Source organism: Coturnix japonica, chromosome 31 (genome assembly GCF_054131305.1).
Source record: "Coturnix japonica strain WE chromosome 31, WE-NBRP24, whole genome shotgun sequence".
Taxonomy (NCBI): domain Eukaryota; kingdom Metazoa; phylum Chordata; class Aves; order Galliformes; family Phasianidae; genus Coturnix; species Coturnix japonica.
In genome coordinates, this window is record NC_140693.1 from 4,719,948 (window position 1) to 4,841,843 (window position 121,896).

The 121,896-nt window shown below is 42.8% G+C and overlaps 4 protein-coding genes and 2 long non-coding RNA genes across 7 annotated transcripts; 5 read left to right on the plus strand and 1 right to left on the minus strand.

Moving 5' to 3' along the window:
• Positions 1–52,672: 52,672 nt before the first annotated feature.
• Positions 52,673–55,214, plus strand: LOC146755672 (myosin-binding protein C, fast-type-like). The gene is made up of 3 exons (XM_085525360.1): positions 52,673–53,141; positions 53,766–53,870; positions 54,769–55,214. The coding sequence occupies exons 1-3, from the start codon at positions 53,129–53,131 to the stop codon at positions 55,212–55,214; spliced, it is 564 nt and encodes a 187-aa protein (XP_085381486.1). The 5' UTR covers positions 52,673–53,128.
• A 4,007-nt stretch (positions 55,215–59,221) lies between these two features.
• Positions 59,222–102,305, plus strand: LOC146755673 (myosin-binding protein C, slow-type-like). Its single transcript, XM_085525361.1, has 3 exons — positions 59,222–59,225; positions 59,290–59,556; positions 100,485–102,305. The coding sequence occupies exons 1-3, from the start codon at positions 59,222–59,224 to the stop codon at positions 100,697–100,699; spliced, it is 486 nt and encodes a 161-aa protein (XP_085381487.1). The 3' UTR covers positions 100,700–102,305.
• On the plus strand, positions 63,889–64,652 carry LOC146755674 (rho GTPase-activating protein 32-like). The gene is made up of 3 exons (XM_085525337.1): positions 63,889–63,967; positions 64,152–64,233; positions 64,504–64,652. Exons 1-3 carry the CDS (start codon positions 63,917–63,919, stop codon positions 64,650–64,652), a joined length of 282 nt encoding a protein of 93 aa, XP_085381463.1. The 5' UTR covers positions 63,889–63,916.
• On the plus strand, positions 73,940–79,150 carry LOC146755675 (uncharacterized). 2 transcript variants are annotated; one of them, XR_014937966.1, is made up of 6 exons: positions 73,940–74,158; positions 76,793–77,068; positions 77,235–77,312; positions 77,518–77,648; positions 78,124–78,460; positions 79,021–79,150. It is a non-coding gene; the product is annotated as an uncharacterized LOC146755675 (long non-coding RNA). The 2 variants fall into 2 exon arrangements; XR_014937967.1 differs by lacking the exons at positions 77,518–77,648; positions 78,124–78,460 and having other exon boundaries at positions 79,021–79,055.
• Positions 102,306–107,678: 5,373 nt separating the features above from the next.
• Positions 107,679–109,375, minus strand: LOC146755676 (inositol 1,4,5-trisphosphate receptor-interacting protein-like 1). Its single transcript, XM_085525362.1, has 2 exons — positions 109,325–109,375; positions 107,679–108,952 (listed from the first exon to the last, which is right to left on the minus strand). Exons 1-2 carry the CDS (start codon positions 109,373–109,375, stop codon positions 107,771–107,773), a joined length of 1,233 nt encoding a protein of 410 aa, XP_085381488.1. The 3' UTR covers positions 107,679–107,770.
• A 562-nt stretch (positions 109,376–109,937) lies between these two features.
• LOC146755677 (uncharacterized) lies at positions 109,938–112,736 on the plus strand. The gene is made up of 3 exons (XR_014937946.1): positions 109,938–110,003; positions 111,482–111,556; positions 112,468–112,736. It is a non-coding gene; the product is annotated as an uncharacterized LOC146755677 (long non-coding RNA).
• The last annotated feature ends 9,160 nt before the right edge of the window (positions 112,737–121,896 follow it).

A 121,896-nucleotide genomic window follows, 5' to 3' on the forward strand; every position in this document is an offset into this window, starting at 1 on the left:
TAAGCATTGAGGATTCTAAGCTTTGAGGATTCTAAGCATTTAGGATTCTAAGCATTGAGGATTCTAATCTAGGCATTGAGGATTCTAAGCATTGAGGATTCTAAGCATTGAGGATTATAAGCATTGAGGTTTCTAAGCTAAGCATGGAGCATTCTAAGAATTGAGGATGCTAAGCATTGAGGATGCTAAGCATTGAGGATTCTAAGCATTGAGGATTCTAAGCATTGAGGTTTCTAAGCAGTGAGGATTCTAAGCTAAGCAATGAGGATGCTAAGTATTGAGGTTTCTAAGCATTAAGAACTCTGTGCATTAAGGTTTCTAAGCATTGAGGATACTGAGCTTTGAGGATTCTAAGATATGCATCGAGGATGCTAAGCATTGAGGATGCTAAGTATTGAGGTTTCTTAGCATTGAGAATGCTAAGCATTGAGGATTCTAAGCATTGAGGATGCTAAGCATTGAGGATTCTATGCATTGAGGATTCTAAACATTGAGGATTCTAAGCCAAGCATTGAGTTTTCTAATCTTTGCTGTTTCTAAACATTAAGGCCTCTATGCACTGAGGTTTCTAAGCATTAGGGATGCTAAGCATTGAGGTTTCAGATCAATAAAATTTCTAAGCAATGAGGATTCTACGCATTGAGGTTTCTAAGCAATGCATGGAGGATGCTAAGCATTGAGGTTCCTAAGCAGTGAGGATTCTGAGCTTTGAGGATTCGAAACTAAGCAATGAGGATGCTAAGCATTGAGGATGCTAAGCATTGAGGATTCTAAGCTATGTAATGGGGATACAAAGCATTGAGGATGCTAAGCATTGAGGATTCAAAGCATTGAGGATTCTAAGCTAAGCATAGAGCATACTAAGGATTGAGGATGCTAAGCATTGAGGTTTCTAAGCAATGGGGATTCTACGCATTGAGGATGCTAAGCACTGAGGATTATAAGCATTTAGGTTTCTAAGCAGTGAGGATTCTAAGCATTGAAGTTTCTAAGCAGTGAGGATTCTAAGCATTGAGGATTCTAAGCATTGAGGTTTCTAAGCAAAGCATTGAGGTTTCTAAGCATTGAGGATGCTAAGCATTGAGGATGCTAAGCATTGAGGATTCTAAGCTATGTAATGAGGATGCTAAGCATTGAGGATTCTATGTATTGAAGTTTCTAAGCAAAGCATTGAGGACGCGAAGCATTGAGGATTCTAACTATTGTGGATTCTAAGCAATGCATGGAGGATTCTAAGCATTGAGGATTCTAAGCGTTGAGGATTCTAAGCATTGAGGTTTCTAAGCAAAGCATTGAGGATTCTAAGCATTGAGGATTCTAAGCATTGAGGATGCTAAGCATTGATGATGCTAAGCATTGAGGATTCTAAGATTTGAAGACGCTAAGCATTGAGGAATCTAAGCATTGAGGATGCTAAGCATTGAGGATGCTAAGCATTGAGGATTCTAAGCATTGAGGATTCTAAGCATTGAGGATTCTAAGCATTGAGGATTCTAAGCCAAGCAATGAGTTTTCTAATCTTTGTTGTTTCTAAACATTAAGGCCTCTATGCAATGAGGATTGTAAGCATTAGGGTTGCTAAGCATTGAGGTTTCAGAGCAATAAAATTTCTAATCAATGAGGATTCTGCGCATTGAGGTTTCTAAGCAATGCATGGAGGATGCTAAGCATTGAGGTTCCTAAGCAGTGATGATTCTGAGCTTTGAGGATTCTAAGCTAAGCAATGAGGAATCTAAGCAATGAGGATGCTAAGCATTGAGGATGCTAAGCATTGAGGATGCTAAGCATTGAGGTTGCGAAGCATTGAGGATGCTAAGCTTTGAGGATGCTAAGCATTGAGGATTCTAAGCATTGAGGATGCTAAGCATTGAGGATTCTAAGCATTGAGGATGTTAAGCATTGAGGATGCTAAGCATTGAGGATTCTAAGCATTGAGGATTCTAAGCTATGTAATGAGGATGCTAAGCATTGAGGATTCTAAGTATTGAGGTTTCTAAGCTATGCATTGAGGACGCGAAGCATTGAGGATTCTAACTATTGAGGATTCTAAGCAATGCATGGAGGATTCTAAGCATTGAGGATTCTAATCATTGAAGATGCTAAGCATTGAGGATGCTAAGCATTGAGGATGCTAAGCATTGAGGATTCTAAGATTTGAGGATGCTAAGCATTGAGGATTCTAAGCATTGAGGATGCTAAGCATTGAGGATGCTAAGCATTGAGGATTCTAAGCATTGAGGATGCTAAGCATTGAGGATGCTAAGCATTGAGGATGCTAAGCATTGAGGATTCTAAGCATTGAGGATTCTAAGCATTGAGGATTCTAAGCATTGAGGTTTCTAAGCTAAGCATTGAGGATACGAAGCATTGAGGATTCTAACTAGTGAGGATTCTAAGCAATGCATGGAGGATGATAAGCATTGAGGATTCTAAGCATTGATGATTCTAAACTATGCATGGAGGATTCTAAGCATTGAGGATTCTAAGCATTGAGGATTCTAAGCCAAGCATTGAGTTTTCTAATCTTTGAGGTTTCTAAGCATTAAGGTCTCTATGCATTGAGGTTTGTAAGCATTGGGGATGCTAAGCAATGAGGTTTCAAACAATAAAATTTCTCAGCATTGAGGTTTATAAGCATTGAGGATTCTAAGCATTGAAAATTCTAAGCTAAGCATAGAGCATACTAAGGATTGAGGATGCTAAGCATTGAGGTTTCTAAGCATTGGGGATTCTATGCGTTGAGGATACTAAGCAGTGAGGATTCTAAGCATTGAGGTTTCTAAGCAGTGAGGATTCTAAGCTAAGCACTGAGGATGCTACGTATTGAGGTTTCTAAGCATTAAGGAATCTGTGCATTGAGGTTTCTAAGCATTGAGGATCCTGAACTTTGATGATTCTAAGATATGCATTGAGGATGCTAAGCATTGAGGCTGTTAAGCATTGAGGATTCTAAGCATTGAGTTTTCTAAGCTAAGCATTGAGGATGCTAAGCATTGAGGATTCTAAGCATTGAGGATTCTAAGCATTGAGGATGCTAAGCATTGAGGATGCTAAGCATTGAGGATTCTAAGCATTGGGGATGCTAAGCATTGAGGATTCTAAGCATTGAGGAATCTAAGCATTGAGGATTCTAATCTAGGCATTGAGCATTCTAAGCATTGAGGATTTTAAGCATTGAGGTTTCTAAGCAAAGCATTGAGGATGCTAAGCATTGAGGATTCTAAGCATTGAGGATGCTAAGCATTGAGGATGCTAAGCCAAGCATTGAGTTTTCTAATCTTTGTTGTTTCTAAACATTAAGCCCTCTATGCAATGAGGTTTGTAAGCATTAGGGTTGCTAAGCATTGAGGTTTCAGAGCAATAAAATTTCTAAGCAATGAGGATTCTGCGCATTGAGGTTTCTAAGCAATGCATGGAGGATGCTAAGCATTGAGGTTCCTAAGCAGTGAGGATTCTGAGCTTTGAGGATTCTAAGCTAAGCAATGAGGATGCTAAGCAATGAGGATGCTAAGCATTGAGGATGCTAAGCATTGAGGATTCTAAGCATTGAGGATTCTAAGCTAAGCATTGAGGATGCGAAGCATTGAGGATTCTAACTATTGAGGATTCTAAGCAATGCATGGAGGATGCTAAGCATTGAGGATTCTAAGCATTGAGGATTCCAAGCTATGCATGGAGGATTCTAAGCATTGAGGATTCTAAGCATTGAGGATTCTAAGCCAAGCATTGAGTTTTCTAATCTTTGAGGTTTCTAAGCATTAAGGCCTCTATGCATTGAGGTTTGCAAGCATTTGGGATGCTAAGCAATGAGGTTTCAAACAATAAAATTTCTCAGCATTGAATTTTGTATTCATTGAGGATTCTAAGCATTGAGGATTCTAAGCTAAGCATAGAGCATACTAAGGATTGAGGATGCTAAGCATTGCGGATTCTAAGCATTGAGGATTCTAAGCTATGCATTGAGGATACTAAGCATTGTGGATTCTAAGCATTGAGGATTCTAAGCATTGAGGATTCTAAGCATTGTGGATTCTAAGCATTGAGGATTCTAAGCATTGAGGATTCTAAGCATTGAGGTTTCTAAGCTGAGCATGGAGGATTCTAAGTATTGAGGATGCTAAGCAATGAGGATGCTAAGCATTGAGGATGCTAAGCATGGAGGATTCTAAGCATTGAGGATTCTAAGCATTGAGGATTCTAAGCATGGAGGATTCTAAGCATTGAGGATTCTAAGCATTGAGGATTCTAAGCCAAGCATTGAGTTTTCTAATCTTTGAGGTTTCAAAGCATTAAGGCCTCTATGCATTGAGGTTTGTAAGCATTTGGGATGCTAAGCAATGAGGTTTCAATCAATAAAATTTCTCAGCATTGAGGTTTGTAAGCATTGAGGATTGTAAGCATTGAGGATTCTAAGCTAAGCATAGAGCATACTAAGGATTGAGGATGCTAAGCATTGAGGATTATATGCATTGAGGTTTCTAAGCAGTTAGGATTCTAAGCTAAGCACTGAGGATGCTAAGTATTGAGATTTCTAAGCATTAAGGACTCTGTGCATTGAGGTTTCTAAGCATTGAGGATCCTGAGCTTTGAGGATTCTAATATATGCATTGAGGATGCTAAGCATTGAGGCTGTTAAGCATTGAGGATGCTAAGCATTGAGTTTTGTAAGCTAAGCATTGAGGATGCTAAGCATTGAGGATCCTAAGCATTGAGGATTCTAAGCATTGAGGATTCTAAGCATTGAGGATTCTAAGCATTGAGGATTCTAAGCTATGCATGGAGGATGCTAAGCATTGAGGATTCTACGCGTTGAGGATGCTAAGCACTGAGGTTCCTAAGCATTGAGGATTCTAAGCATTGAGGATTCTAAGCATTGAGGATTCTAAGCATAGAGGATTCTAAGCCAAGCATTGAGTTTTCTAATCTTTGAGGTTTCTAAGCATTAAGGCCTCTATGCATTGAGGTTTGTAAGCATTTGGGATGCTAAGCAATGAGGTTTCAAACAATAAAATTTCTCATCATTGAGGTTTGTAAGCATTGAGGATTCTAAGCATTGAGGATTCTAAGCTAAGCATAGAGCATACTAAGGATTGAGGATGCTAAGCATTGAGGATTCTAAGCATTGAGGATTCTAAGCATTGAGGATTCTAAGCACTGAGGATTCTAAGCATTGAGGATTCTAAGCATTGAGGTTTCTAAGCTAAGCATGGAGGATTCTAAGCATTGAGGATGCTAAGTATTGAGGATGCTAAGCATTGAGGATGCTAAGCATTGAGGATTCTAAGCATTGAGGATTCTAAGCAAAGTACTGAGGTTTCTAAGCATTGAGGATGCTAAGCATTGAGGATTCTACGCGTTGAGGATGCTAAGCACTGAGGATTCTAAGCATTGAGGTCTCTAAGCAGTGAGGATTCTAAGCTAAGCAATGAGGATGCTAAGTATTGAGGTTTCTAAGCATTAAGAACTCTGTGCATTAAGGTTTCTAAGCATTGAGGATACTGAGCTTTGAGGATTCTAAGATATGCATCGAGGATGCTAAGCATTGAGGATGCTAAGTACTGAGGTTTCTAAGCATTGAGAATGCTAAGCATTGAGGATTCTAAGCATTGAGGATTCTAAGCTATGCATTGAGGAATCTAAACATTGAGGATGTTAAGCATTGAGGATTCTAAGCTAAGCACTGAGAATGCTAAGTATTGAGGATTCTACGAATTAAGGACTCTGTGCATTGAGGTTTCTAAGCATTGAGGATGCTAAGCATTGAGGTTTCTAAGCATTGAGGATACTAAGCATTGAGGATTCTAAGCATTGAGGATTCCAAGCATTGAGTATGCTAAGCAATGAGGAATCTAAGCATTGAGGATTCTAAGCATTGAGGATTCTAAGCATTGAGGATTCCAAGCATTGAGGATGCTAAGCATTGAGGATTCTAAGCATTGAGGATTCTATGCATTGAGGATTCTAAACATTGAGGATTCTAAGCCAAGCATTGAGTTTTCTAATCTTTGCTGTTTCTAAACATTAAGGCCTCTATGCACTGAGGTTTGTAAGCATTAGGGATGCTAAGCATTGAGGTTTCAGAGCAATAAAATTTCTAAGCAATGAGGATTCTACGCATTGAGGTTTCTAAGCAATGCATGGAGGATGCTAAGCATTGAGGTTCCTAAGCAGTGAGGATTCTGAGCTTTGAGGATTCGAAGCTAAGCAATGAGGATGCTAAGCATTGAGGATGCTAAGCATTGAGGATTGTAAGCTATGTAATGGGGATACAAAGCATTGAGGATGCTAAGCATTGAGGATTCTAAGCATTGAGGATTCTAAGCTAAGCATAGAGCATACTAAGGATTGAGGATGCTAAGCATTGAGGTTTCTAAGCATTGGGGATTCTATGCATTGAGGATGCTAAGCACTGAGGATTATAAGCACTGAGGTTTCTAAGCAGTGAGGATTCTAAGCATTGAAGTTTCTAAGCAGTGAGGATTCTAAGCTAAGCACTGAGGATGCTAAGTATTGAGGTTTCTAAGCATTAAGGACTCTGTGCATTGAGGTTCCTAAGCATTGAGGATTCTAAGCATTGAGGATTCTAAGCATTGAGGATTCTAAGCATAGAGGATTCTAAGCCAAGCATTGAGTTTTCTAATCTTTGAGGTTTCTAAGCATTAAGGCCCCTATGCATTGAGGTTTGTAAGCATTTGGGATGCTAAGCAATGAGGTTTCAAACAATAAAATTTCTCAGCATTGAGGTTTGTAAGCATTGAGGATTCTAAGCATTGAGGATTCTAAGCTAAGCATAGAGCATACTAAGGATTGAGGATGCTAAGCATTGAGGATTCTAAGCATTGAGGATTCTAAGCTATGCATTGAGGATTCTAAACATTGAGGATGTTAAGCATTGAGGATTCTAAGCATTGAGTTTTCTAAGCTAAGCATTGAGGATGCTAAGCATTGAGGATTCTAAGCATTGAGGATTCTAAGCTTTGAGGATTCTAAGCCAAGCAATGAGTTTTCTAATCTTTGTTGTTTCTAAACATTAAGGCCTCTATGCAATGAGGATTGTAAGCATTAGGGTTGCTAAGCATTGAGGTTTCAGAGCAATAAAATTTCTAATCAATGAGGATTCTGCGCATTGAGGTTTCTAAGCAATGCATGGAGGATGCTAAGCATTGAGGTTCCTAAGCAGTGATGATTCTGAGCTTTGAGGATTCTAAGCTAAGCAATGAGGAATCTAAGCAATGAGGATGCTAAGCATTGAGGATGCTAAGCATTGAGGATGCCAGGCATTGAGCATTCTAAGCATTGAGTTTTCTAAGCTAAGCATTGAGGATGTGAAGCATTGAGGATTCTAACTAGTGAGGATTCTAAGCAATGCATGGAGGATGCTAAGCATTGAGGATTCTAAGCATTGAGGATTCTAAACTATGCATGGAGGATTCTAAGCATTGAGGATTCTAAGCATTGAGGATTCTAAGCCAAGCGTTGAGTTTTCTAATCTTTGAGGTTTCTAAGCATTAAGGTCTCTATGCATTGAGGTTTGTAAGCATTTGGGATGCTAAGCAATGAGGTTGCAAACAATTAATTTCTCAGCATTGAGGTTTGTAAGCATTGAGGATTCTAAGCATTGAGGATTCTAAGCTAAGCATAGAGCATACTAAGGATTGAGGATGCTAAGCATTGAGGTTTCTAATCATTGGGGATTCTACGCGTTGAGGAAGCTAAGCACTGAGGATTCTAAGTATTGAGGTTTCTCAGCATTATGGACTCTGTGCATTGAGGTTTCTAAGCATTGAGGATCATGAGCTTTGAGGATTCTAAGATATGCATTGAGGTTGCTAAGGATTGAGGATGCTAAGCATTGAGGATGCTAAGCATTGAGGTTTCTAAGCGTAGCATTGAGGATTCTAAGCATTCAGGTTTCTAAGCAGTGAGGATTCTAAGCTAAGCACTGAGGATGCTAAGTATTGAGGTTTCTAAGCATTAAGGACTCTGTGCATTGAGCTTTCTAAGCATTGAGGATTCTAAGCATTGAGGATTCTAAGCTAGGCAATGAGGATTCTAAGCCTTGAGGATTCTAAGCATTGAGGATTCTATGCATTGAGGTTTCTAAGCATTGAGGATGCTAAGCATTGAGGTTTCTAAGCATTGAGGATGCTAAGCATTGAGGTTTCTAAGCTTACCATTGAGGATTCTAAGCATTGAGGATTCTAAGCATTCAGGTTTCTAAGCAGTGAGGATTCTAAGCTAAGCACTGAGGATGCTAAGTATTGAGGTTTCTAAGCATTAAGGATTCTGTGCATTGAGCATTCTAAGCATTGAGGATTCTAAGCATTGAGGATTCTAAGCTAGGCATTGAGGATTCTAAGCATTGAGGATGCTAAGCATTGAGGATTCTAAGCATTGAGGTTTCTAAGCTAAGCATTGAGGATTCTAAGCATTGAGGATGCTAAGCATTGAGGATGCTAAGAATTGAGGATGCTAAGTATTGAGAATGCTAAGCATTGAGGATTCTAAGCATTGAGGATTCTATGCTAAGCACTGAGAATGCTAAGTATTGAGGTTTCTAAGCATTAAGGACTCTGTGCATTGAGGTTTCTAAGCATTGAGGATCTTGAGCTTTGAGGATTCTAAGCTGTGCATTGAGGATGCTAAGCATTGAGGATTCTAGGCATGAGGATGCTAAGCATTGAGGATGCTAAGCATTGAGGATTCTAAGCCAAGCATTGAGTTTTCTAATCTTTGTTGTTTCTAAACTTTAAGCCCTCTATGCAATGAGGTTTGTAAGCATTAGGGTTGCTAAGCATTGAGGTTTCAGAGCAATAAAATTTATAAGCAATGAGGATTCTGCGCATTGAGGTTTCAATGCAATGCATGGAGGATGCTAAGCATTGAGGTTCCTAAGCAGTAAGGATTCTGAGCTTTGAGGATTCTAAGCTAAGCAATGAGGATGCTAAGCAATGAGGATGCTAAGAAATGAGGATGCTAAGCAATGAGGATGCTAAGAAATGAGGATGCTAAGCATTGAGGATTCTAAGCATTGAGGTTTCTAAGCTAAGCATTGAGGATGCGAAGCATTGAGGATTCTAACTATTGAGGATTCTAAGCAATGCATGGAGGATACTAAGCATTGAGGATTCTAAGCATTGAGGATTCTAAGCTATGCATGGAGGATTCTAAGCATTGAGGATTCTAAGCCAAGCATTGAGATTTCTAATCTTTGAGGTTTCTAAGCATTAAGGCCTCTATGCATTGAGGTTTGTAAGCATTTGGGATGCTAAGCAATGAGGTTTCAAACAATAAAATTTCTCAGCATTGAGGTTTGTAAGCATTGAGGATTCTAAGCATTGAGGATTCTAAGCTAAGCATAGAGCATACTAAGGATTTAGGATGCTAAGCATTGAGGATTCTAAGCATTGAGGATTCTAAGCATTGAGGATTCTAAGCACTGAGGATTCTAAGCATTGAGGATTCTAAGCATTGAGGTTTCTAAGCTAAGCATGGAGGATTCTAAGCATTGAGGATGCTAAGTATTGAGGATGCTAAGCATTGAGGATGCTAAGCATTGAGGATGCTAAGCATTGAGGATTCTAAGCATTGAGGATTCTAAGCAAAGTATTGAGGTTTCTAAGCATTGAGGATGCTAAGCATTGAGGATTCTACGCGTTGAGGATGCTAAGCACTGGGGATTCTAAGCATTGAGGTTTCTAAGCAGTGAGGATTCTAAGCTAAGCAATGAGGATGCTAAGTATTGAGGTTTCTAAGCATTAAGAACTCTGTGCATTAAGGTTTCTAAGCATTGAGGATACTGAGCTTTGAGGATTCTAAGATATGCATCGAGGATGCTAAGCATTGAGGATGCTAAGTATTGAGGTTTCTTAGCATTGAGTATGCTAAGCATTGAGGATTCTAAGCATTGAGGATTCTAAGCTATGTAATGAGGATTCTAAGCATTGAGGATGCTAAGCATTGAGGATTCTATGCATTGAGGATTCTAAACATTGAGGATTCTAAGCCAAGCATTGAGTTTTCTAATCTTTGCTGTTTCTAAACATTAAGGCCTCTATGCACTGAGGTTTCTAAGCATTAGGGATGCTAAGCATTGAGGTTTCAGATCAATAAAATTTCTAAGCAATGAGGATTCTACGCATTGAGGTTTCTAAGCAATGCATGGAGGATGCTAAGCATAGAGCATACTAAGGATTGAGGATGCTAAGCATTGAGGTTTCTAAGCATTGGGGATTCTACGCATTGAGGATGCTAAGCACTGAGGATTATAAGCATTTAGGTTTCTAAGCAGTGAGGATTCTAAGCATTGAAGTTTCTAAGCAGTGAGGATTCTAAGCTAACCACTGAGGATGCTAAGTATTGAGGTTTCTAAGCATTAAGGACTCTGTGCATTGAGGTTCCTAAGCATTGAGGATTCTAAGCATTGAGGATTCTAAGCAATGAGGATTCTAATCATAGAGGATTCTAAGCCAAGCATTGAGTTTTCTAATCTTTGAGGTTTCTAAACATTAAGGCCTCTATGCATTGAGGTTTGTAAGCATTTGGGATGCTAAGCAATGAGGTTTCAGAGCAATAAAATTTCTCAGCATTGAGGTTTGTAAGCATTGAGGATTCTAAGCAATGCATTGAGGATGCTAAGCATTGAGGTTCCTAAGCAGTGAGGATGCTAAGCATTGAGGATTCTAAGCACTGAGGATTCTAAGCATTGAGGATTCTAAGCATTGAGGATTCTAAGCACTGAGGATTCTAAGCATTGAGGATTCTAAGCATTGAGGATTCTAAGCATTGATGATTCTAATCTAGGCATTGAGGATTCTAAGCATTGAGGATTCTAAGCATTGAGGATTCTAAGCATTGAGGTTTCTAAGCTAAACATGGAGGATACTAAGCATTGAGGATGCTAAGCATTGAGGATGCTAAGCATTGAGGATTCTAAGCATTGAGGATTCTAAGCTTTGAGGCTTCTAAGCTAGGCATTGAGGATTCTAAGCACTGAGGATTCTAAGCATTGAGGTTTCTAAGCAAAGCATTGAGGTTTCTATGCATTGAGGATGCTAAGCATTGAGGATGCTAAGCATTGAGGATGCTAAGCATTGAGGATGCAAAGCATTGAGGATTCTAAGCATTGGGGATTCTAGGCATTTAGGATGGTAAGCATTGAGGATGCTAAGAATTGAGGATGCTAAGCATTGAGGATTCTAAGCCAAGCATTGAGTTTTCTAGTCTTTGTTGTTTCTAAACATTAAGGCCTCTATGCAATGAGGTTTGTAAGCATTAGGGTTGCTAAGCATTGAGGTTTCAGAGCATTAAAATTTCTAAGCAATGAGGATTCTGCGCATTGAGGTTTCTAAGCAATGCATGGAGGATGCTAAGCATTGAGGTTCCTAAGCAGTGAGGATTCTGAGCTTTGAGGATTATAAGCTAAGCAATGAGGATGCTAAGCAATGAGGATGCTAAGCAATGAGGATGCTAAGCATTGTGGATGCTAAGCATTGAGGATGCTAAGCATTAAGGATGCTAAGCATTGAGGTTTCTAAGCTAAGCATTGAGGATGCGAAGCATTGAGGATTCTAACTATTGAGGATTCTAAGCAATGCATGGAGGATGCTAAGCATTGAGGATTCTAAGCATTGAGGATTCTAAGCATGGAGGATTCTAAGCATTGAGGATTCTAAGCATTGATGATTCTAAGCCAAGCATTGAGTTTTATAATCTTTGATTTTTCTAAGCATTAAGGCCACTATGCATTGAGGTTTGTAAGCATTTGGGATGCTAAGCAATGAGGTTTCAAACAATAAAATTTCTCAGCATTGAGGTTTGTAAGCATGGAGGATTCTAAGCATTGAGGATTCTAAGCTAAACATAGAGCATACTAAGGATTGAGGATGCTAAGCATTGATGTTTCGAAGCATTGGGGATTCTACGCGTTGAGGATGCTAAGCACTGAGGATTCTAAGCATTGAGGTTTCTAAGAAGTGAGGATTCTAAGATAAGCACTGAGGATGCTAAGTATTGAGGTTTCTAAGCATTAAGGACTCTGTGCATTGAGGTTTCTAAGCAATGAGGATGCTAAGCATTGAGGATGCTAAGCATTGAGGATGCTAAGCATTGAGGCTGTTAAGCATTGAGGATGCTAAGCATTGAGTTTTCTAAGCTAAGCATTGAGGATGCTAAGCATTGAGGATTCTAAGCATTGAGGATTCTATGCATTGAGGATTCTAAGCATTGAGGTTTCTAAGCTAAGCATTGAGGATTCTAGGCATTGAGGATGCTAAGCATTGAGGATGCTAAGCATTGAGGATTCTAAGCATTGAGGATTCTATGCTATGCACTGAGGATTCTAAACATTGAGGATTCTAAGCATTCAGGTTTTTAAGCAGTGTGGATTCTAAGCTAAGCATTGGGGATGCTAAGTATTGAGGTTTCTAAGCATTAAAGACTCTGTGCATTGAGGTTTCTAAGCATTGAGGATTCTAAGCATTGAGTTTTCTAAGCTAAGCATTGAGGATGCTAAGCATTGAGGATTCTAAGCATTGAGGATTCTAAGCATTGAGGATTCTAAGCATTGAGGATTCTAATCTAGGCATTGAGGATTCTAAGCATTGAGGATTCTAAGCATTGAGGATTCTAAGCATTGGGGTTTATAAGCTAAGCATTGAGGATTCTAAGCATTGAGGATGCTAAGCATTGAGGATGCTAAGCATTGAGGATTCTAAGCATTGAGGATTCTAAGCATTGAGGTTTCTAAGCAAAGCATTGAGGTTTCTAAGCATTGAGGATGCTAAGCATTGAGGATGCTAAGCATTGAGGATTCTAAGCTATGTATTGAGGATGCTAAGCATTGAGGATTCTAAGTATTGAAGTTTCTAAGCTAAGCATTGAGGACGCGAAGCATTGAGGATTCTAACTATTGTGGATTCTAAGCAATGCATGGAGGATTCTAAGCATTGAGGATTCTAAGCGTTGAGGATTCTAAGCATTGAGGTTTCTAAGCAAAGCATTGAGGATTCTAAGCATTGAGGATTCTAAGCATTGAGGATGCTAAGCATTGAGGATGCTAAGCATTGAGGATTCTAAGATTTGAAGACGCTAAGCATTGAGGATTCTAAGCATTGAGGATGCTAAGCATTGAGGATGCTAAGCATTGAGGATTCTAAGCATTGAGGATTCTAAGCATTGAGGATGCTAAGCATTGAGGATTCTAAGCATTGAGGATGCTAAGCATTGAGGATTCTAAGCATTGAGGTTTCTAAGCTAAGCATTGAGGATGTGAAGCATTGAGGATTCTAACTAGTGAGGATTCTAAGCAATGCATGGAGGATGCTAAGCATTGAGGATTCTAAGCATTGAGGATTCTAAACTATGCATGGAGGATTCTAAGCATTGAGGATTCTAAGCATTGAGGATTCTAAGCCAAGCGTTGAGTTTTCTAATCTTTGAGGTTTCTAAGCATTAAGGTCTCTATGCATTGAGGTTTGTAAGCATTTGGGATGCTAAGCAATGAGGTTGCAAACAATAAAATTTCTCAGCATTGAGGTTTGTAAGCATTGAGGATTCTAAGCATTGAGGATTCTAAGCTAAGCATAGAGCATACTAAGGATTGAGGATGCTAAGCATTGAGGTTTCTAAGCATTGGGGATTCTACGCGTTGAGGAAGCTAAGCACTGCGGATTCTAAGTATTGAGGTTTCTCAGCATTATGGACTCTGTGCATTGAGGTTTCTAAGCATTGAGGATCCTGTGCTTTGAGGATTCTAAGATATGCATTGAGGTTGCTAAGGATTGAGGATGCTAAGCATTGAGGATGCTAAGCATTGAGGTTTCTAAGCGTAGCATTGAGGATTCTAAGCATTCAGGTTTCTAAGCAGTGAGGATTCTAAGCTAAGCACTAAGGATGCTAAGTATTGAGGTTTCTAAGCATTAAGGACTCTGTGCATTGAGCATTCTAAGCATTGAGGATTCTAAGCATTGAGGATTCTAAGCTAGGCATTGAGGATTCTAAGCATTGAGGATGCTAAGCATTGAGGATTCTAAGCATTGAGGTTCCTAAGCTAAGCATTGAGGATTCTAAGCATTGAGGATGCTAAGCATTGAGGATGCTAAGAATTGAGGATGCTAAGTATTGAGAATGCTAAGCATTGAGGATTCTAAGCATTGAGGATTCTATGCTAAGCACTGAGAATGCTAAGTATTGAGGTTTCTAAGCATTAAGGACTCTGTGCATTGAGGTTTCTAAGCATTGAGGATCTTGAGCTTTGAGGATTCTAAGCTATGCATTGAGGATGCTAAGCATTGAGGATTCTAGGCATTGAGGATGCTAAGCATTGAGGATGCTAAGCATTGAGGATTCTAAGCCAAGCATTGAGTTTTCTAATCTTTGTTGTTTCTAAACATTAAGCCCTCTATGCAATGAGGTTTGTAAGCATTAGGGTTGCTAAGCATTGAGGTTTCAGTGCAATAAAATTTCTAAGCAATGAGGATTCTGCGCATTGAGGTTTCAATGCAATGCATGGAGGATGCTAAGCATTGAGGTTCCTAAGCAGTGAGGATTCTGAGCTTTGAGGATTCTAAGCTAAGCAATGAGGATGCTAAGCAATGAGGATGCTAAGAAATGAGGATGCTAAGCAATGAGGATGCTAAGAAATGAGGATGCTATGCATTCAGGATTCTAAGCATTGAGGTTTCTAAGCTAAGCATTGAGGATGCGAAGCATTGAGGATTCTAACTATTGAGGATTCTAAGCAATGCATGGAGGATACTAAGCATTGAGGATTCTAAGCATTGAGGATTCTAAGCTATGCATGGAGGATTCTAAGCATTGAGGATTCTAAGCATTGAGGATTCTAAGCCAAGCATTGAGATTTCTAATCTTTGAGGTTTCTAAGCATTAAGGCCTCTATGCATTGAGGTTTGTAAGCATTTGGGATGCTAAACAATGAAGTTTCAAACAATAAAATTTCTCAGCATTAAGGTTTGTAAGCATCGAGGATGCTAAGCATTGAGGATGCTAAGTACTGAGGTTTCTAAGCATTGAGAATGCTAAGCATTGAGGATTCTAAGCATTGAGGATTCTAAGCTATGCATTGAGGATTCTAAACATTGAGGATGTTAAGCATTGAGGATTCTAAGCATTGAGTTTTCTAAGCTATGCATTGAAGATGCTATGCATTGAGGATGCTATGCATTGAGGATGCTAAGCATTGAGGATTCTAAGCATTGAGGATTCTAAGCACTGAGGATTCTAAGCAATGAGGATTCTAAGCATTGAGGATTCTAAGCCAAGCATTGAGATTTCTAATCTTTGAGGTTTCTAAGCATTAAGGACTCTGTGCATTGAGGTTCCTAAGCATTGAGGATTCTAAGCATTGAGGATTCTAAGCAATGAGGATTCTAATCATAGAGGATTCTAAGCCAAGCATTGAGTTTTCTAATCTTTGAGGTTTCTAAGCATTAAGGCCCCTATGCATTGAGGTTTGTAAGCATTTGGGATGCTAAGCAATGAGGTTTCAAACAATAAAATTTCTCAGCATTGAGGTTTGTAAGCATTGAGGATTCTAAGCATTGAGGATTCTAAGCTAAGCATAGAGCATACTAAGGATTGAGGATGCTAAGCATTGAGGATTCTAAGCATTGAGGATTCTAAGCTATGCATTGAGGATTCTAAACATTGAGGATGTTAAGCATTGAGGATTCTAAGCATTGAGTTTTCTAAGCTAAGCATTGAGGATGCTAAGCATTGAGGATTCTAAGCATTGAGGATTCTAAGCTTTGAGGATTCTAAGCCAAGCAATGAGTTTTCTAATCTTTGTTGTTTCTAAACATTAAGGCCTCTATGCAATGAGGATTGTAAGCATTAGGGTTGCTAAGCATTGAGGTTTCAGAGCAATAAAATTTCTAATCAATGAGGATTCTGCGCATTGAGGTTTCTAAGCAATGCATGGAGGATGCTAAGCATTGAGGTTCCTAAGCAGTGATGATTCTGAGCTTTGAGGATTCTAAGCTAAGCAATGAGGAATCTAAGCAATGAGGATGCTAAGCATTGAGGATGCTAAGCATTGAGGATGCCAGGCATTGAGCATTCTAAGCATTGAGTTTTCTAAGCTAAGCATTGAGGATGTGAAGCATTGAGGATTCTAACTAGTGAGGATTCTAAGCAATGCATGGAGGATGCTAAGCATTGAGGATTCTAAGCATTGAGGATTCTAAACTATGCATGGAGGATTCTAAGCATTGAGGATTCTAAGCATTGAGGATTCTAAGCCAAGCGTTGAGTTTTCTAATCTTTGAGGTTTCTAAGCATTAAGGTCTCTATGCATTGAGGTTTGTAAGCATTTGGGATGCTAAGCAATGAGGTTGCAAACAATTAATTTCTCAGCATTGAGGTTTGTAAGCATTGAGGATTCTAAGCATTGAGGATTCTAAGCTAAGCATAGAGCATACTAAGGATTGAGGATGCTAAGCATTGAGGTTTCTAATCATTGGGGATTCTACGCGTTGAGGAAGCTAAGCACTGAGGATTCTAAGTATTGAGGTTTCTCAGCATTATGGACTCTGTGCATTGAGGTTTCTAAGCATTGAGGATCATGAGCTTTGAGGATTCTAAGATATGCATTGAGGTTGCTAAGGATTGAGGATGCTAAGCATTGAGGATGCTAAGCATTGAGGTTTCTAAGCGTAGCATTGAGGATTCTAAGCATTCAGGTTTCTAAGCAGTGAGGATTCTAAGCTAAGCACTGAGGATGCTAAGTATTGAGGTTTCTAAGCATTAAGGACTCTGTGCATTGAGCTTTCTAAGCATTGAGGATTCTAAGCATTGAGGATTCTAAGCTAGGCAATGAGGATTCTAAGCCTTGAGGATTCTAAGCATTGAGGATTCTATGCATTGAGGTTTCTAAGCATTGAGGATGCTAAGCATTGAGGTTTCTAAGCATTGAGGATGCTAAGCATTGAGGTTTCTAAGCTTACCATTGAGGATTCTAAGCATTGAGGATTCTAAGCATTCAGGTTTCTAAGCAGTGAGGATTCTAAGCTAAGCACTGAGGATGCTAAGTATTGAGGTTTCTAAGCATTAAGGATTCTGTGCATTGAGCATTCTAAGCATTGAGGATTCTAAGCATTGAGGATTCTAAGCTAGGCATTGAGGATTCTAAGCATTGAGGATGCTAAGCATTGAGGATTCTAAGCATTGAGGTTTCTAAGCTAAGCATTGAGGATTCTAAGCATTGAGGATGCTAAGCATTGAGGATGCTAAGAATTGAGGATGCTAAGTATTGAGAATGCTAAGCATTGAGGATTCTAAGCATTGAGGATTCTATGCTAAGCACTGAGAATGCTAAGTATTGAGGTTTCTAAGCATTAAGGACTCTGTGCATTGAGGTTTCTAAGCATTGAGGATCTTGAGCTTTGAGGATTCTAAGCTGTGCATTGAGGATGCTAAGCATTGAGGATTCTAGGCATGAGGATGCTAAGCATTGAGGATGCTAAGCATTGAGGATTCTAAGCCAAGCATTGAGTTTTCTAATCTTTGTTGTTTCTAAACTTTAAGCCCTCTATGCAATGAGGTTTGTAAGCATTAGGGTTGCTAAGCATTGAGGTTTCAGAGCAATAAAATTTATAAGCAATGAGGATTCTGCGCATTGAGGTTTCAATGCAATGCATGGAGGATGCTAAGCATTGAGGTTCCTAAGCAGTAAGGATTCTGAGCTTTGAGGATTCTAAGCTAAGCAATGAGGATGCTAAGCAATGAGGATGCTAAGAAATGAGGATGCTAAGCAATGAGGATGCTAAGAAATGAGGATGCTAAGCATTGAGGATTCTAAGCATTGAGGTTTCTAAGCTAAGCATTGAGGATGCGAAGCATTGAGGATTCTAACTATTGAGGATTCTAAGCAATGCATGGAGGATACTAAGCATTGAGGATTCTAAGCATTGAGGATTCTAAGCTATGCATGGAGGATTCTAAGCATTGAGGATTCTAAGCCAAGCATTGAGATTTCTAATCTTTGAGGTTTCTAAGCATTAAGGCCTCTATGCATTGAGGTTTGTAAGCATTTGGGATGCTAAGCAATGAGGTTTCAAACAATAAAATTTCTCAGCATTGAGGTTTGTAAGCATTGAGGATTCTAAGCATTGAGGATTCTAAGCTAAGCATAGAGCATACTAAGGATTTAGGATGCTAAGCATTGAGGATTCTAAGCATTGAGGATTCTAAGCATTGAGGATTCTAAGCACTGAGGATTCTAAGCATTGAGGATTCTAAGCATTGAGGTTTCTAAGCTAAGCATGGAGGATTCTAAGCATTGAGGATGCTAAGTATTGAGGATGCTAAGCATTGAGGATGCTAAGCATTGAGGATGCTAAGCATTGAGGATTCTAAGCATTGAGGATTCTAAGCAAAGTATTGAGGTTTCTAAGCATTGAGGATGCTAAGCATTGAGGATTCTACGCGTTGAGGATGCTAAGCACTGGGGATTCTAAGCATTGAGGTTTCTAAGCAGTGAGGATTCTAAGCTAAGCAATGAGGATGCTAAGTATTGAGGTTTCTAAGCATTAAGAACTCTGTGCATTAAGGTTTCTAAGCATTGAGGATACTGAGCTTTGAGGATTCTAAGATATGCATCGAGGATGCTAAGCATTGAGGATGCTAAGTATTGAGGTTTCTTAGCATTGAGTATGCTAAGCATTGAGGATTCTAAGCATTGAGGATTCTAAGCTATGTAATGAGGATTCTAAGCATTGAGGATGCTAAGCATTGAGGATTCTATGCATTGAGGATTCTAAACATTGAGGATTCTAAGCCAAGCATTGAGTTTTCTAATCTTTGCTGTTTCTAAACATTAAGGCCTCTATGCACTGAGGTTTCTAAGCATTAGGGATGCTAAGCATTGAGGTTTCAGATCAATAAAATTTCTAAGCAATGAGGATTCTACGCATTGAGGTTTCTAAGCAATGCATGGAGGATGCTAAGCATAGAGCATACTAAGGATTGAGGATGCTAAGCATTGAGGTTTCTAAGCATTGGGGATTCTACGCATTGAGGATGCTAAGCACTGAGGATTATAAGCATTTAGGTTTCTAAGCAGTGAGGATTCTAAGCATTGAAGTTTCTAAGCAGTGAGGATTCTAAGCTAACCACTGAGGATGCTAAGTATTGAGGTTTCTAAGCATTAAGGACTCTGTGCATTGAGGTTCCTAAGCATTGAGGATTCTAAGCATTGAGGATTCTAAGCAATGAGGATTCTAATCATAGAGGATTCTAAGCCAAGCATTGAGTTTTCTAATCTTTGAGGTTTCTAAACATTAAGGCCTCTATGCATTGAGGTTTGTAAGCATTTGGGATGCTAAGCAATGAGGTTTCAGAGCAATAAAATTTCTCAGCATTGAGGTTTGTAAGCATTGAGGATTCTAAGCAATGCATTGAGGATGCTAAGCATTGAGGTTCCTAAGCAGTGAGGATGCTAAGCATTGAGGATTCTAAGCACTGAGGATTCTAAGCATTGAGGATTCTAAGCATTGAGGATTCTAAGCACTGAGGATTCTAAGCATTGAGGATTCTAAGCATTGAGGATTCTAAGCATTGATGATTCTAATCTAGGCATTGAGGATTCTAAGCATTGAGGATTCTAAGCATTGAGGATTCTAAGCATTGAGGTTTCTAAGCTAAACATGGAGGATACTAAGCATTGAGGATGCTAAGCATTGAGGATGCTAAGCATTGAGGATTCTAAGCATTGAGGATTCTAAGCTTTGAGGCTTCTAAGCTAGGCATTGAGGATTCTAAGCACTGAGGATTCTAAGCATTGAGGTTTCTAAGCAAAGCATTGAGGTTTCTATGCATTGAGGATGCTAAGCATTGAGGATGCTAAGCATTGAGGATGCTAAGCATTGAGGATGCAAAGCATTGAGGATTCTAAGCATTGGGGATTCTAGGCATTTAGGATGGTAAGCATTGAGGATGCTAAGAATTGAGGATGCTAAGCATTGAGGATTCTAAGCCAAGCATTGAGTTTTCTAGTCTTTGTTGTTTCTAAACATTAAGGCCTCTATGCAATGAGGTTTGTAAGCATTAGGGTTGCTAAGCATTGAGGTTTCAGAGCATTAAAATTTCTAAGCAATGAGGATTCTGCGCATTGAGGTTTCTAAGCAATGCATGGAGGATGCTAAGCATTGAGGTTCCTAAGCAGTGAGGATTCTGAGCTTTGAGGATTATAAGCTAAGCAATGAGGATGCTAAGCAATGAGGATGCTAAGCAATGAGGATGCTAAGCATTGTGGATGCTAAGCATTGAGGATGCTAAGCATTAAGGATGCTAAGCATTGAGGTTTCTAAGCTAAGCATTGAGGATGCGAAGCATTGAGGATTCTAACTATTGAGGATTCTAAGCAATGCATGGAGGATGCTAAGCATTGAGGATTCTAAGCATTGAGGATTCTAAGCATGGAGGATTCTAAGCATTGAGGATTCTAAGCATTGATGATTCTAAGCCAAGCATTGAGTTTTATAATCTTTGATTTTTCTAAGCATTAAGGCCACTATGCATTGAGGTTTGTAAGCATTTGGGATGCTAAGCAATGAGGTTTCAAACAATAAAATTTCTCAGCATTGAGGTTTGTAAGCATGGAGGATTCTAAGCATTGAGGATTCTAAGCTAAACATAGAGCATACTAAGGATTGAGGATGCTAAGCATTGATGTTTCGAAGCATTGGGGATTCTACGCGTTGAGGATGCTAAGCACTGAGGATTCTAAGCATTGAGGTTTCTAAGAAGTGAGGATTCTAAGATAAGCACTGAGGATGCTAAGTATTGAGGTTTCTAAGCATTAAGGACTCTGTGCATTGAGGTTTCTAAGCAATGAGGATGCTAAGCATTGAGGATGCTAAGCATTGAGGATGCTAAGCATTGAGGCTGTTAAGCATTGAGGATGCTAAGCATTGAGTTTTCTAAGCTAAGCATTGAGGATGCTAAGCATTGAGGATTCTAAGCATTGAGGATTCTATGCATTGAGGATTCTAAGCATTGAGGTTTCTAAGCTAAGCATTGAGGATTCTAGGCATTGAGGATGCTAAGCATTGAGGATGCTAAGCATTGAGGATTCTAAGCATTGAGGATTCTATGCTATGCACTGAGGATTCTAAACATTGAGGATTCTAAGCATTCAGGTTTTTAAGCAGTGTGGATTCTAAGCTAAGCATTGGGGATGCTAAGTATTGAGGTTTCTAAGCATTAAAGACTCTGTGCATTGAGGTTTCTAAGCATTGAGGATTCTAAGCATTGAGTTTTCTAAGCTAAGCATTGAGGATGCTAAGCATTGAGGATTCTAAGCATTGAGGATTCTAAGCATTGAGGATTCTAAGCATTGAGGATTCTAATCTAGGCATTGAGGATTCTAAGCATTGAGGATTCTAAGCATTGAGGATTCTAAGCATTGGGGTTTATAAGCTAAGCATTGAGGATTCTAAGCATTGAGGATGCTAAGCATTGAGGATGCTAAGCATTGAGGATTCTAAGCATTGAGGATTCTAAGCATTGAGGTTTCTAAGCAAAGCATTGAGGTTTCTAAGCATTGAGGATGCTAAGCATTGAGGATGCTAAGCATTGAGGATTCTAAGCTATGTATTGAGGATGCTAAGCATTGAGGATTCTAAGTATTGAAGTTTCTAAGCTAAGCATTGAGGACGCGAAGCATTGAGGATTCTAACTATTGTGGATTCTAAGCAATGCATGGAGGATTCTAAGCATTGAGGATTCTAAGCGTTGAGGATTCTAAGCATTGAGGTTTCTAAGCAAAGCATTGAGGATTCTAAGCATTGAGGATTCTAAGCATTGAGGATGCTAAGCATTGAGGATGCTAAGCATTGAGGATTCTAAGATTTGAAGACGCTAAGCATTGAGGATTCTAAGCATTGAGGATGCTAAGCATTGAGGATGCTAAGCATTGAGGATTCTAAGCATTGAGGATTCTAAGCATTGAGGATGCTAAGCATTGAGGATTCTAAGCATTGAGGATGCTAAGCATTGAGGATTCTAAGCATTGAGGTTTCTAAGCTAAGCATTGAGGATGTGAAGCATTGAGGATTCTAACTAGTGAGGATTCTAAGCAATGCATGGAGGATGCTAAGCATTGAGGATTCTAAGCATTGAGGATTCTAAACTATGCATGGAGGATTCTAAGCATTGAGGATTCTAAGCATTGAGGATTCTAAGCCAAGCGTTGAGTTTTCTAATCTTTGAGGTTTCTAAGCATTAAGGTCTCTATGCATTGAGGTTTGTAAGCATTTGGGATGCTAAGCAATGAGGTTGCAAACAATAAAATTTCTCAGCATTGAGGTTTGTAAGCATTGAGGATTCTAAGCATTGAGGATTCTAAGCTAAGCATAGAGCATACTAAGGATTGAGGATGCTAAGCATTGAGGTTTCTAAGCATTGGGGATTCTACGCGTTGAGGAAGCTAAGCACTGCGGATTCTAAGTATTGAGGTTTCTCAGCATTATGGACTCTGTGCATTGAGGTTTCTAAGCATTGAGGATCCTGTGCTTTGAGGATTCTAAGATATGCATTGAGGTTGCTAAGGATTGAGGATGCTAAGCATTGAGGATGCTAAGCATTGAGGTTTCTAAGCGTAGCATTGAGGATTCTAAGCATTCAGGTTTCTAAGCAGTGAGGATTCTAAGCTAAGCACTAAGGATGCTAAGTATTGAGGTTTCTAAGCATTAAGGACTCTGTGCATTGAGCATTCTAAGCATTGAGGATTCTAAGCATTGAGGATTCTAAGCTAGGCATTGAGGATTCTAAGCATTGAGGATGCTAAGCATTGAGGATTCTAAGCATTGAGGTTCCTAAGCTAAGCATTGAGGATTCTAAGCATTGAGGATGCTAAGCATTGAGGATGCTAAGAATTGAGGATGCTAAGTATTGAGAATGCTAAGCATTGAGGATTCTAAGCATTGAGGATTCTATGCTAAGCACTGAGAATGCTAAGTATTGAGGTTTCTAAGCATTAAGGACTCTGTGCATTGAGGTTTCTAAGCATTGAGGATCTTGAGCTTTGAGGATTCTAAGCTATGCATTGAGGATGCTAAGCATTGAGGATTCTAGGCATTGAGGATGCTAAGCATTGAGGATGCTAAGCATTGAGGATTCTAAGCCAAGCATTGAGTTTTCTAATCTTTGTTGTTTCTAAACATTAAGCCCTCTATGCAATGAGGTTTGTAAGCATTAGGGTTGCTAAGCATTGAGGTTTCAGTGCAATAAAATTTCTAAGCAATGAGGATTCTGCGCATTGAGGTTTCAATGCAATGCATGGAGGATGCTAAGCATTGAGGTTCCTAAGCAGTGAGGATTCTGAGCTTTGAGGATTCTAAGCTAAGCAATGAGGATGCTAAGCAATGAGGATGCTAAGAAATGAGGATGCTAAGCAATGAGGATGCTAAGAAATGAGGATGCTATGCATTCAGGATTCTAAGCATTGAGGTTTCTAAGCTAAGCATTGAGGATGCGAAGCATTGAGGATTCTAACTATTGAGGATTCTAAGCAATGCATGGAGGATACTAAGCATTGAGGATTCTAAGCATTGAGGATTCTAAGCTATGCATGGAGGATTCTAAGCATTGAGGATTCTAAGCATTGAGGATTCTAAGCCAAGCATTGAGATTTCTAATCTTTGAGGTTTCTAAGCATTAAGGCCTCTATGCATTGAGGTTTGTAAGCATTTGGGATGCTAAACAATGAAGTTTCAAACAATAAAATTTCTCAGCATTAAGGTTTGTAAGCATCGAGGATGCTAAGCATTGAGGATGCTAAGTACTGAGGTTTCTAAGCATTGAGAATGCTAAGCATTGAGGATTCTAAGCATTGAGGATTCTAAGCTATGCATTGAGGATTCTAAACATTGAGGATGTTAAGCATTGAGGATTCTAAGCATTGAGTTTTCTAAGCTATGCATTGAAGATGCTATGCATTGAGGATGCTATGCATTGAGGATGCTAAGCATTGAGGATTCTAAGCATTGAGGATTCTAAGCACTGAGGATTCTAAGCATTGAGGATTCTAAGCATTGAGGATTCTAATCTAGGCATTGAGGATTCTAAGCATTGAGGATTCTAAGCATTGAGGATTCTAAGCATTGAGGTTTCTATGCCAAGCATGGAGGATTCTAAGCATTGAGGATGCTAAGCATTGAGGATGCTAAGCATTGAGGATTCTAAGCATTGAGGATTCTAAGTATTGAGGATTCTAAGCTAGGCATTGAGGATTCTAAGCATTGAGGATTCTAAGCATTGAGGTTTCTAAACAAAGCATTGAGGATGCTAAGCATTGAGGATGCTAAGCATTGAGGATGGTAAGCATTGAGGATGGTAAGCATTGAGGATGGGAAGCATTGAGGATGCTAAGCATTGAGGATGCTAAGCATTGAGGATGCTAAGCATTGAGGATTCTAAGCATTGAGGATTCTAAGCATTGAGGATGCTAAGCATTGAGGATTCTAAGCATTGAGGATTCTAAGCTATGTAATGAGGATGCTAAGCATTGAGGATTCTAAGTATTGAGGTTTATAAGCTAAGCATTGAGGATGCGAAGCATTGAGCATTCTAACTATTGAGGATTCTAAGCTAGGCATTGAGGATTCTAAACATTGAGGATTCTACGCATTGAGGATGCTAAGCATTGAGGATACTAGGATTTGAGGATGCTAAGCATTGAGGATGCTAAGCATTGAGGATGGTAAGCATTGAGGATTCTAAGCCAAGTATTGAGTTTTCTAATCTTTGTTGTTTCTAGACATTTAGCCCTCTATGCACTGAGGTTTGTAAGCATTAGGGTTGCTAAGCATTGAGGTTTCAGAGCAGTAAAATTTCTAAGCAATGAGGATTCTACGCATTGAGGTTTCTAAGCAATGCATGGAGGATGCTAAGCATTGAGGTTCCTAAGCAGTGAGGATTCTGAGCTTTGAGGATTCTAAGCTAAGCAATGAGGATGCTAAGCAATGAGGATACAAAGCATTGAGGATGCTAAGTATTGCGGATTCTAAGCATTGAGGATTCTAAGCACTCAGGTTTCTAAGCATTGAGGATTCTAAGCATTGAGGATTCTAAGCATTGAGGATGTTAAGCATTGAGGATTCTAAGCATTGAGGATTCTAAGCATTGAGGATTCTAAGCATCGAGGAATCTAAGCATTGAGGATTCTAAGCATTCAGGTTTCTAAGCAGTGAGGATTCTACGCTAAGCACTGAGGATGCTAAGTATTGAGGTTTCTAAGCATTAAGGACTCTGTGCATTGTGGTTTCTAAGCATTGAGGATTCTAAGCATTGAGGATTCTAAGCATTGAGGATTCTCAGCATTGAGGATTCTAAGCTAGGCATTGTGGATTCTAAGCATTCAGGTTTCTAAGCATTGAGGATGCTAAGCATTGAGGATTCTAAGCATTGAGGATTCTAAGCTATGCATTGAAGATGCTATGCATTGAGGATGCTATGCATTGAGGATGCTAAGCATTGAGGATTCTAAGCATTGAGGATTCTAAGCACTGAGGATTCTAAGCATTGAGGATTCTAAGCATTGAGGATTCTAATCTAGGCATTGAGGATTCTAAGCATTGAGGATTCTAAGCATTGAGGATTCTAAGCATTGAGGTTTCTATGCCAAGCATGGAGGATTCTAAGCATTGAGGATGCTAAGCATTGAGGATGCTAAGCATTGAGGATTCTAAGCATTGAGGATTCTAAGTATTGAGGATTCTAAGCTAGGCATTGAGGATTCTAAGCATTGAGGATTCTAAGCATTGAGGTTTCTAAACAAAGCATTGAGGATGCTAAGCATTGAGGATGCTAAGCATTGAGGATGGTAAGCATTGAGGATGGTAAGCATTGAGGATGGGAAGCATTGAGGATGCTAAGCATTGAGGATGCTAAGCATTGAGGATGCTAAGCATTGAGGATTCTAAGCATTGAGGATTCTAAGCATTGAGGATGCTAAGCATTGAGGATTCTAAGCATTGAGGATTCTAAGCTATGTAATGAGGATGCTAAGCATTGAGGATTCTAAGTATTGAGGTTTATAAGCTAAGCATTGAGGATGCGAAGCATTGAGCATTCTAACTATTGAGGATTCTAAGCTAGGCATTGAGGATTCTAAACATTGAGGATTCTACGCATTGAGGATGCTAAGCATTGAGGATACTAGGATTTGAGGATGCTAAGCATTGAGGATGCTAAGCATTGAGGATGCTAAGCATTGAGGATTCTAAGCCAAGTATTGAGTTTTCTAATCTTTGTTGTTTCTAGACATTTAGCCCTCTATGCACTGAGGTTTGTAAGCATTAGGGTTGCTAAGCATTGAGGTTTCAGAGCAGTAAAATTTCTAAGCAATGAGGATTCTACGCATTGAGGTTTCTAAGCAATGCATGGAGGATGCTAAGCATTGAGGTTCCTAAGCAGTGAGGATTCTGAGCTTTGAGGATTCTAAGCTAAGCAATGAGGATGCTAAGCAATGAGGATACAAAGCATTGAGGATGCTAAGTATTGCGGATTCTAAGCATTGAGGATTCTAAGCACTCAGGTTTCTAAGCATTGAGGATTCTAAGCATTGAGGATTCTAAGCATTGAGGATGTTAAGCATTGAGGATTCTAAGCATTGAGGATTCTAAGCATTGAGGATTCTAAGCATCGAGGAATCTAAGCATTGAGGATTCTAAGCATTCAGGTTTCTAAGCAGTGAGGATTCTACGCTAAGCACTGAGGATGCTAAGTATTGAGGTTTCTAAGCATTAAGGACTCTGTGCATTGTGGTTTCTAAGCATTGAGGATTCTAAGCATTGAGGATTCTAAGCATTGAGGATTCTCAGCATTGAGGATTCTAAGCTAGGCATTGTGGATTCTAAGCATTCAGGTTTCTAAGCATTGAGGATGCTAAGCATTGAGGATTCTAAGCATTGAGGATTCTAAGCATTGAGGATTCTAAGCATTGAGGTTTCTAAGCATTGAGGATTCTAAGCATTGAGGATGCTAAGCATTGAGGATTCTAAGCTATGTAATGAGGATGCTATACATTGAGGATTCTAACTATTGAGGATTCTAAGCAATGCATGGAGGATGCTAAGCATTGGGGATTCTAAGCATTGAGGATTCTAACCCAAGCATTGATTTTTCTAATCTTTGAGGTTTCTAAGCATTAAGACATCTATGCATTTAGGTTTGTAAGCATTTGGGATGCTAAGCAATGAGGTTTCAAATAATAAAATTTCTCAGCATTGAGGTTTGTAAGCACTGAGGATTCTAAGCATTGAGGATTCTAAGCTAAGCATAGAGCATACTAAGGATTGAGGATGCTAAACATTGAGGTTTCTAAGCATTGGGCATTCTACTCGTTGAGGATGCTATGCACTGAGGATTCTAAGCATTGAGGTTTCTAAGCAAAGGATTCTAAGCTAAGCACTGAGGATGCTAAGTACTGAGGTTTCTAAGCATTAAGGACTCTGTGCCTTGAGGTTTCTAAGCATTGAGGATCCTGAGCTTTGAGGATTCTAAGCTATGCATTGAGGATGCTAAGCATTGAGGATTCTAAGCATTGAGGATTCTAAGCATTGAGGATTCTAAGCATTCAGGTTTCTAAGCAGTGAGGATTCTAATCTAAGCACTGAGGATGCTAAGCATTGAGGTTTCTAAGCATTAAGGACTCTGTGCATTGAGGTTTCTAAGCATTAAGGACTCTGTGCATTGAGGTTTCTAAGCTAAGCATTGAGGATACTAAGCATTGAGGATTCTAAGCATTGAGGATTCTAAGCATTGAGGATTCTAAGCATTGAGGATACAAATCATTGAGGATGCCAAGCATTGAGGATTCTAAGCATTGAGGATGCTAAGCATTGAGGATTCTAAGCATTGAGGATTCTAAGCATTGAGGATTATAAGCATTGAGGATTCTAAGCTAAGCATTGAGGATTCTAAGCATTGAGGATTCTAAGCAAAGCACTGAGGATGCTAAGTATTGAGGTTTCTAAGCATTAAGGACTCTGTGCATTGAGGTTTCTAAGCATTGAGGATCCTGAGCTTTGAGGATTCTAAGATATGCATTGAGGATGCTAAGGATTGAGGTTTCTGAGCTTAGCACTGAGGATTCTAATCATTGAGGATTCTAAGCATTGAGGATTCTAAGCATTGAGGATTCTAAGCATTGAGGATGCTAAGTATTGAGGTTTCTAAGCATTAAGGACTCTGTGCATTGAGGATTCTAAGCATTGAGGATTCTAAGCATTGAGGATTCTAAGCATTAAGGATTCTCAGCATTAAGGATTCTAAGCAGTGGGGATTCTAAGCATTGAGGTTTCTAAGGTAAGCATTGAGGATTCTAAGCATTGAGGATTCTAAGCATTGAGGTTTCTAAGCTAAGCATTGATGATACGAAGCATTGAGGATTCTAACTATTGCGGATTCTAAGCAATGCATGGAGGATGCTAAGCATTGAGGATTCTAAGCATTGAGGATTCTAAGCATTGAGGATTCTAAGCCAAGCATTGAGTTTTCTAATCTTTGAGGTGTCTAAGCATTAAGGCCTCTATGCATTGAGGTTTGTAAGCATTTGGGATGCTAAGCAATGAGGTTGCAAACAATAAAATTTCTCAGCATTGAGGTTTGTAAGCATTGAGGATTCTAAGCATTGAGGATTCTAAGCTAAGCATAGAGCATACTAAGGATTGAGGATGCTAAGCATTGAGGTTTCTAAGTATTGGGGATTCTATCGTTGAGGATGCTAAGCACTGAGGATTCTAAGTATTGAGGTTTCTAAGCATTAAGGACTCTGTGCATTGAGGTTTCTAAGCATTGAGGATCCTGAGCTTTGAGGATTCTAAGATATGCATTGAGGATGCTAAGGATTGAGGATTCTAAGCATTGAGGATGCTAAGCATTGAGGTTTCTAAGCTTAGCATTGAGGATTCTAAGCATTGAGGATTCTAAGCATTCAGGTTTCTAAGCAGTGAGGATTCTAAGCTAAGCTCTGAAATTGCTAAGTATTGAGGTTTCTAAGCATTAAGGACTCTGTGCATTGAGCATTCTAAGCATTGAGGATTCTAAGCATTGAGGATTCTAAGCATTGAGGATTCTAAGCATTGAGGATTCTAAGCATTGAGGATGCTAAGCATTGAGGATGCTAAGCATTGAGGACGCGAAGCATTGAGGATTCTAACTATTGAGGATTCTAAGCATTGAGGATTCTAAGCCAAGCATTGAGTTTTCTAATCTTTGTTGTTTCTAAACATTAAGGCCTCTATGCAATGAGGTTTGTAAGCATTAGGGTTGCTAAGCATTGAGGTTTCAGAGCAATAAAATTTCTAAGCAATGAGGATTCTGCGCATTGAGTTTTCTAAGCAATGCATGGAGGATGCTAAGCATTGAGGATCCTAAGCAGTGAGGATTCTGAGCTTTGAGGATTCTAAGCTAAGCAATGAGGATGCTAAGCAATGAGGATGCTAAGCATTGAGGATGCTAAGCATTGAGGATGCTAAGCATTGAGGCTGTTAAGCCTTGAGGATGGTAAGCATTGAGTTTTCTAAGCTAAGCATTGAGGATGCTAAGCATTGAGGATTCTAAGCATTGAGGATTCTAAGCATTGAGGATTCTAAGCATTGAGGATTCTAAGCATAGAGGATTCTAAGCATTGAGGATTCTAAGCATTGAGGTTTCTAAGGTAAGCATTGAGGATTCTAGGCATTGAGGATGCTAAGCATTGAGGATGCTAAGCATTGAGGATTCTAAGCATTGAGGATTCTAAGCATTGAGGATTATAAGCTAAGCATTGAGGATGCTAAGTATTGAGGTTTCTAAGCATTAAGGACTCTGTGCATTGAGGTTTCTAAGCATTGAGGATTCTAAGCTAAGCATTGAGGATTCTAAGCATTCAGGTTTCTAAGCAGTGAGGATTCTAAGCTAAGCATTGAGGATGCTAAGTATTGAGGTTTCTAAGCATTAAGGACTCTGTGCATTGAGGTTTCTAAGCATTGAGGATTCTAAGCATTGAGTTTTCTAAGCTAAGCATTGAGGATGCTAAGCTTTTAGGATTCTAAGCATTGAGGATTCTAAGCATTGAGGATTCTAAGCATTGAGGATGCTAAGCATTGAGGATTCTAATCTAGGCATTAAGGATTCTAAGCATTGTGGATTCTAAGCATTGAGGATTCTAAGCATTGAGAATGCTAAGCATTGAGGATTCTAAGCATTGAGGATGCTAAGCATTGAGGAGGCTAAGCATTGAGGATTCTAAGCATTGAGGATTCTAAGCTATGTAATGAGGATGCTAAGCACTGAGGATTCTATGCATTGAGGATGCTAAGCTAAGCATTGAGGACGCGAAGCATTGAGGATTCTAACTATTGAGGATTCTAAGCAATGCATGGAGGATTCTAAGCATTGAGGATTCTAAGCGTTGAGGATTCTAAGCATTCAGGATGCTAAGCATTGGGGATGCTAAGCATTGAGGATTCTAAGATTTGAGGATGCTAAGCATTGAGGATTCTAAGCATTGAGGATTCTAAGCATTGAGGATGCTAAGCATTGAGGATTCTAAGCATTGAGGATTCTAAGCCAAGCATTGAGTTTTCTAATCTTTGTTGTTTCTAAACATTAAGGCCTCTATGCAATGAGGTTTGTAAGCATTAGGGTGGCTAAGCATTGAGGTTTCAGAGCAATAAAATTTCTAAGCAATGAGGATTCTAAGCATTGAGGTTTCCAAGCAATGCATGGAGGATGCTAAGCATTGTGGTTCCTAAGCAGTGAGGATTCTGAGCTTTGAGGATTCTAAGCTAAGTAATGAGGATGCTAAGCAATGAGTATGCTAAGCATTGAGGATGCTAAGCATTGAGGATTCTAAGCATTGAGGATTCTAAGCATTGAGGTTTCTAAGCAAAGCATTGAGGATGCTAAGCATTGAGGAAGCTAAGCATTGAAAATGCTAAGCATTGAGGATGCTAAGCATTGAGGATGCTAAGCTTTGAGGATGCTAAGCATTGATGATTCTAAGCATTGAGGATGCTAAGCATTGAGGATTCTAAGCATTGAGGATTCTAAGCATTGAGGATTCTAAGCATTGAGGTTTCTAAGCTTAGCATTGAGGATTCTAATCATTGAGGATTCTAAGCATTCAGGTTTCTAAGCAGTGAGGATTCTAAGCTAAGCACTGAGGATGCTAAGTATTGAGGTTTCTAAGCATTAAGGACTCTGTGCATTGACGTTTCTAAACATTGAGGATGCTAAGCATTGAGGATTCTAAGCATTGAGGATTCTAAGCATTCAGGTTTCTAAGCAGTGAGGATTCTAAGCTTAGCACTGAGGATGCTAAATATTGAGGTTTCTAAGCATTAAGGATTCTGTGCATTGAGCATTCTAAGCATTGAGGATTCTAAGCATTGAGGATTCTAAGCTAGGCATTGAGGATTCTAAGCATTGAGGATGCTAAGCATTGAGGATTCTAAGCATTGAGGTTTCTAAGCTAAGCATTGAGGATTCTAAGCATTGAGGATGCTAAGCATTGAGGATGCTAAGAATTGAGGATGCTAAGTATTGAGGATGCTAAGCATTGAGGATTCTAAGCATTGAGGATTCTAAGCATTGAGGATGCTAAGCGTTGAGGATGCTAAGCATTGAGGATTCTAAGCATTGAGGATTCTAAGCATTGAGGATGCTAAGCGTTGAGGATGCTAAGCATTGAGGATTCTAAGCACTGAGGATTCTAAGCATTCAGGTTTCTAAGTACTGAGGATTCTATGCTAAGCACTGAGAATGCTAAGTATTGAGGTTTCTAAGCATTAAGGACTCTGTGCATTGAGGTTTCTAAGCATTGAGGATCCTGAGCTTTGGGGATTCTAAGCTATGCATTGAGGATGCTAAGCATTGAGGATTCTAAGCATTGAGGATTCTAAGCATTGAGGATGTTAAGCACTGAGGATTCTAAGCATTGAGGTTTCTAAGCTAAGCATTGAGGATTCTAAGCATTGAGGATTCTAAGCATTGAGGATTCTCAGCATTGAGGATTCTAAGCTAGGCATTGTGGATTCTAAGCATTGAGGTTTCTAAGCATTGAGGATGCTAAGCATTGAGGATTCTAAGCATTGAGGATTCTAAGCATTGAGGATTCTAAGCATTGAGGATTCTAAGCATTGAGGTTTCTAAGCATTGAGGATTCTAAGCATTGAGGATGCTAAGCATTGAGGATTCTAAGCTATGTAATGAGGATGCGAAGCATTGAGGATTCTAACTATTGAGGATTCTAAGCAATGCATGGAGGATGCTAAGCATTGAGGATTCTAAGCATTGGGGATTCTAAGCATTGAGGATTCTAACCCAAGCATTGATTTTTCTAATCTTTGAGGTTTCTAAGCATTAAGACATCTATGCATTTAGGTTTTGTAAGCATTTGGGATGCTAAGCAATGAGGTTTCAAATAATAAAATTTCTCAGCATTGAGGTTTGTAAGCATTGAGGATTCTAAGCATTGAGGATTCTAAGCTAAGCATAGAGCATACTAAGGATTGAGGATGCTAAACATTGAGGTTTCTAAGCATTGGGCATTCTACGCGTTGAGGATGCTATGCACTGAGGATTCTAAGCATTCAGGTTTCTAAGCAGTGAGGATTCTAAGCTAAGCACTGAGGATGCTAAGTATTGAGGTTTCTAAGCATTAAGGACTCTGTGCATTGAGGTTTCTAAGCATTAAGGACTCTGTGCATTGAGGTTTCTAAGCTAAGCATTGAGGATGCTAAGCATTGAGGATTCTAAGCATTGAGGATTCTAAGCATTGAGGATTCTAAGCATTGAGGATACAAATCATTGAGGATACCAAGCATTGAGGATGCTAAGCATTGAGGATGCTAAGGATTGAGGATTCTAAGCATTGAGGATTCTAAGCATTGAGGATTCTAAGCATTGAGGATTCTAAGCTAAGCATTGAGGATTCTAAGCATTGAGGATTCTAAGCATTCAGGTTTCTAAGCAGTGAGGATTCTAAGCAAAGCACTGAGGATGCTAAGTATTGAGGTTTCTAAGCATTAAGGACTCTGTGCATTGAGGTTTCTAAGCATTGAGGATCCTGAGCTTTGAGGATTCTAAGATATGCATTGAGGATGCTAAGGATTGAGGTTTCTGAGCTTAGCATTGAGGATTCTAATCATTGAGGATTCTAATCATTGAGGATTCTAAGCATTGAGGATTCTAAGCATTGAGGATGCTAAGTATTGAGGTTTCTAAGCATTAAGGACTCTGTGCATTGAGGATTCTAAGCATTGAGGATTCTAAGCATTGAGGATTCTAAGCATTAAGGATTCTCAGCATTAAGGATTCTAAGCAGTGGGGATTCTAAGCATTGAGGTTTCTAAGGTAAGCATTGAGGATTCTAAGCATTGAGGATTCTAAGCATTGAGGTTTCTAAGCTAAGCATTGATGATACGAAGCATTGAGGATTCTAACTATTGCGGATTCTAAGCAATGCATGGAGGATGCTAAGCATTGAGGATTCTAAGCATTGAGGATTCTAAGCATTGAGGATTCTAAGCCAAGCATTGAGTTTTCTAATCTTTTTTGTCTTTGAGGTGTCTAAGCATTAAGGCCTCTATGCATTGAGGTTTGTAAGCATTTGGGATGCTAAGCAATGAGGTTGCAAACAATAAAATTTCTCAGCATTGAGGTTTGTAAGCATTGAGGATTCTAAGCATTGAGGATTCTAAGCTAAGCATAGAGCATACTAAGGATTGAGGATGCTAAGCATTGAGGATTCTAAGCATTGAGGATTCTAAGCTATGCATTGAGGATTCTAAACATTGAGGATGTTAAGCATTGAGGATTCTAAGCATTGAGTTTTCTAAGCTAAGCATTGAGGATGCTAAGCATTGAGGATTCTAAGCACTGAGGATTCTAAGTTTTGAGGATTCTAAGCATTGAGGATTCTAAGCATTGATGATTCTAATCTAGGCATTGAGGATTCTAAGCATTGAGGATTCTAAGCATTGAGGATTATAAGCATTGAGGTTTCTAAGCTAAGCATGGAGGATTCTAAGCATTGAGGATGCTAAGCATTGAGGATGCTAAGCATTGAGGATTCTAAGCATTGAGGATTCTAAGCATTGAGGTTTCTAAGCAGTGAGGATTCTAAGCTAAGCAATGAGGATGCTAAGTATTGAGGTTTCTAAGCATTAAGAACTCTGTGCATTAAGGTTTCTAAGCATTGAGGATACTGAGCTTTGAGGATTCTAAGATATGCATCGAGGATGCTAAGCATTGAGGATGCTAAGTATTGAGGTTTCTTAGCATTGAGTATGCTAAGCATTGAGGATTCTAAGCATTGAGGATTCTAAGCTATGTAATGAGGATTCTAAGCATTGAGGATGCTAAGCATTGAGGATTCTATGCATTGAGGATTCTAAACATTGAGGATTCTAAGCCAAGCATTGAGTTTTCTAATCTTTGCTGTTTCTAAACATTAAGGCCTCTATGCACTGAGGTTTCTAAGCATTAGGGATGCTAAGCATTGAGGTTTCAGATCAATAAAATTTCTAAGCAATGAGGATTCTACGCATTGAGGTTTCTAAGCAATGCATGGAGGATGCTAAGCATAGAGCATACTAAGGATTGAGGATGCTAAGCATTGAGGTTTCTAAGCATTGGGGATTCTACGCATTGAGGATGCTAAGCACTGAGGATTATAAGCATTTAGGTTTCTAAGCAGTGAGGATTCTAAGCATTGAAGTTTCTAAGCAGTGAGGATTCTAAGCTAACCACTGAGGATGCTAAGTATTGAGGTTTCTAAGCATTAAGGACTCTGTGCATTGAGGTTCCTAAGCATTGAGGATTCTAAGCATTGAGGATTCTAAGCAATGAGGATTCTAATCATAGAGGATTCTAAGCCAAGCATTGAGTTTTCTAATCTTTGAGGTTTCTAAACATTAAGGCCTCTATGCATTGAGGTTTGTAAGCATTTGGGATGCTAAGCAATGAGGTTTCAGAGCAATAAAATTTCTCAGCATTGAGGTTTGTAAGCATTGAGGATTCTAAGCAATGCATTGAGGATGCTAAGCATTGAGGTTCCTAAGCAGTGAGGATGCTAAGCATTGAGGATTCTAAGCACTGAGGATTCTAAGCATTGAGGATTCTAAGCATTGAGGATTCTAAGCACTGAGGATTCTAAGCATTGAGGATTCTAAGCATTGAGGATTCTAAGCATTGATGATTCTAATCTAGGCATTGAGGATTCTAAGCATTGAGGATTCTAAGCATTGAGGATTCTAAGCATTGAGGTTTCTAAGCTAAGCATGGAGGATACTAAGCATTGAGGATGCTAAGCATTGAGGATGCTAAGCATTGAGGATTCTAAGCATTGAGGATTCTAAGCATTGAGGCTTCTAAGCTAGGCATTGAGGATTCTAAGCATTGAGGATTCTAAGCATTGAGGTTTCTAAGCAAAGCATTGAGGTTTCTATGCATTGAGGATGCTAAGCATTGAGGATGCTAAGCATTGAGGATGCTAAGCATTGAGGATGCAAAGCATTGAGGATTCTAAGCATTGGGGATTCTAGGCATTTAGGATGGTAAGCATTGAGGATGCTAAGCATTGAGGATGCTAAGAATTGAGGATTCTAAGCCAAGCATTGAGTTTTCTAGTCTTTGTTGTTTCTAAACATTAAGGCCTCTATGCAATGAGGTTTGTAAGCATTAGGGTTGCTAAGCATTGAGGTTTCAGAGCATTAAAATTTCTAAGCAATGAGGATTCTGCGCATTGAGGTTTCTAAGCAATGCATGGAGGATGCTAAGCATTGAGGTTCCTAAGCAGTGAGGATTCTGAGCTTTGAGGATTATAAGCTAAGCAATGAGGATGCTAAGCAATGAGGATGCTAAGCAATGAGGATGCTAAGCATTGTGGATGCTAAGCATTGAGGATGCTAAGCATTAAGGATGCTAAGCATTGAGGTTTCTAAGCTAAGCATTGAGGATGCGAAGCATTGAGGATTCTAACTATTGAGGATTCTAAGCAATGCATGGAGGATGCTAAGCATTGAGGATTCTAAGCATTGAGGATTCTAAGCATGGAGGATTCTAAGCATTGAGGATTCTAAGCATTGAGGATTCTAAGCCAAGCATTGAGTTTTATAATCTTTGAGTTTTCTAAGCATTAAGGCCACTATGCATTGAGGTTTGTAAGCATTTGGGATGCTAAGCAATGAGGTTTCAAACAATAAAATTTCTCAGCATTGAGGTTTGTAAGCATGGAGGATTCTAAGCATTGAGGATTCTAAGCTAAGCATAGAGCATACTAAGGATTGAGGATGCTAAGCATTGATGTTTCGAAGCATTGGGGATTCTACGCGTTGAGGATGCTAAGCACTGAGGATTCTAAGCATTGAGGTTTCTAAGCAGTGAGGATTCTAAGATAAGCACTGAGGATGCTAAGTATTGAGGTTTCTAAGCATTAAGGACTCTGTGCATTGAGGTTTCTAAGCAATGAGGATGCTAAGCATTGAGGATGCTAAGCATTGAGGATGCTAAGCATTGAGGCTGTTAAGCATTGAGGATGCTAAGCATTGAGTTTTCTAAGCTAAGCATTGAGGATGCTAAGCATTGAGGATTCTAAGCATTGAGGATTCTATGCATTGAGGATTCTAAGCATTGAGGTTTCTAAGCTAAGCATTGAGGATTCTAGGCATTGAGGATGCTAAGCATTGAGGATGCTAAGCATTGAGGATTCTAAGCATTGAGGATTCTATGCTATGCACTGAGGATTCTAAACATTGAGGATTCTAAGCATTCAGGTTTTTAAGCAGTGTGGATTCTAAGCTAAGCATTGGGGATGCTAAGTATTGAGGTTTCTAAGCATTAAAGACTCTGTGCATTGAGGTTTCTAAGCACTGAGGATTCTAAGCATTGAGTTTTCTAAGCTAAGCATTGAGGATGCTAAGCATTGAGGATTCTAAGCATTGAGGATTCTAAGCATTGAGGATTCTAAGCATTGAGGATTCTAATCTAGGCATTGAGGATTCTAAGCATTGAGGATTCTAAGCATTGAGGATTCTAAGCATTGGGGTTTATAAGCTAAGCATTGAGGATTCTAAGCATTGAGGATGCTAAGCATTTAGGATGCTAAGCATTGAGGATTCTAAGCTATGTATTGAGGATGCTAAGCATTGAGGATTCTAAGTATTGAAGTTTCTAAGCTAAGCATTGAGGACGCGAAGCATTGAGGATTCTAACTATTGTGGATTCTAAGCAATGCATGGAGGATTCTAAGCATTGAGGATTCTAAGCGTTGAGGATTCTAAGCATTGAGGTTTCTAAGCAAAGCATTGAGGATTCTAAGCATTGAGGATTCTAAGCATTGAGGATGCTAAGCATTGAGGATGCTAAGCATTGAGGATTCTAAGATTTGAAGACGCTAAGCATTGAGGATTCTAAGCATTGAGGATGCTAAGCATTGAGGATGCTAAGCATTGAGGATTCTAAGCATTGAGGATTCTAAGCATTGAGGATGCTAAGCATTGAGGATTCTAAGCATTGAGGATGCTAAGCATTGAGGATTCTAAGCATTGCGGTTTCTAAGCTAAGCATTGAGGATGTGAAGCATTGAGGATTCTAACTATTGAGGATTCTAAGCAATGCATGGAGGATGCTAAGCATTGAGGATTCTAAGCATTGGGGATTCTAAGCATTGAGGATTCTAACCCAAGCATTGATTTTTCTAATCTTTGTTGTTTCTAAACATTAAGGCATCTATGCAATGAGGTTTGTAAGCATTAGGGTTGCTATGCATTGAGGTTTCAGAGCAATTAAATTTCTAAGCAATGAGGATTCTAAGCATTGAGGTTTCCAAGCAATGCATGGAGGATGCTAAGCATTGAGGTTCCTAAGCAGTGAGGATTCTGAGCTTTGAGGATTCTAAGCTAAGTAATGAGGATGCTAAGCAATGAGTATGCTAAGCATTGAGGATGCTAAGCATTGAGGATTCTAAGCATTGAGGATTCTAAGCATTGAGGTTTCTAAGCATTGAGGATTCTAAACATTGAGGATTCTAATCTAGGCATTGAGGATTCTAAGCATTGAGGATTCTAAGCATTGAGGTTTCTAAGCATTGAGGATGCTAAGCATTGAGGATGCTAAGCTAGGCATTGAGGATTCTAAGCATTGAGGATTCTAAGCATTGAGGTTTCTAAAGCAAAGCATTGAGGTTTCTAAGCATTGAGGATGCTAAGCTTTGAGGATGCTAAGCATTGAGGATGCTAAGCATTGAGGATGCTATGCATTGAGGATTCTAAGCATTGAGGATGCTAAGCATTGAGGATGCTAAGCATTAAGGATGCTAAGCATGGAGGATTCTAAGCATTGAGGATTATAAGCATTGAGGATTCTAAGCCAAGCATTGAGTTTTCTAATCTTTGTGGTTTCTAAGCATTAAGGCCTCTATGCATTGAGGTTTGTAAGCATTTGGGATGCTAAGCAATGAGGTTTCAAACAATAAAATTTCTCAGCATTGAGGTTTGTAAGCATTGAGGATTCTAAGCATTGAGGATTCCAAGCTAAGCATAGAGCATACTAAGGATTGAGGATGCTAAGCATTGAGGTTTCTAAGCGTAGCATTGAGGATTCTAAGCATTCAGGTTTCTAAGCAGTGAGGATTCTAAGCTAAGCACTGAGGATGCTAAGTATTGAGGTTTCTAAGCATTAAGGACTCTGTGCATTGAGCTTTCTAAGCATTGAGGATTCTAAGCATTGAGGATTCTAAGCTAGGCATTGAGGATTCTAAGCATTGAGGATTCTAAGCATTGAGGATTCTAAGCATTGAGGTTTCTAAGCATTGAGGATGCTAAGCATTGAGGTTTCTAAGCATTGAGGATGCTAAGCATTGAGGTTTCTAAGCTTAGCATTGAGGATTCTAAGCATTGAGGATTCTAAGCATTCAGGTTTCTAAGCAGTGAGGATTCTATGCTAAGCAATGAGGATGCTAAGTATTGAGGTTTCTAAGCATTAAGGATTCTGTGCATTGAGTATTCTAAGCATTGAGGATTCTAAGCTAGGCATTGAGGATTCTAAGCATTGAGGATTCTAAGCATTGAGGATGCTAAGCATTGAGGATGCTAAGCTTTCAGGATTCTAAGCATTGAGGATTCTAAGCAATGAGGATTCTAAGCATTGAGGATGCTAAGCATTGAGGATTCTAAGCATTGAGGATTCTAAGCATTGAGGATGCTAAGCATTGAGGATGATAAGCATTGAGGATTCTAAGCATTGAGGATTCTAAGCCAAGCATTGAGTTTTCTAATCTTTGTTTTTTCTAAACATTAAGGCCTCTATGCAATGAGGTTTGTAAGCATTAGGGTTTCTAAGCATTGAGGTTTCAGAGCAATAAAATTTCTAAGCAATGAGGATTCTGCGCATTGAGGTTTCTAAGCAATGCATGGAGGATGCTAAGCATTGAGGATTCTAAGCATTGAGGATTCTAATCAGGGAGGATTCTAAGCATTGAGGATTCTAAGCATTGAGGATTCTAAGCCAAGCATTGAGTTTTATAATCTTTGAGTTTTCTAAGCGTTAACGCCACTATGCATTGAGGTTTGTAAGCATTTGGGATGCTAAGCAATGAGGTTTCAAACAATAAAATTTCTCAGCATTGAGGTTTGTAAGCATTGAGGATTCTAAACATTGGGGATTCTACGCGTTGAGGATGCTAAGCACTGAGGATTCTAAGCATTGAGGTTTCTAAGCAGGGAGGATTCTAATATAAGCACTGAGGATGCTAAGTATTGATGTTTCTAAGCATTAAGGACTCTGTGCATTGAGGTTTCTAAGCAATGAGGATGCTAAGCATTGAGGATGCTAAGCATTGAGGATGCTAAGCATTGAGGCTGTTAAGCATTGAGGATGCTAAGCATTGAGTTTTCTAAGCTAAGCATTGAGGATGCTAAGCATTGAGGATTCTAAGCATTGAGGATTCTAAGCATTGAGGATTCTAAGCATGGGGGATTCTAAGCATTGAGGATTCTAAGCATTGAGGTTTCTAAGCTAAGCATTGAGGATTCTAGGCATTGAGGATGCTAAGCATTGACGATGCTAAGCATTGAGGATTCTAAGCATTGAGGATTCTAAGCATTGAGGATTCTAAGCTAAGCATTGAGGATGCTAAGTATTGAGGTTTCTAAGCATTAAGGACTCTGTGCATTGAGGTTTCTAAGCATTGAGGATTCTAAGCAAAGCATTGAGGATTCTAAGCATTCAGGTTTCTAAGCAGTGAGGATTCTAAGCATTGAGGTTTCTAAGCTAAGCATTGAGGATTCTAAGCATTGAGGATGCTAAGCATTGAGGATGCTAAGCATTGAGGATGCTAAGCATTGAGGATTCTAAGCATTGAGGATTCTAAACATTGAGGTTTCTAAGCAAAGCATTGAGGTTTCTAAGCATTGAGGATGCTAAGCATTGAGGATCCTAAGCATTGAGGATGCTAAGCATTGAGGATTCTAAGCATTGAGGATGCTAAGCATTGAGGATGCTAAGCTTTGAGGATGCTAAGCATTGAGGATTCTAAGCATTGAGGATCCTAAGCATTGAGGATTCTAAGCATTGAGGATGCTAAGCATTGAGGATGCTAAGCATTGAGGATTCTAAGCATTGAGGATTCTAAGCTATGTAATGAGGATGCTAAGCATTGAGGATTCTAAGTATTGAGGTTTCTAAGCTAAGCATTGAGGACGCGAAGCATTGAGGATTCTAACTATTGAGGATTCTAAGCAATGCATGGAGGATTCTAAGCATTGAGGATTCTAAGCGTTGAGGATTCTAAGCATTGAGGTTTCTAAGCAAAGCATTGAGGATTCTAAGCATTGAGGATTCTAAGCATTGAGGATGCTAAGCATTGAGGATTCTAAGCATTGAGGATGCTAAGCATTGAGGATGCTAAGCATTGAGGATTCTAACCATTGAGGATTCTAAGCACTGAGGATTTTAAGCATTGAGGATTCTAAGCATTGAGGATTTTAAGCTAGGCATTGAGGATTCTAAGCATTGAGGATTCTATGCATTGAGGTTTCTAAAGCAAAGCATTGAGGTTTCTAAGCATTTAGGATACTAAGCTTTGAGGATGCTAAGCATTGAGGATGCTAAGCATTGAGGATTCTAAGCATTGAGGATGCTAAGCATTGAGGATGCTAAGCATTGAGGATGCTAAGCTTTGAGGATGCTAAGCATTGAGGATGCTAAGCTTTGAGGATGCTAAGCATTGAGGATTCTAAGCTTTGAGGATGCTAAGCATTGAGGATGCTAAGCATTGAGGATGCTAAACATTGAGGATTCTAAGCATTGACGATTCTAAGCTATGTAATGGGGATGCTACGCATTGAGGATTCTAGGTATTGAGGTTTCTAAGCTAAGCATTGAGGATGCGAAGCATTGAGGATTCTAACTATTGAGGATTCTAAGCAATGCATGGAGGATTCTAAGCATTGAGGATTCTAAGCATTGAGGATTCTAAGCATTGAGGTTTCTAAGCTTAGCATTGAGGATTCTAATCATTGAGGATTCTAAGCATTCAGGTTTCTAAGCAGTGAGGATTCTATGCTAAGTACTGAGGATGCTAAGTATTGAGGTTTCTAAGCATTGAGGACTCTGTGCATTGAGGATTCTAAGCATTGATGATTCTAAGCATTGAAGATTCTAAGCATTGAGGATTCTAAGCAGTGAGGATTCTAAGCATTGAGGTTTCTAAGGTAAGCATTGAGGATTCTAAGCATTGAGGATTCTAAGCATTGAGGTTTCTAAGCTAAGCATTGAGGATGCGAAGCATTGAGGATTCTAACTATTGAGGATTCTAAGCGATGCATGGAGGATGCTAAGCATTGAAGATTCTAAGCATTGAGGATTCTAAGCATTGAGGATTCTAAGCCAAGCATTGAGTTTTCTAATCTTTGTGGTTTCTAAGCATTAAGGCCTCTATGCATTGAGGTTTCTAAGCATTGAGGATCCTGAGCTTTGAGGATTCTAAGATATGCATTGAGGATGCTAAGGATTGAGGATGCTAAGCATTGAGGATGCTAAGCATTGAGGTTTCTGAGCGTAGCATTGAGGATTCTAAGCATTCAGGTTTCTAAGCAGTGAGGATTCTAAGCTAAGCACTGAGGATGCTAAGTATTGAGGTTTCTAAGCATTAAGGACTCTGTGCATTGAGCTTTCTAAGCATTGAGGATTCTAAGCTAGGCATTGAGGATTCTAAGCATTGAGGATTCTAAGCATTGAGGATTCTAAGCATTGAGGTTTCTAAGCATTGAGGATGCTAAGCATTGAGGTTTCTAAGCATTGAGGATGCTAAGCATTGAGGTTTCTAAGCTTAGCATTGAGGATTCTAAGCATTGAGTATTCTAAGCATTCAGGTTTCTAAGCAGTGAGGATTCTAAGCTAAGCACTGAGGTTTCAAAGCATTAAGGACTCTGTGCATTGAGCATTCTAAGCATTGAGGATTCTAAGCATTGAGGATTCTAAGCTAGGCATTGAGGATTCTAAGCATTGTGGATTCTAAGCATTGAGGATTCTAAGCATTGAGGTTTCTAAGCTAAGCTTTGAGGATTCTAAGCATTGAGGATGCTAAGCATTGAGGATGCTAAGCATTGAGGATGCTAAGATTTGAGGATTCTAAGCATTGAGGATTCTAAGCATTGAGGATTCTAAGCATTGAGGATGCTAAGCATTGAGGATTCTAAGCATTGAGGATTCTAAGCATTGAGGATGCTAAGCATTGAGGATGCTAAGCATTGAGGATTCTAAGCATTGAGGATTCTAAGCATTGAGGATTCTAAGCCAAGCATTGAGTTTTCTAATTTTTGTTGTTCCTAAACATTAAGGCCTCTATGCAATGAGGTTTGTAAGCATTAGGGTTGCTAAGCATTGAGGTTTCAGAGCAATAAAATTTCTAAGCAATGAGGATTCTGCGCATTGAGGTTTCTAAGCAATGCATGGAGGATGCTAAGCATTGAGGTTCCAAAGCAGTGAGGATTCTGAGCTTTGAGGATTCTAAGCTAAGCAATGAGGATGCTAAGCAATGAGGATGCTAAGCAATGAGGATGCTAAGCATTGAGGATGCTAAGCATTGAGGATTCTAAGCATTGAGGTTTCTAAGCTATGCATTGAGGATGCGAAGCATTGAGGATTCTAACTATTGAGGATTCTAAGCAATGCATGGAGGATGCTAAGCATTGAGGATTCTAAGCATTGAGGATTCTAAGCATTGAGGATTCTAAGCTATGCATGGAGGATTCTAAGCACTGAGGATTCTAAGCATTGAGAATTCTAAGCCAAGCATTGAGTTTTCTAATCTTTGAGGTTTCTAAGCATTAAGGCCTCTATGCATTGAGGTTTGTAAGCATTTGGGATGCTAAGCAATGAGGTTGCAAACAATAAAATTTCTCAGCATTGAGGTTTGTAAGCATTGAGGATTCTAAGCATTGAGGATTCTAAGCTAAGCATAGAGCATGCTAAGGATTGAGGATGCTAAGCATTGAGGTTTCTAAGTATTGGGGATTCTACGCGTTGAGGATGCTAAGCACTGAGGATTCTAAGCATTGAGGTTTCTAAGCAGTGAGGATTCTAATCTAAGCACTGAGGATGCTAAGTATTGAGGTTTCTAAGCATTAAGTACTCTGTGCATTGAGGTTTCTAAGCACTGAGGATTCTAAGCATTGAGGATTCCAAGCATTGAGGATTCTAAGCATTGAGGATGCTAAGCATTGAGGATTCTAAGCATTGAGGATTCTAAGCATTGAGGATTCTAAGCCAAGCATTGAGTTTTCTTATCTTTGAGGTTTCTAAACATTAAGGCCTCTATGCACTGAGGTTTGTAAGCATTAGGGATGCTAAGCATTGAGGTTACAGAGCAATAAAATTTTTAAGCAATGAGGATTCTACGCATTGAGGTTTCTAAGCAATGCATGGAGGATGCTAAGCATTGAGGTTCCTAAGCAGTGAGGATTCTGAGCTTTGAGGATTCGAAGCTAAGCAATGAGGATGCTAAGCAATGAGGATTCTAAGCTATGTAATGGGGATGCTAAGCATTGAGGATGCTAAGCATTGAGGATTCTAAGCATTGAGGATTCTAAGTTAAGCACAGAGCATACTAAGGATTGAGGATGCTAAGCATTGAGGTTTCTAAGCATTGAGGATTCTACGCATTGAGGATGCTAAGCACTGAGGATTATAAGCATTGAGGTTTCTAAGCAGTGACGATTCTAAGCATTGAAGTTTCTAAGCAGTGAGGATTCTAAGCTAAGCACTGAGGATGCTAAGTATTGAGGTTTCTAAGCTTTAAGAACTCTGTGCATTGAGGATGCTAAGCATTGAGGATGCTAAGCATTGAGGATTCTAAGCATTGAGGATTCTAAGCCAAGCATTGTGTTTTCTAATCTTTGAGGTTTCTAAACATTAAGGCCTCTATGCTCTGAGGTTTGTAAGCATTAGGGATGCTAAGCATTGAGGTTACAGAGCAATAAAATTTTTAAGCAATGAGGATTCTACGCATTGAGGTTTCTAAGCAATGCATTAAGGATGCTAAGCATTGAGGTTTCTAAGCTTTAAGGACTCTGTGCATTGAGGTTCCTATGCATTGAGTATTCTAAGCATTGAGGATTCTAAGCATTGAGGATTCTAAGCATTGAGGATTCTAAGCTAGGCATTGTGGATGCTAAGCATTGAGGATGCTAAGCATTGAGGATTGTAAGCATTGAGGATTCTAAGCTAAGCATAGAGCATACTAAGGATTGAGGTTTCTAAGCATTGAGGATTCTAAGCATTGAGGATTCTAAGCATTGAGGTTTCTAAGTAGTGAGTATTCTAAGCTAAGCACTGAGGATGCTAATTATTGAGTTTTCTAAGCATTAAGGACTCTGTGCATTGAGGTTTCTAAGCATTGAGGATCCTGAGTTTGAGGATTCTAAGCGAAGCATTGAGGATGCTAAGCATTAAGGACTCTGTGTATTGAGGATTCTAAGCATTGAGGATTCTAAGCATTCAGGTTTCTAAGCAGTGAGGATTCTACGCTAAGCACTGAGGATGCTAAGTATTGAGGTTTCTAAGCATTAAGGACTCTGTGCATTGCGGTTTCTAAGCATTGAGGATTCTAAGCATTGAGGATTCTAAGCATTGAGGATTCTCAGCATTGAGGATTCTAAGCTAGGCATTGTGGATTCTAAGCATTGAGGTTTCTAAGCATTGAGGATTCTAAGCATTGAGGATTCTAAGCATTGAGGATTCTAAGCATTGAGGTTTCTAAGCATTGAGGATTCTAAGCATTGAGGATGCTAAGCATTGAGGATTCTAAGCTATGTTATGAGGATGCTAAGCATTGAGGATTCTAACTATTGAGGATTCTAAGCAATGCATGGAGGATGCCAAGCATTGAGGATTCTAAGCATTGGGGATTCTAAGCATTGAGGATTCTAACCCAAGCATTGATTTTTCTAATCTTTGAGGTTTCTAAGCATTAAGACATCTATGCATTTAGGTTTGTAAGCATTTGGGATGCTAAGCAATGAGGTTTCAAATAATAAAATTTCTCAGCATTGAGGTTTGTAAGCATTGAGGATTCTAAGCATTGAGGATTCTAAGCTAAGCATAGAGCATACTAAGGATTGAGGATGCTAAACATTGAGGTTTCTAAGCATTGGGCATTCTACGCGTTGAGGATGCTATGCAGTGAGGATTCTAAGCATTGAGGTTACTAAGCAAAGGATTCTAAGCTAAGCACTGAGGATGCAAAGTATTGAGGTTTCTAAGCATTAAGGACTCTGTGCATTGAGGTTTCTAAGCATTGAGGATCCTGAGCTTTGAGGATTCTAAGCTTTGCATTGAGGATGCTAAGCATTTAGGATTCTAAGCATTGAGGATTCTAAGCATTGAGGATTCTAAGCATTCAGGTTTCTAAGCAGTGAGGATTCTAAGCTAAGCACTGAGGATGCTAAGTATTGAGGTTTCTAAGCATTAAGGACTCTGTGCATTGAGGTTTCTAAGCTAAGCATTGAGGATGCTAAGCATTGAGGATTCTAAGCATTGAGAATTCTAAGCATTAAAGATTCTAAGCATTGAGGATTCTAAGCATTGAGGATACAAAGCATTGAGGATGCCAAGCATTGAGGATGCTAAGCATTGAGGATGCTAAGCATTGAGGATTCTAAGCATTGAGGATTCTAAGCATTGAGGATTCTAAGCATTGAGGTTTCTAAGCTAAGCATTGAGGATTCTAAGCATTGAGGATTCTAGGCATTCAGGTTTCTAAGCAGTGAGGATTCTAAGCAAAGCACTGAGGATGCTAAGTATTCAGGTTTCTAAGCATTAAGGACTCTGTGCATTGAGGTTTCTAAGCATTGAGGATCCTGAGCTTTGAGGATTCTAAGATATGCATTGAGGATGCTAAGGATTGAGGTTTCTGGGCTTAGCATTGAGGATTCTAATCATTGAGGATTCTAAGCATTGAGGATTCTAAGCATTGAGGATGCTAAGTATTGAGGTTTCTAAGCATTAAGGACTCTGTGCATTGAGGATTCTAAGCATTGAGGTTTCTAAGGTAAGCATTGAGGATTCTAAGGATTGAGGATTCTAAGCATTGAGGTTTCTAAGCTAAGCATTGATGATACGAAGCATTGAGGATTTATCATATCCCCTACCATGCACCAGCTTCTGGTAAAATTGAACGATATAATGGGTTGTTGAAAACTATGTTGAAAGCAATGGGTGGTGGAACATTTAAGCACTGGGAGAAGAATCTGGCAGAAGCCACTTGGTTGGTGAATACTAGAGGATCTGTCAATCGTGATGGTCCTAGTCAATCTAGCCCCCTACACACTGTAGAAGGAGATAAGGTCCCTGTTGTACATGTAAAGAACATGTTGGGAAAAGCTGTTTGGGTCCTTCCAGCTTCTGGAAAGGGCAAACCTATCCGTGGAACTGTCTTTGCCCAGGGACCTGGGTGCACTTGGTGGGTAATGCAGAAGGATGGGGATGTTCAATGTGTACCACAAGGGAATTTGATGCTGGGGGAGTGCAGTCAATAATTTTATGTATTTATATGTATATATGTTTGCATGTGTAGTGTATTTTAGTTATTATAGTTGTACATTTAGTTATGTTACATGTAATTCTACTGTTTAGCTATCATAATTTTACATACGTGTATATATATGTATATATATATTTACCATGATGTAATAATGTAGAATAAGGGGTGGAATGTCATGGTTTTGTAATTTTGCTATCAGTATCAGTATTCCACATCATAACATCATGTAAAGTATGGATACTTCTATTGAATGTGCAGTCCACAGAAGAAGACTACATATCCCAGAGAACAACAGGGTTAATGATAAGTCACGGGACCAGGACGCTGTATAATCTCGTTCCCAGGCTGGAGTGCCCTCCTTCTTCTCTCGAACTTCTCGGAGAGGGGGAAGTGTTCCAGCCGTGTCGCCTAGAGTTCACAGTAGGCCTCTCGGTTTTCGGGGACTCTCTCTCTCTGTTTCGTTCAATTTGTTAGCCTCAATTATATTATATTGTGTTATCTTGTATTTCGGTATCATATTTAGTAAAATAAGTTTTTCCTCCTTAGATTGTCGCTGTTTTATCCCACTCCCTTTTTTCCCCTCCTTTCCGGGCCCCGGGCGGGGGGGCCCACGGGGTGGCTTCCCCTGTCACGGGCATAGGTAAATCTAAGTAACCCGTGACAGGGGGGGTTAATGGGGGGGGGGGGGGGGGGGGGGAGGCGGCGCTATAGGGAACGCAACTGATTTAAGCCCCCCCCCCACATTAACACCCCATTGTGTGTGGGGGTGGGGCACCCAATAACCCAATAACCCCCCCCCAGTGCCAAACAGCCCCAACACCCCCCTCAAAGCCGCTGCCTTACGCTGTGCCCCCCCCGCATGAAGGCAAAATAGAGAGGAAAGTGTTTTCCTGTCTTAATGAGGCATCACGATGCTCCCTGTGAAGGGCAAGTATAGTGAAAACGGGGAACTGGAGTAAGCTCTGCAGCAGACTACAGCAAAACGGTTTGACTGTTCTGATGTCCCTGCAGAGAAAGAAGACGTGTTTACAAGCAAGGACAAGGTACAAAAGGAAGTGAAGGCTGTACTGACTCAAAATACCACACTGAGCTTGCCCAGGAGAAGACTCACCAAGATTCATGTCACAGGTGAGAGAAATTGTTTCGACTGTATTGAATCCCCCAACAAAGAAGGAGGGGAAAGTTAAGTGGTTTGACACATTCAGCCCCAGCATTCAGTGATGTAGACGGTGCTTAAATTCTGTTTATTTCATGCACTGTTTTGTTTGCCTTCTGAAGCTATGAACACTTAGGACTTGGGTAGCCTCAGCTTAAGACAGACTGGAAATAACTGGGGAATTTCCCTGGGGATCTCAAGTAGATGCAATGATAGCAAAATGAGAAGTCAATAATTTCAGGGGAAATTAAAGAATATTAAAGATATCTTCAGGGCACAAGCACACCCCTGCAAATGCTTCTTCCTAAGTAGTCTCAGAGACAGCATTTGGTCACAATGCTAGAAGGCGGCACTGGTGGTTTCTATTAAATTAAAGAAACCTGCAACTAAGAAGGTTTTCCTGTATTTTCTTTTGTTTTCTTCTCTATAGCAGGTACAAAAGAAATGCTTAAAAATAGAAAGGCTTCAAGCTGGTGCTTTTCTTTCCAAAATGGAGGAAGACAGGCGTTCTATTTATTAGGAGAGTCTGATAGGAAAGTGGAAAAAGGCTTTTTACCAGGGTCTGTAGCAACATAACAAAGGGCAATAGTTTCAAAAGTGAAGAGGGTAGACTCAGTTTGGACATGAGAAAAGTTCTTTATGATGAGGGTGGTGATACACTGGAACAGATTGTCCGGTGAAGGTTGTGGGTGACTCATCATTGGAGTGTCCAAGGCCAGGCTGGATGGGGACCCTGGGCAGCCTCATTTAGTGAATGATGTCCCTGACCACGGCAAGAGGTTGGACTGGATGATCTTTAAAGCTTCCTTCTATACCCAAATCGTTCTATGATTCCATAGGGGAAACCATTTTATTACTGCCTCTGAAAACTCAGGAGATATTAGAATTGTTTTCAGAAATATGTAGGTGAGAAAAATACATTTCCTCACTATGACTTAATTACAAACAGAATTTAACCTTGACCCTCACCTGGCTTTTGCTGGCAAAGCAACTTACAGCTGTCAGCTTGTTTGGACAATTTAATGCCTGTCCCCTTGTATGAAACAGACTTTTCAATGACTGCGTATGCTGGTGTGCTGCTGGACAGTGGGGAAAGGGGTGTTTTTTAATTTTTGAAGATTTTGGAACATGATACTGGTGGAAATGAAAACAAGTTTAGGGCTATCTAAGCTGTTTTGGTCTGGCAGGGAGGAAGTTCTTCACTGGCAATTGATATAGTTCAGATGTTGGCATTCAGTTCATAGCACTGTCAGGAAATGTGAGTGGGAAAGCTGTCCTCAACGGTACAGTCCAAAGACTAATTTGGGCATTTGGGGAAGGCTGTGTAGAAAAGATTCATGTCTTAAATGTGCCCGTTTGCCTTAAATTCCAGAAGCAGTGGATGCTTTTATCAACAAGGAGAAGGTGCAGAAGGAGGTGAAGGCTGCACCAACAGAAAATGCCACGCTGAGCTGCGAGGTGGCCCAGGAGAAGACGGAGGTGAAGTGGTACAAGGAGGGGAAACTGATCACCTGGAGCAAGAAGTTCAGGGTGGAGTCAGAGGGCAAACAGCGTCGGCTGGTGGTGAGCCAGGTGGAGAAGAAAGATGCAGGGGAGTACAGCTGCGAGGCTGCTGGCCAGAAACTCACCTTCAAGATTCATGTCACAGGTAAGACAGGTGTTGTCTGAAATACAGCAGAGAACAGTAAAGTAAAATCTAGTTTCTATTATACAGTGCTCCAGGTGCAGTAGTCTGTGCTGAGGTTTTTCCCCTATACTTGATTGCCTGGGTTTGTAGCAAGTATTTGGTTTTAGTATGGCACAAAGACCTGTTTCAGTCTGTCTGTAGAATAATAATTACTGATATATGTACAATGGAAGCAGTGTTCAAGATATTATTCAAATCTCTCCTGTGCCTGAGATCCCAAACTGTAATTCTTGTTCACCGAAACATTTGACTAAGATAAGTATGTGCAGTGAGGCTGGAGTGCATGTTGTACGTGCAGCCTTTCATGGCAGGAGAAGCAGGAACTTCTCCTAGTAGTACACTGCCTTTTTACTATGCCTTTATGTTGGAGGCTGCATCTGGATAGGTGAGTCTGCTACTCACAGTAAGAGACCTGGTAGAGCTGACTATTGCCAGAGCTCAAAGTAAGATAGATATCTGCAAATCACACACAAAGAACAAAGGACTGCGTTGGTGAGCATATTTCCTTTGTGCCTTTGACAGTCACAGTTGTGGCAATGGTAGAGGCCATGAGGAGTCTGTTCAGGAAGCCAGGAGTACTGTTCTGGGTCATGAAAAGGCAGCCAGTGGTTTGACTATCACATGTTTATGTGTTTTGATGTTTCACAGTGGGTCTTAAGTAAAAGGAACTCAGGTTTTGGTTGCCTGCAGGACAGATGTTCTTTTGGGTTCAATATGTTTGCATAGTGACTTGCAACCATGGGATGGTGTTCAAGGACCCTCTTGGTTCCTTCAGTTCCTAGGTTCTTTCTTGCCTAGATTTGACACTTTGTTTCAACAGAAGAGCTGATATTCTCTAGTGAAGGCTATTAGTTTGGGCACAAGTGGTAACCTAAACCTGTTCCAACCTGTACATACAAACCTGCAAGATGGTCTCATTTCAGTCCTTCTGTTTTTCTTTTCTTCCCTCAGAGCCAAAACCTGTGTTTATAAACCAGGAGCAGGTGCAGAAAGAGGTGAGTGCTGCCCTGGCAGCAAGTGCCTCCCTCAGCTGTGAAGTAGCACAGGATACAACCAAAGTAAAATGGTACAAGGATGGAAGACTGCTTGCCTCCTCCAGAAAGTTCAGAATGGAATCTGTGGGCAAAACACGGCGTCTGGTTGTGGAGCAGCTGGAGAAGAAAGATGCTGGAGAATACATCTGCGAGGCTGCTGGCCAGAAGATGACCTTCGAGCTGGAAACAACTAGTGAGCATTCAGAAATTCTCAGCCAGGATTTTGTAGCCTTGTTGTGAACTGGGTTTTAGGGTGAAATCTCAGTTTTCTTTGCACCTGACAGTGTGAGAGTTTGCTCTGGCCCTTTGTGCACCTCCCCGGTGCTCAGCTGTTCCTTCCCTTACTTGGGGATAACGTCATTTATTCAAGGTGATGTCCAAACGGGCTTGTTAACAGTCCTCCGCAGTGCTTTAAGCTGTCATAGGTCAGCCAGAATTTATGCATGTTCTATAGCTATTCCTACATGTTGAAAACACTGCACTGTGCTTAAGCTTCAGCATATGTTCCAGTAAGTACAGTTCCATTAATTCTAGGGAATTGGGTGAATTAAGCATAGATCTGAAGGCTGCCTTTGCCCAGTGCAGAGATGGAAGGACTAATGTAGATTTGACTTGATATTTTCCCTTCTAGGATGGGAAGGAGCTCCGTCAAAGTAAAAAAGTGGGCATTACTTCCCAGGGAAATAAGAGAAGTCTCATTATTCACAGGTGGTGAACTCTCATTTTCTCTCTCAGTCTGCAACCAGGCTGGGTTGCTGTTTCAGTACAGGCTGTTTTATGCAGGAACTCTGCTCCTCTGGTTAATCCAAGTTGTATCCAGGCCCTTCAGAAGGAAAGGGAAATAGCAGCACAGAAATATGGTCTGATTCTGACACAAATAAGTGCAGACCTGGAGAGTTAAAAGGGATTGTGTGATGTTCAAGGGATTTTGAAGCAAAGATGTCCCCTAGGTAAGATTTGTGGCTGACATTCCCTATACACTGTGGGCACACAAGCTAAGGAGAGACTAGTGATGAGCATGCAGAGAAGCCAATGATTCAGACAGGTTTGTAGTGACACGACATTGTAGAGTTCTGTCTAGTTCTCCTTGGCATAGTTTGGAAAATGAAGATGAGGAGATTGGTGGTAACCAATATGGCTTCCTCAAAGTCAAGCCATGCCTGACAAACTTGGTGGCCTTTCATGATGGAGTAACAGCATCAGTGGATAATGGGAGAGCAACTGACATCATCTACTTGGACCTGTGCAGAGCATTTGATCCTGTCCTGCATGACATCCTGGTCACCAAACTGGAGAAAAATGGTTTTGATGGATGGACCAGTTGCAGGATAGGGAACTGTCTGGATGGTCACACTCAGAGAGCTGCAGTCAATAGTTCAGTGTCCAGGTGGAGGGTGGTGTTGGGACCAGTGTTATTTAACATTTTTGTAGGCAACAAGGACAGTGGAATCAAATGCAGCCTCAGCAAGTTTGCAGATGACACCAAGCTGAGCGGTACTGTTGATGTGCTAGAGGGAAGGGATGCTACCCAGAGGGACCTGGACAGGCTGGAGAGGTGGGCCCTTGGCAGCCTCATGAACTTGAGTGTGGCCAAGTACAAGGCCCTGCACCTGGGTCAGGGCAATCCCAAGCACAGGCACAGGCTTAGAGGAGAATGATTTGAGAGAAGCCTTGACCCTGAGGAGAAGAGTTGGTGTGGAGGGAGGTGTCCCTGCCTATAGCAGGGGGACTGGAACTAAATGACCTTAAAGATTCATTCAGTTCTATTGTTTTTCTACCCTTAATTTTGCTTGAAAGGTTTTAGAATAAATGAGATTCTGGTTTCCATGAAAACTGTTTGCAGGGAGCTCCATTGTAGCTAGTAAGTCTATCTTTTAGTTCAATGGCAATAATGCATTGACTGTGTTGAAGAGAGAAATGACTCAGGAATGGATGATGGTTTAGAATAAAACATAATCCTACTTATTTTCTATGCAAATATGTGTAAGGAAAAGATGCTGCACTCAGTTCTGGAAATACCCTGACAAATATATCTCTAGTGTTTCACAGCTGGAGATATCAAGATTGTTAAAGCACTGGAAGATGTGGAAGTGAATGAATATGGGAGTGCATCTTTTGTCTGTGAGATTTCACACGATGAGGTTCAGAGCCAGTGGTACAAAGATGACAACAAGCTGAAGGCTGATGACAACATCAGTATGCGGCAAGATGGTAGGGTGTAAGAGGGGGATCTTTCTCCTGAGTGGGGGGTGGGTTGGAGATCAAGCATATAAGACATCTGAAATGAAGTGAAGAAGGTTCAGAAGCGAGTTCCCCTTTTGTTTTGGGACTGAGGTTAGGGTGGAACAAGTGACATGGTGGGATGCTTAGTGTGGGAAGTGTGATGCTATCCCACCATCCCACACTGCTGGGAGCAGGTAGGAAATCAGTGCAGTTATTTCGAAAGTGGGGGTGAACAGGGCAGTCAGTTCACCTCTCCAAAGAGGTTTTGTCTGACAGTGAGTGTGATCCTTCTGTATCAGGTACTTTGAAGGTGACGGTGGCCACATTTGGTCAGTCCTTGTAGAAGCCATGTTTAGATTACGCTTTGGTGGGGATGTGGACGTGGAGGAATGGGTGGTTTCATTGACATGAGAGAACAGGCAGTGATGCTGTGAAACCAGATGGATGATGCTCAGCCTGGCCACGTGCCTCAGAGCTCTTTGCTCAAGGAAGCCAAGTGTAGTTGTGGGTTTGCTCTCAAGAGCACAGTTTGGTAGGGATGAGCTGGCGGTTGGACTAGATGACCTTAGTGGTCTTTTCCAGCCTTAGTGACTCTGTGGTTCTCTGCTTCAGGAAAGAGCTACTCGCTGACTTACACACGTGTCCAAGTCAAGGATGCAGCAGAAATAAAATCTCTAGCAGAAAAGGCAGAATCTCGTGCCCATCTTTCAGTTAAAGGTAATTATGCTTCTCATGACAATTTTGATTAAATTATGTTATAAATGAGCTAACATCCTTTGCTTTAATTTCAAGGAAGTTAAACACCACCAGGACCTTTCACAGAAATAAAAACTTCTACCTACCTACCTTTCTGCCCACAAAATATCCAGCTTCTCTTTTGCAATTTACTTTCGCTAAGTAAAACAGATTATTTTCTTAGGAGGTTGATTTTCTACGTTTAGACTTCAGATTTGTGTTTGAACGTTGAGGGATAAAAAACATAGCTTGACTTTTTCTTCATTTTCTCTTGCTGTTTGAAAAGAGCACAGGGTTGGTTTTTTTTTTTTTAATATATACAATGTTAGGGTATATATATGATGTTAAGTGTGGTAAAGAAAAGGGAGACATTTGAGTTAGCACACTACTCAAGAGTTCAGTCCCCACCTTTGCCACTGTTAACATTATAAGGGCAAGAACTTCCTGGAAAATGAATTTCTCCTAAGTAGAGTCATTACATTTGAGCTACAGAGACCTTTACTAGGTGAAAACTTGTTGTTCAGAGCTAAGTTGCTGTATTTAACCAAAGTAATTATCAATGTCCGTGTTTCATTGAACCTGTATTCCATTTTGTAATGCGAGGAGTTTGATATTGGGATGGGAAGGTCATGGTTTGATTTGGATGTTGGACTGGGAATCAGAAGATCTGGGCTCTTTTCAGGTTGTCAGTCTTATTCTCTGACTTCTTAACAACATTCTTTTCTTTCTATTATTTTTTAATGATGTTTTAAGGCATTCTGAGCTGATAGGTGTAGTGTTCATGTGCAGTAATGCTGACGTGAGTAAGTGGGGTGATAATGTAAGGGTTTTTTACATTCCTTCTAAATCTCTGCTTTCTCTTGTTCCATCCTTCTTAAAGAGCAATCCATTAATCTAGTAAAGGAGCTGTGTGATGACTATGTGACTGAGCCTGAAGAAGCCAAATTTGAATGCGAGATATCCATTCCTTCTGTGAAACCTCCCAAGTGGTATCTACGTGGGGAAGTCTTACAGGCTGGCAGAAACTTGATTATGCAGCAAGAAGGCACCATCCACCAGCTGACCATACCGAAAACCACCACTGATATGACAAGCACCATTCAGTTCTCAATTGGCAAATCAAAATCCACAGCCAATCTGCTTGTCAGAGGTAACATATCCAGGCTTGGTTTACATCATGAAGATGAAGAATTAATTAACGTACAGCCTTCCTTCACTGGGGTCTTTGAAATATTGTGTGTGTGTCTGGAGGGTCTGCTCCATTTCCAGTTCAAAGCCGTTGGACAATCAATGAGACAGCTGCATCTCAGTAAAAGATCTGTTTGAATAGCTGTGATGTGCTTACTATTCAGATCTACAGAGCTGAGGTTTTGTCCTTGGCTATACCAAAGAAGTCAAATCAGGTGAAATTAATTGTATTTCTGAAGTAGACAAGTTTAAGTTTGGTAGCACCTAAATTTGATGCAGTTTGTCATTGATTTTATCTGAAAGAAATTTGCAGGCTTTTTATCTCCTGTTGTCCCCAGTGTAAGAGTCTCCATTCACATCCTAAAGTACTTATTATATTTTCAAGTCACTCTTATTTGAATAAAAGCCTCAACTGGGAGCAATTTAATAAGCACAGAGCAAGAGCTGGAGCTTGCATTTGGTAGATACTATACAGTATTACTTTATAGAAATGTAATCAATGGCCTTCCCTATAGACAATCATTTGTTTTATCTTTAGAGTTATTTAAAGAACCATTGTGAACATGAAATTAATTGGAATGGAATAGATGCAAGAGACTTTCCTCTTCTTCCAATTGTCCTCATCCTTTCTTCTCTTCCACCCCTGCTTTTCAGATTACCATATACAAATCACCAGGAAGTTGGAGGACAAGACAGCTTTGGAATGTCATTCTGTCATCCTGTCCTGTGACTTCAGGCCTTCTCCAAAGGTTGTGAAATGGTTCAAGGGCCACACACCCATCGAGCCCTCTGAGAAGTACAAGATCAAGAGGGATAAGCATTCAGCAGAGCTCCAGTTTCTGAAGCTGAAGCCCAATGATGCTGGTGTGTACAAGTGCAAGGCAGGAATTGCAGAGACTGAGGCCACGCTGACAGCTGAAGGTATGAGCAGGGAGGGTGGCCTCTTCCATGTCCTATTTCACCTCAGATTTCTCTTCTTGAGGTTGATTTCTGCCGTTCTCTCCTGCTAACTTTGCAAATCTATAAACTTCACTGAGAAGATTACACAAAGATTATCTAGTCCAGCCATTCTACCACATCCCAGTATGCTTTATAGTAACAGTGGTAACAGTTCACCTTGTTTCCCTACAGCCCACGATGTAGAAGTAAGGAAGCACCTGCAGGATGTGGAAATTGAAGAAGAGAGCTCTGCTGTCTTCTCCTGCGAGCTGTCCCATGATGACGAGGATGTGGAATGGTTTCTGAATGGCAACCTCCTTTACACCAACAATTACAATGACATCAAGAACGTTGGCAACTGCTGCACACTGACAGTGAAGCAGGTTAAGCCTGAGGATGCTGGCCCAGTGACAGTGAAGTCAGACAAGGTGTCAGAAAGCGCGCGCCTGAAGGTGAGAGGTGGGTCTGATCACAGCCCTCCAGGATGTAAGAGATGCTAAGGAGCTCCAGTTCATTCCATTGTGCAGCAATCCTGCTTCTAAAGCTCACCTCTCTGGGGTGACAAGTCATCAGGGGCTTTCTTCCAGTGGAAGGTTCCATTGCAGCAGATATCAACGAAGGAGGATGGTTTTGGTGTCCTGCCAAAGCATTCAATTGCTTTTTATCATCATTTTACTTAACACAAGGAGAGTTACAGGAGCAAATTTTTTTACTGCTTCAGTGCCATGCAGTGTCAATGCTGTTGTCTCCAAGGATTTATGACTGCAGGGAGAGATCATTCAGTGTGTGTTTTGCCTCTGGAATGACTAATGACCAGGCTGTGAGCAACCCGATCTAGCTGTGAATGTCCCTGTTTATTGCAGGGGAGCTGGGCTAGATGGCCTTTAAGGGTCTCTTCCAATTCTAAGGATACTGTGATTCTAATCTGCTCTCCCCAGTAATTAAGCTCTTTTACTCTACGCGCTCAGAGTTTGAAGGATTTCCTCTTTCTCCTTTCTTTTGCATTTGGTGGATCTTTTTTCCCCAGTGTAAACCTCTGATGTGTGAAATAGAAGATAGATAAAAGGAGTCAATAAAGAGGAAAATCAAAAGTGTTCAGCAGCTTATCCTCTTAATACTGTGGCCTGCTGTATGAGCTCTGCTCCACGTGAGGGCAATGCCAGCTCTCCAGCTTTAGAAGAGCTACATCCCAATTTTTTCATATATCAGTCCCACCCACGGCAATGCAGGCTGTCCCTCCTGTTCCCTGTATTCTCCTACTGAATACTTGAGAATTCCATAAAGCGTATTCAGTCAACAGACATGAAACCACTTTAGGTTCTATATTGGTGTCGTCAGTAATGGTAAAGATTTATTGATACCTCTTTAAAAATCTGAACACAACTGGAAATGTCTCAACTTCTGTATCACGTTGTTCTGTTTTGCCTGTTTAATTGCAGAGAAGCCTGCTGTCTTCATGAAGTGTTTGAATGATGCTTTTGTTGAGGAGTGGGGTGTGATTAAATTGGAATGCGAAGTCTCTAAAGAGAAGGTCAAACCAGTGTGGAAAAAGGACGGTGTTGTGCTCCCTTCTGGCAACAAGTATGAGCTGCTACAGTCTGGGAAGACCCTATGTCTCCTTCTCCATGACCTCGAGAAGTCAGATGCAGGTTTATATACCTGTGATATTGGCACTGATGTTGCCAAGTCAAATGTCGGCGTTCAGGGTAAGTACTGTGGAAAGTGAAGGAGTGCTAAAAGCACATTCAGTGTGGTCACTATGTCTTACACCTATTCCCCCACGAGCCTTAATAGTTTCTACAATAGAAGTGTATTACTGCAATGTAGCGCAGTGATGTCTGGAAAATTCCCATTGCTTTTGAAGTAAATGTATCTCCTTTTGCCATGAAAATCACAAAACACGTCAAGAATGTCCTGGAAATGTTTCCTTTCTAAACATCCCTAAAATGGAGAAATGGTTTGAACACCAGTAGGGGTAGGATGGTAACAAATTAGCTAATAGAAACATTTAATGTCTTGTCGTAGGCAAAACCCTTTTTCTCACGCAGCATCCTAGAGTTGTCCTCTCTGTTAGGTTTTTCCCTCTGTAGCTCATTGAATCTTCATTGTGCTCCATGGACTGAGCTGCTCTCCTTGTAGTTCTTCCAGAGCAAAGCCAAGAGATTCACGTCTCTTTTTTTTTATAGCTTTCTGGTAATTCTGAGAGGAGAATGTCTTAGAGAATACATCAGTGAGGAACGCAGCCATGATCTGCAAATCCTGAGTTCAAACACCAGTACTGCTACTCACATTGGTCACGAATGCCTTTTCTCCATCTAAACCTCATACTAACCTATCTCTTATCTTCCAGAGCTGAATATTGGCATTAGCAAACAGCTGAAAAACACTGAAATCCAGGAGGTAGAAGATGGCATTTTGAATTTTTTTTGAATTTTTGAATGCATTCTGTCCCATGAAAGCATTGATGAGTTCAAGTGGACACTGAATGGAAGCAGAGTGGAAAGTGGTGGGCGATTTAAAGCTTCTAACGTGGGTTGGTAAGAGACTCTCCTTATCAAAAGTGTGACTCCTACTGACGCTGGGGAAGTTGTTTTTTACTGCCCGTGGTCTAACCTCCAAAGCCTCTCTGTCTGTGAAAGGTAATGAGATGGGAGAGATTCTGGGGTCTGATTCCTTCAACTGTCTTCTGATAAGATTGTCATGAGAGCTAACTCATAATATGGTTAAAGTGAATAGCAACCTTCTACTTGAACCTTGAAGCACTGAGAATTTCTCTTAAAAATAAGTAAAAGGAGGAACCATTTGACACAAATGTGAGAACTACCCAAAGCACTGGGGTAGTGTTGGAAATGGGCATCTCACTACAGCTTGTTCCATTAACAGTAAATCAGGAATGATCTGTTGAGGGAACTGTGGGAGCAATATCCTCTAAGTATAAGCTGAAGGGATGGCCTTCACATCATCTAGCTGTACAACAAATTCCTATCTAGAGCATGTGCATCTGAGAGCATCATCTGAGGCTCCCAGTGTGATGAGTGGAGAGAAGGAAGAGGCAGTTTTCAGACATGGTTCATCATCCTCAATGGGGTAGATTTAAGAGAGAATTAATGGTGCCTGGAATTCTATTGTCTGTACTTTACAGATTACTGCTGGCTGTAGGATGGCCTCTGTTGCAAGTGCCTCTCTAACTTATCTCCAGCATGTAAATGCGTGTATTTTGAGAGAGGCATCCTACCCTAAGTGTATGTTACTCAAAAAGCATGTTTTCTTTCAGAAAAACCTACTGAGGTAACAAAACAGCTGGAGGATAAGACAGCAGCAGCAGGGCAGGACATCAGCCTGAGCCGTGAGCTGTCGAAACCAGATGTGAACATCAGGTGGTACAAGGATGGCAAAGCAATCAGAAAAAGCCAGAAGTACGACTTGCAGCAGGAGGGAACTGGGGCCATTCTGATCATCCATGACTCTACCGCCAAGGACAGCGGGGAGTACACCTGTGAGACAGAGGACTCTGAAACAAAAGCCAGGGTCACTGTGCAAGGTGAGTTGAAAAGCACACTGGGGAAGGCATGTAGAGAAGTCGAGGTAAATATCTGCAGCCTGTGGGTGATGTTTTTCTTTTCTGTTTCCTTGAGCGGGATCAATTCTTAGTTTTCAGAAAATATGGTGGATTAAAATATTTTAGTTAAAATAATCTCTAAACTGAATGATAAATGGCATGAGAAAGCAAAGCTGAGAACTAAGCTCCAGAAGAGAAAACAAAGTCAAGTATGGCATATTTAGAGACAGGTGAAGAACCCTTCAGCGCACTGAGGAGTACTAGCATACTCTGGAATGTCTCTTGGGCTCCCTACAGCACACATACTTGCTCTGGGGCATGTCTGGATGTCTGTAGAGCTAATTGCAGGGCCCTGAGAAACCTCTGGGGCACATTAGGGGGCACTGGTTTCCATGTGAGTGTTTTCAGGTTCCCAGAAGTCAACAGGGAAGCCTTTGGAGACCCCTTGGGAAGACTCAGTGGGGCCCTAGAGTGATGTAGCAGCTTGTGTTGGTTGCATCTGCTTGGCAGGGAAGCGAGTTCCCTGGTGGGAGCTGACTGACTGGGAGGTGATTTCCTTGGTTTAATTAATTTAATTACCTGGATTATAATTAAATAACACTGTTCAGCGTTCAATCAAGATTATATTTTTCCAAAGTACTGCAGTCGTGCATCTGTAGCAGCTTTCCTAAAATATATCGAGTTTATTCAAAATTCCAGTGATGCTCCTAAAGCACTTGAAGTGCATTTGAGGTGGCGAGTGACAAAACAGCTCTGAGAGAATCATCATCAAATCAGAACATTGGAACGGTAACTAATAGCAGAGATTCTGATAAGAATATTTAAATTTTCAAATTACCTTTTTCTAAAGTTGTATTTCACCAAGTTTCATCAATGTGCACACTGAAGAGCTGACTTGCTATGTTTCTTTTTATAAAAAATCATGTGTTACAATTGAGAAAAGAAGGTATAGCATGTAACATCCTCCAAGTAAAGTGCAAAAAACATTTCTTCACAGTTCCAATTAATGTCTTATGTTTTGTTCAGACTCACTAAATGATGTATTTCAGGGTACATCACATGGGAATATAAGAAGACTATTCAGAACAGGAGCTGCAGAGCAAGATGAACAGCATGTGAAGGTAAGGCCGGGAACCAAGGACACAGCTTTTGTGTCACTCAGCCACCTGTGGCAGAGGTCAGGATTTCAGCAGGGATTTCTGCAGACGTTCCTTGAACACCCCCAGGGTGGGTGACTCCACCACCTCCCTGGGCAGTCCATTCCAGTGCCTGGCCACCCTTTCTGAGAAGTAATATTTCCTAATGTCCAGCCTGAACCTCTCCTGCCGCAGCTTGAAACCATTCCCTCTAGTTCTATCAGTAATGACACGAGAGAAGAGGCCGACCCCCAGCTCACTGCAACCTCCCTTCAGGAAGTTATAGAGAGCAATGAGGTTTCCCCTGAGCCACCTCTTCTCCAGGCTGGACATTCCCATCTCCTGCAGCCTCTCCTCATATGGCCCCATTGTGCTCCAGACCCCTCACCAGCTTTGTTGCCCTTCTTTGAACACGTTCCAATGCCTCAGTGTCTTTTTTGCAGTGAGGGGCACAAACTGGACACAGAATTAGAGTTGTGGCCTCACCAGTGCTGAGTACAGGGGGACAGTCACCTCTCTGCTCCTGCTGGCGTCACTGTTTCTGATGCAAAATGTATGTAAGTGTCACATGTGTGACATCCTTTTTGATGGAGTTCTGTGACTGGAGTTCAATGGATTTGAGAGCTGACTTGAAGCCTGTGGGCATCACCCAGGAGTTGGGGTGAGAGGATGAGGCGTAGGAACAGGAACCTCTTTGGTCGTTATTAACTCCCAACTTTTTGGTCAGGAATCTCTGTGTGTTTATCATGTAAAGAACAGAGTCATTGTGCAGCTTGTGAATGAATTGATTCACGCCTGCTGATTGGTGCTGTTCTCTACAGGGAGCTGCAATGGAAATGGACACTTGTGGTCCACTGTCCAGCCCCCTCCCGTGTTGGATTTTCTGGGCTTTGAGACACGTCTTCCAGATGCACTTTGTGTTATTTCTGATGTGTTGACCTGTTGAGCTCCAGCCCCAAAGGAGGATTCAAGTACTACCATTGGGAATGTAGTATTTCTTGCTAAACAGAATTCGTGTGCACCCTTGTCTTTCGTCTGCACAAAGAATCTTGTAATCATCTCTGTCTGTGTTTCTTTTAGAGCCAGAGATGGAGCAGAGAGGAACACAGACTTGGGTGAATCTTCATTCAGGAGCAGGGACACGTCATGCTCATCTGAGGTGTCTGGCTGACAGCAAGAGCAGAGAGGTAAGTTTCATAGGGTCGCGTGCCCATTTTATTTTTTTTTTCATTCATGATGCATAGAGGCGTTCCCCAGACAAAGTGAGCATTTCTCAACTGGACTTTCTAGAAATGAGCTAGGCAGTGAAAATGGGTTTGAAGCATTCCTAAGAGCCCCGCAAGAGAATGCTGAGAGTTAATCTGGCACCCTCCTTTGGAAACGTCCGTTGTCTGTCAGCTCTTCAGCTGTGCCCTAACACCTCCCATTGCGCTGCCACACCAGGATAGAATTCCAAGCCCACACTGAGTCCTGGAATGTTGTGGTGCCGTGTTGGAATCAGACGTGACCACGTGGTCTTGGCTCCCCGCCTTGTGGGGGGTCATGGTGGACCAGGCTGTTGGCCGTTGGTGATGTCATAAGCGGCTGGAATGAGGGGAGGAGCGGTGCGTTCTGTGTTCCTTTGTGGGTGAGCTAGTGGTCGGAGTGGTTGGTTGTCTTGTTGTTCTTGTGCCTTTTGTGCCGTTAGTTAGTTAGTTTTGTTAGTTAGTTTTGTTAGTTAGTTAGTGTTGTTAGTTACTGTTGTTAGTTAGTTACTGTTGTTAGTTAGTGCCGTTAGTTAGTTCCGTTAGTTAGTTAGTGCCTTTAGTTAGTTAGTGCCTTTAGTTAGTGCCGTTAGTTAGTTAGTGCCTTTAGTTAGTGGCTTTAGTTAGTATCTTTAGTGCTTTTTCTTCTCACCGTCGTGTGCAGCAGCTTGTAGGTAAGCTGAGCTGACGTGGGATGGATGGGTGGGCAGTGAGGTGTTGAGAACTGCTGGCTGTTTGAGCTCACAGCACCGTATTGCTTACTCTTGACCATCAGACGTAATTTTCCCCGGTACACACGTTCCAAAGGGGGTATCAGTAAAGTTGGCATCTGTCCTGTGCTTCTTCCATTGTCTTTGCTCAGTAGTGGAAGCATTGTAAAGTTGCTGGGCGGACAGGCATCACGTAGCCTGAGACTCAGCATGTCTTGCAGCAAGTGGGTGGGACAGTTGTGCTGTGTGTGTTATTCCATGACTGTCTTAGCCCTGCTCACTGACCTGCTCTTTCTCTCTCCCCTCCTCACCCTCCGCCCACTGCCTCGGTGCAGCTTTTGCTCTCATTTCATCCGAGCAAAGCGACAAGGAACTGCTGCAGATAGCTTGAGGTGATCTCACTGCCAGGTACGTGCCATGATTTGTCCCCCCGCATGGTTTTGCCGCAGGGTATGCGCGGGTAGCTCTGAAGAAGTCTGTCCATACTGTGCTGTGTGAATAGAGAAAACAGAAGTGTGTTTCTGCTCTGTTCCAGCTGTTCACACTTGCTGTGATGGGTGCTGTGTGCAGTGGGATCAGCCGTGAGCCTGAGTTGGCGGCGACGGAGGTACAGTATGAAGCTCTGGCCGGTCTTTTTTCCCTGTGTTGAGCCATTAGAAGGAGCTGCAGGTGTACTCTCCTGCAGGAAAGAATGGGCCAAAAAGGGCCTGGCCACCTGTCTGTGCCAGTGCCATTGCTGATTAGTCTGGGTAGAGAGAGATGCATCTTTGCATGGCCTGGCAATGCACGCCAGAAAGGGAAATAACTGTGATGAGACGTGCAGCTCCTTCTGAAGTGCTCCTGATAAGGACGGAGCGCATTTGCTGCAGCTTTCTTTGCAGATGTGCTCCTCACCTTGAAATCCTCCTGGTTTGTCCTCAGTGCCCTGACCACGGCCTGTGCTCTGTTTTGCAGGCTGATAACATGCGGGAGCCGCAGCTGGTGCGTGCTATGTCATCTTTAAACGTACCAGCGATTGCGGCAGCCCATGTTATTAGGAGCCACGTCGCCCAGGGGCCGGATGAGCTCTCTCTGGAGGTAAGCAGTTCCAGGCGTTCCTTGTTGTTGTGCACAGAATTAGTATAGAGTGTGAACGCCTCGGGAATACTCTCATATTTTGTGTCGTAGAAGAAGGCTTTTGTTTTAGCTGTGCTGAAGCTGGGATTGATGTTTCAATCTTTTGCAGGTTGGAGACATCGTGTGCATTGTTGATATGCCACCAAAGGAGATGAGCCCCTGGTGGAGAGGCAAGCGTGGCTTTGAGGTAGGCACACATTTTTGACTAGAGAGCACAGCTTCAGTAGTGTCTAGAATCTCCGGTTGGAGCTGCTCTGCCTGCACAGGATGGCTTCTGGATGCAAACAGTTGCCCTGTGTCGGTGTCAGAGGACCTTCCCTTTGGCTCTGGGCTTGGGCTAATGCCCAACTGACTTTTTGTTCTTATTACAGGTTGTTTTTTTCCCTGGTGAGTGCGTGGAACTCATCAGGGGAAAACTGCCCGAGTCCATCCTACATTCATTGCCAAAGCCAGGTGCGTATTTTACATTTGACAATGCGGGTTAGTAAAATGGGGTCTGAACGTGGCTTTCAGGGGGTTCATTAATGCCCGAGTTGAGCAAGCTTAGAAAGAGAACTGCATTAAGCTCCTTGGGCACCTCCAGGGATGGGGAAAATCCGTTCTTGCGTGTCTTTGTTGGGAACATGCTTTCTGTTGTTACGTGTTCTGTTGAATGCGTTGCACTCGGCCTCGTCCAACCGAGCCAGGGCTGAAATGAACTTGTTTTTTTGTTTTGTTGCGCAGAGCCAAAGAAACGGGGCAAGTTCATCTCCTGCCTTCGTTCCCTGTTGAAGGCCTGCCCCAGGAGAGCGAAGCAGCCTGAGCCTCCAACATTCTCGGGATCCATGTCCCTGCTTGACATCGTTGAGAGGTATTTAGCCAACAGGACTTGAGGGCTGAGCTGTAGGAATGGAAGCATCCTCTGCTGTTTGAAACAGAGCGCGTTTCTAAGCTGTGTTTCAGCAGAAACCAGGCATTGCCAGGAACAGGCAACTATTGGCAAGGGGTCGGTGCAGCTCTTCCCTCACCCTGCACCACGACTGACAGCATGCTCTGTTTTCTCTGCAGAATGAGTTCTCCCAGTAAGAGGGCAGAGTCAGCAGCTTGCAGTTGGCGTTCCTGCTTCTGCCTGGGCAAACCATCCCCTGTGGCCAAACGCCAACTGCAGAGCAGTGCCAGGGAGCCCTCTGAAGCTGAAGTCTTGGTCCTGGCAGGTAAGCATGCAAATCCAGCTTTCAAATCACTGCTTGTCAGCAACACAGGTAGAATTCATGCTTTCAGTGGGCTTGTACATCCTTCTGGCATTCAAGCCTGTGCCTGACATCTTCAGTTGACCCCTGTCTTTCCCAAATGAGTCTCTTGTCAACACAAGAGCTGGACCTGCACGAGGATCACTTTCAAGACAGTGACACTGTTGCTAGAAGCCTATTTGCTTCTGCCCACCATCACTGCATAGCCAAATGTCAAGAACCTGTTTCATGATTCATCTTGTGAAACTTTGACACTAACTGCTGTGCGTCTACTCCTTCCTAGGTGACCCGAGCCCTTGTATATCTCCAAGACGCCAGGCATGTTACGATGCAGCATCCTGTGATTCCATCAATGAAGAACTGTTACTAAGCACAGGATGCTGCAGTTCAGATGAAAGCCTTCCGTATAACATCAGTTATAAAGAGAAGAATGCCATCATCGTTGAAGCTCTCGTTCATCCCATACCTGTTGAAGCTGCTGACCTGAGCCTGCCAGACTCCTCAGGCACCAGCCTGAACCGAGTGCCTTTCGAGGACAGCCCAGCCCAAGCACAGCACGAGTGCCCCGACAGCAGCACAACCATGCAGGCTCAGGTCAGCATTACAGAGGAGAAGCCAAACATCTTGGAGGGGGAGGTAGAATCAGGCCAAGAGTCCCAGGCTCCGGGCAACAGTACGACTTCTGAGACACTCTCGTCAGACAACAGAGAATGAGTCCCATCTTTCCTCCAGACCTCACACCCCCTCCTTTTTCCTATTGAATAAAGGCACGCTCGTGCTCAATCAACGCCTTGACTGAATTCTGAGTTTTCATTCGCAGAGATTGGGATGAGTGCAAGAAACAGCAAGACAGCTCAGCTTGCAACGCTCTGGCTGTGGGGTGCGTGCAGGGACACTGTAACCATACAGGGAAAGGCTTCCACTGCTTCCTCAAGCTGTAGTCCAGCCCTGCTACTGCTCTGTGGCACAAAGCCCTGAGGGATGTTCCATATTGTTAACCTAAGTGAAGCCAGCTTCATGCACTGTGTTTTGTTGTTGCTGGGTGAGAGGGGGATGCACGTTGGTGAGAAGATGAGCATTGCTGGATCTGCCACGAGTGTCCCTTCTGCCTCTAAGAATATGTCCTAAGTAGGATGTGAACACTGCTGGCACTTCCTCATTGCACGTGCTTGGAGGATCTTCAGTTCTTGCACATTTCAGGATGTCTGTCAGTGACTACGAGGAAATTCTCAAGTACTAGGAATTCCATGAAACAGTTGGAACGGGTAAGTGTCATCTTTGTACAGAAACAGCACGCCTAACAGTCTGTCTCACCACTCTAGAATTAATCTGAGAATAGATTAACAGCTCTTGTCAGTTCTCTAAGTCAGGTTTCATTTGTATAAATTTGAAATTCGTTTTTTAAACCAGTTGGAAATTGTAATATTATATTAGAGAAGAATTCACACTCAACTTTAAGCATCTGTGTTTTGATTTGTAGGTGGTTTTGCAAACGTAAATCTTATGCGGCATCTTCTTACTGGTGAAAAAGTTGCACTAAAAATCATGGAGAAAGTTACTGTAGGGGTAAGCCAAAAGGCATTTAAATATGATAATATCTTCTGTTGGAGTTGTGGAGTTCTCAAGAACACGGGGGCAGGTGGGATGGTACATACGAATGCAGCCTACTGGTCCCATTGCCTTTTGAAAGATGCTGTAGAGCTGGAAAAAGTTTAACAGAGCACCACAAATCTTGTTGCTGGTTGTTCAGAGGGCAGTATTCTCTGGCTTTAAAATGGAGGAAGTTATTACATCATTACATTACATTACATTATTGTTACATTATTACAGCAACTTTACCAAAATGCCAATGAAAATGCTGAATGTTTTACTTTTCATTTTTCACAGCTCTGTTTCAGAATTTCTATGGGAGTGATGTCAGTCATTGCTGAGTTGATGTTGAATTGTGTACTGTCCCATATGTGCTTGTTCTGTTCCACAGCAGTCAGATGTGGTACCTGGTATGTCACAGTAGTTAGCGATTTCATTGCTTGCTTTTATGGTCTCTTAAGGATGACTTGCCTCATGCTAAAACAGAAATTGATGCCATGAAGAACTGAAGTCATCAACATGTTTGCCCATTGGATCACGTAAGAGAGACATCAAAGAAATATTTATAGTCATAGAGGTAAGAAATAGTTTCTGCTTTCTGTGCTGTCTTTCTTACTTATCTTTCTCTGATACTCTCTAAATGCATTTTCAGATAACCTTATCTTACAGGGAAGCTGTTTGATTGCATTGTTTCTAAGGACCGCCTTTTGGAAGAGGAAGCTCCAGTCTTTTTTTGACAGACTGTTTCAGCAATTGCTTCTGTTCACAGTCAGGGTTATGCCCAGAGACCTGAAACCAGTGAGCCTGAACTGCAGTCAGTCTTCCATAAATAATAATGAATGTGTTTTTATTTTTCTGTTGGCAGAGAGAGTTACAGTACTCCATTCCAGTGGATTGCAGGAGAGAACTGAAGGGGGGAGAAGTAACACAAAGTAGAACTCATGGGTTGAGATAGAATTATGTACTGAGATAGAGAAAAGGATAATAGTTATGATGAATTCAAAAGCAATTGCTCACCACCTACCAATCAGTGTCCAGTTAGCCTCCTAGTAGTGGAAGAGATTTACATGAAGTTATACCCCCTTCAAAACTCCTTCCACAATATGTCATATAGTATGGAATATCCTTTGGCCAGTTTAAGTCAGCTGTCCTAGTTCTGTTCCTTCTCACTTCCTTGGGCTCTCAGCTGAGATTGACTGTGGCTCTGTACAACGCTGCCTGGCAGCAACTGTAAGCATCACTGCGCTATCTCCATTGTTTCTCTAGAATGAAAACGTAGTATTAAATCAGACACTGAAGAAAATAATTCAGTTCCAGCTGAAACTCAGAGAATAATTTGTGCTTAGGATTCTTTCCCTACAGGAAATGTTAGATAATTATTGCTATTTGGTACTGTGTTCTGTAGCTGAGCTGGATTTTGTTATCCTTGAAGAAGTATCTTCCTCTGAAAGGGGAGTAAAACATGATGCTCCTAATGAGCGGAGCAGAGACACAGATCTGATCTGAGTGTTGGTTTCCCATTTTTGTGATGCTCTTTGCTGCAGTTTGTATCTCGAGAGAAGCCCTTGTGGTGTCAGTCTGTTGTGTAACCTGCTCTAGTTTTGTGCCTCAAGGAAGAGTGATCCTTTAAACAAATGGTGGCTATACAGAGGGTATGGGGTGAGATGCATTCCTCTGGCCCCATCCAATGGATTTTCTGTCACAAAGATCATTCTCCCCAGCTTCTCTTCTCTGAGTGGGAGCTTCAGCCCCCTGCACAGGCTGGAGGTCATCCATAGAACTTGCTTCAGAGTTTGTTTCAGGTTGTTATCCTTCCTGGCCAAAAACCAGATACAGTATTGTAGATGTGGTGCAATGAGTGTTGAAGCAGGAATGACTTGTCCTGGTCTGGTTGTGCTGCTTTTTAATGCAGCTGATGATCTTGTTGTACTTCTTTTCTGTCAGAGCACACTGCTGGCTTGCATTCAGCCTGTGGTCTCTCACCACTTGTCCTCCTAGTCCCCAGGTCCTTTCCAACAGATACAAGCTAGTATTTCCCACCTGGGATATTGGAAGATGGGAACTTGCCAGCAGTCAGTGAAGATCTCTGAGACAGCGAGAGCGAGCGAGCTTTGAGTAGACTGGGAACCACTGTCCACAGCAGGAAATGAGAAGAGAAAAGATGTTTCCTTGGGCATTTGGGTGGAAATCATTCCTGACTGCTTTCTCATCCACCGGGAAAATCTGCTGATTGACAATTTGAAGCTGATAGACTTTGGACTCTGTGCAAAGCCAAAGGTAAGAGTATCTGTTAAATCAAATACAATGTGCCCCCAAGTAATGCATGTTTGACCACCGTATGCAACAGGGGCTTGTCCAAACAAACTCCTTAAAATCAAGCTGTTTCTGTGGCTGACATGTCATTGCATCTTGTTTGGATTGGCCTGAACTGTGTGAGAGTGGTTAACAGATTGCTCAGAAGCACAGGTAGATAATTTTCTCTAGCTAGACTCCCTGTTTTCATAGTCTAAGCTGTAGATAATCTTGTAGGTATATCACCTGTCTTATGCAAGGATCTGTAATAGGAGCATGGGGTTGGTGTGCCTAAGGAACCCTCTAAGGAATTGTCTGTAGGATGAGATTGTGGATAGAATAAAATGACTTTTGCAGGTGACGTACAAATCCTGTGATTGCATATGCTTGAACTGAATTGTTTCTTGATCTTCAAACTGATTTCCAGAAGCCTTTATTAACATGTAAGATGGGTGCTGGTAAGAAAGAATGGGAAGACTGCCTTACTGATTCCAAGAGAATTACTTGTCCTCAAATGATTTTTCCTGGCCAAAGTTAGAGCCTCTCACAGGTAATCGAGACCAACAGGCTGTTGTTGCACAATCAACAGGCACAATCTAGATGATCAGCTGAGGAAAATAAAGCATCATGCCAAGGGTACTAGATAAGTGAGCAGCTTGAGATCTGCACATTTATGTGATACTCATGGTCTTAGACAATATTTGTTTAGTGAGGTCACATTGAATGAAAACAAAATCTAAGATTAATGAAAATATACAAAGGAGAAGAAGCCTCTGAGGCTTCTGAAGTGTTATGACCAGAAGACATAAACTCTGTTTTTGAAAGAGCAATTTGCTCTGTTAATTATCCATCATTTTTGTGCAGTCTGTTTTGTCAGACTTGTCTTTAGCTTCCAAGTTGTATGTGAAGACTTGTTTGCACTGTAATGCACAATGTACGAAAAATTGAGAGATGAAAATGTGAAGAGTTTTTCTATCTTTGATTTCATGTCTGGAATTTTGGAACCCACTACTTGCAGTTGTTAATCTGTCCAAACTGGTCTGGTTTGCAATGCCCTCATACTTCTTGAAAAGCTCTGCTGTTAAAGGCAGAACAATTCCTACAAGTGCCATGGCCCCACTGTTGTTCTAATTCTTGTTTCTTTGTTTTCCACACGCTGCTTTTCAAGCCTCCTTTTTCTTTACAGTCCAAGTGAGAATTGCACTGTGAGGTGTCTGAACCTTGTTGTGCCTCTACATAAAGAGAACAGCAGCAAAGCCTGACAGGTGACTGTGCTGACAGCTCTCGTAGCCAGTAACACGTAACTGTGCTAAATCCCTTGTGATGGCTTTGATTTAATTTTTGCCAGTGAAATCCTTGTAAAAGGAACTGCAGCAGTGTGATGAGCTAAGGTGAAGATGCTGGTTTTAGTAGTGCTCTAAGCTGAGTGGAAGGGCAATTGAATGAGGGTTATATGCTTTCTGTGGACAATAAGGTTGTGGTGCTGTTGGGGTGGGTCCAGAGGAGGGGCCACTGTGATGATCAGAGGGTTGGAGCAGCTCTCCTATGAGGAAAGGCTGGATTGTGGCTCTGGGCAGCCTGGTCTGGTGGTTGGCGACCCTGCACATAGCAGGGGGTTGGAACTGGATGATCTTTGAGATCCTTTTCAACCCAGGCCATTCTATGGCTGTACAGTTCCATACTGGAACAAATATAAAATGCTAACTATGTAAAACATGGAGTCAAACCTGTGTGATTTGTCCACACCAGGAGGTGATTAGAAAACAATTTTTTAAGCTACAAAGCTGCTTGCTGGAAAGGAAAAGAAAATAAAACTACAAGAAAAAGGGAAAACCTTTCTTCCTGAAAATAGGAAGAATAATGGACCTGACATGAAATTTGGGTGAAGCTGCCTGATTTTATGAAGCTATTCCCATTATTTTCTTGGTGCTGTGTTTCCCAAATGAGTGGTTTCTGGCTGTGCTGCAGCACCAGTCTGCATGTGAACATCAGCTCTATTCACCATCTGGGAAGATTAGGACTTCCCTTCTCCCACCAGCACCACTGAATTACAGTTACTCAGTGGTTAAACAAAGGAATCCTTAAAGAAGGGTTTACAGCTGTCGTGTTATCTGAAGTGCTTGGGGCATTCTGATGCTATTAAGCTCTATGTATTAACAAGTTCAAAAAGAAAAGGTAGGCATCTGATTGTTGTGACAGTTTCTAAGTGATTTGGAAAGCTGTACCACCCAACCACTCCTTCTATTTGATGGAGGTGACAAAGCTCAGTTTAATTTCTGACTGCTGTTTACATCCTGAAGCTGGAGCTGGTTCCTGGAGCAGAAAAAGCTCGGAAGCTGTCCCTCCTACAAGCAGGCACCTCTGAGCAAAATATGACATCTCGATTTCTGATGGTAAGGTCAGGAGATCTGATTCCAGCATCTAGCTTTCAGCTTCATGCTATGTTAGTGGGACCTTTGGAATCTAGCACTGACCAACAGCAACTGACAGGCTGGTAACAGTGCACCCCAAAACAGTTATGTGTCTATTTATGTTATGAGGGAAAATTGCATTGCATTGAGATTTCCTATTTTTACACTTTGCAGATCTAACTCGCTGCTGGAAGAATCCTGTACGCCTTGTTCACACCATTTTCAATGAGCTGGATGAGTCTGTTGTTGGCATTTTAATACCATTGACCAGGCAGGCAATATGTATGGAGTATTTGGCTCTCTCTACAGTCATGAATGTTTGAGTATCTTCAACATGTGGCTCATTGCTTCCATTTCAGGCTGCCCAGAGAAGCTGTGGGTGCCTGTCCTTGGTGTTGAAGGCGAGGTTGGATGGGTGATGGGCAGCCTGAGCTGGTTAGTGGGCAGCCAGCCCATGGCAGGGTGTTTAGAACTGGATGATCTTGAAGGTTTCTTCCAACCCAAGCCCTCCCGTGATCCTATGATTCTGTGATTTCATTCAGGTTTATTGAGATGAGATGAGTTCTCCTAAATGCGCTGTTCTCCATATGATTATAATTGGAGTCTAGATGGATGACTTAAACCAGACTCCAAATTTTTTGATGGCCAAAATGAAATGAAATCAATCCTTTACTGTGTCAGTAGTCTGTAACTAGAGCCCATCAGGTAATTCCCAGCCTCCTGCCTGTATCAGTGGCTGCACACAGTGAAAAAGTCTGATGGGATTTTAACCTCTAAAATGTTCCAAAGCAACCAGAGGGTGAATATATTCACTATGCAAATACCTGCAGGAATAAGCTTGTCATGTATGTCCTCAGGTAGCACAGTAGTTAATGGTGGGACTCAGTAGGTCATGCTGAAATTTGAGTCTGCTGATCTTGAAGGTCTTTTCCAGCCTACATGACCTTATGCTAATATTTCTGTATTTCTTTCTGTTCAGCTCCCAGAAAACCTCCCACCCAGCCCCCAGCTGACCCCGTGGTGAAAAATAAAACAGAAACCTCAGTGACGCTGGCATGGTCTCCTCCGAAGATGCAACGCCCCATTCCAGTCGATGGCTACATTGTGGAAGGCAATAAACTAACTGGCTTCACGTGGGTGAGGTGCCACGAGTCTCATGTCCCCGTCCCAGAGTTCACGGTGAGCAATCTGTCTGAAGAGGCTGATGATCAGTTCCGAGTGTCTGCAGTCAATGCACATGGACAGAGCCCGTCTCTGGAATTCCCAGGGAGCGTGCACCTTGGTAAGCACAAAAACCCCAATGGAAATGGGTCAGTGTGAGCTGAGCAGCTGTGTTGGTTCCCTAAAGATGTTTCCTTTGACTTTAAGGATAGTAGTGCATTAACACACCAAAGGCTTTCCTTTATTACTAGTTCTCCTGTCAACCTCCAGCTACCACTAAAGTGATACAAGTTCTGTTTCTGTGACAGAGACATGAATATCCTTATCTTTTGATATCACACATGTGCAAGAGGCAGAACTTTCTGTAACAGATCTTAAGCATAGAAGTGCTTCTTCCAGCACTCATGCAAAGGGAGAAGTAGAAATGTACCTATGATTTAATCTTCCATCTCTAAATGAGATACCAGACTTGCATCTAAAGAGCATTAAGACATCCATGTTGTTCTTCCTCAGAACCAGTCCTGGCTGTGAAATCCCCCCTAACAGCTGGTGAAGCTGTACCTGGAGGGGATGCCATGTTTACTACTGATCTTACAACAATGTGTTGCAGCACTTGGTACCTCAGTGGTAAAGTCTTACAGGAAAGCGAGACCTGCATCATCAAGAGAACCCAAACTACTCACAGCCTAATCATAAAGAACATCACCAAGAATGATGGTGGAGCAGAAGTGAAATTTGTTGCCGAAAATGTTGATGTCAGCACCAAGATGAGAGTGAGAGGTATTTGCTTTGATCCTTCTCCTTTCCTCTTACAGTCAAGGCATAGTTACTGTGATCTGATGATTAGAACTGGGGCTGCAGGCATTCACTGACTGTATCAAATACCTGAAACTGCATCCCATGGACTGACGTGAGTCCTGGTAATGACCTAAACATGATAGCACTGAGTGTAGGGTAAGCCAGTCTACCCAGCTGCTTGGTATCTGAACCAGATTGCTTCATGCCAGCTGATGAATGTCTGCAGTTCACAGCTCTTGGCCAGTGCATTCAGTCACCAGGTTTACCACTGCATCACCATAGAGCAGTACTTTCAGCTCCAGGTTCAGACAGCCTTTCTGATTGCACTGGAATAGTTTAGAAGTAGGGGAGCAATCATTCCAATAATATCTCTATCAATCAGCTTTGCATGACAAAATAGAACAAATAAACATTCATGATGGGAGGACCTGTTTGTCATTGGGTGGAAACCTCTGCAGAAGCATGTTTAGAGCATTCTTAATCAGTAGAAGGAGATGTTTGGTTGATTTTTACTTAGTAAATCCAGCAAGAAGACCAAATGAAATATCTTGAATTGCTCAGCACTGACACAATGATGAGTGCAGGAACAGAAGGTGATACTTTTTCAGAGATGTTGCAGCAAACATTGACCACGTTAGCCTGATATCAATTGAAATAACGAGGCCTTTGCTCCTGACAGGTGCTGCAGTGAGATTTACCAATAAGAGCAAAGATGTAGAAAAGATCTCCGCTCGGCTGCGTGAGGAAGCCAAATTGCAGGCTGAGCTTTCAGACACAGGCGCTACTGTGGAGTGGATGAAGGATGGGAAGGAGCTCAAGGCCAGTGAAAAATATGAACTGCACATTGTGGGGAAGAAACACACCCTGAAAATTCACAACGTCTCAATGGATGATGCTGTAAGTTGTCAGTGCATCTGTGAGGGGGATAAAATGCATGAGTTTGCATGATGAGGCTCTTCATCATCTTCTGCTGGCTTGTCACCCTTGTTGATCCATGGAGAAACAAGAAAGGCCTAGAGTAGTGTATGCACTTTGGCATTGGAGAGCTTACTTAATTGCTTCTTCTCAAAGAACAAACTCCAGAGAGTCATGGAGACATCTCCAAACAGAATTGAATAATGGGACTAAATTGATGGAGAGCAGAACTTCCTGCCACGGCTTGTCAGCTAGTCTTAATTTTGCTTTTCTTCTCTCTGTCATGTTAGCATAATATTTCATACTGGCAGGTCTGCCCAAAGAATTAAATGAATTAGCTGATGGACGTTTCCATGTGCTTTGCACTGTAATGTGACTATCAAATGAGTAATCAATGCTGTTATTTTAAAATCTGTGTTGGCAAGCTGTAAGACAAACAGCTGCTGTTGGTAGCTTGGTTACCGCAGAATCAGCTTTTGTGTATCTCATAGATAGGGAAGAGACCCTTAAGGGTCAGCTAGTTGGACTCCCCCCGCAATGAACAGGGGCACCGCAGCTCCATCAGGTGCTCTGAGCCCTGTCCAGCCTGACTTTGAACATCCTCAGGCTCACCAATCTTATACCCATGCCACACACTCGCAGTATTTCACCATTCAGCATCACCACTTGTATCTTCTCTTGCTGTAAATCAGAGCGAGCTGGTAAATCATCTGCTGTGCGGGTCAGCTGTGTCTCTCCCATGGGCATCACGTGGCTGCTGGGAGGCTCTGAAGAGCTGCAGCCAGAGGTGTGTCACCCGCTGGGCCTCGTGCCCAAAGGAGCCCACAGGAAAGTGTTGTTGCAGTTTGTCATGCACTGCACTGCCATGAGACTTGACGTGCCAGACATCCTCTGACACGTGACCTCCTGCATCCAGGCAGGACATCTGAGACGTCTCCTTCAGCCTGACGTGGCTGCAGTTTCACACTGGTTTTACTAAGGAAGGAGAAGGCACGTGGATGAAACTCTTTTCCTGCTCTTCCTGGCATTAGCTCATAGTACAAGTAAAGCACTGTCAGGTCAAGCCTGGAGGAGTAATGCTTGTCACTGACCTGTTCCTGTTCAGGGTGGAGCTGGAGGGTAAAATAACACAAGAAATTGTCATTGAAATTCAATATCTGTGAAATTCAGCTGGCTGCATTCACAGAACCTGGCGTTAAGATCTGTTTTCTGGTTTATTTCTTGAGCCTATTTTCCATAACCCAGTCCTCATTTATGAACCGAAGCTCTACTGAAAACCTTTCGCTGTGTATGCTCATGCTGCAGTGCAGCTCTTGTGACCTTTAACAGCACATTCACATTCCTCTGATCACAGGATCCTTAAGGTTGATTAAGACCCTCTAGTCCGACTGCTCACCCATCTCCACCAAGATGCTCACCATCAGCTAGCTAAAAACTCAGCAGAGATGATAGATCAAGCACAACACTGGATTTGGGATGGCTAGAGATTCCTAAGATATCGAAGGGTTGCTTGCAGGTGGTGTTGGCTCAGGTATTCACCCTGCATCCCACCTCCTGTTCTGTTTGGTTGAGAATCATGCATTCTGCAATTTCACTTTGTAATTCAAAGCCCCTTTCTTTATCTGTTAAAAAACTGATCTAAAACAAGCCGAGAAGACTCCGTTGGAACTGGTTGATGCAGAACAAAGGCATCCCCAAAGGACAAGTTGCACTGTTTGATGAACATTATTGGATGAGAGCTAAGCTAAGATTTAAAAAGTTCTGGGGCTGTCTCTGAGCATCAAATACAGAGGAAGCCTGCATGATTCCCTGAGAATGGATACCTCCTACTTTGGTGTAGGGTGAAGGGAACACTAGCAGTAACTCCTATCACAAAATGTCACATGGCTCAGACAAAAAAACCATCAAGAGGGCTTAATTAGGAGCACCAAATGGTCACAAGATGGTCTTCGGGCAGGGAAGTAATCTATCTATGTGATATTGCTTGATGCTATTAGTTCTTAACAGCTTGACTCTAGAGGGACTGTTCTTCTTTGGTCACCTAGTTTTAAAAGAATAGATGGCTCCTGTCTATTACAATTTTTAATGCATTACTTGTTCACTGATGCCATAAATGTGCCTGGCATAGCAATTGGCCTTGGTATATTCAGTGACTGAAAGCAACAGTTGTTGCTCTAAGAAATGCAATACTAAGCTAGGTCTGCCTGTAGCTGACAGCCATCAGCTTGCTCCTCAGGCAGGTTCTGTCTGGATGGAATGAAGGGCATGAAATACTGATGTGCTCATCAAACGCTGCTTGTTAGCTTAGAGACAAGGTGTTGAATAGGTTTGTTCATGCATTGCAAACACGTTACTTATCTGCCTTCATTTTAGCTTCAGAAGAACATGTGCAGAATACAGAATTGATTAAAAGAAATAAGAACTGTCTGCATAGAACTTACTCTTTCCTTACACAGGAGAATCAAGCACACGTTTGTATGTGAGTACCTCCAGAGGTGAAACTCGATCACCCAAATGTAATGAGCAGAGACATTACAATCAGTTCTAACTGTATCTTCTTGCTGTGCTGAATAAGCCTGAGTCAGGATGTAAACCACTTTCTCTTTTTTTCTTCAGATGAAGCCATTAATGTTGTCAACAAGCCCAAAACCACTTCAGAAATATCAGTCAGTCCTTCTGAAGACCTGGAGCTGGTGTGTGAGGTGTCAGCTGCAAGCGGAGCTGTCGTATGGAAGAAAGATCAAACAGAGGTGAAGCAGGACCAGAGGACAACCATCATCTCCCAGGGGACGCACCGCAAGCTCATGGTCAAAAATGTGACCCTGAAAGACCAAGGGAGCTACAGCTGTGAAACAAAAGATGACAAAGCAACATTCCAAGTGAAAGTCAGAGGTGAGAAAATGCTTGGAATCCCAGAGATAAAGGAACGCTTCATTTGGTGTGTCTTGCATTTGGAGGATCAACTGACAGCCTCTCTGGTGCAAAACATTTTGGCTATAGGACTTTCTTGGTCATCTAGTATCATAGCAACACTTTTCTACATGTGATTTACATCCAGGAATGAATTACTGCAACAAAGGGGAGTACAGCTGCGAGGCTGCTGGCTAGAAACTCACCTTCAAGATTCATGTAACTGGTAGGAAACACGTTTTGGTTGATATTCTGTGATTATTCCCTAGTCTGGCTGTGGAAATGTCTGTGTGAACGTGTCCTCTTTATTCTGCCATGAAACTGTTTTGAGAAGGATGAAAAGAAATGCTTACAAACGTGCAGCTAAAATGATTATTTGTTTTTAACAATATTTCATCCAGCTCTTCCCCTACAATTACTTTTATCATCAGCTGTCCATGGATGTCCAACTGTGATTTGTACAATGTGCAACACTGCTCTACCAGTTGATATTTCAACAGTACTATTTACACAGACGTCCTTTTCTGCTCCAAATCCACACCAGCCATGGGAGAGGGAGTAGGTGAGCATCTTCCTCCATTAGCTTGATCTAAATCTGACAGCTTCATCCAATCCAGGGCTTCTCCAAGACCTTTGAAAATTCTGTTACTGTTGAGGAGACAGCAGGCTTCTGGGCTTAGGTTAGAATATGGTGCCCTGTTGATGGGTCCTGAGAGTGTCCAAGCCTTACATGGAGAAAACCATCACTGCTCTTAAGATGTTTTGCAAGCAGGTGAAACTTGATTGAAGTGTGGCAGTGATGCTTTCTGAGATCTCTGGCCCCTAGTTTTTCTAGGCTTTTTGTTTGCCTCTTAAGATACAGTGAGCTGCTCTTAATTGTGGCTGTGTCCTTTGCCACGAGCATACCTCTGAGCACACAGTTATTTTGAGCTCCTCTTCTTCCAGTGGCTCGGATGAGCAATTCTGAGAGATATGCAGAATGGGGATGGCTGTGCTGCTGCTTCCTTTTCTGTCTTAGCTGTGGTTTTCCCTTGCAGGGCACAGTTCTCTGGCAGGGCCCAAGTCTGTGTGGGTCTCTCCATCCACAAAGCTGCTCACCGTGCAGGCGGCACAGGCTGAGAGGAGAGGCCAGAGCAGCTCTCCTGTTGCAACACGGAGCAGCAAGATACAAGTGGAGGAAGGGCCTGCAGCTGTACTGAGGAACTTCAACGCAATCATTGATTTTCCATCTGAAAGATAAAGAAAGAGGAATTCCCTTTCCAGCCCCTACCATCATTGTTTGGATGATTTTTATTGGTTTATTTTTTGTCCATTATATCTTTGAGGATTCAACTAACACACAGTTGCCCTATGGCCTCAGTGGAGCCACACAAGGTGCCTTTCCTTCCTGGTTGGGCAGGCAGTCACAAGATGCAGAAAGCCATGCTGGCGTCTATCCTGTTCTGTGCTGGCTGTACATGGAAATCTTGGGGTTTTCCAGATTTCAGGGCCATGTGCCTGAAACCAATTGTGCTTCTCCTGTAAGCAGAGCTGTTGGTCAGACTTGCTGGCACTAGAAATTAAAGGTGGCAGTGAGCTGAGGCCGAGGAGGTGTTAACGTAAGAGTCAGGGATGCTTTTGAACTTCCCTTATAACTGTACGGTTCCTCAGAAAGCAGTTACGCCTGCCAGCTCCTTTCCTGTCCGGCTGTGGAGCCTTTGCTCACATGCTCCGAATCTTGCTTGAAATCATTGAGAGGAATGTAGCCAGCAGGACTTGAGGGCTGAGCTGTAGGAATGGAAGCATCCTCTGCTGTTTGAAACAGAGGGTGTTTCTAAGCTGTGTTTCAGCAGAAAGCAGGCATTACCAGGAACAGGCAACTATTGGCAAGGGCTCAGTGCAGCTCTTCCCTCACCCTGCACCACGACTGACAGCATGCTCTATTTTCTCTCCAGACCAAGTTCTTCCAGAAAGAGGAAGGAATCACCAGCTTGCAGTTGGCGTTCCTGCTTCTGCCTGGGCAAACCATCCCCTGTGGCCAAACACCAACTGCAGAGCAGTGCCAGGGAGCCCTCTGAAGCAGAAGTCTTGGTCCTGGCAGGTAAGGGTGCAAATCCAGCTTTCAAAACACTGCTTGTCAGCAACACAGGTAGAATTCATGCTTTCAGTGGGCTTGTACCTCCTTCTGGCATTCAAGCCTGTGCCTGACATCTTTGGTTGACTCCTGTCTTTCCCAGATGAGTCTCACAAGCTGCTTGAAACCTGCTTGACAGGCAGCACCAAGCCTTTGCCTCCTTGGACAGTGAAAGTTTGACGCTAAATGCTGTGTATCTACTCTTTCCAGGTGAATCGATCCCTTGCCAATACATGAACCCACCAGCAAGTTGCAATGATGCACGTTGTGCTTCCATCAATGGAGTGCAGTTAGGATGCATGAGTCACTGCAGTTCCAAGGACAGCCTTCCACGTGACAGCAATGATGGAGAGAAGGATGTTTGACCTATTCAGTTTTGGGCCCCTCCCTGCAAGAAAACCTTGCGGTTCTGGAACGTCTTCAGCTACGAAGGTAGTGAGGGGTCTGGAGCACAAACCTTACGAGGAGCTGCTGAGGGAACTAGGATTGTTCAGCTTGAAAAAGAGCAGGCTCAGGGGAGACCTTATAACTCTCTATAACGTCCTGAAGGGAGGTTGTAGTGAGCTGGGGTTTGGCCTCTTCTCTCGTGTGATCAGTTATAGATCTAGAGGGAATGGTTTTAAGCTGTGCCAGGAAAGATTCAGGCTGGACATTAGGAAATATTACTTCCCCTAAAGGGTATTCAGGCATTGGATAGCACTGCCCAGGGAGGTGGTGGAGTCACCGACCATGGGAGTGCTCAAGAAACATTTGGATGTTGTGTTGAGAGGTATGATTTATCCGGGAAGTATTGGTAATGGTTGGACCAGATGATTTTGTAGGTCTTCTCCAACCTTGATAATTCTGTGATTCTGAGCTGAGAAACTTTTCTTGCTCAAGTCCAGCTTCCAAGCTTAACCACCTACAATGAAGTTGATGTCGTTTTTCTGGTAGCCCTCAAGACAGTGTCCGCATTTACCCAAAATCAGGAGGTAACCAGCTGCAGTGAAGTGAGCAATTTCAGTGCCTATTTCTGATGGTGGCAATGAGTTCAGAGGTCACACTTAATTGACGGTGCCTGTTTCCATTCTGACAAAGGATGTAGTTGCAGCTGACTTCCCGAGGCTGCCATACGTGGTGGTGACGCAGCCTTGGGCTTCTGCGTTTGCATGACTCCCACCTTTCCTTTCTGTGTCTTGCAGGTCAGCTGGTGCTGGAAGCGGCCGGTATCTGAGTAGGAATGAAGGTGAGTGCAGGAGCAGCTGCTGAGGGGAGGAAGGAAGTCCATGCTAATGAGCTCTGGAGCATCTGCGGGTACGGAACACGAGGAGGCAGCAGTGATGCAGGGGGCTCCCCAGCAGGAAGCTGGCTGATCCAAATGCTTGCTGAGAGTTTGGAAGCCCAAGCCCTTATGGTCTCTGTAAGGGTGGCTAGTAAAAAGATGTTAACCAAGATGGTGGTAAATAGTCAAAGATTATTAGCAAAGGAAAACTGACCAATGTTGATGCCTTGACCAGAAAGCTGAGGCAGTCTCAACTGGGGAGCAGTCTCCAAGAGATTCTGCCTTAGTGGTGGTCAGCGTTTAAATGAGGTGAGGTCTCAGAAGAGGTGCAGTCGAGGTCCACCCCTTCTGGGAGCACAGCTAGATTACTCTCACCTGTGCTCCCGCAGCTGGCCCAACACTTGCCTCAGCTGATTAATCAGAGGTTCAAGCTGTGATTTCCCATACAGTCTCTAAGCTGAAGGCAGCATCTCCTTGATCTGATGGTGGTGTGCCTGAGTGAGGGAGTGATCCAAGCTGGATGCAAAAGAGTCATCTTAATTTCTCTCCTATTTTACTTCAGATGACACCTATTGGGTGTTGGTTTCTTAAAATTTGGATCTAGGAGGTGGCCTCTCCCTTTGCTTCTGGTGAAAGCACAGATGTGCAGCAGGAGTAGAAGACAAAGAGTTTTTCTTGGTGACAGCAACACCAATTATTTGATTCAAATGTAGAACTGTGATGAAGATGGTGAAGAACAGATCCGCCTCAAAGACATGCTTGATCACATAAGGAATGAGCATGTGATCCAAGACAGGCAGCGTGGCTTTAGCAGGGGAAGGCCATGCCTAACCAATCTGGTGCTCTTCTATGATGGAGTGACGGCATTTGTGGACAAAAGGAAGGAAACTGATGTCATTGACCTGGACTTGAGCAAGATCTTTTACATGGCCCTCCACCACATCCTTATCTCTAAACTGGAGGGATGTGGATTTGACAGGTGGACCACCTGGTGGATAAGGGATTGGTTGAAAGGCCACAGACAGAGGGTGGTGATTCATGGTTCTGTGTCCAGGTGGAGGCCAATAACAAGTGGTGTCATCCAGGAGTCTGTCTTGGGACCAGTGCTTTTTTACATGGTTATCAGAGACACCAATGATGCAATGGAGTGCACCTTCTGCTGTTTGCTGAGTGGTGGGGCTGATGCAGTGGAAGGAAGGGATGCCATTCAGAGGGAGCTCAACCGAGAGGTTGGCCTAGGTGAATCTAATGAGGTGGAACACAGCAAAGTGCAAGGTTTTGCACTTGGGCTGGAGGAATCCCAGGCATCTGTACAGCCTGGGAGGAGCAGTCCTTAAGAGAAGCCCCGCAGAGAAGGACCTGGGGGTCCTGGTGGATGAAAAACAGAACGTGAGCCATCAGCGTGGTCTTGCAGCTCAGAGAGCAAATGGTCCCCTGGGCTCCATCAGAAGAGGGGATGGCCAGCAGGGACAGGGAGGCGATTGATCTTCATGATCCTTGAGGTCCCTTCCAGCCCGGGCCATTCTATGATTCTGTGATTACACTCGCTGTCAGAAATAACGGCAGCTGTACAGAAGCTTGTTTTTTCTTTCTTTTTCTGGCTTTGAAGGAGAAGGGGTGGAGCAAGGGGAGACCCACTGGTCATTTGTCACCTCATGAACAGGATGGATTCTGCATTGACTGTGAAAAACCTGGGCTAGTAGCATGGGCATGTTTCAGGCTGGACTCTTCTTTTGCTGCTTGGTTTCCTTTTGGCTACAGGGAGACAGCTGTCTAAAGGTGTGTTTTCAAACCCACTCTCCAAAACCGTGTTTCATTGTTGCAGGTGGTTCAGTGTGCTCTTGCAGTGCAGATGCTGTAGTTTGCTGTAGAATCTGAATGGTTTCTGTTCCTAGGGGAGGACTGGGAGGAGGTAGTGAGAAGAGAATTCAATGCCTAAGGGGAGGGGAGATCGGGGATTGGTGGGAGAGGGAGCCAATAGGAGGGAGAGAGGAGTTGGGCGCAGGGTGATGGTAACACCCCTTTGTGATGTCATAATGCCACTTTGTGACATCATAATGCTTCTTTGTGATGTCATAATGCCCTTTGTGATGTCATAATGCTCCTTTCTGACATCACGATGCCCCTTTCTGACGTCACGATGCCCCTTTGTGATGTCATAATGCCTCTTTGTGACGTCATAATGATCCTTTGTGACGTCACAATGCCCCTTTGTGATGTCATAATGCCCTTTGTGACGCCATAATGCTTATTTGTGATGTCATAATGCCCCTTTTTGACATTATAGTGCCCCTTTGTGACATCATAATGCTTATTTGTGACGTCATAATGCCCCTTTGTGACATCATATCACCCCTTTGTGATGTCATACTACCCCATATGAAGTCCAGGCAGAGTCAAAACTTATGGACCTGCACGAGGATCACTTTCAAGACAGTGGCTCTGTTGCTTCAAGCTTATTTGCTTCGTCCTGCCGCCACTCTATTACCAAGTATCAGCAACCTCTTGCATGATTCAACTTGCAAACGTTTGACACTAACCCTTGTGTTTCTGTGCCTTCCTAGATAATTCGAGCCCTTGTCAACCCCAAAGATCCAAACCAAGTAGTGATGTGCAGTGTGTTTCTATCAATGGAGAGTTCTTATTAAGCACAAATCGCTGCAATTCGGATGACAGCCTTCCACATGGTAACAGTGATGGACACAAGGGGCTCATCCACGTTCATGCTCTCATATCTCCTGGCTCTGCTGAAGCTCCTGACCTGAGCCTGCCAGACACCACAGTCACCTGCCTGGATTGTGACCCAGCGCCTTTGCAGTGCTGCCCATCCCAAGCACAGCCCGAGTGCCCCAACAGCAGCACCACCATGCAGGAGCAGGGCAGCATCAGTGAGGTGAAGCTGAGCATCTTAGATGGGGACTTAGAGTCAGGCTGCCAGTCCCAGGCACCAGGCAGCAGCACCAGCTCTGAGCCACTCTCATCTTGACAAGAGGAGTCCCATCTTCACCCTTGACCTCTCAAGCCCTCCTGTCTTTTATTGAATAAAGTCACTCTCATGCTCAATCATCGCCTTGGCTGCATTCCGAGTCTTCATTCACAGGGATTGGGATGAATGCAACAAACAGCAAGGCAGCTCAGCTTGCAATGCTATGGCTGTGGGGTTCGTGCAGGCAGAGCTCTGGGTTCCCATTTTGCATGGCTTTGGGATGTCTGCAGCAAGATCTCTACCATTTTGTATGGCAGCAAATAATCTCTAGCATCCAGGTTGCTGCTCATGATAATCCCAGTCTTCCTGGCTGTCGCTTTGTGATACCTTTCAAAGCCTTTTGATACTCTTTGATGCCTTGGCTGCTCCCTAACACCTCTGTCCTCCTGCCATGTTGACTCATGTCTCCCACTTTTAAGCTGGCTTTGCAGATCATCTCCAGCCCTGTCATCATCACGCTGCAGCAGGAGGTGCTCACCTGGCCCAATGTCTGGCAGTACTGCTTGTTCTGCAGATGAGCAGCTGCCTCCTCATCTCTTCAGCTACAGTAGTTTTTCTCAGGGCAGTTAGATGCAGTCGTGCTCCTCTGGATTTGGTGTGTTAAATCCATGCTGCATGGCAGCAGTCAGTGCAATACAAAGGTGTTCTGTGTGCCACAGCATTTCTCCAGGGGCTGCCAAAGGTAGAAGCACAACACAGCACCATCCTTCTGACAGTAATGTCTGTGAGTGTTAGACATGTGAGCACTGCATCATCCCCAGCGTGTCAGTGCTTTTCCACACCAACCTGACTCTCACACTCTGCACTGAATGTAACTCTGCTCTTGTGGAGACAAATGCTTTCTGTCACATCCTCCATCCCTGCAACCATTTGCCGGTAGGCAGCTCTTGCAGAAGAATCAAGCAGCAGAACCTTTTGCTCACCCTACAGCATGCAAATGCTATGAAAGCAGAAATAACCTGGCATGCTCTGGGTCTGCAAGGCTGCACAGATGGGAGAGGTAGATTGTGTTTTTGCAGTGGAAGTTTCCAGTATTTTCAGTACATAGTGTAGGCCCTAACTGAATGTATAACCCTCTTGTAAAACAGCTGTATAAGTAGTTTTTCCACCAAGAAAGTTGCTGAACAGAGTTAAGTTCAGACTGGGGGCATTCTGACATGGGGAGAATTGAGACAAGCACAAGATAAATACAGGGTGGGTAGAGCCCAGCACAGGACAGAATGAATGTACTGACTTTTGGAAACATTGCCCTTCTCTGTCCGCAGAAAAGTACAAGGCAGACCTAAAAACAAGAGGTTGGTAATTGACCTTCTATGGAAATGAATCCTAGCCACAGTCTCGAGGAGTCTGTGAGCCTGAGATGCTCAACCAATGAGAGCCATGAGAGCATCACCTGCATTGGGTTTAGGGCACAGAACAGAATTGATTTCACTGACTGGTGTGCAGTTTCTCCCTTGCCAATAGGGGATGTGCGCGCAGTATTGCAGTAATGAATAAGCACTGCTGCTATCGCTGCCATCTTTGCCTAACTAGAAATCTTTGACTTTGAGAGTTTCTCACACAAGGGGAGAGGGTAAGAAAGAGGCACAGAAAACTAAGGAAAACTGCTCTTCTTATCTATAAAAATTGATACAATTGATGCTGTCTGCATTTTTTTATTATTTTTAATTTTTTGCCAATGTCAGTTAGATTGTTTTAAAATATCCACACACCAAAATCTGACTACCAAGCAAATGTAATGAAAATGAAATGAAGGTGAGTTAGCGGAAAGCACAAGGCCATATTATATCAGGCTCTAGCAAATTTACAGGCAGTCACTGCACGAAGAGGTAGATCTGAGTTGCACATTATATGATTCCCACAAAGATTAAGGAAATCTGAAGCTTTCAATATATTTCCCCTATAATCAAAAGAGAACGGATCCCCAGGGTCTGTCCCGCAGAGGTTCTTTCCGTGGTCTCTGCTGCCACCTGCTGGCCAATAAGCGGAACTGCCACTGTTGGGCGTTTGGTGCCGCAGGAAGCACAACGCAGATCTGAGTTCTGACCGGTCTACGCAGCAAATCCGCCAATCTTTATTGTGATAAGCCCTCCACATGGCATTGCGCATGCACTCGAACACGCAACAGGCATAGATTTCTCCTAACTCCTCGAGGAGCAGGCAAGCAGAACAACTGAGCGCAGCACTGCTTGTGATTGGGCCACCCCCATCATAGAGATGTGTGTTAGATCTTTTACCCACCCCTGGCTTTTTTGGCTACAAGGGCACATTGCTGGCTCATGGTCAATCTGTCGTCCACCAGGACGCCCAGGTCCCTCTCAGCAGAGCTCCTCTCCAGCAGCTCTTCTTTCTGCTTACACAAGGAAGATAGTCTTGTCAATGCAGAGAAATGAATCACAGAATCACAGAATGACCCGGGATGGAAGGGACCCCAAGGATCATGAAGCTCCAGCCCCCCTGCCTGGAAGGGCCACCAAACTTCCACATTTACTAGATCAGGTTGCCCAGGACCCCGTCCAAGCTGGCCTTGAACACCTCCAGGGACGGGGCATCAACAACCTCACTGGGCAGCCTGTTCCAGGACCTCACCACTCTCCTAGTAAAGAACTTCCCCCTAACATCCAACCTGAATCTTCCCTCTTTTTCAACTTAAAACCATTTTCCCTTGTCCTGCTATTAGGGGTCCTTTCAAAGAGTTTACTCCCCTCCTGGTTACAGGTTCCCTTCAGGTATTGAAAGGCTGCAATGAGGTCACCCCGCAGCCTTCTCTTCTCCAGGCTGAACAAACCCAACTCCCTCAGCCTGTCCTCATAGGGGAGGTGCTCCAGCCCCCTGATCATCTTTGTGGCCCTCCTCTGGACCCTTTCCAAAATCTCCATGTCTTTCTTGTACTGAGGGCTCCACACCTGGACACAGTACTCCAGATGGGGCCTCACATGAGCAGAGTAGAGAGAAGCACCTCCCTATCCCTGCTGACCACCCTTCTCCTGATGGAGCCCAGGATACCATTTGCTTTCCAAGCTGCCAGAGCGCACTGCTGGCTCATGTTGAGTCTCTTGTCCATCAGGACCCCCAGGTCCTTCTCTGCCGAGCTGCTCTCAAGGACCACTCCTCCCAGCCTGTACAGGTGCCTGGGGTTCTTCTGGCCCTAGTGCAAAACGTTGCACTTTGCTGTGTTGAACCTCATTAGGTTCACCCGGGCCCACCTTTCAAGTCTGTCAAGGTCCCTCCAAATGGCATCCCTTCCTTCCTCCATGTCAACCGTACCACTCAGCTTGGTGTCTTTTGTGCTAATCCTGTACAGTCCATCTTTTTCTACTTGACTACCTGCCTCTGCATCCTGCCTGCATAGAGCATTGCTCTTGAGCACACAGTTCACGCTATAGAAGAGAGCTAGGTTCAGCTTGTGGGATTTGATGAATGCAGTCTGGAGAGATGCTGCAGTGCTTTCACGTGGCTCCTTGTGACTCTCCTTCTCTTCTCCAGCTGCCAAGGAAGCAATGAGTGGAGAGAGGAGTCCTAGAGTGCCTTGGCCCCCTGCTGGGTGCGAATTCCAGAAGGTGGGGATTGTTCCTCTTCCTTGTGCTCTTTGCTTACTTGTACCTCAGCATTCAGAACTTGAAGTGCCCCTCCCAGCAGATGAGGGGCGGTGCTACTCTGGCTGTGGGACTGTCTGCAGGGTTACCAGCCTCCAGTGAAGTGCTGGGGTGTGTGAAGTTCTCACAGTGAAAAAAATCAGCCTTCTGCACTTTTGTGCTGAATATTAACCACGTTTCTGATCATCATAGTTCTGAATCCTACATCTTGTCTCAAAATAAGAAAGCAACAAGTTATTGTTTAAACCGAAGTAAGTAAATAAAATAGAAGCTCTTGCTATGGAAAGAACACTTTTGTTCATTCTCCATAATGCATCTTTTCCTGCTAAGATTAAAAGGTTTTTATGTATCTTCTTCACTTTTCCTTGTGAATTGCCTTTCTCAGGGTCACAAGCTATTTACATATGTATATATATGGGAGGAGGGAAGCACCACTTGTTCTCCAGACATTCACTCTCTTCTCTCATTCCAGGAAATCTCAGCCATTCTTTGCATTTTAGGAACAACACCAGATTTCCAGGAATATTGCAGTGAGTAAAGAGTTTCTTACCACCATAGACTTTGAGGGCACTGGGTTGCCTATGGTCCTGCTCAGCCAGTATCCCATGCACTGGGTTGTTTTCTGTGACTTGGTTCTCCTTTTTGGAATCATAGAATCCTTAGAGTTGGAAAGGATTTCTGAAGGCCATCTAGTTCAACCCCCCCTGCAGTGAATGAGGAAATCCACAGCTAGATCAGGTTTCCCAGGGCTGTCTCCAGGGATGGGACATTTCCTATCCAGATCCTCTCATTTCCAGCCCCGAGGATTACTGCTCTGAGGCTGCACATCCCACTCATCTACCCATGTGGTATTTCTTCTGGCACATCACTTCGGGTTTTCCCTGAACCTGTGTCCTAAGTATGGTTCTCCTACCCCATGGACTCTGGGCATTGCTCTGTGTGCTCACATCCCAAGTGCTGTGTCTGCACATGCCCCAGAGCCCCCACTACTCCTGGGCTCCCCTCCAGTGACAGGACAGTGGGGACTTGACTTTGCCATGGATGTGACTGCATCTCACAGGAAGAAGTCCATTCATGCTCCTGTCATGTACAGTGCTAAATAAATTTGGGAGTTGCTCAATAGCTCAACAGAATGACAGCCTTTTTCCTTAAAGATAGATATTGCCTTTAATCAGGTGCTCACTTGCTTTGCTTGAGTAAGCCAAACTCATTCCAAGAACAAAAGGGCTGCCATTGCAATAGCCTGGCTTTTCAATTTCAAACTATCTGCAGATTACAGAATAAATGAAATATTCAGTATACACAAATACTATACAGAATGATATGATACAGACCATTTCATTTTCTTTCATCCTTTTCTAGCTTACTGGCTTTTATGTAATGGGTAGACCTACATCAAAAGCCACGCTCAAGTAAGAACAAACAAATACTTAAAGCACACATTACACATGGCATTCCTAAGCCTTCTGTAAATGATACCGAGTTATTCTTTGAAGAATAGAGAGGCACTCTAATAAACTTCTCTATGAGACCAGACCATGACACGGTGACAGAGCGGCATTTTTGAGTGCTTGGCATATGTAAGATACCAGCTGCCCTTGGGGGAGAATGTGTATTTGACAACAGAAATAAGGGCAGTCTTTGCTGCTAGGACCCTAGGACACAGTGCAATGTGCATCTTCCAACTCTTTTTAACCGTATCTGTCACTCCTTCAGTAAGGAGATGTGAGCTCCATCTCAGGCAGCACCACACTGCCAACTTGTCAAGCAATCTCTCATGGTCCTCTTGTAGTATCCCTTACACCTGGGACATGTATTCAGTCTCTGAGGGACTACTTCATTGACTGTCTGTCTCTGCCTGAACATCTTTTCTGCCTGTCAGGGTGCTGGCAGGCTGGGGTATTTCCTGCTGTGACCATGAGATCCTGCTCATCCCCAGGTGGGGGCATATCACTGCAGTCTGACTGCGATCCACTTGCTCTGTGGGTCAGGAGCCAGACATGTATTTAGAGCAGTGTTTGGGAAGGACAGAAGCTCTGGTCAGAAGTGCTATGGGGGACAATACCAGGCCGACTCTCTGAGTATGGGATATACCCTGCAGCTGGAAAACTGACATTCATCCAGAAGGAAAACATCTGAGCAGTTTGCCCAGCCTGTGACACTGGAGGAATGTACACTGCTCAGTGCCTTTGGGACTCAAATGTGATCCATACTGAGTCTGACCAGTGGCTCATCGTGTTGACGCAGAAGCTCTTCTGTTCATATCTTCTGGCTCATTAAGTCCAGACAGTCACTGACTGCAGCCGTAACCCTTCTCTACTTTCATTCCTGTGGGAATCTCTTAGTCAAACATAATATTTCAGCATTATACAACCAAACTTCATTGTTAGTAAGGCCTGTACAGTAATGCTTATGTTTTCTTAAAATATATGTATGAGTTCTCCCTTATATACACTCATTCCAGTCATTCATAGTTACTATTAATGATTCAGCATTTTTCTGTGGTTTCAGGCTTTCCATGCCACCCATGCTATTTGCCAAACTAAAGTCACTGCTACTTTTTGCACCAGAGACTATGCTACATATCCTGTGGCCAGCCCGCACTGCCATTTAGACCACCTGTTCCCAGTCTGTTCTAGAAGTTTCCCACAATGTCACAATTGCCAATATGAGAAGGATCTCTCTTACAGCACAGCAAAAACTTCAGAGTTTTTATTACAATATTTCAAATGTGAAACAAATCTCTCCAAGTGGGAAGTGACCTCATCCCCTGATGTGAGTCCCCTCTCCCTTGGCACATGGTGGTTCCCTGGGGCATGTCCTTGCCACCAAAGTTCAGCCGATCTTTCTGTATCTCCAGAGACTGTCCCAAAACTACTCATTGCACATTAGTATCAGCTCTCCTTCCAGCATCAAAGTGCAGATGAATCAGCCGGGCTCTTCCTAGGAACTCCCATCTCTCTTCTCACTTCTTAACCAAGTTGAATTTTAGTTCTGATCATGCTTCAGTGTCCACAAAAACGTGATGAAATATCGTTAAGCTGTCTGAAATTGAGTTTTAGTTTGCTTTCAGAGGGTACTTTGGAAAATTTTTCTTTATCTTTGTCAGCCTTTGTAAGTAGTTGAATGACAGCTTTACCTGTCTCCTGTGATGCCTTGCAATGTGACATGCTGCCTGTGAAGTGCTTTTCTCAGAACTATTATCCTGTATGGTACAAATCACACACTTTATGCCAGCACCTCCTCCTACTCATGCCATTTTCTCTTAATGCTAGCAGGTCAGACTGTGTCCTGGATGTTATACCTTGTCTGTTGTGTTCCTTCCACCCAAGATATCTGTTCTCATCTCTGATTCCAGGACCTCAGGTCCATTCTCCCTTGTTCCTGATCATCTGTCCAAAGCACAGCCATTTCTGTGTTTCTTACAGCCTGCATCCCCTCTTTAAATGTTGGGCAACAATATCCATCATCCATTCAGCTGATGTCCTCAGGAAATAATCATACATCTGTGGCCACTTCACATCATTTACCTTCTAACTTTCTAGATATCATTGCTAAATTCTCACTAATTCATTTCTTCTACCTTTGTGTAAAAGTGAACATACATATTACGGCATCTCCCTGCTCTTTCCCTTCCTTTCCCCACCATTTTCATTTCCCTCAAGCCCAGAGGGAAATGCTGGAAGGATGCACCTTCCTGTGAATGTGCCCATGACTCTCCTAAAGCTTGCCTTGTACCAGTCTCAAGTCCTTCATTTCTTTCCTTTTCTCATTGCATCCTTACATTACTCCCTTAAGAGGGTCCTGGTCACCCAAGTCTCCACATTATGTCTTCACATTTCATCAGTCTTCTTTGATCTGTGCTAGCTGGCATCTAGCATTGTCAGTCCTTTCTGGTTTACTTCTTGTAGTCAGTCCTCCTCTTTTTTGGCTATGACATCTAATGGGTCACCCAGTCTGCTCTGATTTATGGTATCTCTCTCCATAAAAGGTTGTGGAAGTGGCACATAACTCCATAAGTAATCCCATTCATCAGAGCAGAGTCAGAATAATCACCTATTTATCTCCTATTCAATAGACTTGCTACAGCACTCATTATGAATTCATTTAAACTGATGCACAGTGTCCCATTATGCACTAATGGTGATGAGAAACATGACAAAACAAATGCCATTTTAAAATTGGGAAATGAATCTGTTCAGCAAGATGTATAACTATGGCTACTCATGAATTCTTACTCTTGCAGTCTTCTGCAGCACACACCTTGTTGTCTCCTCATACCTGAGCTGTACCCTGCTATGATGCTTCTGGCAGAATCAAATCCCCCCCTGCCATGGCTACCAACACATGTTGTGGCTGCATGACTCCTGCATTCCTACAGCCCACCCCTCAGCACAGCCCCTGTGCAGAGCTCCCACTGTTGCATTGCTTCTCTCATGACTCTGTAGCACCAGCACAGCCTGAGTCCTTGGTGCTGGGGCTGGGAATTGCCCAATGACTGTGGCCATGCTGAGCGCCCTGACTGTGCTGCACTGCACCATGCAGTCCTGGTATGGCTCTGAATGTTCTTCAGGTCTCTCCCCTGTTCTTATCTTCAGGAGGATGGACTTTGTAGGGCTGTTAAATCTTCCTCTGGCACACCTTTGAAGCCATTACTTCTCATCCTATCACTAGTTAGCTGCTTCTGCTGAATAGTTTTCCTAAGGCAGTGGTTCGGCTATGTAATGTAGTGCTGCAACCTTCTGTAGAAACAGCCCAAAGGATCCCAGCCATGTGTATGACTGCCCAAGAAGCTGATGTCTGGAGCGGTAGGATGAGTCCAGGAGCTTGTGGAAATCCTTGCCTTGCCATGGAGCCATATGTTTGAAGACTTTGATCACAGCTTTGCGGGGAAAAAAAAAAGCACACTGGGAGATGATGGCGAAAAGATTTCTTCAGAAAAAGAAGCATGTGTAGAACAACCCCTCCTCTCGTTATGTTGCTGATGCTCTGGGTGCCCCTGTTCATGCCGAATTGTTCTGGAGGTCAGCCCTGGATAGGAGTGTGTCAGAGGCCAGCAGACCCAGCACTGCTCAGGGGGTTCAAGCCTCTGCCAACCTGGTACAGATAGTGGGGCTGCTAGAATGTGTGATCCCCCTTTCCCCACCCTTCTCTCCCCCCCCCCCCCCCAGCCATGTCTAGGCTGTAGGAACAGCAGTGGAGTTGTTGTTGTACCTGTAATGATAGTTCTGACCCTGGATGTCCCACCGCTCACTGGCTGCAGCATCTCCTCTTCAAACTTCTGACTTCTAAGGGCTTTGGTTCATGTGGAAACTTCTCTCAGAGGTCTTGATGAGGAGCAAGTTGGATGCAGTCCCAGAATAGCACCACTAACAAAAGCTCTCACAAACAGCCAACCAAAATGCATCCTGAAGTGAGATCACAGAAATGATGCAAAGCAATCAGATGAGAGACATGGCCATAAAGAGCTGTTAGATTTTTAGAACAGAGCTTCCCTTTGCCTCAGAATAGCAAGAGGATTGCTTTACATGTGCATGTGGCCTTGTAAAATTCCAGTATCTGGGAGTTGTGTGTGTTTAAAACTGCATGAGCAATGCAAGGCGCAGTGTCAGCTTTCAGCTGCATTAAATCAACAGGTGGGTGTGCAGTGCAGGGCCTCCCCAACTGGAACCACCTCCTTAGAGCCTGTCTTGAGCTGCTGTGTCTCCACCTGGAGCCCAGGGCAGGATCCTGTGCTCAGCCCTGCTCAGGAGGACTGTCCCCTTTGTTCACAGTACTTTGTCACAAAGCCCAGTGACCCATCCAAGCCCTCGTCCTCCAGCCCAGCACACTGTCTGTGTGATACAGACATGCTCCTCATGGCCATTCACAGAGGTTTGCTCCAAGTCCTCAGCTCCAAATGCAAATAAACAATTATAAGTCATCAATATGTCTGATATCATGGAATTCTTGGCTGGCAACAGCTATCCTGTGTTGTATAATTGAAAGAAATGCAATGGAGTGTTATTTAATAGGTAATCAATCAGTGCTGTACTTGTACACCTGAGCTAATCAATTACTGCAGGAATGCCAGTGCTGGCCACCTGCTGGGAAACCACCTGTGTACATCAGGGCACCAAAATGCTCCCCTGCTTGTTGTGGGTTCATTAACAAAATTTCATGAAGAAATCTTATGTTCATAGATGCCAGTCATCTAATAAATGTTGTAGAGTTGTTTCTCAATCTAAGCTTTTTAATTTTTATTATTCCATAGAAAGTCTGAAAATGTAATAAAAACAGTTTAATAATTCTAAACAAACAAATGAACAAACAAACAAACAAACAAAAAACCTAAAATGGTAATTCAATGTTCCTGACTTGCTTTAAAAAGATCCCAGATTTAAGAAGTAATTCAAAAGTGCAGGAGAAAAAAATACATCCTAGAAAGCCCATCTGTGCTTTGCAAAGTGGCCTCGTTGGTTCTGGGCTGTGTCCTTCAGCCCTGTGCTTTGGGTGCTGGGTGCCTGCCCAGAAGGTGTTCTACAGTCCACTACCTGCATCTCATCATGTGCATCCCACCTGAGCACTGGGATTCTACAGCCCTCTGTATTGCTATTTTATTTATAAAATGTTACCAATAAAGCCAGAAGCTTCAAACAGATTAGATTCATTCATCCAGCCTTCACACAACGTTGAATTACTCACACAAACCAGGCTGTCTGAGGCAACGACAACAATGTTTTCACAAATTGTTTAATTAGACAACTTCTGGGCAATTTCTTCCAATGGTTTCACTTCCCCTGCCCACAGATATTCTGGTGCTCACCACATCTGTCATAACAACCCTTCCTGGATGCTGGAGTTTTGGGGCCAAGCCCAAATTTTTTATTTATTTTTATTTTTATTTTTTGCTTTGAAGGACAAAAAGAAGCATAAACAGCAAAGAACCTTCTTTATTTTTTCCTTTTTTTTTTCCCCCTTTTTCTTTTCCTTTTCTTTTTTTTCTTTTCCTTTTTTTTCTTTTTCTTTTTTTCCTTTTTCCTTTTTCTTTTTCTTTTTCTTTTTCTTTTTCTTTTTCTTTTTCTTTTTCTTTTTCTTTTTCTTTTTCTTTTTCTTTTTCTTTTTCTTTTTCTTTTTCTTCTTCTTTTTCTTTTTCTTTTTCCTTTTCTTTTTCTTTTTCTTTTTCTTTTCTTTTTCCTTTTTTTTCTTTTTCTTTTTTTTTTCTTTTCCTTTTTTTCCTTTTCTTTTTCTTTTCTTCTTCTTTTTTTAAGGAACAAATTATCATCATTTTGTTTGCTTAGCTGAGAACTCAACCAAGGTCTGGCGGGCAGCTCTGAGGGCACTGCAGGGGACTCCAGGCTCAGCTTCATCACCCCAGGCTCAACCAGAAATCCAAGGTCCCTCCTGCAGCCACAGCCATGAGTCACTGATGTCTTATGCAAGAAAATTCCTCTTCCCATTTTAAACTATGGATGAGAATTTCATCAGAGGGAAGCAGCTTCGGAACAGACGTTCTCACAAACTCATTCTTTGGCTCTATCTGTTTCCAATGAGGCTTTACAATCTGCCCTTCCAATAGTATTCCCATCTTGTTTGGTGGCTTTTATCCAAGTTGGTTAATAATTTCTGTTATCGTCCTTCGAGCCTGAACAATTTTAGCTCCTCCAAATCCCTTGTTGTTCCTTATTAAGACACTAGCTACTACTGGAGAAAGATGACTGATTGCAATAGCTGTAGGCAGAACTCATGCTGATTAACAAATCACTTGAAAATAATATGCTTTTTAGCCATTAGAGTTATTAATAGTATGTTTGCTCCCTTTCTTGGGGCATTTAATGCTCAAGGAATTAGCCAATCTGGAGAGTAAATCTTTTAGTTCATAGTGGACACCAAACTCAATCTGTCTAGCTGGAATGGGACTATACACTCATTTTCTTTTCAAGACTCCACAGAATTTGACATTTTAGTAGAAACTTAATAGCTTGCAGTAATTTTTTTTACTACCTGTAGCAAGATTAGCTGCTAAGATAAGGAGCTGATGGAGCTGGTGAGTGACAGGGCACGTTCACCTCATTTAAAATATGCATAGGGGAAGGGAAACACTTTGGTACAGAAGTGCTGCTGCTGCTTCCCAGGCATCCAACGACCCTCAAAAGACACTGCCGTCACACTGAACCTTGCCTATGGGAGCCTAGTCAGAGAGACAGCAGGTGTTTCTAAATGAAATCTCCATGCTGCCTGATTTTAATGGGTCCTTTACTTTGTAAAACCAAGAATTATTAATTAATATTTATACTTTGTTTACGAGTTAATGGGTAACTGGCTTGGGTAAGATCCCTGGATGATCTATCAGTTCACACTGGGAGTAACTGTCATGCAGAACAAGCAATGCTATTAATCAACACAAAGCAGAAGATCACATGGAGGATATTCTTTCTTGCTCTCTTTTTCAGTTTTTTGTCTCCCTCTTTGTTCTCTCCCTCTGTGCACTGTATCATAGAGTGATGGGTAAGACTGTATTTCAGCCTCTCTTGAGGAATGGTTTTGTGGTAAGGAGCCCAACAGCCTCTGGTGTCAATGCTGCTCAACAACCAAAGTTAGTTAATGTGTAGGAAGAAAACAAGTACCTCTGGCATAGGTGTGGTCTCGCAGTGCAGAGCAATGTTCACAATAAAATGGCTGTCTGGGATAGAATGGGACTGTTCCCATATGATGAAACAAATATAGGTCTAACCTGGCATAAAAGTCTACAGCAATTAAACAAGTGGCTGTTCATTTTGGTCTTTTAAAGAATTTCATCGTATCCTGACGCTGTAAGCCTTACCAGGAAACTCAGTATGTGAAAACGGAGGAGTAATGCTTGATTTGATTTGATTTGACTTGATTTGATTTTTTTTTTATACTGATTACTGTGAATATCACTATGCATTTGAAATACCTATATTTGAATTGCATTAATCTGCAGAGTGTTTCTGAATCTTTTAAAAAATCTAGCAGTAAAATAATGTCTGCTTGGCATTTAATAATGTCAGATACAACAATAAATATTCACTTAGGATGACTGTTTTTTGCACTGTTCTGTCCATCAAAATATGAACAGAAAATGTGTCCCATTAGTGCAGAAAATGTCTGGAAAAGATACTCCCTGATTAAGGCAGATGTGTCTGCTGATGGTTTGATTTGGAACATGGATTGCTACAAATGAGTCACATTCCTGGGAAGGGGATTTAACGCTCAACAGGTTCAGGCTCCAGGCTTTCCTCTGGCTCAGTCTCACTGCTCTCTTTCTGCTTCACACTTCTTTCGTACACAACAATTCAGTTGTCCCTTATTAAGAGTGCTCCCTCTGTCAGTTCTTCCTCAAGTGCATAACCTTGCTACGCCCAATCATATTAAAGAGTGACTGAAATGGCTTTGCTTTCCATCACAAAAACAGCTGCTACATCAGTTGTAAAATCCTGTCATTTATCTTTTCCCATTTCTATCATCTTATTCAATGCATGAGACAGACACAAATGCTCTGTATTATAGATATTAATAAACCTCCAAATTCTGTGCTATTTCCATGCTGGTTAAACATGGAGTAATCCTTAAATGGAAAAATGAAGCAAGATAAATGCAACCAAAACTCAGAAAGCCAAGGTATACAGCTTTTGTCTATGTACAAGCAAATCTTCATCCAAATGGCTTATAGGAAATAATGGTGATATGCACATTCCATGCAATCATCATAAAAAAGAAACTGTACAACAGAGCATTTGTCAGAAATCACTGTGAGTAAATGACGACTTTCAGGAAAATTCGAAACATTCTTTGCTATAGTCACTGTCTAAAACTGAGGAATAGAATGAGATGAAATGAAGCAAACCAAGAGATCTCCAATGGAAGTTTTAAAACATTACAGCTAAAAGCAGAAGCTGAAATAATAAAATGAAACTGGTCAAACCCTAGAATTAGAGATTATGTGATAGAAACACATTTTGTTAGATTGTGGGTGACATGCAAGCCTGATTTCTTTTAGTTCTATTATAAGAAACATCACTGGATTCAAAATATCTTGGTGTGGTTTTCAATCATACTTCCATTTTACAGATAGATTTTCAGTTCAATACTCATGGTGTCCTTTGAGAAACGAGCAACTACATAGCTGATGTATACATATTTAGTATGCACATGGCAATCAATTCTGGAGGGGCTGGAATTACATGATCTTGAAAGGTCCCTCCAGACAACTGTTCTGTGATTCTATGATATATTCTAAGTATACAAATACACAATAATTAAATGTTTATATAACATGTGTAATATATACGTATATTTAAGAACAGCAAATCACACACAAAAAAAATGTTAGACAAATTTTGGAAGAATGCAATTCCAGTCCTCTGCTCAGATGTGGCCAGCCTGGAGGTTTGCTTCCACTGCAGACCTGGGCCAGTCCAGCTCCGACTCTGACTGGGGATGGAGAACCCACAGCTTCCTTGGTCTCCAGCAGAGTGCCTGGCCATCCTCTCGCCAATAGCGTCATCTTGTGCCTGCTCAAAATGTACCTCACTTCAGCTGTGCCCTCTGTCTCTTCTATGTCCTTCCATGTCCATCTGCCAAGGGCCTGGCATCCCAGAGGGCAACTGGATAGAGGAATAAAATACCCATTCTACACCTCTCACCCAGCTGCCAATACTCATTCACGCAGCATTGCTTCACTCCACCCATTGCCCATCATGCCTTGGTCTCTAAGTGCTACAAATTAGGAGGTTTTTGAAAATGCACAAGGGCATAGATGTTGAAAATATGTACCATCGCTTGGCTAGCAGAGCTCCAGTTAAGCCTTTTGTGTGTTTCTGTAATACACAGATTTTGTAAGGTAAAGGACGATTTGCACTTTCCCTAATAGCTTACTGGTAGTTTGTGTTCATGGCTAACACACACCACAAAGATCTCTCCAGCTGCTTGTCATATCTTTGCAGGCATTGTTTAAAGGATGAACTGTACTGAATAAGTTTCATTCTGCATACATTATTCATCAAAAAAATATTACTTCCATGAACTGCGATTAGTACAGTTGCTGTCCATAGACTTCAGTGTATTTTGCCATGAATTTTTCTATAGCTTTTCAAAGAATACACAGTTCCAGGGTTCTTTTTCTCTGTGCCTTTTTTAAACTTCCTTCAACAATCACTTGTAGCTGGTGATATGTTTCCATTGAAAACCATATTGTGATACAAAGCAGTGTGACAGCTGCAATTTTACACAACATGAAATATCAGCTGAGGAAATTACAAAGAGCATTTCCCTGAAACCACGATTTCAAGAACAAATCAATTACCTCAGTGAAGCTGCTGCTCAGAAATTAAACAACCCTGATTATCCTCAAGTAAAGTTCAGATCTGAGGAACTCACGCTGAGGCCCACTTGGAGTTAGCAGAAAATCTTTATTCTAGGGTAATTGCAAGGAAGGAAGGTTGCGATCCCACACATGTTGATAAGGAAAACCATTATTTATTACAGCTGTTTGTCTTGCTCCAATTCATAGGAAGGAGAGGTGGTTCTTTGATATATGTATACCTGACATGAGATTAAGAAACAAAGAGTTCAAATGGTGGTCCAACCAGCTTATTACAAATCTTAATCAGGGAGATGGGGAAGGGGAGGCAACTATTATGAATTAGGGTGATGGGGAAGGGAAAGTGGGCAATAGGAAATATAGGAAAGAAGCAAAAATTGCATAAAGCAGGGATAGTCACCACCAAGACCTAGCAGTATTCTGTTGCATGCCATTGCAATGCCCCAAGGCAAAAGTGCAGGGAAGAGCAGCAGCAGAGTGGCCGGCCTTAGGCAGCAAGCAGGTAGAGACAGAGCAGGCCCAAGAGGAAGGGGCAAGTTTCAGGTAGCAGGCTCAGGAGAGTCTATCAGCATGCAGGAATCATGTTGTGAAGCACCTGATGTCATGTTTATTGGTCCCTTTTTTATCCTTCTTCTGCCAATGTGGCATTCCTGGGTACTTGGGTAAGAGCCATGTGCAGAACCCCCGAGATGGCATCTCCCTTGAGAAAAGACTGCTTCCCAGCCACTAAGCTGTGGCTTATCTCTTTCTCTATCGTTGCCCTTGGACTGCAAATCTTCAGACAAAATATTTCATCAACTCTGACTGTGATTTGCCTGGACTTGTCCATATGTGTCCCTAGGTTGGATATTAGGAAACATTTCTTTACAGAAAGGTTGTTAAATACTGGAATAGGCTCCCCAGGGAGGTGGTTGAATCGCCATCCCTGGATGTGTTTAAGAGCCATTTGGATGTGGTGCTCAGGGATATGATTTAGCAAAGGGTTGTTAGTGTTAGGGTGCTATTGTTAGGCTGCTGTTGGACTTGATCTTCAAGATCTTTTCCAACCTGGGTAATTCTATGATTCTATGATTTAGACAAAGGATTTCTCAACCCTTGACCAGGACTTGTCCATCTGTGTCCTCAGCAAACTTTGAGACAATGGTGTGAAAGAATAATCTCTTACACTGTTTTATAGAGGTCCTCAGATGAAACAATAACAGAAATGTATTAGTAGTCTTTGTGTTTAGTTATCCCTCAAGGCAGCCCTATGACTCCCTCATAGCAGCTCCTCATGTCAGAATGCAGCTCCATGGCAGCCTAAAGCTCCCCATGGCATCCCTACAGCTCCTCATGGCACCCTGCAGCTCCTCACAGGGAGTGGAGGGGTAGCACTGAGCTCTGCTCTCTGACAGCCACAGGGTCTGAGGGAACACATGGAGCTGTGTCAGGGAGGGCAGGTGGGGGTGAGGGAAAGGCTGTGCCCCAGAGGGTGGTGGGCATGGCACAGCTTCCAGGGCAGCAGGCACAGCCCCGAGCTGCCGGAGCTCAGGGAGTGTTGGGACACCACTCTGACACCAGGTCTGGGTGGTGCTGTGTGATCCCTGTGGGTCCCTTCCAACTTGGAACCTTCTATGTCCTATGGTGACCCCACCACGCAGCTCCCCACGGTCCTGGCACAGTGGCTCTCTGTAGCACCTGCCCCTCAAAAAAGCTTTCCCAAATCTCTGATATTTTCATGGAAAGAAACCCACGCAGTTCTCAAGCACCTCTGTAACACGTTCCTCCTTATGCTGTTCTATCAGCCAGCTGCAGAAATCCCAGCTGCTGCGGATGCCTGTGCCAAACAGTGACCATGCCAGTGATTGTAATCTGGAGTTTGGGCTGTGTTCTAGTCTTGCTTATTTTGCACTGAATACATGAAGGTATAGTCTGCTTCTGTCTTAATTAACATCAGGAAATTTACACTGTTCCCTTTTCACAAAAGGAGAAAGAGAATCACTTTTACCTAAGGTAAATTAGCATGACTTCAGTGAAGCTAATTAAGTTATCCCTAAATTATGTGCAGAAATCAAGGGAAGCGCTTTGTTCTCCCTAGAAGGCTGTCTGTAAAAACACACTGTTTTTTCTCTTTTCTTAGGCTTTCTGCAAAATTACTCCTGGGGAGCCCAAATGCCTCCAACTGCCAGGAGACAACCAGCACTGACAGCTCCTGCAGCACTGAAGGCAGCCATGCAGCCTTGCAGAAATGCAGCCATGCAGAAATGCAGCACTGCTCCTTGGCCACTTTGTGTGAAGTGCTCAGGCACTGCCCCCGTCAAACACAGCTCTGTCTATGAGCTCAGCAGCCAGTGATGAAACTCTGGGAAGAGAAGCTGCCTAAGATCCCTTTTATATTCTTGGCAATCATATTTTGAATGTAAGAATTTTCACTCAGTCAAAAGCACCGATACACACTGCAGGTGTGTATCACAAACAGGTTGCTGTTTGTCTCCCAAACAGAAGGTTGTGTTGAGTTATGGAAGTAAAAAATACGTATATGGTACTGTATCCGGTTCTTGAGTACTGTATCCAGTTCTGGGCTGCCAGTACAAAACAGACAGGGATCGTCTGGAAAGAGTCCAGCTGAGGGCCACAAACATGATAAAGGGCCTGGAACATCTCTCCTATGAGGAAATGGGTGACATGGGTCTGTGCAGCCTTGAGAAAAGAAGACTCAGAGGGGATCTGATTAATGTTTATAAGCATTTAAGTGTGGGAGATAAAGGCACATGGCCACCATCTTTTCATTTGTCTGTGTGGACAGGACAAGGGGAAATGGCCACAAACTGGAGCATAGGAAGTTCCACACCAATATACAAAGGAACTTCTTCACAGTGAGGGTGATGGAGCACTGGAACAGGCTGCCCAGGGGAGTTGTGGAGTCTCATTCTCTGGAGATATTCAAGACCCATCTGGATGCCTACCTGTACAGCCTGCTGTAGAGTGCCTGCTTTGCAGGGGAGCTGGATTCGATGAGCTCTGCAGGTCCCTTCCAACCCCTACAATTCTGTCATTCTGTGACATCTGAAAATGGGGAAGGGGCTTACCAAAATGAAATAACGATTGCATCTTAGGGATGTAGTTGCTGGCTGATACAGCTAGAACACTTGTCATGATAATTCTACACACAATTCTACAAGTTAATTTTGCTCGTTGCTGTTCAGCATAAGTCTGGGAAGCGACCCATTTAAAAAAGATTCTGTGCCAAATGAAATAACCCTCCTTGGAATTGCAGCTGCTCTTTGAGAGTGTGACGTGAGTGGCATGGTGAGGGCTGCAGCAGGGCCGGAGCTGCTCTTGCAGGACCTGGGGCTGCCCCTGGGGGGTGTTGGAACCCTGGGTCTATTCACCTTAATTACTCCATCCTAACCACAATACAGTAAGACACAAACCAATGGCAGACACTGTTCCATACCTTGTTTGTTCTGGGTACGTATAATGACAGGACAATACAAAGGGAAAGTCAGTTAAAAAATGAGGGAACAGAGTAAGAAGAAGTGGCACAGTGGCACAAGAAGTGACACTGCAATGGGGAGAAATCTTTACAATAAGCAGTTTAAAAGGACATGAAAATAAAAAAAAAAATGTCCCCATCAGCAGAGTATAAATCACAAGTCAACCACTTTAACTCCAGGAACTGCTTAAATTGAAGTATATGTTTGAAAAGAGTTGTGAATCCTTGAAAAAAATGAGTTTACTGAGAGTACGTGCATTAAATAGTTGGCAAGAGACTGCTTAATGTGTTACACTTATAACCATAATTGCACATAATTCTGTAATTAATTTCATTGCACGTGTGACACTATACATGCCAAACATAAGTGCTTGTGTGCAGATGCACACTGCTTATAACGTGGTCATTAATTCCCCCACTGTTGACAATCAGCTCATGGAAATAAACTGCCAAATCCCAGTAGGACTCCAATGTGTCAGATGTGTTCCTTTCTTACTGCAGATCATATCCTGTGCTGAGTGCTGTGCTTCTGAGCAAGCAGAAAACAAAATTCTCATGAATTGAATGGTGTCACTTACTTCACAGCTAATTACACGTGGTTTTGTTCTGCTCTGGGTTAAGTGATCTGTTTGCAAAATTTATAATAGGAAGAAAAAAAGAAAGAAGAACATGGCTATTCCATAGAAGTCTGTAGTCCTGTGAACAGGATCCTGGCTCATCTAAGCCAGGGCTTGGTGACTTGTATTTACAAATGAGGGTGGTACCGCCTGTTGGTTTAGGACCCTTCACCAGTCTCTGGGTGTCTGTTGTTTCCTGCATTTGGCAGAGCCTTGCAGCCGGAGCTCCAGGCTGGTGCCTTCCAGTGCCAAGCAGTGCAACTACAATGGGGGGCAAGTGGGAAGCCAGTCATCATGGTAACACTGGAGCACTTCTGACATCCTCCTCTCCAGATCCTCCTCTCAGGCATGTTAAACTTGACTCTGTGCTTATCTCAGGTCACTGTGCTTAGCGAAGGCCTTTACCAAAACAGTGTTGGAAATGTCAGTGAAGCAGCTCCTCAAACTGTTTGTATCCTGTTCCCCTTCTGCAATCTGGTCAGCCTCCACATGTGAGGCTTTGCTGCTGCTGCTCAGAGAATCACCAGTGTGGGTTCCTCTGTAGGCAAACCAGTCAAAGCCCCTTGCATTATGCATCTATCCAGTGCACCCTCAATAATTTTGCACATGACAGCAAGTTGTTAGGAAGTGCTGATCTGCCTTAGGGTAAACAGGCCCCACAGAGAGACCAGGACAGGCTGATCAATAGGCTGGGGCCAATGGGATGAGGTTCAACAAGAGCAAGTGCTGGGGTCACCACCCCTGAGTGAAAAATCTTACATGCTTGGAAGAGGCAGAACACAGCAAAGACCCATTCCATCTTTATTCTTGCAATCTGAGCTGTATTTTTCCTTATTGAAGAATCCACCTTTGCTGGATTAGGACTTTTCCTGAAGTCATTCTCTGAACTGCATAAAGGATGAGCCAATGTCTAAATCCATACTGCTAGCACAGGAAAAGCAGCAGTGCTAAATAAACACGGGAATATATTTCCACAGGTTGGAAATTCTGGGCAAAATCAGTGGATAGAAAACTAAAAAAGGTGAGACTAAAAAGGAAGGGAAATAAAAACATTCCATCCAAAAATGACATTTCACTGTCACCATTACTAGAGATATATTCTTGGGTGCTCTGCTTTATATATGAATCTTACTTTGATGTTAAAAGAATATCATAAAGGCAAGTATGAGACTCGGCTACCAACTAAGAGATTTCTTTGGCATTCGCCCACCAGGATCCGGCTCTGTCTGCATTCAGAGGCTGCAAGGCAGAGAACATGAGAACATGCAATGGTCCAGCCAGGGAAATCCCCCCGAGCACAGTGCCTCATGGACAGCCTCCCGTTCCACTCCTGCACGCTCCAGGCCCTGCAGGCACCCCCCAGAGTAAATGAATGAGCTCAGGAAGCCAGTGTGATGGTGGCAAGGCTGGGTGGTTGGTTACAAGTGCAGGCAGAAACTGGCAGCACTGCCCACTGACTCTGTCAGTGTCTCTTTGCTAAGTCCTTTGTTGTCAGTTTCTCTCATCCGCTTGTGGATGGACTCCTGTTCTGGGATTAAGAGGTATGAAGCCAAGCGGCATGTTGCATTTCATTCTTAAGGAGCATTTGTTGGGGTGAAAGCAGCAGAAGCAGAGATCCAGGCACCCTCTGTGCAGCCAGAACTGAGCTCCAAACCTGTAGGGCCATCCCCAACCTTGGGACTCTGGAAGCACTCAGCTGGCCACTGTCTTCTCCCCTCCCCATCCACATTAATGACTCCAGCAAGAAGCTGCTCCTCCCTGATCTCGCTAAACATCAAGTCATGACTCGGGGAACAAAAGAACCACAAGGAACACTTCAAAACTTCGAACAAAAGATGAAAGCTCCAACAATGTCAACCCAACCAGGTGTTGCTGTTTACCATGATGGCCTCATAATCCTCCAGATGAAAGGGGCCCTTTGCCACCCTTCAGGCAGTGAGACAGGGAGAGCAGCCGACATGATAAAAATGCTGTGATACATCCCTTTCCTCAGCACTCCAAACAGTAAGTATGCAAAAATTATGGTTTGCATACAGCAATTTCTCTTTGCTTACACCATGCATTTCACTTAACTACAACCTATCCCACCGGGCAAACACATACAGAAATCCAGGAGCGCATTCACTGACTCCCATTTAAAGCTTGATTCAAACCAAAGAATGATCATTTAAAAGAGAGATGAAGGTTTCCAGCAAATGAAACTCACCATAGCAAATAAGGGGCCAAATACTGTCGTGAACACAACACAAAATCATGGGTGCTCTGATCTATTATTTTTGTGTTTCCTTGCTTGAAACCCTATAGGCAATCAGCACTGCATGGCAATGCTCCTATAACACAAAGCCTCTTCCTTTCATCTTTGCGGTGCCACCAGCGATGGAATTAGATGATCATTGTGGTACTGTTCAGCCCCAGCCATCCTATGAGTCTATGATGATGATTCTGTGATTCTCTAACTGCTCCTCAGTGATGCTACAGCAATGCAGCATCCCAAAGATCAGCATGGAAAGGAGCAGTGAGAGCACAGCAAAAAACCTCCAGGTAACAGCAGGGACAGGAAATGCTGAATGGGACTCTCTCTTCTAAATGGTCCGAGACAATAGCTGTTAGAAGGCTTAGCACCAGGTCAGGTTTGATAGGAGGAACTGCAGCTCACAATCATATGAAATTTCTCCTCGTTCTGGTTGCAAATTGCTGGAAGGCAATTCATCTTATCTACCACCTGCTTTCAGCTATACCTTGGCAAGTCCCTGTCCATGTGGGATTGCTCTGTCCTTGCTACCTGCAGGCAGAACCCAGAGATATGTTCCATCTGCACAGGTAATAATCAGGTGGCAGGAGATGTGCAAGCCTCATCCACCTTTAGCACAAGGATTTACAAATCCTTCAGGAGCCCATGGACACAGAAGGGCAGAAAGTGCCATTTTTAACAGCAAACCTGTGCCAACCTCCCACTGATCACAGAGTTCTGTAGTATGTTGGGGTGCTAAGTTGTCTTTGCGAGGATTTATGAGTGCATACAGTAGTTCTGAGTAGATGGAGTGTTCTAGAATAGCTGAGTTAGGCCTGTAGGTTAAGAGTTAGTGGGCTGCGGGTTTAGGTAGGTGTGTGTATAGGTTCTCTCGCGTGCATCGGGTTTTGCGTAGCAGGTGTACGTGTCTGCGCGGGATTTAGGATGGCATATAAGGTGTGTGACAGAGCAATATATTGAGAGAAGACATGATGGCATCCATGTTTGTGTCTCTCTCCCCGGGACAGTTGAAGTCCTGGGATAAGTCAGGTTAATTGGCGAATACGTCAGTAGTACCTCTCAGATTACTTTCAAGAAGCTGAATTTTTTACCTAATCCTCTCTCTAAAGTGGATTTTTCATCTCTCTTATTTACTGATAAACTTCCAGGGCTAAGCATCTACAGCACAAAACAGACCTGTGTAGTTCATCACCACGCTATATTTTTGGTCCAACATGATGAAAAAATGGAGCAGACATTTAGAAAGATGACAAGAAGATCCAGAGCAGAGCAGTTATAGTCATTGATGATTATATCAAAATATTGTTGAAGGAATATTAAAACCCCTGCTTCAGGGTATAAAATAATATATACATTTTTGTCAAACAGGTGGACAGAGTAATATATGTTTGTCCACTGTGCTGCATTTATATACCCTTCTGAAAGGTCTATCATTTTTATATATGTAAAGGTATATTATTTCTATATAATACTGCTATCGATGGACATGAGATCTGGTCCTAATGAACTATACAGGCCTTTATGCACCATTTGTATTCGTAAAGCATCTACCAGGATACGACCCCAAACAGGACACCCAGGGCAACACCAGCAGTATTTGGTTAAGAGCACATGAAAAGAAGCATATTGCAACAATAATCAGACAGCGATTTATGTCACCCATCATACAATCATGAAATGGCCGGGGTTGCAAAGGTCCACAGTGCTCATCCAGTCCCAACCCCCTGCTGTGTGCAGGGTCACCAACCAGAAGCCCAGGCTGCCCAGAGCCACATCCAGCCTGGCCTTGAATGCCTGCAGGGATGGGGCATCCACAGCCTCCTTGGGCAACCCGTTCCAGTGCGTCACCAGCCTCTGAGTGAAAAACTTCCTCCTAAGATCCAACCTAAACTTTCCCTGTCTGAATTTAAAGCCATTCCCCCTTGTCCTATCACTGCCCACCCTCACAATGTCATGGTTTTGTACATTTTTCTATTGGTATTCCACATCATAACATCATATAGAGCACAGAGAACAACTACATGTCCCAGAGGGTCTCACAGTCAGAGAGGGAAACACATCACGGAAGTGATGCTGTCTCTCTCTCAAACTGCCTGGTAGCGAGTCTGGGTGTGCTTCCAAGCCGTGGCACCTTCAGTTTCAAAGTAGGCTTCTCGGTCTTCGGAAAACCTCTCTCTCTCTTTCCCTTTTATTTTACTTGGCTTATTAGCCTCGATTTCCATTAGATTGTAATTAGTAAAATAATAAGTTTTCCTCCTTAGATCGTTGCCACTTCTCTGTTTGTTTCCTTGAGTCCAGCTCCCATCTCCCTACCCCTTTCTTATTTTCCCTTCCTATACGCTGGGAGCCAGGGGGAACAGGAGCCTACTGCCCCTCCCCGTCACAGACATAGATTGATCTAGATAACACCGTGACACAGCAATTCCTCCTCTGTATACGCTCCCTTCAAGTACTGCAAGGCCACAACGAGATCTCCCCAGAGCCTTCTCTAAGCTAAACAAGCCCAGTTCCCTCAACCATTTCTCACAGGAGAGCTGCTCCAGCACCCTGACCATCTTAGTGGCCTCTATATTCTTTCAATATACGTACACACGACGGCGAGATTGAGACACAACAGGATATATAGTTTATAAGAGTTTATTAAAAGTTGTTGTTGTTTAGGGAAATGGGGAAGGGAAGTCGGGTGATAGAAAAGAGATAGGAAATAAAAGCAAAGAGTCTTTGTAGAAAGCAAGAGAGAATTAGTCACCACTGGGTTTCCAGCATGACTCGTAGTTCAGATGTTGATCTTCAGTAGAGATGGTCGTCAGAGGGAGCAGGGAAGCATCTGTTTGCATCTTGCCTTCACAAGATACAATGGTTCCATCCCCAGATCTCCCATACCAAGATGGAGTCATTTGGTCACAGGCCGGATCTTCCACTGGTAAGCTCTCTCCAACGTGACACTGACTGCCACAAGGAAACAGCCACCTCTGGCCTCCTAAATAGGTCTCAGAGTCTTATTGCTCACAGGATGTGAGCTTGCAGCCAAAACAAGAGAAGGGTTCGGACAAAGGTCTCTCTCAGCGTCCGAACAGCAGCAGTCTGATGTAGCGATCTTTCAGCTCCCTGAACTCACACAGCGCTATGGAGTGGGCGTCCGGGTCCTCCTCCAGGTGCTGGAAGAGGTTGAGCGGCTTGGCAGATCGGAAGGACTGCGGCAGGACAATCGTGCTGTGCACCGACTTGCTGCCAAGGAAGAAGTGGTTCAGGCATTTCTCATCCAGGCAGTAGCGCAGGTACCGCAGGAGATTCTCCATCCGATTCAGGAAATACTTCCTGCGCCACTTCTTCAAAGGGATGATGACCAAACTGTGGAGGACAAGAGTCTTGATGACATAGGTGGAAAAGCCCATGCCCACTAAGATGCTGGCAAGCAACGTCAGGCAGTGCAGGTGGGAGCTGTCCTGTCCGGTACTCCTGGCCGTGTGCTGGAAGAACTTCTTTTCTGCCACAGCGCAGCTCTGTGGCCATGTTGTGCTGGGCGTAAAGCCGGCGTCTGTGTTCTGGCTGGTCAGGTAGATGTCCGAGTATTCTTGCTGCACCCCGAACAGCAGCTCGACGAGGACTTTTTCCCCGCTGTAGGCTTCTGTCAGCTGGAGCTTGCAGGAGCGTCTGGAAGGCAGCACCTTCAGGTTGTAGGCGTGCGCGTGGTGGGTGGTCTTCCAGATTGCTGCCACCTGTGCGGTGAACCAGGTGACAGTTCTCTCCACATCCAGGTAGGAGTCAGTGCAGAGAGTCTGTAGCAGGCTGGGGTCCTGATTTTGGCTCAGCTCTTCCTCATGGTGGTGGAGGAAGCACAGCACATTCCCCAGCTGCTTCTCCCTTTGGCACATGCACTGAAGCTCCACGCGGACGCGGGAGTTCCTTGCCAGCCCGTGCCCTTCATCTCCCAGCTCCAGGAGGAAGGTGTGCCCGGGGGGAGGCTCTATGGGCACGAGCAGGCAGTATACATTGTCCCACTCCCGGGGACTCCAGCCTTCAAAGGCACTGCCCACCCCAATGGCGGGCTGCAGCACCGGGAAGAAGCTGTTGGACCAGATGAATCTGAAGGTCTGCACGAGCTGGTCCATCAGCTCCTCCACTATAGGGCACCTGGTGGCCCTTCCTTCCACCTTTTCCAGGGCACGCCTTGTGAGAAATTTTGTCAGTGCTGAATCTTTGAAGTCTTCTTCCTCGTCATCCTCCTCTTCTTCCTGTTCCTCCTTTTCCACCAATTCCACCTGCTCCTGCTGTTCTACCTGCTCCTGCTGTCCGCCCTGTTCCACCTGCTCCTCCTGCACCTGCTGTTCCTCCTGTTCCACCTGTTCCTCCTGCACCCGTTCCTGTTCCTCCTGCACCTGCTGTTCCTCCTGTTCCACCTGTTCCTCTTCCTCCTGCACCTGCTGTTCCACCTGTTCCTCCTGATGTTCCTCCTGTTCAACCTCTTCCACCTCTTCCTCTTCCTCTTCCTCTTGCTCCGCCCCCGATGCCTCCTCCTCGCCACTGGAGCTGTCATTTTCACTGCTGCTTTCATCATGCTGGTTCATTTGTATGGACTGCAGCATGTTCCAAAGGAGCAACAGAATCAGCCCCACATTGAACCAGATCTTCCAGTAATCCAGCAGAGCAAAGAGCAGAGATGACATGTTCACCCAGCTCTGCTGCTCATTCCTCTGCTCAATCTCGTGCTGCGGAGGTATCATGTGCTTTTGCAGATCAACCTCGCGCCGCTGCACGTTCTCGAGCATGAGCACATCAGTATTGACACTGACACTTAGCGCCCGCACCAACAATGCGAGAACAAACACCAAAGCCATGATCTGCAAGAGATGGGAGAGAGGGGCTCAGTGGGGCTGGGAGGGAGCGGGGCCAGGAGCCGCATGGCCCTGTGCTCAGGTAGGAGCAGTGGGTACGAGGGAGCTGGGTGGCAGCAGGGACCGAGGCCAGCGCTGGCAGGGACAGTTCCAAGCACTGCCCGTGGTGCTCCCACAGGGGCCGGTGTTTGCACCACATCCCTCGTCCAGCCCGACCTTCCCCTGCTGCTGCACTCACCATTGGCCCAGGTCAAAAATGCAGCAGCGCTGCCTGCCTGTGGCCCTAAACCCATCCCCTGCATTGTGATGCAATGCATTCCTGCTGATGTCACAAATGGGCTGCCCGACTCCACCCTTCTCAGCTGTCCAGGGTGGGCACATGGCCACTGAGCCACGGCACTGCCTCAATTTGGAGGCATATCTCTGGACAGAGCTCCTGGGGACGCTCTTTACTAAGCAGGTGGGAGCTGCCCGGGCCTTTCTTTAAAATAAAATGGGGTGGTATTTCCCATGGATGCTGTGCTCCTCATGTGCCACCCCACAGGTTATGTTCCAAACACACTGTCCCTGGAAAATCATTTGGACAGAAAAGGAAAATCAAAACTACTGCTCCTGAGGAAACATAAGAATTTGCAGCATATGCAGAAACTCATTTTAGTGCTGAAATGCCACAGAGGGAACAAAGCTGAAGATCAGTGCCGGTCATGTCAAAGTCTCAGCACCTGACATCACACAGCCCTTTGCTGATTGCTCCCTCAGCCACCGGTGGTCTGAACGTCCTCTGAGCAAAAGGCCAGATGGCTCGATCCAAGCAGCTCAAAGGGGCTCTAACAATGATGATTAGGATGCCCACATGTGCAGCAGCCTCTTCAGCTGCATGGGCTCTGGCTCCTTTGGGTGAGCTTATGCTGTAGAGAAAACAGCAGGAGCAACTGCTGTCTACCCCATGTTGCAAAATCACATGTGCACGAGGCAGGAATATTTCTCAAAGGCCAACAGAGAAAGGCTTGGCTGGGAGCCTGTGGGTGTTGAACCAAGGCAGCCCTGCAGGCACAGAGTGGTCTGGTAGGTAAGGAGACAGCCCTGTAGGACAGGAGCGTGATGGCAGCTGTCAGACCAGCTGTGCTTCACCTGCATACCTTGCTGCCTGCAGCACAAGGCTCCCAGCCATGGCTGTATTGACTTCTGGGAGGTAAGGCCAGAGTCACCTCCTGAAGCCAGGGGAGATCCCAGATCAACAGGGTTGGAAGTCATTTGAACCTCACGAGATCCCCTAGACCAAATCCCCTGCTACAGCAGGTTCCCTAGTGTAGGTTTCTCCACAGAAGATAATCGCTCTTCTTCTCTGTTTCCGGTAACAAGGATATCAATAAATATTATTAACCAACAGAAGCTGTGTAACCCAGTGAAACAGGACCTATTCTTTCCTGAATCCGAATTCAGCATTCAGATTTCTGTACTTCACCAGTCTCTGGGTGTCTGTTGTTTCCTGCATTTGGCGGAGCCTTGCAGCCGGAGCTCCAGGCTGGTGCCTTCCAGTGCCAAGCAGTGCAACTACAATGGGGGGCAAGTGGGAAGCCAGTCATCATGGTAACACTGGAGCACTTCTGACATCCTCCTCTCCAGATCCTCCTCTCAGGCATGTTAAACTTGACTCTGTGCTTATCTCAGGTCACTGTGCTTAGCGAAGGCCTTTACCAAAACAGTGTTGGAAATGTCAGTGAAGCAGCTCCTCAAACTGTTTGTATCCTGTTCCCCTTCTGCAATCTGGTCAGCCTCCACATGTGAGGCTTTGCTGCTGCTGCTCAGAGAATCACCAATGTGGGTTCCTCTGTAGGCAAACCAGTCAAAGCCCCTTGCATTATGCATCTATCCAGTGCACCCTCAATAATTTTGCACATGACAATAAACTTCCAATCTCTACTTTTTGCATTTCAGGTAAACAACTAAACTGAATACTCATTAACAACCAAGAAATAAATCCGGACAAGCACTTGAACTGCACACTCACAGGTGAGCACTCACCATAGTGTGAATGCAGACTGTGTGCACAACTGAGACAAATGTAGTTTGCAGCCCTGGAAGGAGGATGCTCTCCACTGGTTCCCATCATTTATTGCTCAATTTCCCTCAAGTGAGACAACGGAGAGAAAATCAGCTCTGTATGCAGAAACCAGGAGCTGTCTATTAATGTGCTTGATTTTCACTAACCTGAAAATCATGCTTATCTTGTTCAAGTTTTTATGCAGGTCTTACTTCATATTTTTGAAAGAAATCTTTCTATGAAGTCACAAAAAACCTGTGATTTTTAGTCAGAAGTACTTTTCTAAACAAAACAGTGATGATGTATTTCCAGTTCTTCTCCAGTCAGTTCACACATGGCCTAGTGCATCCCCTCCAGTGGTGCACTCCCCATGTGAGACAGAAATGCGATGAGAAATGTCATTAAGTGTCATTGTGTTGTTATAAACTGTGAGGTCTGGAGGCTGCCACGTGGAAGCACCTCTGATTGGGAGTGAGACACTGAAGGAAGCTCTCATTTTGAAGGGCTTTTATCCAGTTACAGCGGGCTCATAGTTTCTCTGATGATGAAAATATAATTGAGGAAGGTGCTCCTGTCAGCAAGACTGATGCTAAAGTGCTCCCAAGCTTGGACAGTGTTTTATTGTTTTTCTGTTGTTATTGTAGCTTTAAAAGACAAGAACGGGAGAGATGGCCAGCAATTCTTTTTGTTGAGTTTGAACTTGTTCTTGGTTGTGGCTGAGGCTCCTTCTTAACAGTTCGGGTTTAGTTCTAACAATGAAACTTTTAAATAATAGACATTTTTCAAACCATTCACAGTGCAGGCTGAGTTCAACTCCCTGGGAAGCCGTCTGTGCAAAATCATGTGTGAAGGAATACTAAAAGTAAGTTTGCTTTTCCAGGCAGAATGTACTGCATAAAGCAGTCTTTAAAGCAGCCCATGCCTATGAGATCACACAAGTCATCTCAGCCTCATGCAGAAAGCACACAGTGAGGGCACGGGGCAGTCTGACCTCTACGCCTTTGGAAATTGAAAGGATTCACTGAACTTCTCCTCCAGAGAAAAGAGAGCTGTTGTTCCTTTTAAAGACCTATTTTATTTCTGAACCACAACACATCAGACCACGACCCAGCATCTGCCTTAAGATATCAAAAATAGTTTTCTTTTCAATGCTGTGTGAAATTTCAGGTTTTCCTTTTCTCATTCTAAGTGTGTAAATGCAGCACTGGCTGCTGACTGCCCGTGCTATGCTAACTTGTTTCAGAGATAATAGAGGTTTCTTCCATGAACACTGAATCTTATTTGCTGACTATTTCCAGTGGAGCACTCAGGAATATTTCTTTTAGTTTTCTTAAAAAGATAATCAAGAATATACAGATGTGCTCACAGTCTAAGTTGAGTTTGTCTCTATACTGACATCTTAATGCCCTTTTTTCCTGAAATCATGTTTCTTTTGACACCTGTCTGAGAACTGATCAGGGATGAGGGGAAGTCAGAGTTGCACCATGGTGATGCCACAGTTTTCCCTCACATTAACGCTGCACGGGAGAGTTGGTGGAGACAACTGCGGGGTGCTGAGCTGGGAGGAGGAGGAGGGGGAAACGGCACCTGCTGAGCCTTCTGTGCGCCGGCTGTGCTGTGCTGGGGCTGCATGGACTGCAGGCACTGGCTGCTGCCTGCCTGCACGGGCTGCTGGGGGAGCATGGAGCTGAGCCCAGGCAGTGCCCCATCAGAGCAGCCAGCCCATCCCTGTGGGATCGGATGAACCTTTACTGCTTTGCAGTCTCTATGGGCTGAAAACAATCCTGATATAAATAATTTATATGAGAATGTTGTGGAGACAGATTTTCAGTTGTTTTCATTCATTCTCAAAACATGAAATGGTAAATGAGATAGATTTGCTCATCTACACAACACTGCTCTCCTTCACTCTCAAGCCCAGACCAGAGAGGCAGGATGACCTTCTAAGAATCACTGTGGCCCCCCAGGACCAGCAGAGGGAATCCCTCCCAGTGCTGCCTTCTTTTATCACAACCAGAGCAATGTAATCACCGAGGTCTGCTCCTCAATCTGCATGTGGTGCTCATCTCAGTCAAAGAATGTCTGTGGAAGGTTGGCTTTGATTTTTTGTGTGGATTGCATCAATGACAGGTTGGACTCCAGACTCAGTGGGATCATTTTTCATTGCGCTCCTTCCTCTGCAAATCTTCCAAAAATGTTGGTTTCTGCTGAGCTAGAGGAAGGAAGGAGTTCAGGCCTCCTTTACTTTGAACTAATTCTGAATTATTCTTCCATGAAAGTGGGTGATGAAATAAAACCTTCAGTATATGCAAAAACAAAACAAACAAAGCAACAAATGCTTCACTGTCTTTGCATCCTCTAGTTGTATATAGCTGCATCTTGAGAAAGATGAAAGGAACCCAGTGCCTGAATACCACAGTAAACACAGCAAACATTCCCTTCAGTTTGAAAATAAATTCCAAACTCATGGGAGCGGAGCATTTTTCTCAGCACGTTCCTAATTTATCGAGAGCACTAAAATCAATAAAACTATTTCTCTTCAACTTGGAAGCAGACCCAGAGCTCATGAGCATTTGTCTAATTTTAAATAAAAAAGCAAGATCACTTTTCACGTGCTTAGTTTACCCAGAAAATACTGTGTTAGCTCGATTCAATACATCTTTAGGACACCGAAGCAGTCTTCAATGTGTCTGTTTTCTAGTGGAGAAAAATGGAAATTCTTTGATCAAGAAAAAAGACCAAAGTTGCAAAAACTGACCAATAAAACCATTCCAACGTAAATCACATCATTGGATGCACTGGTAACATACATGTAAAAATCTGGGAAAGCACCATGTGAGGATCACTTTTAGGTAACATTTGTGTAATTCATAGGATGAGTTTTGCATGTATCAGCTTTCTATAAGTATTCAGTTAATTCAGGTATTCATGAGGCTTCCTACTGAAGCATGGAATTTTAAGTTAACATTGCAGGGTATTTTGAGACAGGATATTCAGAACTGAAAATCTCAAATATTTGTATCTGGGAATGGGTCCTGAAAGTCCTATATAGATTGAAACAAAAACAAATTGAAGACTGGTACATGTTTCTTTCATAAAGACACATAGTGAAATCATAGAAATAGGACTCCTCTATTCCAGACAAGACTGATTCTGTAATGGCAGAAGTTATTCAAGCCAGAGAAATATCAAGAAGAAGAATGCTAGCAGCATTTAACCAGCAGTATATAACCAGAAATCCGAGAGCAAGGAATATGGAAGTAAAGATGTGCAATATAAAGGTCTCCATCAGACTAACTCATTTAAAAATCTCACATTATTATACTTGATCTACATTCATAGAAATAGAAGGTGTCTTAGGACACATTGTTCCTGTAAGTTTTTTGTGTATCATCTTTGCATCATTCTGAGAAGTCTGTTCCCAGGCCTGCCTACTTATTTGCTTTGCTCGTTCTTCACTCTGGAATAGATGTAACCCTAATTGAAGTCTTCGGTCACCCTCTCCTAAACCTGAAGCAAATGAAGAATAGAAATATTTATTTTCTTTCAAGGTGTTGGTTCTTATACAGCATTTTGAACTCAGCGTCACAAAGAAACACAAGTATTTCATCAGGCAGTTGTTTTTTAGAACTGCCCTTGGCCTACACTGTCTGCGGTCAAGTGAGCTTCACATTCATCATTCACAGCACACAGTCATTGGTTTTCCTGGTACTTTGCAAGTGCATGGGGAGACACTGTTCCTGATCTGAGTTCACAGCCTAATGAAAGACAAAATAACAGAGACACTTGTGGCATTCAGAGTACAGGATTGAATTATGGGAGAATAACACACATCACATTCAAAAGTGTTTTCCTGGCAATGTCTGTTCAGAGGAGAATGTGAAAATTTGCTTTCACTGAATCTGAGAAGAAGAGGAAATACCATAATATATTTTCTGCAGATGAAAATGATTTTACAGTGGTTTGCAGATTTTGTGTAATTAATCTGGAAATGGGTTTAGAGTTACAGTATGTCCAGTCTGGCAAATTATGGGGCTCAGCCCTCACATGAGCCAGAATTCTTGCCTCCCCAGTGCTATAGGCTCTGTTTAGGGTTCCCACTTTGTTGTGAGAAGACCTACTGAAATTTTTGTCTCTGATCTCATTCATAAGAAGCTTCTGACAGTGGGGTAGAACTGCCTGCACAGGCTAACCATGGTGTTGCCTTATTTGGCAAGGCTACAGGCAACAGATGAGTTCAAAAGAATTCAGGCAGGCAAACTCTTTGATCCCAAACCTTTCCCTCACAACAAGGGAACCCCTCATGCCAATGGGAGACCTGCTGTGCCTATCAGAGACATTTCACTGCCTTCATCTTCACATGGAGTCAATAGAAGCCAAAACTGGAGCACAGGACTTCACCACCTCTTGTAAAAGTCTCATTTTGTTATGACCCTCAGTAAATTTCTCATCTACTTCCCTCCCTTCCGTCTACTCGGCCACATCTGTATGTACCCTCTATGATCTTGGTTTGCTTTCACTGCTCCTCTGCCATTCCCCCTTTGCTCCTCACATTTGTCTAGTTCATTATTTTGCATCAAAATTACATGCATTAATCCCTCTTATTCTAAATATAATCCTATAACTGATCCTATTTGCCTTTCCTATCATAATTCATACTTCCACCAGCTGGAAAATTACTTTACAAGCTATACAGACTGACTTTCATCTGTTTTATACCAATGACCAAACACTTGCAAACTTTGTCCCAGCTGTTCCCAGTTAGTTTGATTCCCCAAAAACATAGCACAGTGGAGAGCGATGGATTCCTCTCACAAAAGCCCACTGAGTAATCAGCTCATCAGCATAAGGAATGAATGGGCAATTGATTCCCTGCCAGCCCATCTCTTCCATGTATTTCTCAACTAATAATCAAGCTTGGCACTGTTTATGCCATCAGCTATTTACATCTCCCTATTTCCGTACTCACCTCTGCACTCTGTCATTGCCTGAATGTGTTTAGATCCAGCTACTGCCTTGAATTTTCATCTTACAACTGTCTACCTGAGCAAGTTAATTCCCATTTGCCCTATGGTCTCTGCTCAACTTTCACACTTCTATTTTTTATAATGCCTACACTAACCAAGTCCTAAATGTACTGTTAGTAACTCCATTAGCCACAGAAACTGCTCATATGAAAATCTCTGAAAAACTCCCCTTGGAATCCACACTTAATCTCCTATCCATCTTCTGTTATATCGACTGTGAATCTAAAAGCCAAATAAGTAAATTAACTTCTGTTTTTCAAAAATAAAAAACAAAGCAACAACAAAGAATTAACATAGGATCCACTGTCTGAAATATGGCTGGTGCTTTCTATTTCTGATTTCAGCTAGATCTGTTATTCCAAAATGAATCTGATGAAACTGACAGTTATGAGCGAAAAGTTGGGCTCATATGTCTGTTTCCCAAGTCAGAAGGAAAATAATTCTGCTTTAGAAGAAGAATTAACAGGTGCCTCCCATCATTTGCTTATTGAAGCACTTACTAAATCTCAGCAGTATTTGACAGTATAAATGGTTACTCCAGTGTGCTAACAGGAGACCAGGGGCTATTTCCTTTGTCCCTTTCAGTTTCAACATCCATCTGCTCCTCGTGCCTACAAGATCCCCTGGCACTGGGCAAAGCCCATCGCAGTTAAACTGTGCCAGGTGCTTTGGGCAGGACCTGAGGAAACTGGGAATTCCTGTGTTTTGGAAGAAGTACAAGAGAATGACCAGCATGGTTTTTTGGTGGACTTGACAATAACTGGGCCTGACAGCAAGGGATTCCATCTGTACAAGCTTCAGTCCGTGACAGCCTGGTAGGTCACATTAGATTCACAGAACAAGAAATTCAACACATACATGTCTGACATTTTCAGTAGGATGAAGGGCTAACATCTTTTTTATAACTAAAGATACAAACTGTTTCTGAAACTGTCTACTGCTACTGCTTGTGGACAGTCACTGCAATTTTCACTTTAAAACAGTTGTTGTGAGTAACTTCCTTGCTGAGCCAGATGGCACAATACTTGCATCATTTCATTCAACAATGCGGTGATTTATTCATTCATTTTTTAAGCTATCAAGCCCAGGAAAAAAATACCTCAGTGCTTTAGCTCCTGTGTTTTTGTTTCACTGCTCTATATGCAAACCTATGGAGCAATATGATGTGAGTTGCTCTCAGGCCACTGATTCCTTCCAGCTCCATATGTGTTGTGCCAAGAATGTTAAAACTGCTGAAAGGTGTATGTTATGGTAGTAAGGGGCACTGGATAAATGTTTCTCTTCTCACACTCATTAATTAGGCTAATATTGTATCTAAAGAAATCATATGTAGTATTTAAAGAAACAACAAAAGAAAACTATAAAACTGATTTTGGCATGAAAGGATGCACATCCTGAGACCATTCTTAACAAAGTGCAGTTTGTAGCACACTGCAGGACTGAAGATGCAGCAGACCCTCATAGGCAAAGCTATGTGTAATGGTCACTGCTGGAAGGGCAGCAGGAGAAAAGGAAGATGAAGACATTACTGGACAAGAACAGGCTGTTACTTGGTGAGACACAAGGAAGTTGCATTGAGTGGAAGTGGTAGTGGGTGTGTGTGTCAGTACAAAATCATACAGCCCATCTTGTGCCAGACACCAGCGCTGCTAAGTGCAGCATCTGAGTGCTTTCTACTTCAGTGTTTATAAAACCAAATAATGTGATCTACCAAGGAATAGCAGAGAACTTACAGCCACAGGCCTTCTGTGGAAGGCTGGAAATTTGCTTTTGACCATCTGCAGAGGCTTCTGGGCTTTAGGGAGGTGCAGACAAGGTAATCAAAGGACAGAAAGACAAAGCTTGGCTTTGGGCACATACCCAAACTTTCACAATATTCCTGGGTAAATTAAAGGGAAAATACACTCCTAAGGTAAGGGCTTGTGAACTGTTCTGCACCCAAAATTACTTTCTCAGAGAGGAGTCCAACCCTGCAAACATAGTGCAGAATTAAAATGCTTAAACAACCATTACAGCAGAGATGTGAATATGCTCCTGTAATTATATAGCTGTTTGTTCATTAAAGGAGAAATTTAATGCAATTAAAATATTTACAATCCTGCACACTAAAATCCAAAACAAAATTAGTTTGTACCAGAGATGCAGGCTGTGTTGCCTCCCCTCCAAACTGGCCTTTAGATACCAGAGCTTACAATGGAGAACTTTCCCCCTTCAGATGATGTAACCCAGAGTTAAGAACTGAGCTGGTGACTGAAGGGTCCCTAATAATCTTTAAGATATCAGATTCATGCCAGGCATGCTGTGTAAAGTTCTTGGGATCAGAAACCAAAGGAGAAAGGACCCTGGGACAGCCATGCAGAAGGGTCACTGGAGCTGCACTGCTTGCTGTGTCTGTGTTCTTTCAGACTGGCACATGGCTATGTGGGATGGGAAGACATGCTGCCCAAACTCTTGCCCTTTTGCGCGCTCCCTGAGGGCTGGATCTCTGAGATTAAACATTTTCACTTCTCTCTTCAAATGAAAACGTAACAGAACAGCCCAAAGGCCATCCCTACCAAGAGTGCAAAGTGCAGACACAGAGGCACAGAACCACAGCAGACAGATGTGAATGCAAGCTGCAAGCAGCACATTTCAGATCCAGCTGCAAGGAGAATAGAGAAGCACTGCAAGAGCATGCTCCTCTCCCATACAGAAAGCTCACTGCTATATTGGACCTGAATTTACATGCCATTTCACTGCACCTCAGCCTTCTCCTTGCCTGTTGTTACCAGCTTGCCTGTGTCACTCACTACTTGAGGGGGAGGGAGGGGGGAGGGGGGGGTGGTACACCCTTGTGGACTTTCCTTTTCTTATTGAGGTACCTGTAGAAGACTTTCTTGTTCTTCTCATCAAGTTTAGTTCAAGCTGGGCCTTGGCTTTTCTGACTACATCCCTACACAAGCATCCTCATACTCCTCATACAGGACCTCTCCCAGTTTTTACTGCCTGTGCATTTTCTTCTTGTTTTCCAGTTTGACAAGCAGGTCCCAGTACAGCTATGCTGGTCTCTTACCTTCCTTTCCTGACTTGCTATACTTGGGGATGGAGAGGTCTTGTGCTCTGAGGAAAGCATCTGTAAAGCTTTCTCTCATTCTTCAGCCATCAGAAATCATCCAGTGAGTGCAAGTAATGAGGATGACATGGTGCATGTAGAAAATGTAATTGGTAAAGCTGAGGGGACAGAGAAATGTGAATGAACCTTCAGTACTTTCCAGCAAGAGTGGCTTGGTATAAGATCTGCTCTTAGCCAAAGAATGCAGGGCAAGCTGAGGAAAAGCTGGAACGACAGCTTGGACAGTTATAGTATTTAACTTTATTCTAACACTCATTACTCATGGAAAACTTAAATGAATAGCACACTGAAGGCTGCACTTGACTTAGATGAAGTGGATGTAACTAAAGCATCTCAGCTACATCATTCAGACTGAATGTATGGTAACAGGAAATCAATTAATCTCCACCAATATTTGTTCTTTTTAGTGTGAAACTTCTTTAATGAACTCATTGTGAGTGGTCAGTCACCACTCACTCTGGAAGAGCCTCACACATTTGATAAAGCACCGTACTTTTAAAATTCATGTTGGAAAAGTGACAAATGTTGAAGATGAATTGCTTGGCATATGTGATCAGCTAATGAAATATCTTCCTCATCCCTATTATTTAATTCATTTTCTGCTGTTTTTCCCAATTAGGCAGTAGTCTTCTGCCTTTGGCTCTGAGTCCAGAAGCAAGCCTGCCATTATCACTTGTCAACATTTAATTTGTATGCAAAAAACTGCTTTAGTGGAGGTGGCAGTCACCTAATTTTTACCTGGTACTTTCTGTAGTCATTAAAGTGTTTGAAATGAATAAAAGCCACCAGCAGCCCAGGGTAGGTCCTTCACTGCAAACAACGTGGGATAAGGGAGCCCATTGCTTGATGGAGCAGCTACAAAGGTGTGTAAGGGAGTCCCTGTCAGCTGCATGAGGCCCACCTACACTGCTCCAGGCAGAAGTCAGTGTATAGAAGGGAGAACTGAAATGCATGGAGTCTCTAATAAGATAATAATTAAAAAGAAAAAAACAACCAAGCAACCAAACAAAAGAAAGAAAACCACTGAAAAACTGAAAAACACCACAATCTTGGGCCCACGTCACTGTCTGAAGCTTCATACCAGCTGGAACATTTGCAGCCAGATAAGCAAAGGGAAGTTCCGTGATTGCACTTGTTTTCTTTGGTGTCAATTTTCTCATTTCCTCACACTGCTGAATTTTGTGACTGCACACAGGCAGGTTTTGGTACATAAGGTGAAGGTAAGTGTAGCTTCTGCTTGTTGCAACACAGCCCACGATAGAACAGATGTGAAAGAGATTAGAAGGGGGAAGAGTGGGTGAGCTTGTGCTCCTGCCTTGCAAACAGAAGATGCCAGCAAAGCCCCACTGCTCTGCTGGGCAGCAGGGCTGCCAGATGTACCCACACCAGTGGTTGTCTGGCTGACACACCCCAGGGTTGGTAGGAGGGTCATCGGTAATGTAGAGAGCAGAGAAGAGGGGATTACTTTGGAGCAGATGTTTACACCTTTCCATCTTACCTCTTCTCATTGCTTTCATTTGCATCACCTGCAGGAGCTGCCTCATCCCCACTGGAGCCAGTTTCACCACTGGGGATGATTATAGGGCTCTTATCAAGTACATGCAAACCACTTCTCCAAAGCAGGCATAGAGAGTGCTGATGACACCCTGATGAGAGACAAGGAGTATGGGTCATGACTATTGTCTGTGGGCAGCTCTGGCTGCACCTTCCTGAAGAAGGAGCAGAGGTTACCCACAAGTACTAACTGGAGGCCAGAGCTACAACAGATAAAACCTGGAATGCCTCACCTGGTAATCAGGTGGCTTTTCTAAGCAGGAGGTCAGGTGTTGCATGATTATGGTGATGGATGTAAGAGTGCTGCACAGCACCCCAGCTCAGGGAGCAGCAGCATGACAGAAGCTCATTTACGTCCTCTCAGTCATAGAGCTTTGTTGTTGTTGTTATTGTTGTTGTTGGTGGTGGTTTATTTCCCCCTCAGAAAAAATGTAGTAATCCAAGCTTGCCTTGACAAAGTCCTTCAGCCTTATCTTCCACATGTTATCACTGTTTGGAGGTCTGTGCTGGGAGAACAATGTCCTGAACTACTTAGCAGCAGGGAGGCACCCACTGGCTCTCACCTGGCCTGCCCCAGAGGAGGACTTGTTTCCTGGTGTTTCTCATTTAGAGCCAA

Excerpts from the sequence above, each read along its gene's own strand:
- LOC146755676 (XM_085525362.1), bottom strand. The coding sequence starts at position 109,375 with ATGTCATCTCTGCTCTTTGCTCTGCTGGATTACTGGAAGATCTGGTTC. Across the intron at positions 108,953-109,324 it reads ACTGGAAGATCTGGTTCAAT|GAGGAACAGGAAGAAGAGGA; the intron begins GTGGGGCTGATT and ends TTGGTGGAAAAG.
- LOC146755674 (XM_085525337.1), top strand. The coding sequence starts at position 63,917 with ATGCCACCAAAGGAGATGAGCCCCTGGTGGAGAGGCAAGCGTGGCTTT. Across the intron at positions 63,968-64,151 it reads GAGGCAAGCGTGGCTTTGAG|GTTGTTTTTTTCCCTGGTGA; the intron begins GTAGGCACACAT and ends TTCTTATTACAG. Across the intron at positions 64,234-64,503 it reads ACATTCATTGCCAAAGCCAG|AGCCAAAGAAACGGGGCAAG; the intron begins GTGCGTATTTTA and ends TTTGTTGCGCAG.
- LOC146755673 (XM_085525361.1), top strand. Across the intron at positions 59,557-100,484 it reads AGCCAGGGTCACTGTGCAAG|GCTTTCTGCAAAATTACTCC; the intron begins GTGAGTTGAAAA and ends CTCTTTTCTTAG.
- LOC146755672 (XM_085525360.1), top strand. Across the intron at positions 53,871-54,768 it reads TGCCCATCTTTCAGTTAAAG|AGCAATCCATTAATCTAGTA; the intron begins GTAATTATGCTT and ends TCCTTCTTAAAG.